This window comes from Tachypleus tridentatus, chromosome 12 (genome assembly GCF_004210375.1).
Source record: "Tachypleus tridentatus isolate NWPU-2018 chromosome 12, ASM421037v1, whole genome shotgun sequence".
Classification (NCBI taxonomy): Eukaryota; Metazoa; Arthropoda; class Merostomata; order Xiphosura; family Limulidae; genus Tachypleus; species Tachypleus tridentatus.
Window position 1 is genome coordinate 14,372,636 of NC_134836.1, and position 117,852 is coordinate 14,490,487.

Here is a 117,852-nt window from a genome sequence, read left to right on the forward strand (position 1 = left end):
CTCTCTTCTTCAAGCAAACATGGTACTCAAAACGAAAACTTTTGAAAAAAAAAAAGACCATCAAAGTTTCTCATCTTTCAGTCAAAGGATATTTCAAAATTGTTAGTTTTAATGCATCGCCAACATATTAAAAAAAAACAAAAACTCCGACTAGAAAACAACCGTAAACAAACGTAACCAATCCATCCAGTAAAACAATATAATATTTTAAGAATAAACTTTAAACGACGATAATTACAAATTTTTAGTAATGGCAGAGACGTATGAAGTGTCTTCTCCCTCCACTTTTTTAATATATACCAGTCAAAATCGGGAATATATTTTCAGGAAAAGCGGAACAAAATTCATTCCAGAACTCAAGAGCTCCCAGGGCTCTAAAACGATTTGTGTCTATGGCACAGAAGCTCCTGCTTCGCTCCGTCAAATAAACTTTGGACCCCTCTCAATCTAATTTGCCTCTTATGGCTCAGAAGTATGGTCACTTTGAGATTGATTCAGCTCTTTTCATTCTCTACTTTATGTTGTAGAACTAAAAGATCGGCTTTGACATGACCTCCCTCGGGGTGGGGGCTGAAATTTTATATCTGTACTGTTTACACAGAGTTAAGTGACAATTCCGTGACAAGAAAACAAACTGTAATTAATTAATTTAAAAAAATACTCTGGCAGTATACATGAAATTTTATAATTATTTAAAAAATAAACTGTGTTGTGATTGCACTGATTATTACAAGTTCGAATACGTACAAGAACAATTAGTGAGTATTTCTGAAGCATTTTAGACAACATTTATTGTTATTACATAAAGGTTGACTCATGTCCATCGGTGGGACGGAAGTAACCTTACGAACCTACAACGCTAATATCCAGGCTTCTATTACCCGTGAAGAATATAGCGGATGAGGCCAATGTAACTTTGTTTTAAAACGAAGACTCAGTCAAACAGGTCAAGTCACGTACCGAGAAAACAATATGAAGAAGGAATTTATTTAATTGTTCTGTAATAAAAACTACTAGCAAATATTTGCTCGATATTTTTTCCACACAGCTTCATCAGGAGCTTATCTTTACATATAATGAAACACAAGAAAGATTCGTTACGATTTAACAGAAAATACTTGTTGACAGTAGCATGAAATTCTGTTCATTATACATTTTATAGTAATTAACACTGCATTATTATTATTATAGTGAGTAAAGCACTGTAAAATTTAGATGATAATAATATTAATAAACAGCATTAAACATAAAATCAATAAATTCAATGTATTACAAACTGTAAATAATTAACTAAAAATACTCTGGCAGTATACATGAAAACTTATAATTATTTAACAAATAAACGGTGTTGTGATTACACCGATTATTACATATTCGAATACCTACAAGAACAAATAATTATGCATTTCTGAAGCATTTTGGACAGCATTTACTGTTATTACACAAAGGTTGATTCATGTCCATAAATTATAATACGTAATATAATAAATTAAAAATTTGTTTTCGAGATCTGAATAAAAGACAAAATTCGTTCGAAATTAAAATAAAATTTTAATTCAATTTATATTTATTCAGTGCCAATAAGATTTCATGTCTGATTATCAAGGTTTTCTTGCATAACCCTCTCTCGAACAACTAGAAAAATAGAATAAAAGTGAATTGCTTAAAATTTGGTGTTAAAAAATCAATGAGAGAAAAATGATCTAAAAATCGAATTGTTGAAATATTAGGTGATGATGATTTGTTGCCTGAGGAAGTATCAGAGAAACACTCTGGTGTCTCTATTAGCCAGTTAGAGTTGAGTGGTAGAGGGTGGGTAGAAATCCATTTAAAACTCAAACAAAGCGAACTTGAACTATCCCACGTCGAAGCAGAAAGAGAAAGTAAACATAACGAGACCTCACAAGCCCCGATTCAAGTCAATGAAGAAATTAGGGTTAAGAAAATGGAAATTATACTCAAGTTCAATGGACCAAGGCAAAATGGCAACTTTGAACTCAGTAGACATATTAAGGTACCATCATTTAATGAAAATGAAGTTGATAAATATTTCCAACATGTTGAGAAAGTTGCCCAAACAATAAAGTATTACAATAAATGTAAATACTAATTGCTATTAGATGAATAGTTTTGTGACATTTGTCAACTGTAACTAATTATTTTGTATAACACTAATCACAATTTTGATTACATAAAGAGCTGAAATAATAAAAAACATACACTTATTTTTATTTGATGATTATTTATGAGGCATTAATTTATTCGATCACAATATTGATTACTGGACAGTCAGTATAATAAAAACTGTAACAATCAGAAAAAAATTATAGTTCAATAATTTTGTGACATTAAACACTTTGTTATTTGTATTAACTGAGTTAATTGCTCAACTCTGCAAGTTACATATTTTTTAATAATACACATACTTTTGTATATAATATTTTCTGGCATTTAAGTGTCATCTGGAAGCTTAAAATCTATAAAAGAAGTAGAGTTATAACTTCCACTAAAATAAAAATAATGAATAAAAAATTGTTCATTTAATGCAAAATGCTTATTTTTGCTTAAGAACATTTGTTATTGCATGTAGAAATCATTCACAATAAACCTTTAGGTATACTCTAGTGACAGGAATAAAACCAGTAACCATTTCCTCTGATGAGCAATTTATTGAATATAAACTTTATTAAATGCACTTGTAAAAGGAGTTATGTATGTAAGAAAGGAACAGAACTTTTTCATATATATTTAAATGCTTTAAAAAAGTAAAATTTCTATACTTGATTTTGATTTATTAATACTTTACTGCTAAAATATAATTCAGGATGGCAACACTAACCTTCATTTTACAAAAAATGAACAGCTGATTTCTTGATATTAATATCAGGTATTAATGGGCAGAACATAAGTATTAATTTGTTTCACAACACAGGTTGGTTAGTGTTCTCACAAACTTCACCTTATTAACACTTACAATTCTCAAAAACAGACAAATGAAATAATTTGGTACATTTCTAGGTAAGAAAAGACCATGAATCTAAAGTAATGACATTGCTCTCTTCATTCTATTATTTATGAGACACATGTAAAACAACTTATTAAACTGGCCAATATTACACATTCTAAGTTATCAAAGTAATGACTTTAACATATTATTTAGTAAAATAAACTCTTAAATGAGAAATCAATAATATTACCATAAACACTATTGAACGTTTGTAAACAGTTCACAAAATATTCAACATTTCTATAAAGCACATATTTTAAGAACTAAATTACAACCCACATTTAACATTTAATTTTTGAATGAAATATGGAAGTTCAGTTTGTAATGCTGTATGCATATTTTGACAATTTCATTACCAGCTAGATTTTTAAATTCAATCAGAATGAAATTAGAACTACCTCTTCAAAGTAGTACTAATTCTCAGTATACCATTTAATGATTAAACTTACTATTACATCATAACTGAAATTTCAAAGTAAATTACTTAGAGCCTAATATTTGGTTCAATTCAAATGGACCTATTCAAGAATTTTACCTGCTAACTGATTATAATATCAGTTAACATATTAAATTATGAGTAAAAATATATATGTATATATAACTTAAATTAGGTGTGCCAACATTTATTTTTAAAGGATTTGGAGTTTAACATAAAGTGTAAAGTGGCACACGAAGAATTCAATACTATATATGTATGTGTGTGTCATATTAGCATCAAGGTACTTCCTAAATAATAATGATTTTTAATGGCAAGATACATTAATTAATTTTATGCAGAATGTTCAGTTAAACTTTAGCATCAGATTTTGGGATTATACATTAAAGTTTTGCATAATGATTTTTATGTATTTAAAATATAAATTTATAAATATCCATGAAACACTATTGACAATGTTGTACAAAAGATGCATGTAAACAATGTTGTAATTCAGTTTAAACTCAACCTTATACACTTTCAAATAATAAAAAAGTTCAAAAAATAAAAATTACTAAATTTGAATGAATATATTTAAACTAATTTGAAGTTTCTTACAGTGCTACTTCAACTTCAAGATCTCATCTTAAAAGGAGTACAATGTTTAGTGAATTGTAAGATTCTTAAATGTTAAGTTCTCACACAGATTGCACAATATACAGATCTGTGCATAAAGCTATTTTATATTTAAATTCATATACACAGGTTATAATGACATTAACTAATAAATTCAGCATTAACCAAATATTGTATTGGACCCTTACTCATACCCATAAGATATTTAAATTTTTACATTTATATATTATAAAAAAATTAAATCATTCCTACAATTTTCACCATTCATAGCTATATTTGTGCTTAATGACATATAAAGACACTTGCCTATCTTAGATAATTGTGTATACATATTATAATAATAGTAAATTTATGTTGTTATGTAAAAAAACTACTATTTTACTTCTAATTTCATATTTCCCAATAAAATCAAACAAATCCTTTTATACACTGATAGATATTTGATAAAGGATTATAGAATTCATGCATTAAAGACAGATGATTTATTTTCAAATGATACGTTGAAACTGTCAGAAAGACAAAAAGTGTCACTTTTGTTACATCACTGAATATATTTTATTCATCTGGATTTGTATCTTGTTCAGATATGTATTTCAGGTATATGATGAAAGACATTTTTTTAAAAAGTCCATATCATTACATCAATAATTACATTAAATTTAATATATACAACCTTACACTTCTCAGGAGATAAATGTATGTTGGTTAATTTTCACTAATAATAATATCACATATGAAGATAATGACTACACATTTTATGTACCATAATAATTTACAAACAGTTTCTTGCTATTTTAAGAGTTGTTTTGAAACTCCTAAGTTATTTGGAAAACTTGAAAATGTATAAATATACACTGCTTTTAAACTACATATAATTTTACAATTTCAAAAAAAAATATTTTTTTCTTAGTTAGAAACTATAGTGTTTAAAATACTGCATGCAAAACACATTACATACTTTATCCTATACATTATTCTAAGATTTCTAAAAAAGTATACTTCTATGCACTGAACAGTTTTACAAAATTAAATCAAACTTTCATTCTCCCTAAAAAAAATGCCTTCAGATATTCAATTATTTCTTGCCTACTAACCTCCATTATTTTTAGATTTTAAAAGTAATGTTGTGAGAAGTATAGTGAGAAATAACATACATATTTCTATCTATGTGGATAGAGGAACCCAAATAGTCCATTGAACTTAAAAAAAAAAACAGCATGATACACTTTAAAAAAATCTCATTATTTACATGAAAAACTAATCTGTTCAGAGTTGGTCACAATTAAAGCACTGATATTACAAAAAAACAAAACTATACCATAACCAAAACATCTATAGCTTATAAGAAAATTTTTTTTAGAAATCTCTTACAAAATAAACCCTGTACCCAACTATCATTCATACAAATGTACATCTAAAAATAGATAAGACAAAAGTATGTTATAATTTCATTAATTTAGGTATTCAGTTGATTAGTTTACTGCTGCACTTTTACCAACAGAGAATATCATCAATAAAATGTTACTCAATAGTTAATATCTGACCATAAAAAAGGATGTGCTGTTCTTAAGTCTTTTAAGTGAGAAAGGCACAAGAGCATTACTTAATTTCTACTGAGATAAGCTATTCAGAGGATACTACCTCATATTTTCCTTCATTAGATTTAGCTCTTCAGGGAGAATTATAAATTGAGCCCAGAAATGTATTTTCTTGCACTCTGTCAAAATTCCATACAGATAGATGAAGAGTATGCTTTTTTACAACATTCAGGGAAAGGCCACAAACAAGCATTTCCATAAATGTTTGGTGTGTGCTCTTAAACACAACTTTTGTTTCCTTTTTGTTAGTTTATATGGATCAGGAATCAAGTATGGTTTTACATAGGAATCAAGAACACTGTATTTAGAAGACCTGAGGTTTTTGGCATGCATCACCATCATAAGAAGATAATTGTTATTTTATGTAATGGAAAGCTTCACCTCACTTTTTATTCTAACAAACGACTTTTGTTCTTGAGTCAGTACATTTGTACCTCTTGGTATAACATTTCTGAGTCATGCTTTCTTGATCCTTTAGGAGAGGATGAAAAAAGTATAAATGAACGAGCAGTGTGCTATTTCTTCAGCCATTTTCAGGGGTTGTTTCAAAAAACATTCAATTTCAACTCTTCTTTGTTTGGCAACCTCTTGTATGTTGGACCAACCAACAACAGATCCTCATGATAAAGGATGCATAGCTCCTGATGAAATTCTGAATAAGTACAATACACATTCAGTGACTGATTGACATTTTTGCTAGTAACTCTGAGTTCATAAACATAGTACTTCTTTGGATCATATCGTTTCTGGCAAGCTATCATCTCAACAGATTTAATATACCCATCAGTATGTTTAGTAAAAGTCTTAGCACTGAAAGACAACAATGGCTGTGAATCGTCACTGTGCTAAACTGTGAATAAAAGAATTAAACTGAATAAATCTGGATTTCAAGTGCTCTTCAATCATCCATGTGAAATGTTCAGTAGCATGAGCTTCAGTAAACTGGGTTAGAAGTTTATTTCCTACGTAGTAAATAACATTCTCTGTAACTCCAGGGATATCAGATGAGTAAATAACATTCTCTGTAACTCCAGGGATATCAGATGAGTAAATAACATTCTCTGTAACTCCAGGGATATCAGATGAGTAAATAACATTCTCTGTAACTCCAGGGATATCAGATGAGTAAATAGCATTCTCTGTAACTCCAGGGATATCAGATGAGTAAATAGCATTCTCTGTAACTCCAGGGATATCAGATGAGTAAATAACATTCTCTGTAACTCCAGGGATATCAGATGAGTAAATAGCATTCTCTGTAACTCCAGGGATATCAGATGAGTAAATAACATTCTCTGTAACTCCAGGGATATCAGATGAGTAAATAACATTCTCTGTCAGGGATATCAGATGAGTAAATAGCATTCTCTGTAACTCCAGGGATATCAGATGAGTAAATAACATTCTCTGTAACTCCAGGGATATCAGATGAAGCCAATCTGATATTCAGTAAAGTATTTCTTTGTTTATGGATGATATTAAAAGCTTGACAACAAATATCTACAAAATTTTGAAACTTTTCTGATGGTTTGTCACATAAGCCATGTCTGAGGTTAAGATAAAGTGTGTATGATCTCTTTTTATGTTTCCAAATGTTTGTGCATCACCTAGGAACTTTCTAAAATCAATGTGAAATACATGTCATGATGTCTTTAACATTATATTATCATTGTGTCTATCACATATTCCAAGAATGTATGTAGCAACACAATATCCAGCACGAGAAAGTGTGAAGCTTTCAACTGCATGCTGATATTCAAGTTCACAAGTGCTATGCTTTTAAAGCCATTCTGCTGTAGAACAATCTCTGAATAAGCCTGTCAAGTCACGTTCAGTTTGAATTTTTCTTAATGTTTCAGATTCTGTTACTATTTCTACAATGCCTCTTCTTACTGCTTTAGATATGCATGTAAAAGTGATAATCTTTAAGTCTAGTTCTTCCTTCAGCCATATTTTGCCCATAATTCTTATCACTTGAATAGTCAGCATGTCTTAATGCAGGTCGTCCCTAGCCTTGTATATAGCTTCCACTGATTTTGCCACCTTATCTGGACTTCTGAAAACAAGCTTTAGTGGAAGTGTGTCAGAGGTGAAGTAGCTACAGCACTGTACATCTAATCCACAAACATCAAGACTGGGACTCAGTGGGTTCATCTACAAAGGCTTGTTCCCAAATCACAGGTAAATGAGATGGGTCCAACATACAATTCAGAGTATATTTCTAATTTTATATTGTATGAAGAGTTGTACTTTTTCTCTAAAAGTGCACTAATAACTAGCCCTTCATTTGTGTTATGATCATTATATATGAATTTTGATGATAACTGTTTCACTTCAGCACAAGAAATTATTAGTTCAGTACTAAATATGTTATCTTGTTTCAATATTCAAATATTTTCTCTACTACTGATTTCTTATAGATTTTTCAAATTGGAATTTTCACATAAATTATTACTGGAGCCTGTTTTTTCTGTGTGCTAAAAGAAGACTTGAGCTTTTCTTCAATTTCTGAATTTTCACTATCACTAGAAGAAGAAAAATCTGCAAGATTCTTGTCATTATAACCTTTGTTATGCATTTGCTCACGTGTCCATAGAAATATGCAAAAATTGTTTAGAAATAAACTCTAAATTATTGGCTTTTTCTGTATATTTACTTTCAACTTCAATAACTCTTTCAAATAACTCAAGAATGTCATCTTCCATTATTAAGCGAACTTTAGAAATCAAAGAGGTTTCAGAGTTGACATCACACAAGTATATTAAATCACTGTTTCTTTCTTTTTTTCCATGCAATTCATTTTACTGGTTTGTTCTGAAAAACTTCAATTAGAACATAACCTTTTGAGGACAAATATCACTGGCATATGTGGATTTAGAACCATCTTCAGGACTTATCCAAGAATGGGTCAGGTCTGGAGTAAAATTATTGTGTTTCATACTATATGAACAATTACTGGAAGAAGTAAACTTGCATGTACCTGCATGAAAGGGACACTGAGAGATTTGTGGCAAATGCTGTGCTCTCAAAGGTAGAACTCTGGGTCTTTGAGGACAATATGATGGCAACTGTGCCCAAGTATACTGAAGATTGTCATGAACTGTGGGAACTAAATTTGTACAGTAAACTTTTGCAACAGGTGGCATATGTGAATGACTGAATAAAAATTGTATAGGCAGGTTTTGATTAGATTTGTATCTTAAAAATACTTCAAAATCTAAACCATTGTGGTTGTCTTTAAATGATGAATCAGAAAAAGAAATTAAGTCTTCCATGGGTAACAAATACTGAAACAGTACTGCAGTAGGGAGAAATAACTTTAGCTCTTCAAAATCCAGGGGCATTTCTGAGCATTATTTATGAGCAAATCATCAAGAATGAAGAGGTAGTGGTGATGTGTTTGTGAGCAGAGAAGAAAAAAAAAAGATAAATAAATAACTTAAATGTTAAAACTTAAATCAATATTCTTAATACTTTCAGCACTATTATATCTTGACTTTCACATAGCTGTGTTCTATTAACTCTCACTGTTAGACTAAAATGCTAAAAATAATCAAGGATTACTAACAACTTCCAGTTCAAAATAATACTTAAAAGACCAACAACTATTTATATTTTGAATTCAAACCTCTTATTGTACTTTGATTGAATGTCTTAGTGAAGGTTTTTAGTCAGGAGTGAACACATTTATTAAATATCTGGATATGGAGTTGCATCATGTGTTGTACTGTATTGGTAATATTAACAAACATTTTAGCTTATTAACAACTAAGAAGTATATTAACACTTCCTGAAATTTTAGAACACGATGTACTGAATAAACATAATAAGTAAAATATTGGAAACGCTATACAGTTTAAGATTTCATTGTGAAAAGTCTGGCAGTAAGAGTGTAACAAAATGTTAAATTCTGATACAACAGCCAAGATTCTGAAAAGAGAAAAACGTCATAACATTGAGCAGGCCATAGAAACTGTCATAAACAAATGAGCTGAGCAATTAGGAATCTCTGCTAGTTTATTGATCAATTATTGCATTGTTTCTCCAATCTTGGTATGTACAAGACTTAAATCTTAATCAGAATCCCCCAACTCTTCTTTTTTCTTTTCAAGAGAAAACAACTTGATGCAAGGGACTTAAGTAAATTTTCTGAATTAGAAACATCTCAAAGTCAATAATTAATATATACAAAGCACAAAAAGGTGAACTTTGAATCATGTCTCTACATTTATTAAAAAAAGAAGTTACAACAATTCTAGTGGTTGAATGAATTATGTGTTGCATAACTCATGTTAAATAAATGACCAGTGAAACTGAAAGAGTACTTAAGAGAGTAAACAATTTTCCCCATATCTTTCATTTTCATTACGCAAACCGAAAAATGAACCTTGAAATAGTAGCTTTTATAATATGTAAGTTGTACTTTTTTATTTTTAAACATCTTGATGCTATGGCAGCACTCCCAGCCGTGGGGGCGTATAATGTTACGGTCAATCCCACTATTCGTTGGTAAAAGAGTAGCCCAAGAGTTGGCGGTGGGTGGTGATGACTAGCTGCCTTCCCTCTCGTCTTACACTGCTAAATTAGGGACGGCTAGCACAGATAGCTCTCGAGTAGCTTTGTGCAAAATTCCAAAAAACAAACAAACAAACAAGCTATGGCAGCTGCCATGTTGTTCTCTTACACTCAGAAATGACACAAATATATAATTGTACTTAGCTCTTTACAGCAGTCTTGTTGTTATCTGAAATATGATATGCACAAAGATTACAGATTGGTTCTCAATGAATTATATCATATGACCTCATACAATAACATAAAGCTATTTTATCACAACCTGAAACTCAACAAACTATATATTTGGGTAAATAACACTTAAACTTACACCAGACATATCTGATTTTGTGAACAATATTTTACTCATTAATATAAATAACTACATGTAGTTCCATGAATGGAAAAGTTTGAGTAGTGTAAAATAAATTTAAAATTGAACTATCTCAAAGCCTGTATTTTATATGTTGTGAATGGTCACAATATGTTGAAACAGGAAACATGATGAACTGATCACATACCCCTGACATTGTGTTAAAATTATTAATGCTTTAGATACATCTCTTAAACAAAAAGGTGCAATTTAGATATTCAATATCATTAAAAACTATGGATGGTGTGTTTAAGATTTAAGTAGTGAAATAAAAATATTAGAAATACAAAATTAAATGTTGGAAGTAAAGTTTAAACTTTGGAAAAGAAGTCATTATTAGTGCATTCTTCAGAAAAATTATTTTTCATTTATCTATAACCATGTGGAATGGTTTGTCTAATGTTTAAGTTTGTGAGTTATTGCAGATACAGAATGACTTTACTGACAGTGGGCAAAATGGCCTTTTGTCTTGCTCTTTCTTGTTTGAAATTATGAGAACAAAAGTTGCTTTCAAATCAAATAATCATAATTTATAATAGATTGCACTTTGCATTGTATAATCTGTTCTTCAAATTGCATTACAACCTTTAATCTCAAAAAACATATGCTGCATTAAACTGTACAAATTACTACAATATACACCCTTGTGCAAATTAATTGAAACAAGACGGAAAATTACGATTTTTTTCAATTTTTTGCGTTTTATTTCTGATAATCCAAAAATTACTCATAAATTAATACATGATATGACCGCCTTCATTTTTCAGAAGATCATTAATCTGCTTTTGCATCGAGTCTACGAGTTGACTGCAATCCTTACTAATTTTTTGGATCGCGGTACCACACCTCAATTATGGCATCAATTAGCTTATCTTTCGTAGAACAGTCTTTTCCCCGAAGTCTTTCTTTACAAATCGCCCAAAGATTTTCAATAGGATTTAAGTCCAGAGAGTTTTCAGGCCAGTTCAGCACCTTTATTCGCGTTGCAGTCATAATATTCTTCACAAGTTTCAATGTGTGACACGGAGCCAGATCTTGCTGAAAAATGTCAGATCCATCTGGAAATCTATTTTCGATGTACTGTGGCCCTCGCATCATACCTTCTACGATATGTAAGCCTTCGACTAGCTGAAAAAGCCCCAAAACATCTTCTTCAAGGGATGTTTTACGAACTGATTGATGTGAGATTCTCGAAGTTTCTTACTTGGAGATCTGCGAACATGCAGACTTCTTTGACCCTGTACGAAGAAATTAGTCTCATCACTGAATAACACCTTCCTTCATTGTTCTTGCGTCCAGTCCTTGTATTTCAGACCCAATTGATACCGTTTTTACTTCATTGAGTTGGTAAGAATTTGTTTTTTGACTGGTCTCCTTGCTCTTCTAACGCAATTTTGAATGACGTAATATTTCTCAAACTTTCGTCATATATCCCAAAAATAGATCGAACGTACTGCAAAACACAGCTAATGACGCCGTCTGTGTGAAAAAATGACTATTAAAGGAAATCAGCGGGTCCAGCGAGCCTACACCGGCCACCGTGCTGAAAATATTGTAAAATGACCATTTGTTTCAATTAATTTGCATAAGGGTGTAGTACATTGGAGTAATTGAAATTAGAAGGTCCCAGAGGAATATAATTCCTAACTAGGGAAGTATGTGAGTACAAAATCACAACTGAGAATATATATAAATCTCATAAACAAAATACTAATAAATGTACACCAAAAAACAAATGGAAAACATTACAGTATGAATACATGCTGAATTTACATGATTTAATTCAAGGCAACAATACTCCCACTAGTTGTAATTCCACTTTAAAAACATTGCAATTACATACCATAACTGTCATTTGACAGTGAACGAATGTTTAAGCAAAGGTGTCCATTCAAACTGGCTGGACCAATAAGGATCAGTGACATATCATCAACAGTTCTTTTCACACAAACAAAACTTTGTTTGCTTGTTTTTGAATTTCACGGAAAGCTAAATCAGGGCTACATGTCCTAAATTCTTTAGAAACAAAACCATACAACAAAGTTCGTGATCTGGATTACATAATGTACAGACTGATACACAAATATATTTGCCAAAGTCAAACTGACAGTATGTCTACAAACAATGAATGGGAAATGTAAACAGAATACACAATGGCTTGGTAACAAGCTGCTTTACATCATATCACTGGGTGTAAAGATACAATTTGTTATTCTGACAACAGTTTACAATACATCACATTCTTGAGGTCAGACATCCAGGAACTTTGTCTTCCTACAATGCAATGTCTGCATAACAACCGAGATGATGTGGCAAACAAATAGCAAGACTAAGGGGAAATTCAGCTCAATCTGTACACTTACCCACTGTCTGGGCTCATATTTGTAGTGGCTATTTGCATCTGTGACAAACTTTTGTTGTTCAACACCTGAAAATATGGTGAACAGTTGTTGCACATTCAGTTTCACCAATCACAGCTTGAAAATACCTGAACTTTTCATTTATTTGTTATCTAGTTCTCCAGCTCACCTTAATAGTAAACATAAAGCAATCATTTGTAGGAATCTATTCCTAGACTAGAATAGTCTTAAGACAAATTATCAATAATTGCTTTAAAAACTAGTTGTACTTGGTAGTTTACTTTCAGAAAATGTTCTCCCATAAAAAACAAGAGAGATGTGTTGTGGCTGAAAACTATCAACTGTGGAGCACCGAAATCAACAGAAAAGCTGTGGGAATCAGTCTGACTATATGTGTTCAGTTCATTTTATAACTGTACATGTTTGAGTACTGAACAGTGAGCTATTCTGTTGGGTCATTGATCCATGAGTCAAATGGTGAAATGGTCAAAAATAAAGCCCAATTAATTGTAACTTTACTGGTTATCTCACTATTGCCTCAATTGACAATTTCTCCACATATTGGAAACAAGTTGCAATTGATAATTTCACTATCAAACAATAATATATGAACTATAATTAAAGAGTTTGCACAGGAGTAACATGTGTATTCAGTAGACCTATATAAATTGCACACCAGCAGCTGTACTCCATATTATCTGCTCCTTTGTCAAAATGGTGATCAAATTACTAGGCAAAATCATATGACTGTAATGACAGACTAACATCAAGAATTGTTGGGTGCAACTCATGTAGACGAAAGTGTTCTACAATAGTTTAAGAAAAACACAACACTAGATATATTAGTGATACAATCAAGGCAAACTTTCACTTGACACAATTACACTCATATCATGGCATGACACAGAATGGGTAGAGGTTACTAGTGATTTGAATGTCAATCACAGTATTTCAAATTTACAATCAGTGTGATTACAAAATCTCTTGTATACTTTGGCTGGTACAAAGATAAGCTCATACTTTATTATTAATATTGATTATTGATAATTTTCATTTCATTTATTCACATAATATAAATCCATGTGTGAGTTTGAAATTAATGGTTTTTATCGGAACAATATTTTATCTTGCCTTGAAACAGATAACAAATACCGTTAGCTAACCAAAGTAAAGCAATAATTTTGATATCAATCACAGTCACTAATATTCATTATTTAAATATCATAAAAAAAAAACCCTGACAAGTTATACATTATTTACTATTTCATGCGCTACAGTTAGTAATAATATATTACTATTCGTTGGTAAAAGAGTAGCTCAAGAGTTGGCGGTGGGTGGTGATGACTAGCTGCCTTCCCTCTAGTCTTACACTGCTAAATTAGGGATGGCTAGCGCAGATAGCCCTCGTGAAGCTTTGCACAAAATTAAAAAAAAAACAAACAAGCAAACATGAACTTTCGCATTTATTCAGAGCGACTAGCGTAACCCATTTCATTAGTAATTCTCATTGTAATATATGTAGAGCTGTAACATCTATTGAGTCTAGGTACCACCTAAATGAAGGCCATTACTACTGACGACCTTACACAACGTGCGTTAGTTCATCAGTATCAACCCAGGACAAAACAGGTATTATTTACTTGAAAACAAAGGAATAAAGGCAACTGGTACGAATTTAGCTCAACGGTTTTCTAGATCATTGTTATGTGAAACATATACAAATAAAAAATAGATTCAAAATAAATATTACAATGTTACACAAAGATAGAAATACATGGTATATTCCTAAACCACACAGGGACGTACAACACATAATATGCTGGTGAATAAAATCATTAAGTTACTGTTGCTCTAGTTACCTGTTGTTCTGGATCATTCTCTTAGAATAATACATGTTACCTTTATTGTGGTAATGATAGCTACAAAGCCACCTGCAGCACGTGAAGTTAGGCAGTTTTCTTTTCCATTGGCAGTTCGGGTGATCTCTTGAGATAATGACCTCTCTTATCCTTCATTGATAACGAGCAATAGTGAAGTCTTTATTGTTAAAGGAAAGCAAGCACAGTAATTGCTCGATACTACGTATGTTTCTTGTATCAGTATGGTGGTACTTTATAACCCAAATGGCTATCTTGTCTGATGAATACGTTGCCACACTGATTCATCAATAAACTGAGATCCTAACTTTTGTTGAGTCCAAATTGTTTGTAAAATACATAAATAGCAATCTTAGATTGCTATTTATGTATTTTCTTTTGGATGCATTGATACCAAACCAGTCTAATATATAGATAATTCTTGTTATTTCTACTTCTTTTAGTTTGTCAGTGACCATTTCAGCAGGAAGCAGAATAGCAGAATCCATACTTACAGGTCAGATCAGAAAAAATGGAAGTAACTTTACCTAGTAATTAATGCTTTAGAATGATATTAAAAAGCTTTTGTGTTTGATGTTTATGCATGCCATTTTGATGTCCTTGGGCACAGCAGTTTGCCTCAATTGTTTTAATCTACCAGTATTATAAAGGGTACCAGTAGGTAGTTGTGAATTTACTTTTAATGCACTTGCTTCCCATCCAAGAAAAATATATCATCATTCTTGTTTATCTTTGTTTGCCATAGGAAATAAAAGTTAAGTTCGAAATATCAAAAGGATTAATATACTTATTTGCCAGGATAATAGCAGTAGAAAAAATAAAATTTTGGTAAGTGCAGCATGGTTTCTGGACAGAGAATAATGTGTTTCATGCATTTACTTTATCCCAGTAGCAGGCAATAATAATGTACTAGAAGATGTTCACAATATACCACAAGACATCACATGTACATTTAGAAACACTGTCTTCCTCCCAAACAGATACTCAAGCATTTCATTGTTTCAAGCTCAGTCAAATTCATTTCCAATAGGACTACAGTTAAGCTGTTGCACAAGCAAAATTTAATGTGTTTCTGAATCTCTGAGCTAACAGTGACTAAATTAAAACTTTTGTACAAACGAAGAAATCAAAACGAAGTTGGAGATATGCTTATTCAATTATATCTAACTCATAATTGTAAGACAAAATAAAATGTGTAGAAAATGACCAAAATTATAGCTTAATTTAAGTACCCAGTAAACTTTAAAGTTGGAAAGATTATGATAAATCTATATAGATAAGGAACGCAAATTAGCTTCTGTGCACCTTACTGAGATTTACAAAACTCCATCTAGCCATATGCAATGGGACTAAACACAAAACCTTTGGATCATCTGTCGGCCCAATGGATGAGAGCTGTTGTAGTCATAGATTGAATAAATCCCTTCTACATAAATTTTGAAGTTCAAGGAACTAATGATTATGCCTAACTGGCCTGTGAAAAACATTCCGGCAATTTTGTTTAAAATGGCCTACCTGTTTACAAAATTGTAATAATAAGCATCTCATTACTTTTGTCCAAAGCGTCATTTGAGTGATAGACCACCTATTAAAGTTGTGGCACAACCTTTTCGGAAATATCAAACCCAACAACTTAATATATGTTTCTTTATTTTCATGGTGTTACAAAACCGACTCACAATTTCTGCTGTTGATCATTCACTTAGCTACCAGAACCTGAACTAAAACTAACCACTACTTATACCTATTTCATACGTGTTGGAATTTAAGTTCAAGGATAGAACCGGATCAACAGTTTGGTTGATCAGGCTGCTGCAGTTTTCCCCTACGAACTCCTTGTTAAATTGAGATTATGAACTTTCATGTCTGGATGAATGACAAAAGACCTAAATCCAGCAATGTCTTATCCAAGACAATACTACATTTTTAGATTATGATCTATCTTTAGTTGCTAACTCTTTCTTGCATCCATAAGTTCTTCGACTGAAGAACGCATTTCCAAACATTATCAAAGTTCAAGCTTAATATTCTCGAGAGTATAAAGGAATACAAAAACCACACATGCCAAAAGTAGAGAAAACCCGACAAATACAAATCCTTTGGTTAAAGTACCAAAATTTCAACCTTATGATGCTACACCGAGACATCCTCAAGCTCGTTGATTTCTAACAAGTAAAAATGTTTGGGTTATGCCAAAACTTTTATTGCAGTGTTATACTTAATTCTCGTTTGACTGATCTGAAAAAAAAAAAGAGATAGGAGATTGTTACGTATTGCAATTTACTTCGGATTTATCATGTCACGTATGTTATGTATTACGATTTCAAACAGCCGGAAATTTTAATTTTAATTTAGAAGTTAATTGATGAATTTCAATATGTATTAAATTTATGATATTTTCCACATAATTTTCTTTCTTCACACAAATATATCTGAATATTAAAAAAAACAATACAACTTATAGTTACGGTTATTCAAATAGTTTTTACAAATAATTATTTATATACAAAAATTTTACAAACCTATAAACAATATTCAGTTTTTCATCGGGTGTAGAACTGAATATTTTGTCAACGATGCGCAGATTACTTTTATGTTGATACACAGGTACACTTCACTTTACAGGAATGCTAACTACCTCTCTTCTTCACGTGTAAATTCTTTCTGCTAAAGTTATGCGATGGCTTCGTAGAAATACTAACGTCAGAAGTTAATTCTCTGAAGTTGAACGGTTCGTAATGTTCGAAATTTATAAATGTTCCTGGTCAGATATGTGAAGTTTTCCGATTAATAAGAGTTAATCACAATTATAGCTTCCGAAGATTATAGTTTACTGACTGTACCTGACCAACAATGTACTGTTACTGTTTCTAGGCGTCTTCCGATGGCTAGCTATTATATACTTATTAAGCGAGAATCTCGAAAGCTCAACAATATTCGAAGATACGACAGTGTTTTCGAAAAATGTATATATTGTTGATTCTTACTCTCTTGAATCTTCTACAAAGTTAGAAAACAGGCTAGACTTGCGCAATACACATCCAACAATATACGTCACATGTGTCAAACTGAGACAGACACGGATATTAAAATATATGTATAACAGTAAATCCATGACAATTCCCTCGTAAAAAAAATTTAAATTGTCTAACCCCAATTTTTAACTAAGATATTTTGTATGTAACTATATGTATATATATATTAGTTTGTTATAACTTAAAACAAGTCAAAATAATAATAAATTAAACAAAGAACGCTGAACTAATTGAAAAGATCCCAGGGTACAAGCTATAATATGGGATTATAAAATGTACCCTAGGTTTTTGAAGGTGACTCAAGATGTAGGGCATACATTGCGGGGGGAATACACCATCTATCAATCTTAACCTCCATTCGCCAGTCTCACTTAAGAAATAAAAGAGTAGTAATAGATATAGAACTAGAAGTTAGAAGAGCGAGAAGAGGATGCTCAAGTCCACAATGTCCAACATCTATACCATCCTTCACTGCCTGCAGACTGTTATGAAAAGGTGACTGCTCTCCCAAGTAAATAAAAAAATAATTGAAATAAAAATTAGAAAAAGAAAACAATGAAATAAGATAGTACCAATTGGTAGCTGGGATAGGTTTCAAAGAAGTAACGGGAATTTTCTGGTTAGGCTTTTCAACCAGTTGACGGGTTTAACAAGTTCTACAAAACTGAAAAGCATCTTGTTCAATTTTGGTCAAAAGAAATGTCTCAAATTCTGTTAGATGTCTTTTTGACACCTAAATGACCTTCCATGGGATGTTCGTAGATAAGTTTCAATATTTAAGAACAATATGCTTTTGGAACAGCAATTTGATAAACTACATCCCAGTCCTCTGAAGCTGGTACGCTTGATGGTCTCCATTTTCGTATGAGCACACCATTTTTTAAAAAGTAACCATATGGAACTTTCTCCAGTTCATCTTTTCGTAGTGCATAATTAAATTGTGAAGAGGTCTGTGGATACTTTCCTTGCTCAGTGATCAGTTTACTTTTTGCAAATGGAGCTTCACAAGGTGAGCTAGATCCCTCACAATCATCATTTTCACTCACTAATGAATTTTCAGTAGGAGGATTATTCACAAGATCCCTGTCGAATCCAAAAATGTCTGAGACAGATATATAATATCGTTCTCTGTACAAGCGTCAATCATTTAGTTTTGGCTTAGTTTCTTCACTTAAGTTAGAGTCATAGCAAACGACGGAACCATGTCTGAATTATCCTCAACAATAACATCTTCCTTAGACAAAACATTGATTAGCTCGCTAAACATCGTGGGATCAGCAACAGCTTTTCCCGAGCCAAATCGTTTCCTAACAGCTAAGAATAATGATAAAACCTTAATTGACAGAGTAGGTCTTACTCCAATCGTAACTGATTCTGCAACCAGGTCTGATGCTAAATAAATGTTATGAAAAGGGACATTAACAAAGCCACCCTCAATACCCTAAACAATAATAGATTCACCAGTGGCAGACTCGAATATAAAGCAATATACTTTCTAACAATAATGACTGAGTCACCCCGGTATCACATAAAATACGTGTGGGTATGGGATTAGGAGTCATTTGTGAAAGATATAAAACCAACAAACACAAAAAGTCTAAATTCGTCCCTAACTACATCAGAATTTTATCAGTGGCCAAATCAAAACATCGGATGATCTGGTGAAAATATGCCGATGTGTATATAAAAATTCCAACAATCATACATTGCATGACCAGGTTTGTTTTCGTTTTTTACATAAATGACAGACAATCCTTGATGATTTTGAATGACGTTTTATCCTGACTGTCTAAAAGTTTCGAATAGAGGAGCTGAGATGGTGGGAATTTCTTTCTATGAAAAATGGTTTTATGAGTTAAAATATAATCATTGGAAAGAACAGATGCTCACTGTAGAGTTTTAACTTTCTTTTCGTGCAAGTAAGTTATGAGGTCGTCAATTGTACGGCGTTTATTTCCTCAATTAAACATAATTGTCTTAGCTTGTTGAAACAGTTGCCAATATGTCTAGAATTACACCATTGATCAAAATAAGCTTCTTTTTTCATGAACAAATTTTATATAAGTATGACTATCTTGCTTGAGACAACCTCGATATTTTTGGCGATAAGCCTCCAGTGCAAATTCATGTGCTTAGAGAATAGCTGCTTTAACCTTATCTCTACAGTCTTCTAAAGATAGCGTGATATAAGCTTCTTGTGCTTTTTGCTGTTAAAGTACGCTGTAATAATAATGACCATTTTTCTGGTGGCCCATCCCATGGTTTGGACAACTTCCTCAAAATGTTTGAAATATTTATCAACTTCATTTTCATTAAATGATGGTACCTTAATATACCGATTGAGTTCAAAGTTGTCATTTTGCCTTGGTCAATCGTAGTTGAGTCTAATTTCCATTTTTTTCTGGTTAATTCATTTCTCTGCTTCGATACGGGATGATTCTTTCTCTGCTTCGTTGCAGTCTTATTGAAGCTCGATTTCTTTGTATTTTAATTATATTTCCAACTTATCTTTATTACTCAACTCCGATTGGCTAGTGGAAACACTAGAGTATTCTTGTGTTGCTCTCTAAGACTAACAAATCATCATTGACTAATATTTTCAACAATACGTTTTTTAATTTGTTTTTCCTCATTGATTTCTTCTAATTCTAAAAATTTTACCAGTTTCAAGAAATTAAGTTTTTTTTTTTTTTTTCCAGTTGTTAGGGGGAGGGTAGTTTAAGAAAATCTTGATAATCAGACATGATCAAATATTGTTGGCACTGATAAATATAAATCGAATTATAATTAGACTTTCAATTGAGAATGAATTTTGCCTCTGACTGAGATCTTGGACATGAACCTCCAATTTATTATGTTACGTATTATAATTTATCTCGGAAGAGTCTCCAATTTATTATTTTATGTACGTTACGTATTACGATTTCAAATGACCGGGTATTTTAATTTTAATTTAGAAATTAATGAAATTTCGATTTGTATCAAATTTATGATATTTGCAAACAAGATTGATGCACACAATTTTCTTTCTTCATATAAATATATTTTAATATATATATAAAAAATGCAATTTATAATTACGGTTATTCAAATATTTTTTATAAATAATTAATTATATGCAAAATTTTACCAACTCACAAACAATACTTAATCTTTTATCGGGTCTGGAACTGAATATTTTATCAACGGTTTAGGTTCACGAGGCGCAAATTACTTTTTTTTTTGTTGATACACAGGTACACTTCACTTGACAGGAATGCTAGCTTGCTGTGTTCTTTACATGCGAGTTATTTCTGCTGAAGTTATGCGATAGCTTTGTAGAAATACTAATGTCTGAAAGTGAACGGTTCGTAACGTTCGAAATCTGTAAACGTTCCTGATCAAATATGTGTTTTTTTTCGATTAATAACAGTTAAACACAATTATAGCCTCCGAACTGACCAACAATATTCTTTTACTGTTTCTCGGCGTTTTTCGATGGTTAGCTTTTACATACTCATTAGGCGAGATTCTCGAAAGTTCAATGTTACTCGAAGATACACTTGTGTTTTCGTAAAACATATATTTTTGGTCCTTACTCTTTAGAATTTTCTTTACATTTAGAGAACAAGCGAGAATCGCACAAACTAAAACAAACACAAGTATTAAAATAAATGTATAACAGTAAATGCGTTACAGAGAGTGAACTAAACCACTTGTATTTTTTTCCTTCTAAAACACTTAGAAAACCTACTATAGGCAGTGGCAGATTTAAGGTCATGTGATTCAAGGGGCTAATAATTCCTGTGGGCTCTACATTACATGTAATTTTACATAAAATTATCAATTATTTCCTATTAAGACCATAGGCTCTGAAGCTAAGTTCCCTTAATTCCTGCCTAAATACGCCACTGACTACAGATAAGTATCAAGTTCCATAAATATGGGAGGATCTAGAGGTGTGAAGTGAAGCTTAATAGACAACAATTTGAAAGAAATGATTTGGAACAACACAATATGTAAGACAAATATAAAAATAGTTTTCGTAATATCCATGGCGTTAGGTTTGTTTGTTTGTTTGTTTTTAGAATTTCGCACAAAGCTACTCGAGGGCTATCTGTGCTAGCCGTCCCTAATTTAGCAGTGTAAGACTAGAGGGAAGGCAGCTAGTCATCACCATCCACCTCCAACTCTTGGGCTACTCTTTTACCAACGAATAGTGGGATTGACCGTCACATTATACGCCCCCACGGCTGGGAGGGCGAGCATGTTTAGCGCGACGCGGGCGCGAACCCGCGACTCTCGGATTACGAGTCGCACGCCTTACGCGCTTGGCCATGCCAGGCCCCCATGGCGTTAAGAGCTGTGTATTCTTAACAACTTTGCAGCATTAGTTTCATGGCTTCTGAACACTTCTATCATAAGTTGTGGTTACAATAAGTTATCAAATATTCAAGAAAATACTTAGCCTACCAATAGAGAAGATCATTGTTTACTTTTAAAAAGAAGTATTTCGAATGAGTAGGCACACTGATAGCATTGATGAATAGCCCCAAACAATAGGTAGCTTCTCATAACTAAAACGTCTGTAAAGACGAAAGCCACCAGAAATTAGCATATGTGTGCGTGTGTGTGTAAATTGTCAAATTTTAACTTCCAGGTGCAACTATTGTTAATCAAAATGAATCTAATGAGAGGGAAGGGAACTTACTATAAAGTACATAGGACAAGTTGTTAGTGCAGAAGTACGAAAATAATGAGTTCAATATCATGTCATCTACATTTCATTGTTTTATTTCTTGCAAGATTTCCAAAACATACAATTCTTTTTACCAATTTCAAATGACCAAAGGGCACACAGTAGGAAATAGCTTTGACCCTGGAGCACCTCCCAAAACATTAATATTAATTATCATATTGAATAATGCAGTCGCTGTTGCATCGAAATATGGCATTCTTCGGTTTCATTTGAAACTTACACATGTATACTTTTCTGCTTTAACCGTATTGAAAAGTATTGCTACAATATGTTACATATTAAATTAAGAATCATTTAGTTGCATACAATAACAAAGTAGAATTGATAATATTAACACACTCCAACACCAGCTGTATATTTGTGTTTCTGTAGCAAAACTACATAGAGCCATCTGCTGTGTTTACCGAGAAGAATTTAACCCTGACTTTAGCGTTGTAAATCCGTAGACTTACCACTGTCCCTCCGAAAACAACACCAGCTGCAAGATATTTATGATGTTCTGGTCTGGACTGTAGAGGACAACATCTTTAAAGAAGCCAATGGAACAAAGCCACATTCCGAAGAGAAAACGTTCGCTGCCAAAAAGCTATGTTTCAAATTCATGGCAACTTCGTAGTGGGACACTATTTCCTGTATGAAATCAAACTATCCAGCAAACAGCTTCAAGAAAGAATGTTTTTGACACAGTCTGAGCTGTTGCACAAACATTTTTTAAAACTTCCTAGATACACCTATATAAAATATGTTGAATTTCTGAGTTATAAAAGAATAAAAACTAATAGTTTTTAATAAACCTGACAATTCATGTATGTATATTCAATGTTATATGCTTTGACTCCTTGATTCATACTTATATGTCTTACATATGTCAATTGCATTTATGACTAGAGCAACAAACTATGCTGAAAATGTTTTACTATAGGCTCAGGGCCGGATTAAGTGAAACTGATGCCCTAAGCACAGCCCAACAATGGTGCCCTTCTCGGCCCCTCCACTGCTTAACTGACAACACATTAAGACTCAATAAGTGCTGAAAGTGAAATAAAAGTTTGAAAATTTATAACCCTTCTTCAGTTTTCTTTCAGGACAGGCCCCACAACTGTATTAAATAAAAACTTTATTTATTTAACAGATCAGACATTGATCAAAATCAAGCAATGTCTTAGGTCTTTTATTTATAAATGATGAAGAAATCACTTCCTTGATTAATAATTAGAATGAATTATTTTTACTGTACATTTGTTTTCACTCTGAGTTAGCAATTCTCACTTTGATAACAACAAAAATGAAAAATTTACCCAAAACCCTTTTATTCAAAAATTCTCACTTTGATTCAATAATTTCTCACTTTGAACTTATAAGCTTGTAAACAAATTACTTACTTATACCTTAACATTTATTTAAATTTTAAACAGTTTTATTCCAGATTTTTAATTGCAAAGTCTTTGATCAAGTCCTCAACACTAATCTGGCGTAACAAATCTGCTTCTATACTCAGCAGAGACAAGGCATCCAGCCCGTCTTGTCGCATAGTTGTTCTGTTGGGATTTTCAATATACTTGAGTTGAGAAAATGAACGCTCAGCTGTACAATTTATCACCATTAATGTTAAAAATGTACGCAATGCAATATATATATACGTTTGGAAACGCACACCCAATGTTGTCTTCTGACATGATTTTATAAAATTCAGCATAACTGAATCTGGTTTTACAGTTTTTGTTGTACTGAACTTATGGCGCATATATGAGTGAAACTAATGAGCACGGCAAGAAGATTAGTGTCCAAGTCCTTTGGGTAAGCATCAATCAGCTTTTGGGAACACTAAAAGTACCTTTCAGTTTCAGCAGATGAAGTGACATCATTTGACACATCACTTAAGAACGAAAATCTGTTGATATTTCTTTGTACACTTCTCTTCTTCTCATTTGGGTTTCTAGTTTGTCAACAATTGTGTAGAAAGTAGTGACACGAAATTTATCTCTGGCATTCAGATCTATTTCTTGTACATCTCCGTCATTGAGAACCTTCTTTCTCACACATTTGCGAGTTTAAGCTGCATTGTTATCAACATATGGTAATATTTCCTTTGCAACTGCTTCAAATCTTTCAAAGTCATCCCTTAAAATGTGTAGTTAGTCAGCTTGACCCGTACAGATCTGCACGCGTTTTTAAGTTCACATCCTCATTTTGCAGAACTTGACTTGCTTTATGAAACTTTTTCAAAATCTCATCCCACATGATCAACATAAAAACAAATTCTAGCTTTGCATCTTATTTGTAATATTGTCTGCTACTCTTCTAGTGCATCCCTTTTGTGGCTGGTCTTCAACTAGCCATTCTAAAGCTTCCAAAATCTTAAAGAAAGACTTCAAAATTGCTGTTGTTGCCATAGCATGTGCCTCCCATCTGTTATTAGAGAGGGATTTTAACATACTTTCATTTTGTGACTGGTCTTCAATTGGACATTCTAAAGCTTCCAAAATGTTAAAGAAAGACTTTAGAATTGCTGTTGTTGCCATAACATGTGCCTCCCATCTGTTATTAGAGAGGGATTTTAACATACTTTCATTTCCACGATAAGCTTTAAGAATTTTCCACCAGGTGGTTCAAGCTGATAAAATGTATAGAGCAAATGCATTGTAAAGAAAAAATTAACTGCCACTTGACAGCACTAAACAGCACTTCGGCCTACCAGATTTAGTGAACGGGCTGCACAGGACACATATATGACAAATTTATTTTCTAAAATCTTTTACTGCATCCCCTTATAATGTCCTTTATAATTGAAAAATTAAGTTTGCAAACTTCACGTAAGTACTGCAATACTTGGTTTGTCATTTCATTACCGGTATAGCTTCCAGAAATGTTAAAAAGCGTTCAATAAACTGCCCATCTTTTAAGTGTCGAAGTACAACACTTAACTTATCTATATGTGATAGTTTGTTTGTTTGAATTTCGCACAAAGCTACTCGAGGGCTATCTGTGCTAGCCGTTCCTAATTTAGCAGTGTAAGACTAGAGGATAAGTAGCTAGTCATCACCACCCACCGCCAACTCTTGGATTACTTTTTTACCAACGAATAGTGGGATTGACCATAAATTATAACGCCCCACGGCTGAAAGAGCGAACATGTTTGGTGCGACCGGGATTCAAACCCGTGACCTAGCGTTGAGTCAACTGACAAGCTAAAATAACCAGAAGAATTTACTTCATCAATGATGAATGCATGGATCTTCTGAGCCATTGATTCAATGAGTTCTTCACAGGTGGTTTTAGACAAATAAGAAGGATTACCTTTTCCAGAATTTCCATATTTCGAAATGTACCATGCTAAAAGTGGTTCAAACTGGCTTATGAGCTCAAGCATCTCTAAAAAATTCTCATTCTGCAGTGAACCAAATTTTTCATATGTTCCTCGAAAAGCCAGGCCACGTTCAGCTAAGGTACGAATAACAGCTATTACACGATCCAAGACACGTTCTTAGTAATTGCACTCTTCTTTAATTTGTTTTTCCAACTCTTGTCGCAAGCGAGTTGAGTATGTTAGCATGTAATTCAAAATAGTTGAATTACACCTAAAAGTTTGTCGTTGTTGTCTCAGTGATTCTGTCTCGGATTATTTCTTCGTCTCATAAAAATATCACCAGAGGGCCGGGCCGAGTCGAAGCATTATAACATCAGGATAGGATCAAGGAAGAAGTAAGGAGAATATAATTGTGATCTCAATTTTTGGATCTAAAACTGGCACATTTGACAAAATTTTGTTGGCTGTTTATCCCCTAAGTAAATCTGAGCTTCAGGTCTGTTTATATTATTACATAATCACAACGGAATACATACGAGGGCTGTTCAAAAAATACGCGAACTGTTTAAATTGCGCGGCTCCAGTTGGTTCCACGGGAATCCGCTTGGTGTCGCTAGGTTTGCACAGATCAGCTGATTACGACGCCATTTCCCGATTGCAGATATCTTCATTTGTGTATTAGCTACGCGGTTTTAAGTGAAGTGCGATTTTTTCGTTTGGCGGATTTCAGAATGAATGACCTGAAGGAGCAACAACTCACTGTGAAATTTTGTGTTAAACTTGGAAACTCTGCGACTGAAACTTTTGCTATGCTTAACACGGCTTACGGTGATGTTGCTATGAAGCGTACGGCATGTTTCAAGTGGCATGAACGTTTTAAGGATGGTCGACAGTCCATTGAAGATGATGAGCGTCCTGGACGTCCTTCCACGTCAACTGACGACCCACACGTCGACAAAATCAACACCCTGGTGCGGGCAAATTGACGTCTGACTGTCAGGGAGCTTGCTGAAGAGTGTGGGATATCAGTTGGATCTTGTTACGAGATTTTGACCGAAAAATTGAAGATGCACCGCGTTGCTGCGAAATTTGTGCCTCAGAACTCGTGAGTTTTTGACCAAACACTCGATCACTGTTCTTCCCCACCCCATACTCACCTGACCTTGCTCCTTGAGATATTTTCTTGTTCCCAAAACTCAAAAGACCCTTGAAAGGAAGAAGATTTGAAACGATTCCCGAGATTAAGGCAAATGCGACGAAGGAGCTGGAGGACATTACAAAAGAAGCGTACCAGGACTGTTTCAACAAGTGGAAACACCGTTGGGATAAGTGTGTGCGTTGGGGAGGAGAGTACTTTGAAGGGGTCCCAGACCTGTAACTTCTAAATAAAGTACATTTTGTTTTATGATGTCAGTCCGCGTATTTTTTGAACAGCCCTCTTACATGCCCAAATACTCTTATAGATTACATAAAATCTATGAACGGTGGCATTGCTACATTGACATTCCTTTCTAAATGTCTTCTTGGTATGATAAATTTCAAAACAGACACTCACACACAAAGGAAGCTTTTTTTACAGCGAGTTCTTTGAAGCCAAAAAAAAATTACGGTTCAGAAAAGCTTCAGTGAGAAACACACTTATTTAAAATATTACAAAACACACATGAATAACGCAATACTAACGCAAATAAAACTAAAACAAACGAGACAATAACCCAAATATAACGTACAAAAATAGAAGCCGAAAAACATAAACTAGCCATGTCTCTGCATACATCTGTCACCATTTCGTTTGACTTATATTTCTGTGGTATTATACTCTTATTTTTCTGTAGGTTTGACTGAATAGAGTATTAAAAGGTAAAACAAAACAGTTCCACTATTTATAATTTCTTATAAATAGCCACAACAGAAGGAATGATTGAGAAAAATATTTCATTTTCAAGGCCAAACATCATAACATACGATTACCTTTTACCTGAACTTTTATCAACATTTTGTACTGCTCTTTACAGTAATATTTCGCAAACCAATGACTTCTTACTTCAGATATATAGTTGAGTAGTTTCTCGAAACTTTAGTCACTCACCAAGTCAAACAAAACGTTTTTTTTAACAATGCGGAGTAAAGTCGAACACGGCAGTTAAGGTTGTTGTTGTTGTTGTTAATTAAGCACCAAGCTACACAATGAGCTATCTGTGCTCTGCCTACCACGGGTATCGAAACCCGGTTTTTAGCGTTGTAAGTCCGCAGACATACCACTGAGCCATTGGGGGTCTCGGCAGTTAAGGACAATTACAAAAGAATCGACTAAAGTTGACTGTAACAGTGAAAGAACTAAGGGCATGATAGCTAGGGAAAAAACTCTGTGGTTCCCCCCTTCCCTTAGTGCCCAAAGCATGTGCTTATTTTGCTTAATGGTTAATCCAGGGCTGTATAGGCTACATATGTACGATATAACGTAAATATGCCTTGGTCAATTTTAAAATAAATTCTTCAGAATTTTTTTATTTTATTAGACATATTAATATTAAAATAACAAAATGTATTTAGTATATTGAATAAACTTACACATTAAATTTTACCAGCAGATGAATACATATTTAGATAATAAATTTGAATTTGAAGAAATACAGTTTTCTGTGCGTAGAAGAAGCATGTGTTTACTATGGTGAATAGAACGTGGTGTAAGTGACGTGTAAGTAAGAGTATCGTTAACATAGGTTGAGATTTATGTAAGATTTTGGTATCAGGGCCTATATTTACATAACACACAAGTTGTGTGTTATGTTAGTGGTATGTAGAGTTTATTCAGTAATAACTTATCCTTTTTAAGGATAATGTGCCACCACTGTAAATGTTATATAAGAAATTAATAAATAATGCAGTTAATACAGCCACATATCCTGTCACCTTTTGTCTGAGTGTTCTGAAATAATGTATTCAAACTACTCATGCTTGGCATTCAGTAATGTTAACCATCCATGTGAAAAAAGGATGTTATTGAAATTTTAATTTTAAAATGAGCAATTATCACAGCATTAAATCATAGAGTAAATTTTATTGAAGTATTTCTTTGTAGACGCATTTATCAATGAAAGTGCCTTTTCTGTTGCAACACTTGAGAGATTTTCTCTAAAGAAAAACAATGTTTTTAATTTTATTTTTATTGTTTTATATTCGAAACTTTTTTTGTAATTTTTATTGATTAAAACTGAAAATCACTCCGTTTTGCTTCGTTTTATTGATTAAGTCTGAAACATCACTTTTTGAAATTCCAGTTGTTTTATGTATTAGCAATAAAAATGTTGTCTAGTTATGATTGGTAATGAACAATGTGATAGTTTCTGAGATTTGAGTTTTGGACTTTTACATTGCAAAGTCCATTATAACAGGATAGCTTATTCAAAAGGTTTAGATTTATATTTTATTAACTTAAGTAGTTTGTTGAATACTGAAACTATTACAGATTAGCCTTACATTAAGTAAGCACACTTACATAATTTGAAAACAATTACTGAGCCACAATTCAAAACTAATGGTAACAGTAATATGCAAACTAAAGTGTGGGCAAAATGTCTAGGCATTCCCTATCAAATATAGATAGTGGACATGAAATAAACTTTATTACATATTTACATATGTAGTATTGATGCAGGCTAACAAAAAGTTTGAGTAATAATCCAAAAATCATTGAAAATGTGTGTTGGCTTTCATTTTCATGACATAGGATGAAACATCTCCACATGTGATGTGACATCCTCATTAGCATAATGGGGGTGACCTCAACAAAACTTAATGTTTTGTTCATATCATTCCTTTTCACAATCTGTTTGATAAAGCCCACAGTGAATTACCATATAAGCTTTAGATAAAGGAGATTCCTTGAATTTTTACTACCCTGTATGTCTTCCTTTTTATGAGTAAACTTAAAGTTTATAATGTAAGTGTTATTGGAGTAGGAATTTTAAAGTTAGAATAGAATACTTACAGGTTGTATTTTATACTTCATGTTGAATATACATAAAAATTTTAATAAAAAGTTTATGTTTATATTTATTTTGGTGAAAATGATAAAAGTCCCAAAAAATTGGTATATAATTCTATTAGATTTAATATTTTTGTAGTATAAGGTGAACTGTACAATTCAAGTGTATTTGTGTTTCAGGACAATAGTAGTTGTTAATTTGAAGGGATATGAATGTATATGTTTGCAAATTGTGCTTTGAAACTCGCTATAAAAATATGGTTGAATTAATAATTATTGCTGAGAAATGGATGTAATTAAAGAAGTAATGAATCATTACAAGGCAGTGTTATCCTTGCGGAAGTTGGCTGCCTGGCTATATACTTGCTATAAAAAAGTTCATATGTTGATTCAAATGCAAATTTCATTGAAACATATGACTGTTACAAGAAATTGCCATACAAGGTACAAATCATTCCAGAGGTTTTGTATTGTTATATGTAGGTTGAAAGCATGGTACCATTGAAATTGAAACTTTGTAAAAAATTAGTAACACTTTATTTGTCTGAAGAAAGTTTTTTCTTTATAATTTTTCACACATAAAAAAATGTACTTTATTACTTAAAACTTTGTGCATCCATTTTATCACAGATCTTTAGCATTCACATTTATGTTGCCATTTACATGACTTCCCTCTAACAATTTGACACAAAAAATTCCTTTAACTTATTCTACATGCTACAGTTTTGGACTTTTAGACTATTTGGGTTAATACTTGACTGATATCTTTTAAAGTTAATACAAAATAAGTTATTTGTCACAACACTGATCATGCTTATATCTTTGATGTGAAAGAAAGATTTGGGCAGAGATGTTTTGAAATTGTAAACCTTCTGGAAAGTGATTTTTCCTTATTCTTTTCAATTAATTCATGGTTATTCACTTTGAACATGCACACATAAAGATGGAAATTGCTAAAAAAAACAAAAAACAATTTGAATATTTCAGTGGCATTCATCTGTGAATAATTTTTTATGGTGAAAGTTCCAAAATTATAATGAGTCTATACTTGATTGACAATCAAGGTTATTTCGTCTCACTATTGTAATAGCTTGGCTGACATGGTTCATTTGTATAGCTTAGAAAAATTGGTTGATATTTGTGATCAATTTTCTGTGTTATTTTTTTTTGGACTGAAGTGAACTATTCATGTCTTTTGTCATTCTCGTGATAATTTCATTTCTTTTCCTTTTTGTGTTATATTTTCTTATGAAGTATTTTTAGTGGAGCAGAAGCTTTTAGTTTGCTTGCTCTCATAGTTAACAAATATTTTTTTCTAGGAATAGTATGCTTTGCACATTTTTAGAATTTTAGCTGTTTCATATCTGTCTCCTGGTTAATTTGAGTACTATGCATACAGCCATTTATCCTTGGTATCTTAACGTTTTTTGTATTAAAATGGATTTCAAATAAGTATCTGCATCTGTAAATTCTTACTTCTCTTTTATATTTTCTTTTTGGTTTGTAGATGAAATTTGTTCTTGATCATATATTTAAAAATGGCTGGTATGGGTTGGGAAAGCACTAATAGAGGAGCGAACAATGTTTCAACCTTCTTCAGTCATCATGAACCTGATGATGACCGAAGAAAGTCGAGACATTGTGTGCTCCTCTACTAGTGCTTTCTTTACCCATACCAGCCATTTTTAAATACATAATTTTCTCTACAAGTGGGTTTTCTCATCATCACAGATTTTTCTGGGTCATAGTTGAATGCTTCTTCAGATTTAAGTATTTCTAAATACATGCCACAGAACAACTGCCCCAAAAGCTGATATTGTTTAAAGAAGTTAGTCTTATAATTGAGGTATTGATATTCAAAAAAATAACAGCTAAATTAGAGGACAGCATTGAAATGTTGTTTTTAAGAACAAATATATATTTTAAATTCATATCATTAATAAGAATGTTTAGCATTATATATTTTTCTGAATATATTGCAAATTCATGGGTTAAAATCATGATTTTATACTTATAACCCTCAGTCATTATACTACATAACAGTTTCCCAGTGGCACAACAGAGTGTCTGTGGGCTTGTACCACAAGAAACCATATTTAGATACTTGTGGTGGATATAACACTTATAGCTCATTGTGTAGCTTTGTGCTTAACTACAACCAACTAAATAACAGTAAAGACAATTATTGACAATTTTTATGTGATTATAAGATATGTTTACATTGCTTGGTAATTGTAATTTAAGTATAAAATATTTAAATTATTTTTAAAACAACAAATTGCCTGAACTATTTTCTGTTTTATTGATTGTGCATTTAAAATGTTTTGTTTTTTTCTCCTGTAGTTTGAAATGAAGCTATTTGTGATTTTGATTTCCTTGTACTTGCTTGAAGTATTTGCTGCCCCTCGTCCAGTGGATAAAAACAAAGGAACTGAAAAAAATAAGAACGATAATAAGGAATATGATGCAGACATTGATGATTTTGTAAGATTTATTGCCTACTTTTTAAATAACTGTACTTAGAGTTCTGAAAATACTGGTCTGCAACTTGCCATTCAACAAATTTAATTCTGCCTCAAAGAATTTGAAGTGCTTTAGAAATTGAGAATTCTCTCACTGTTTTTAGAAAGTGAAAGGAAATGGGATATGTCAATAATTTTGCTCAATATATTTTATGTAGAAACACACCAAAGGCTTAGGCTTACTACATTTAGCTAGTTAAGGTTAGTGCTATTAAATTACAAGTAATGAGTTGTCTAATGCATTGTGTGATAAAGTATAGTTCTTAGATCAAAGCTCATTTGGGGTCAGGAAGAGACAAAAGCTAGAAATTTGATAAAGTACTTGTTCTCTTTATGTATTAGTTTAATATTCGTCAAAGTTTGATAAATTAATAAGTGGCTAGAGATGCCTGAAATTTGATTTCTAAGGTCATAGGACAGAGGTCAAATCCTGAAAACATTCAAAATGCTTCTGCCCCTAGGTATTTTGTTTTAATTTTCTCAAAGTTAAACAAATTAACAAGTGGAGAGAGAGAGGTGATTGAAAACTGTGAGCAATTTGGGGTCAGGAGGGTGCAAAAACCAGGAATCATATTAAGGTTACAGGGCATTTTACATTAGTATGTTACTTCATTTTTTTTTAATTTTAAAGCTGATGTACTGTTACTATGCAAGTCTCATTAGTTTAAAGTTAATACTTACCTACCTGGTAAATATAATCTGGAAAGATAGATTAACTTCCCAACCCCCGTATTTTCTACACTAATTAAGTAAGTCATTTCTGTTCAATCAACATTTATTTGTATTGAGGCCTTAGTGCCCTCTAGTGAATTTTGGTTTGATCGTGGTTCCCTTTAAAATAAGAGAAAATCCAAGGCCAAATGTCTTTGTCCTAAAAATGAATAATTTCCTGGCCTGTCTTTATATATTTATTTCTTTATCTCAAGTGAAGAATGTTAAACATGCATATCATATAGTTATGATATTGTTTCTTAACAATAGTATGTATAACAACATTTGATAATACATGTAAATCACCACATGGATACATAAAGATGTTGGATGTATTGTTATAAACTTTCTAAAACATTTATGTATTTCAAGCATTAATATTTATGTTACATCTGATGTTTGGCTAAAGCTGAAATGTTTTGTATCAAAACTAATTCTTATTAATTTTTATGAAAATAGTTTTATGTGTTTACACTTTTATGGATTGAATTACCATTGAATACTAAATTTATATTTTGTGGCTAAGTTTTATTAATTTTAAATTTCATCTTTATTTTTTATTTCAGTTCAACTTAAATGGAGTAAGTTTATAAAATATGTTCAAGTTCAGTTTGATATTTCAGTTGTAATAATAATTAACAGCTAAATTTTATTCTTTGTTCTTCCCATAAAATTTGCAAAATAATTTCTTGAGGAGGTATTGTTTTTTCATTTGGTTAAAATTATGTAATTGCTAGTGATGGGAGGTTAACTTGTTTTAATCAACAAAATCAATTACCTGTGAGCATCAGTCAAATGAATTACTGTTAAGTAAAATAATCAGTTGATCAAAATAATAATTAAATTGGTTAATGCCATGAAAATAATTAAATAATTGAAATTAGTGTTTTTGATTATTCAGATTATCAAAGTAATCAAAATTAGATTTTAATGGCAAAATATATACTTTATTGTTGCTTTAAAATCAGTTTGATAAATTTTTGAGGGATACTTTTGAATGGTGTAGAATTTGATAATTTATATGTATTATTAACCATAGAAAGTATAAAAATGTTTGTAAAATATCTCATAGCTAAAAATACAACTTAGGTAATTTGAAGAAAGTGAAACCTTTTTCTTCATTTACTCTTTATTCAAGTATTGTAAAAATTTGATTGAATTTTAGAAATCATAGCAGAATTATAGTTTTAAAAAATTACTTAACTTTTTAATTACTTTTTATCTTTAACAGGGTCTTGAGTATGGAAGATACCTAAAACAAGTCATTCAGGCTTTAGAAGAAGACAAGGAATTTGCCAAAAAATTGGAAAATTTTTCTGCTGAAGATATACAGGTACTTTGAGGTATTTGGCTAAAGTATTGACTGTGATATGTGTACAAGTGCATGAGGTACTTTGGAATGTTACTGTGAAGTATTTGTTTACAGTATTGATTGTGATTAGTACATAAGGTACTTTGAAGTATTAATGTGAGATACTTTAATGTGACTGTGATGTGTTTTTATGAACCTCTAAACTTTTTTTCTGCTATTATAACACAAACCTTTTTTTTTTCTAGATACTTATACACGCTCAATATTGGGCAGGCTTTTAGGCACATATTGTCAATAAATGTGTATAATACAAATCCTAGTTAGAAATGCAGTTAAAAACACATCTCAGTGCTACTATTAATAAGAGAGAGTACCATAGTGGGATAGTAGTAAGTCTTCAGATTTACAATACTCAAATCAATGATTTGATTTTACTCGATGGACACAGCAGACAGCCCAATGTGTCTTTGCTATAAGAAAACATATACACTAAGAGAGACAGTGCCTAACACACTTCATTATGCCATATGTTTATCTGGCTTTTCTCTAAAACTTTCAAGTATGTTTGTTTTAGAGCAAAGCTAGTGTCCACTACATGGAATCAAATACTGGATTTTAACATTGTAAGTGCATAAGCTTACTGTTGTCCCACGAGGGATCTAAGACTTTCAAATTAAACACATCTAAGGTCTCAACTCTCTGTGTATGAGTTTGATCATTCTGATTGTCTTTGTGACCACTATGCAAACATGAAACTATGCATACTATTATTCTGAAAGTACTAAGTATATCTTATCAAAACCTGACAAGTTTGTAGTAAATAATTCCAGTCTGTTCCACAAAGAAAAATATTTTTATTAAAGTTTCTTTGCTAAAAATATATCTGAAAATGTATGAATATTTATTGAGTCAACCTGAATGAAAGGTAATTTTCATGCTCAGAGTAAAATACGTCTTTTCACCTTAAAGTTTTTATATTTCATATGCACAAGCTCTAGCACCTTTTAAATGACTTTCAAAAGTTTTTTATTAAATGCTAACTCTGCTAATTTATAATTATTGAAAGTTAAAAGTATGAAATTAAATTAAAAATACTTTTTAGTTTGTTTTATTGCTTACTAAAATGTGACTAACTGTGGTGGCAAGCGATCAATCACTCAGCATGAGTGCAGAGAGTGAGGTTAAACAAAGTTTCAGGTTTCAACACATAATGTCTAAACTAGGTATGCTCCTCAAATGTGATCATGAAAACATTTTCAGTTAAATGTCCATGTATAACAAAATGAAGTTTTTAATTTTTACTTTTTTGGTACATTTGTAAGAAAAAAAATTATGTGAATAAAAATATCCATTAAAAAAATAAGAAATTAAGCGGTTCACCTTAAACCAAGGCAGTATAATAAGATGTTCCAAAACTGCAAAAATTTATCTGGTTTTATAACTATGTTGTAAACAGGTTACAAAATTCACTCTTTAGAGTTTGGACTTATGTCTATAAAGATCTACTTACAAAATAGCAGCTTTCACAAAACACTAAAGTGTCAATCTTCAGAATTATATAGTTCAAGAATGGTCTTTGTATGAGTTATAGATGTGCCATTGACAAATAGAAGTGAGCAGATAAGTGATTTGAAAAGCTTGTAAAGTTGGAAAGAGTTTTTGTAGTGAATGTGGTAAATTTATTGATATTTCAGAAAGTGAAAAAGGGTAGACAATTCTTACTTTATATTGTATGTGTAAATATCTGTAGTTTTTGTATATGATTGAGGGACATCAAAACTTGGAATGGAAGAAAGAAAATCTCAAAAATACATTTCAAACATTTGTTTTCACTAAGACTTTATATTTTGTTATTTTCTATACCCTAACTATGTGAGGTATATCACTTTACCATCCTTGTAACCATCATAAAAAAAATTAGGAAATAAGTACAAATTGTTTTTTTTTTTATGTGCGAGAGTGACTACATAACATGAAAATACAAATGTTCAGTCTGAGTAGCTTAAGTCTCATAATGCTATATATATTTATATATTATTCGTTATTTTTTATTGTATGGGCCTTCCAATCATGCCAAGTTAACATTACATAACTTGTATTGACATGGTGCACATGCATTCATGTTACATATCCTATAATATAAAAATGACATTAGTCTTCACTGTCTTGGCTGGTTTTAATGGACTAGTATTTTGTAATATGCAGTCACAATTAAATTATTATAAATTATATATTTATATAGCTTATTATTGTTTAGAAATAAATGATTAAACTTATTTTTCTTAAAATATGGAATAATAAATAAAGAAGTAAAGCAAACAATTATCTCTTCTAGCCACAACCTTTGAACCTGGTTGCTGCTAGATGGTGGTTGCTATGCCTTTTAAAATTGTATACATGGAGGATATCAAACAAAGTTTTATTTTAGGTTTTATGTATATACAGTTGAATAACCAAAAAACTCATAAATAACTACATTGTTACCATAGAATTTCACTATAATTTATTAAGCTTAGTAACTAAGATGTATTTATGTTTAAAAAAATATGAAACTTGGAGCTGACTAAAGATATAACCTACCTCTTTGAAAATTTGATTCAAAAGAATGTGATAGCCTTTTCACAGATACAAATGGCTGAGAAAACCACTCTGGGGACATTCTAAACTGTTGATTGGTATTCACATGTCATATATTGAAGTAAGTGTATATAAGGGATCATTTCCAAAAATTGAAAGAGGTAAATAGTGCCAGTGTTTGATTCAGTACATAAGCCATATCTCAGCAAAATGAAAAAGATGTGAGGATCTTATTTTATATACTATTTTGTTAATAAATATTGGTAATTTGAATTTCTAGTTTGTACGAAACTATATACTTAGTATTTTGACATCACAAACATTAATTTTAATCAGTGCTGCATTCAACATAACATGTGGCTCACTAAAATTGAGATGTTCTTTTAATGTTCATTTTTAAATTAAGAAATTAACTCATATATAATGTTAAAGCGTGAATTATAATCTACAATTTTATTCCAAACTCATTGATATAAATTCATAAAATAGTAATTCAGTAAAATTTTGAATTCAACGAACATGATGGCATGGCCTTTGACCAGTGAACTGTTGTGAAAGGGTTATATTATTAGGCAATTAACTATAGTAATCTTGCCAGCAAAACCTTTGGAGTTTAATATACAAGTTAAGAAGGTAAAGTTTTGTTACATATATTTAGTTGTTAATCTGTCTTTTTTTTTTATTGTAATCTTAAAGATAAAATAAATGTCACTTAAGATACCATATGTTTTTTTCAAATCTGCTTTTTTTACTTTAAAACTTTGGAATTCTAATTTTGTCTTTTTCTCAGTTTGCTCAGTACCATTGAGTGAAATAAGGATATGATTAATTTATCCTGTAGGCAAACATTACACTAAAAGTTGCATGTTAAGTTATATGGCAAGTAGCTTAGTTTATATGTGTAAAAGCTTATCATTTGGGTGTGGTACATTTTTACAAAATTGTTTAAACATTTTATTGGCTTGTTGAGTGTGTTATTAGTGATTATGCAGTTCATCACTATCATTATGGTTAATAAAAGTGATTCAATGTCTTCAAACAGCTGTTTCAATCAAAACATGAAACATCAGATTTAATGCACAGAAGTGAGATTAGTTATATTAATTCACCTTTCTTCATAATATTCATAATACATTATAAAGATTAAAGTAATCTAAAAGTAATTAGGAAGCATGCAGTTAGTTGTTCTGGAAATTAAAATATATCAAAATTGAACATTAGAAATAAAGAAAAATTGTGGATTATTCTGTATTTTAAAGTTGATTTTAATTTGACGATTTTATTCTACCTTTGTACTTCATTAGAAGGGTGACATTGCGAAGGAACTGGAATTTGTAAAACACAGTATAAGAAGCAAGTTGGATGAGTTAAAACGAATGGAAGTGGAAAGACTGAGAAGACTGACCTTGCAGGAAGTTGAGCAGAATGAATTAGGTCTGTACAGAGATGAAGATGGCCACTTACTTCCTGCACCTCCAGAAGGTCGAAAGTGGCGTACAATACCCCGTCCTCATGGGGGAAAAGGTGATGGTGGTGATGATATTTGCATGAATCTGTATTTGTATTTTCTTCTTTACACAAAAAAGCTTATCATATTTTTATATTTGTTTTGACTTTTTTTGTTATTATTATTCAGAAGCTTAATCTTTGTTTGTTATAAAAGTTTTATCTTTAATATTAGCTTAATTTGAGTTTACATGGCAGTAAGGCTACTCTATTTTTGCAGCAGTTTTTTTTCATCAGTGAAAGCATACATCACAAAACAGCTGACTGCCTTTTTTATAAAAAATGTCATCAGTGGAAGACATTATTGACACAAAAAATGATGCACTGTCAGCTGTTATCAGTCTTATTATGATGCAATATCCACCCAAATTACTACTAAATGTATATTACAACAGCTAAAGAGTTCCATCTTGTAGTTTTAAGCAATATTTCACCTATTTTTTGGTTATTGAACCCATTCCAGTAGAAAACTACAATTTTTTTGAGAAACAGTCCTAGTTTGAGAATGATATGAACTGCAAGTTTTCAATTTACTTGAACGTGTTATTGTTTGGGTAAATAAGATATAAGAATATTTGATACTTCTGACAATTTTACTTAAGTTGCATTTTCTTCATAAATAACTTTTTTAATACTTCAAATTATGTTAATAAAAATATTTTTAATTTTGAAAAATACATTGTTTTCAGTGTAATCTGAAATTTAATTTGTATTGATGTTGACTCCCGTGTGATTACATACAAGTGTCGTAATTTGGTCTACTTAATGAATTTTTATGTAGATTGAGTGATGTGGCAGTTTCATTAGTAGTTTTTGACAGTACATTCCAAAATAGACAAGGGAAAAAATTTATGTCCCACCTTTACAAAAATGTAAAATATTTAACTAATATGTTTGCACAAAATGAATGTACTCTTGCCTTTTTGCTAAGGGTAATGCTTTTCAACAAGTAAATATGACTGTACATAACTTTATGGCCTTTTGGCTTGAATTTGATTACTGTGAAAGTGAGGGTATCTTGAATCATATATCAGTCAGGATTTATGTTTTATCATGTGCCCTGTCCTCCGCTAGTACAGCGGTAAGTCTACGGATATACAACGCTAAAATCAGGGGTTCCATTCCCCTCGGTGGGCTCAGCATATAGCCTGATGTGGCTTTCCAAAAAAAATCATGTGCCCTACAATAAATGACATCAGTGATTCATTTATTTTCAAGTTTAAGATAATAATAGGTCTACACATATATGTCAGTTGTATTATCTTAATTGCATTTCAAGGCCTTGCATGGCCAGGTGGGTTAAGGCATTCGACTCGTAATCTGAGGGTCGTGGGTTCAAATCCAGGTCGCACTAAACATGCTCACCCTTTTAGTCATGGGGGGGCATTATAATGTGACGGTCAATCCCATTATTCGTTGGTAAAAGAGTAGCCCAAGAGTTAGTGGTGGGTGGTGATAACTAGCTGCCTTCCCTCTAGTCTTACACTGCTAAATTAGGGACGGCTAGTGCAGATAGCCCTCGTGTAGCTTTGCATGAAATTCTAAAACAAACAAACTGCATTTGAACCCAAAAAGTATTGAATATATTGTTCATTGATTTTTAAAAATGAAAAACTCACCTTCTAAAGTGTTTACTCACACATGCATGAAGCACATTAATCATGAATATTTAGCAATGCTATAAATATAGGTTTAGACAAGGTCTTATTAAAAGCTGATAATAACTTGTATAGCTTGCTAGAAAAATGAAAAATGCCTTTTTAAATTTGTCTTCTATTCAGTTAGGTTTGTAAAAACTAGAAACTTTATTTTCATAAAACTAAGATGACCAGTTTTTTAAACTGATTTTGAAAAATATTACTCAAGTTAATAATATAAAATAAAATTGCATCAAGTCTTAAGTCATATAAGATGTAGAACTTGTTTTTATAAAAGTAGTTTTAATTTCTTAAGAATTAAATTTACTTTTTAATTTGAATTCAGATTTTGACTAAAAAGTAAATACTAAATGGCAAGGTTTGGATTTTATGAATTGTGGAGTTTGTTTCTCGATCAACGTAAAACAAAATTATTGGTACAAAATTACAAAATAAGCACTATTTTATCATTTTGATTTCTCTACTTTCAGTCATTTTTTCTGTGAGAATGAAAAAAAAAAAAAGAGGAATATCAGTGACACCCTTCTGGTCTAGAAAGGGTGAAGATACTTTATTATTGCATCTATATCCAATTTTTGTGCATCCAGTGAATATTTGATATACCCGATGTCCAGAATTAAAATTTTTATGTTAACATGACCATCCATGATGGTAATCTGTCTTACAGTAAATATAGAAACTTCAGCACATAAATTGCCAAACTTTTGGTTTAACGACCTCATTTCAAGATACTTAGAGGAAATTCTGATGTTCTATAAAATTGTATTTTGAGTTGTTTTTTTTGTTATAAAAATGAAGTTAAACATCAGCCATAATTTTATTGGTCTTCCACACACATATCTTAACTCCCATTAAGACATAAATAAGTGTATGTGTAACATTAAAAGATGTTAAGGGAAATCATTAAACATATTATAATACTTTTAAACATATTATAATACTTTAAAGTTATTTAGTGATCAGAGCATTATCTTAATTATTCTTTTTTATGTTATTAGATGATTTAATTACTATCCATACATGTTGAACATTGTTGAATTTTGTAGCTCATATAAAATAAAAAATTGATATATACTGCAAAGGAAAACTTTAAAAAATGAACATACAGCCATAGTTTGATAGTCGTAATTGCAGATCAATAATTCATTTAGCATGTAATTATACCTTGGGATATCAAGGTCACTTTAGTTATTTTGCATATATGTTGTTATTACATACTTTGTGGGTGAGGTAAATGTACATGATTTGTCCATTTGATATTCATAAGTACTTTATTAACTAGTTATGTTTAGATAGTTTGTACGTTATGTATCATAACTAGTAATATCATTCATTGTTCTTTTTGAATAATTTTTGTTATTCATTATTACCTTGAATTTTTTCAGTGTAGAGCTTAGACTTTTTTCTTTGATTCCGTGCTGACATGTTTGTTACTTTCTCATTCATAGGGCTGAGCTTTGCTTTAGCTCTTTTTTCCTATGTACTCTAAGATGAATGTTCTGGTCGAGGACCTTAAAGTTAGGACCAACCTTGGCTCTAGGTGTTTTGTTGAAGAGTACAAACTCTTACCCAAAATCTTCATTCTCAGAGTCTGTGCACTTTTCTTTCTTTGGACGAATGGCTCCTGTTTGCTTCTACCCATTCCCAGTCCAGAGAGCACACTTATCTGCTCTTAGAAAGAGCAGCATTGGTAGGATTCCTTATAACAGTTGAGAAGTCCATTCTTCACATTTCTTACATTTCAAGATGTTTTATCTCTTTGAGGATATGGGCTCCCTTCAAAGCACTCATTCCAATGAGTCTGGTTAATGTGCATTCTCTTCAGTGGGCACTCCTTGTTCATTGAAACTTTTCAGATTCTTTGGTCCATCAGTCAGAGCCAACTTGGCTTGGTGGTCAGACAGAGATTGGCCATGATAGGGGTGCTGCTTACCACACCTCATTCAGATTTAGATCTGTTCATGAACTCATCTTTAGAGGGTTAGGGTTCTTACTTTGACTACTGGAAGATTTTACTCTTTGATCGATCAAAGAGTCCTCTCTCTATATTGCCATTCTTGACTTTTTGGTGGTTTGTTGAGCATTGTCCCACTTTTGTCCTCTTCTGACATCTTCACAGAAGCCACTTGTATCACAATTACAGATCTGTACTTTCATATCTTGTTTTTTGTTGTTTTTTTCTGGACACACAGTAACCACTTTGTGGTCTTAGTTTGCTATTTTTCTGGCTTCCTAAATGTGATTATAGATTGATTATCTCATTTCAACAAGATTTTCCTCACAGAATGGTCCCTTGATTCACAGGTGTTTAGTTGGGTGTGTTCTCAGCTGGGAACACCTCATATATGCCTTCACCCACTGGAAGACCAAACATTTTTTGGTCACACTTTCCACACACACAGTAACTTTAGGATGCATTATGTCAAAATTGGAGGGGTCTTCACAGCAATGCTTACTCTCATATTCATCTCATCTTCAGAGATCTATCCTCATTCTAAACCTCTCCATTCCTCTGCCCACTAAATCATGTAACCAATTCCCACTACTCTGATCTTTACTGATACAACCTCTACTACCATTACTTCTTTCTTGGTCTTTATTCTGTCAAACTTGGTAGATATTGTTCATATACAGTCGTGTGAAAAAATTAGGGTACCCAATGAAAGTCTGTGTATTTTTGTAACAATTTTGGATAAATGGATATTTAATCTCAATTGTAACAACACTGAGAGATTAAAGTAATATAACTAAACAATTAAAACTGAAGAAAAGACTTTCCAAGATCTTTTGTGAAATGTATTTCTACAAAAATGCATATTCTAATTGAGGAAAAAGTTAGGACACCCCCACATTTATATCCACTTAAAATGGCTCAACTCGCATACAGGTGTATCACACCACGTGCCCGTGATTAGAAGATCGTTACTCAGCATTGTGAATGAGGCTTGCCCTATTTAAACCTCAGACATTTAGTTTGGTGTGCTCCTGACTGTTGAAGTGAGAGTGAGCACCATGGTGAGAGCAAAAGAGCTGTTTGAGGCCTTCAGAATGAAAAATGTAGCAGCTTATGAGTCTGGTAAGGGATTTAAAAAGACACCAAAAGATTTTGAAATCAGCCATCACACTGTCCGGAAAATAGTCAACAAGTGGAGAGCTTTCAAAACAACTGCCAACATGCCCAGGTCTGGTCGTTCAAGCAAGTTCACCCCGAGAGCAGACCGCAAGATGTTAAAAGAGGTCTCCAAACACCCTAACATGTCATCACGGGACCTACAGCAGGCTCTGGCTTCTGTTAATGTGAAAGTGCATGCCTCTACAATCAGAAAGAGACTGCACAAGTTTAACTTGCATGGGAGGTATGCAAGGAGGAAACCTTTGCTCTCTAAGAGAAACATCAAGGCCAGATTGAAGTTTGCCAGAGAGAATGTAGACAAAGACCAGGACTTCTGGAATAATGTTTTTTGGACAGATGAGTCCAAAATTGAATTATTTGGACACCAGAACAAAGGACAAGTTTGGTGTAAACCAAATACAGCATTCCAGGAAAAGAACCTCATACCAACTGTGAAGCATGGAGGTGTGAGTGTCATAGTTTGGGGCTGCTTTGATGCAGCAGGACCTGGACAGCTCACAATTATAGAATCCACCATGAATTCTACAGTGTATCAGAGGGTGCTTGAGGATCATGTGAGACCATCTGTAAGAAAAGTAAAGCTGAAGCGGAACTGGAACTTGAACACCACAATGACTCAAAACATACCAGTAAATCCACCAAGGACTGGCTGAAAACTAAGAAATCTCAATTATTTAATCCCATTGAGATGCTGTGGGGTGACTTGAAACAGGCTGTACATGCAAGAAACCCCTCAAACATCTCACAGGTGACAGAATTCTGCATTGAGGAGTGGGGCAAACTTTCTTCAGACTGATGTCAGAGACTGGTAGATGGCTACAAGAAGCATCTCACTGCAGTTATTTCAGCCAAAGAGGGTAACACTAGCTATTAAGGGGTAGGGTGTCCTAACTTTTTCCTCAGTTTGAATATGCATTTTTGTAGCATTACATTTACAGAATATGTTGAAAAGTTTTTTCTTCAGTTTTAATTGTTTAGTTATATTCCTATAATCTCTCAGTGTTGTTAAAATTGAGATTAAATATCTATATATCCAAAAATGTTACAAAAATACACAGGCTTTCTTAGGGTGTCCTAATTTTCTCACATGACTGTAGATGTCATCACACACTGTCTTCTCGCATGGCTTTTGTCAGACCCATTGTCTCATCCCAGGAACTGTCTCCACATATTGCATCTTTCTTTTACTGATCCATTAGACCTTCTTCCATGTCCGTTTACTGCATGCAGTAGTATACTTTCTCCTTTTAGCCTTTTTGAAATGATTTATATCCTTCCCACCCTTCCTTTCTCATTTTTCACCTGGTTGTTGGACAAGGATTTGTCCACTTCAACTGTGCCTAACTATTGGGTGGCCTTATTGAATGCCTTCTGTTCCTCCAGGTTTCACCTGGTTTTGTTTTCCCATGTCATTTCCCTCCTTTTCCACTCCCCCTCGGTGTGGATTCCTGTACGTGGTGAGGGGATCTCCCAGGGAAGGTTCTGTTCTTTCAGTTTACCTCCTCTGGGATCTAAAATTCTACCTATGTGTTTGCCATGCGTGGCGGCCCGTGAAGGGGAGGAGATGATCCTGGTGGTTGAGGGGTCCAACCCTAACACACTACTTTGGCCTTGAATTCCTGTAGACGGGAAGCCTTTAGGTGGCCCTCCTTGGGTCAGTCGGCTGGTCCACTTGGGCTAGAGTCTACCAAGTACCAGTGTTGGAAGTTCTCAACAGGTGTTGTGGACATTGTGTCTGATGCTGGTCTTTGAGTATAGTGCTCACGAAACCCTGGCGTTGCTGCAGTGTCCTTGTATGACATTGTAGTGCGTCCCCTCATAGGGCTCCATGGTGGGTGGGGTCAGTGGGTACCAAAATTTTCCTTTTTCCTATGGATCCTCCTACAAAAAATTTAAATAAAATAGTGAAAAACAGACAATAGGTAAACGACCATGCCTTCAAGACTCTGAACAGCAATCTTCAACATCTGTAACACACGTATTTCATTTTCTTATATTACATTCTCTTTCAGAAAAACCTTTAAGGTAAATGTCCCCCTTATTCATTCAGAAGGGACTAGAGGGTCTTGCTGGCTCTCCAAAGTCAGTAAAGAAGCTTCAATCTGGTGACATATTGGTTGAAACATCCACATCCCAACACAGTGAACTCCTCTTGAATTCAAAGGCAATTGGGAATGTACCTATTGAGGTGACCCCTCATGCTACCTTGAATTCATTACAAGGAGTTATTGTTGAGAGGGATTTGAAGAACGTTCCTTAGTCAAGAGATTCTTTCTAGTCTCTCCACTCAAGGAGTTTCTGCAGTGAGGTGCATCTCCACTCGCAAAGATGGAGTTACACTGCCAACAAATACCCTCATTTTAACATTTACTTCACCACGTGCACCTGCCACTATCAAGGCAGGTTATCTAAATTGCAAGGTACGGCCATTGGTCCCAAACCCTCTACGATGTTTCCAATGTCAAAGGTTCGGCCACTCAAAGACGTCGTGTCGTGGTTCCCTGACATGTGCTCATTGTGGTGACAAGGACCACGATGCCTGTGAGTGTGACACGGGCCTACATTGTGTCAACTGCAATGGTTCTCACCCTTCCTACTTTCGTTCTTTCCCAAAATGGTTGTAGGAAAAATAGGTGCAGCATTTGAAAACGACTCATAACATTAGTTATCCTGAGGCTCGGAAATTGCTGTTCACCACTCCATCTTGGACATATGCTGCTGCACTTCGTTCCACAACTACAGTGGGAGTGCAGACAGATCTCTCTGTGCCTCCAAGAGAATCGTTTTCAAAAAATGAAAAGCCTTTTGACCTCCATGGTTAAAAAGGTTGATGAATCGACTTCTACACCCATCTCTGTTCCTCCCATACATTTCAAAAAACCTCAAGATCCACATCCTTTGGTTTCAAATACAGGCATTTCTTCTGATACGTTTTTTTTTCCCACATCAAGATGCAAAACAATCATTCATTCACGTCCTCAGTCACTGGAATCCCTTTCCAACAACAAAGACCTGCCCAATCATCCCAGAACAGGATTCGTGGAGGTAAATAGACCTCCTCCAAATAAGGATGGTAAGGAAAAATGATGTGGTCGTAAACAGAAGGGTTCTCCAGCCACTTTGCCTTCCCGTCATTAAAAATGGCCACCTTGATACAATGGAACTGTCGAAGTTTACGTTCTAATCTGGATGATATCAAAACACTGATTGCTTCCTACCATCCTGTATGTCTTTTCTTACAAGAAACATTTCTAAAACCTGCTGATACAGTCACCATTCAGCAGTTTTCTCTGTACAGAAATGATAAGCTGTGTGATGGATGAGTACATGGAGGGGTGGCACTATTGTTCGATCAGTATGTGCCCACCCTGTCTTTGTCACTCAACACACCCTTCAAGGCTGTAGTCATCAGTGTTTCCTTGGGTCATACCATCACTGTTTGTTCTCTCTACCTGTGCCCTGAAGAGACATATGATCAATCAGACCGTGATGCTCTCGTTGAACAGTTGCCGTCTCCATTTTTAATCCTGGGGGGCTTTAATGGACATCATCCCCTTTGGGGAAGTGCTGTTTTTGATAGGAGAGGGTCCCTCTGTAGAGCGTATGCTCTCTGACCACAGTCTTTCTCTTTTTAATACTGGTTCTTCCACTTATTTTCACACACCTAGTCAGTCCTTTTCTGCTGTTGATCTCTCGGTTTGCTCCCCTTCATTATTCACCCATTTTTCATGGAGGGTTTTCAATAATCCACTAGGCAGTGATCATTTTCCTACGCTTTTGAGAGAGACTGGCCGTGGTCGATGCCATCCTACCCGCATGCTCCGGTGGAAGCTGGATCAGGCAGACTGGTCCACTTTCATTGCTCTCACAGAACTTGATCCTGCCATCAATAGACGACTGTGTGGCAGCAGTAACTGATTGTATTATACAAGCAGCTGCTCAGTGTATTCCTAAAACCTCAACATGTTTTCCACGATATCCTCATTTGTGGTGTAAACCTGCTTGTCACTTGGCATGGAAGGCTCAAAAATGGGCCTGGAATCCTTTCCGTAGATATCCCACACTTTCGAACCACATCGCTTTCCAATGGGCCCATGCACATGCCAGCTGGGTAAGACATCAAAGCTAGAAGGAATCTTGGGTTAAGTTCACAACTATCATATCTTCTACTGCCAGTTCTAAGGTCATATGGGACAGGATTCGAAAAGTCAGTGGAAACTACAATTCTGTCCCCCCTCTCGATCTTACTCTGTGATGGCCAAGAGGTAGCTGATGTCCAGAGCATCTCTGATACTCTAAATGAAAGCTTTTGCTGGGTATCTAGCACTTCTGCTTGTTCCTCCACCTTCTTGGCCATCAAGACTCAGGCAGAGCGTTCAACTCTTTCCTTTCGAACTGACTGTCTCTTTGACTATAATTGTCCCTTTACACTGGTGGAACTGAAAATGGCCCTTCATCGGTCTGGCAGTACATCTGTTGGACCTGATGATCTACACTATGACATGCTGCGCTATCTCTCTCCTGCTACTCTTGATATTCTTCTAATTGTCTTTAACTGGATCTGGCAGGAGAATGTTTTTCCTAATGCTGGCACCAGGCTATTATCTTACCTTTCTTTAAGCCTGGGAAAGATCCCAAGATTCCTTCAAACTACCATCCAATTGCTTTGACGTGCTGTCTCTGTAAGACCTTAGAGAGGATGGTTAATGCTTGTCTTGTTTGGTTCCTCGAATCAAACAACCTCCTCTCGCTCACTCAGTGTGGGTTCCAACGACAGCACTCCACCACAGACAACCTAATTCGACTTGAAACATCAATCAGAGAAGCCTTTCTCAAAAGCCAACATCTTGTGTCAATATTCTTTGACATTGAGAAGGCTTATGACACGACATGGAGGTATGGCTTTTTTCAAGACCTCCATGTATGGGTTATATGGCTATTTACCCATGTTTATTGAAAATTTTAATGGACAGAAGATTCCAAGTTCGTGTGGGTTCGACACTTTCCCGTTCTTTTGTACAGGAACTTGGGGTCCCTCAGGGCTGGTGTTTTGAGTGTCACACTTTACAGTATGAAGACAAATGCCATCACTGAACAACTCCCTCTCACTGTTGCGAATGGGCTGTATGTCGATGACTTTCACATCTCATGTCAGTCGTCAAACATGAGATATATTGAGCGGCAGCGACAAACTGCCCTCAATCATGTACTGAAGTGGACTACGGTGAATGGTTTTAATTTTTCTCTCTCTAAAACCGTTTGTATGCACTTTTGCCACCAACGGGGTATTTACCCTGATCCTGAACTTTGTATCAGTGAAGTTTCGCTGCCAGTGGTCCCTGAGACCAAGTTCTTGGGGCTTATCTTTGACTGTAAGCTGACCTTTTGTAACACTTAAAGCAGCTACAGGACAAATGCACAAGAGCACTGAACATCCTCTGTGTCTTCTCTACCGCCAGTTTGGGAGCAGATCGATGTTCTATGTTAAAGATATATCGTGTTCTTATTCGATCAAAACTCGACCATGGATCAATGGTCTATGGTTCTGCCAGACCCTCAGCCTTAAAGATGCTGGACCCCATTCATCATTAAGGTCTTCTACTCTGCACTGGTTACTTTCTGCACCTCCCCAGTTCAAAGCTTATATGTAGAATCTCAAGAACCTTTTCTGGACCTTCACCGTTTGCAATTGTCTTTACTATATTCTTCGAAACTTCATTCCTTACTAAAGCATCCCACCTGGGGATGTGTTTTCCTTCCTCAGTGGCCATACGTTTTCAGAACAGATGATCTGCCATTGCTCCTTTTGGCCTTCACATCCAGGCGCAATTGGATGAATTGGGTCTGTCCTTGGATAACATTGCAGAATTCACTGGTCAGCCCATCCCACCATGGCTTATTACAGCCCCCAAATGTGACCTTTCTTTAAGTCATCTGAAAAAGGCGGATACTCCTAATTGGAAGTACTGTCTTTTATTTACTGAACATCTTTCGAACAGTCATTCCATTCCAATTTATATGGATGGTTCCAATTCAGGTAATTCTGTGGGCTCTGCCATGGTTTGTTGTGATTTGGTGGTTGCGTGCAGAATCCCCTCTACAGCTTTTGTGTTCACTGCTGAACTGTATGCCATATCTCTTGCCCTGGATCATATTGAAGCTGAAGAGTACTCAAACTGCACTATTTATACTGACTTGCTTAGTTCTGGCCCTGGAATCGCTTCACGTTGGCTCACACCCTGTTCTTGCTGATATTCAAAACTGACTGGCCCATTTCTCATTAACATCTACTTCTATTTAGTTTTTCTGGATACCAGGCCATGTTGGTATTCGCGGGAACGAGCTTGTAGACACGGCAGCTAAATCTATCTGCTCTGGCACTATCACCACTCTGCCTATTCCATACATGGACTATGGTCCTGTATTCAAGGCTCAGCTCTGTGCCAGCTGGCAGTCCACTTGGAGCGAGCAACATGACAACAAGCTTTTTCAAATAAAACCCTATATTGGGCTTTGGCCGTCTAACTTCCGTAAGGTTCGGAAGGAGGAAGTTGTTCTGACTAGACTATGCATTGGTTACAATTTTTCAACTCATTGTTTTCTTTTATCTGGAACTGTTGCACCAGTGTGTAGTTTGTGTAACACTCAAATCACTGTAAGCCACATTTTACTTTCTTGCCATTGTTACGTCTCTTAACGATGGCACTATTTTAAACATGTTCTGTCCCAGGGTTTGCCTGTAGCATTGGACAGTGTTATTGGTAATGGTGACACTGTCCACCTTGATAAAGTTTTCAGTTATTGAATGGCCATTAATCTTTTTAGTCTCATTTAAGTGTTGGATATTTATTCATTACACCTTTTTAATTGTGGTTCCCTTTTCAGAGTCTCAATCTCTCTAGTTCAATTTGAAATTGGAAAATGTCCAGAACATTAAATAACTCGACACCAGGACTGGAGAGGCCAACTTCAGGTGACTAATGCTGCTGTTTGAACTATCCATTAGTCGTCCTGGCGAGTTGTTATTACAATTTTGCTGCACGTCTTTTAACACTTTTATTACATTACCTTTTAGTACTGGCCATAATGACACATAACCTGGAACAGGACTGGAAAGACCAACTTCAGGTGACTGACGGTGGTTCTTGTACTTACCTGTTAGTCTTCCTGGCAGGTTATGATCATTACCATTCTGCTACAGGAAGTCCTTTACAACTTTGTAGACTGGATGTCAACATTGGTTTTATGCCATTTTCTGTTTTTAATTGCTGTTTTGTTTTTACCTTCATTTCCTTTTATGAATTTTACTACATTCACTTTACTTTTACCTTTTTTCTGGGCATTTGGGGAATTATTATTACAATTTTGCTACATGTCTTTTAAAACTTTTATTATTTTACCTTTTGGTAATGGCTGTTATGACACATAACCCGGAACCAGGACTGGAAAGACCAACTTCAGGTGACTGACGTTGGTTCTTGTACTTACCTGTTAGTCTTCCTGGCGGGTTATGTTCATTACCATTTTCTAGAGAAAGTTCTTTACAACTTCTCTTGCTCTGCTTTCTCTCTTAACATTGTGGACTAGATGTCAACATTGGTGTTATGCTTTTTCTGTTTTTCAATGATGTTTTGTGTTACCTTCATTTCCTTTTGTGTATTTTACTACATTTAATTTATTTTTACCTTTTTAACGGACGTTTGGCACAGATAGTCTAGCTGCTTTGTGCCATAAAACATTAATCAATCAATCAACCTTTTCCATTCCTTTCAAATCATGTGTTCTCCTTTGAGTTTCCTTATTGGAATCTAGTTTGTTCCTTCCTTCATACCTTTCTCATCTTCCCATTAGATATTTGTCTTTGTGATACATCAGTCATTTCTCCTTCAAGACCTGTTTCTTTCTCCTCCTTACTTATGAATGTTGTAGATCAGATATTTACACCTTTAATGTCACCTACTTCATCTGCTATTCCTCTTGTGTCATTTTACATCCCAAACAATTTTTCCTCCCTCAGATCTATGCTGCATATGAAGGATGTTGAGCTTTCACCTCCACTTCCTTACCTTCCTTCTCCCACTGATACTCCCATTATTACCTTCATTGTCTAGTTTATTCCTTAGGGTGTTATATAAAGTGTCCTGTCTGCTTTTGGGCATCATTTTCCCAGTTTTTATTCCCAGAAGCCATTCCATTTCTTGTGGACTGTCTTCTGTTATGCTAATCATTTGGGTTTGAAAATTCATTAGGTGGGTGCTTTCAGACTTATCCACATAAAATCATTTTCTTCACAATATTTCTTCTTTTCAAATTCATCATATCCTTGGTTGCTTACCTTCCCTGACCTTTTAAGAAAAGCATTCAGGCTACCTATTCCAGAAATAGTGCAGTTCCCCATAAGTGCACTTTGTTTTCCTCTTAGAGCATACTGGGTGGTTACTTTCAATTTGGTTTCAATTTTGTGTGTCTGTACCAGCTCCTTTATCTTTATGTGGCATTCTATCTTTGTGTGAGAAGAGGTGAGACCGTATCATAAGTAAACACTTTTCTTACTTTGAAAATGTATTACTGATTCTTTTCTCTGCTCACACACTACTTACCCTTCTTTCCCACTGCTAGTGTTCTTCTTTTGGAGCCTGCCAATTCTGGAAAGAAAAGATTGAGTGGGAATGGCATGGACATTTAGTTACTCCAATACAGATGGCACAATACTGCTGTTAGAAAATAGTCACATTGTATGTGCATGTTCAGAAATGGTGTGAAATTGAGATGTATAAAGTGGTGCACTGATTGTGAACATTTTTAGCAATGCTTAGAGGGCAGAAGAAAAGACAGGCATCAGAAATACATTTTCAGTGTAAGAAAAATGTAGACTTTTATTATCATTTTTAATAGAAGGCTATAGTTAGGAAAACTAGTTATACTTAATTTATTTTTGTAATTGTGTCCTGAATTTACTTCAAAAGTTGTTAATGCTATTTGTTTTTTGTTTTTTTTTGTAAATTTTAATTACACAGTATTTATATTTGTTGCATTTACTACAGGTTTTAAGAGAAAAAATATTAAGGTTCCTGTTCATATTGATCCATCAAATGCACATACATTTGAAGAAGAGGACTTGAAGAGGTTGATTCAGACAGTAAGTAGGATTTAATTTTTACACGAAGTGTAACCCGTAATCAGGTATGTGTAAAATTACACACACATAATTGAGAGAGCACACATACAAAACTCTACATAAGTATTACTTGTACTTATCCATATGGATCAGGATTAGAGCATATGTCATAATTTTTTGTTCTTATATTCATAATTTTATTAAACCACTGTTTTATGGATGTACAGGGCTTTTGTAAATACTTGAACTTTTCATGATTTTAATTATATATTCTAATAAAATGTGTTGTACACCTGTTGTAATTTTTTTAGATCTTCTTAAACCAATTAACCTACAAAATAGTTTTTAGTAATATAACCCCCTCCCCCCAGTGGTTTTGGTACCTGCAGTGGGCAGTGTACAGGTAGCTTGTTGTGTAGCTTTGTGCTTAATTACAAACAAACAAGTATTATATATTGTTTAATTTCTTAGTTTTAAAAAATTAACCCTTCAAATGCAGGCAGATGAAATTACCATCTCGTTGACTAGGGAATGACATTTATACAACAAAAATACAGGAACTGTGTGCATTTCTCACAAATCCTCATAAGATATTGTGAAAACTTGTAAGTACTTTGTAAACAAAGAATGTCATTATTCTAATAATGTTTTTCTAATGAAAATGTTCTTTATCTGTAGTAGTTATTTGCACTCAGGCTGTTAAAACAGTTCAACGAGTGCAAGGTGATTTTCATTTTTAAGTATATAAATACTTGTCTTCAACTTACAGTTTCCATATTTTATTTGCTTAACTTCTGAACCTTCTAGATAAATATTAAAAGGTTTTTAAGGTAAATGTTTGTATTTTATTTTTCATTTTCTTTATCATATCACTAACTCTAACTGCTATAATCAATATACAATACAATGAAATGATTAAAATTACACAATAAAAAGCATGCATAGCTTTTGGTTTTTTGAAGAATATCTTTAAAGGTTTTTATCTTGTTTATATTTTATTATTTCAAGTCTTTTCTGTAGTTAATTTTTAATGTTATATTTTCATTTCTTGTCCTTTGCTATTTACTAATTTTCATTTTAACACAAGTCGATGGTGCCTTCAAGACATGTTAGTTTCTTTTGAAGACATGCTCAAACCTCTAGCAAAATTTTCATTCATTACATAGTGTTCTAAGGCTTGAGAACAGATGCAAAGTATAATGTATATTTTAAAAAAATCTAAACCTTGTAAAACATAACTAATACATTATTAATTAATTAAGATCTAAATACAATTTAAACTGTATTTTTAACTATAACATATTTAGATAAGAAACAGTTAGGTTTTATAGTTAATCAGTAATACTACATTCAGTTAGATGTACTCTGTCATGATGACTTGATGGTAATTTCAAAATAACCATTGTTAGATTACATTGTAGAATGAACTCTTTCTAATGATTATATATGTGTGTATGTAATGTAATTAACCATTTATTTAGGGTTATGTAAAGTTCTTGAGTGAGTGTTGTTTTACAAGATACAAGAATAAAAACTTTAATGAAAGATAATAAAGAATAAACTGACATCTATAAATTAACATTTTTTCTAGTTTTATTTATGTTATGTTTTGGGCAGAAACTCAATAAAGTCTGTGTTACAATAAAATTAAACTCAGAAAAAACTGACAACTATGATAACAAATAAGTAATACCATATTGAATGGCCCTCTGTAAAAGGTCATGGTGTGTGCACTTTGAGCCCAATCTGTGCATATAGAGTTAATGGCTTTCATTAATTATTAGAGAGAGTAGCTAGGTGATAGTACATAAAGCAGTTTTTGAAGAAGTTATTCTGCTCTATCTTTAATGTTATCTTCATTAATGATATTAGTTAAAATGTTCAATATATGTATACTTTTTATTATTATGAAGATTTTTTTTGTACTGCTAATAGCAAAGGTACACAGATAATGAAACAATGCACTCTAATCATTATAAATAATAATAGTGTCTTATTTAGCTACATTCATTACTGGGTGAATTGTTATTTCTGTGTCAGAAATTAATTGTAATTAACAGAAATGTAGAATGTTTTGCTTGTTAAATTTGGTTATGGTTAATTTACTAATAAATCATCTTTAGTGGTTTGACATTCCAAACCATTAATAAATTTGCCACTAAACAATTTTTAACTAGGCTACGAAAGACTTAGAAGAACTGGATCGTAAGAGACGTGAAGAATTTAAGCGTTATGAAATGGAAAAGGAATACCAGTACAGGGAATCACTGAAAAATTTAACAGAATCTGAAAAAAAAGAAGCTGAAAGTAAACATGAAGAGAAGAAAAATAAACATAAAGAACATCCAAGAGTCAATCACCCTGTAAGTCGACTATTATTATATGTAAAACAGCTTTTTCTTGATTTTTGATATCTTATTGGAGAAAAAATTATTCATTTAATTGTTTCCTGCCTTGCATAATGAGTATACATGCAGTATTAAATTTTCACATTTACCTTTCAGTAATTTAAGCTGTCATAGTAATTGTACTAAAACTTCTCCTTGGCATTGGCATGTGGTCCTGTCAGATATGGTTTGATTAACTAGAGATGATTCAAGATGTATCAAAAAACTTATTTTTAATTTAAAATGCTTAAATTTTGTAGTTTCAATGATGGTTAAATATAGATCAATTAGCAAGAGTGGCCACTAGAGGTACTAATGGGAATTATCCAGTTTGATGTTTCATTACTTGAGGTACACATACAGATTATGTACTTTCAATCATTACTGGCATACTTAGAACAAAAACAGAAGGACAGACTTTCAGGATACACACTTCTATTAAGTGAGATGTTTTACTTCACATTTTACTTATTGCTTTTTGATTAACAGAAAAAAGTCAAATGGAAAATGAAATGTTATCTGAATAATCAAGTCCAGTAAACATGAATAATTTTATTTTTATGTATTTCCATCTTTATATTGCCACTGGCATATTTCAGGAAAAACACTTTCATAAACCACTTGCCATGCATTGCATAGGAACATCTGCTAGTATTATTAATTGATGGGTATTAGATTCAAGTGAAAGATATGATTGTTTCTGTAAACTTAAAAAATGCTGCCCCATGGACCCAAGACAGAGGATGTGACCCAACAAAGTGGTTGCTCATTAAGTATACAATCCTTTAAGGCATTTAAACCATTGGAAAATAAAATAAAAGTCTTAAACTTTATGTATTTGAAATATTTCATCAAATTACAGAACTATAAAATTCTGGTGAGAGCTAGAAGTAAACAATTGGATAAACTTAATGTGTTGATTGATACTTGAAACTTAAAAAATTGAGGAAAAACAAGACAACTGTACATTTCACAAATAGCTTTATTTATAACCCTGGTTTTCCCTGTAAAAGCATCATGAAGTTTTTTGTTTTTGTTAACATCTCGAGATGACAGTTAGGTAAAAATTCTTATAGGAAATCCTGATAAAATGATATTCAAATTGTGTAAAATGATGTGATAAAAATTTTTTGGTTTATAGTTTAAAATTTGATATTCCTAATAGGCTTAAGTTTTACTTATTTTGTACAATTTGGAAACTTTTTGCAGATACTGTTATGTCATCTGATATGGAACAGTTTAGGATAATCCTTCAGTAACATTAAAATTCACATCAGAGGCATAACTCTGATTGCTTTTAATAATTACTATAGTAATTATAAACATTTCTTAAATTTAAGTTCAAAAGAATTTGAAGCTTTAAAGAATATTGGCAAAAAGTTATAGTATTGTCAATCCAAGTCGGACAAATAGAATTGTATTGTAATTTTAGATAAAAGTGATTATTTACATAAAGCAGAAAAAAATTGTGGTTCTACTAATATTGTAAAGTTGCATCATGATCCTACTGATAAAATGGAAGCAAAATTTCAATGATATGTATAGAAACTGAAGAAAAACAACATTCTTAATGAAAAACAGTGTTTGAATGTTAGTTCATTTGGAAATCATCCTGGAATTTTTTTTAAGAATTACCAAAAATTCACAAAGAAGAATGTTTTCTCATGAAATACAACAGTTGAAATAATGTAGAATATATTAGTTGTGAATATATTTATTGTATACAAATATACCAGTAGAAGAAACCATACAGTTGAGTGCTGATTTGATGTACAATGACAATTCCAGTGCAGTGAATATTCCAAAATATGACCTTTTAGTGGCAAAGTCACTAGAAAATTTTGTGATCTCCATCTCTTGTCAGTCTATTTTAAGTTTTCATTAAAATAGTGGTTGGAAAACTACCCACAACAGTATAAACTACTGTATTATCACAAGTATTTTGATGATACTTTTACCATTTTCAAGAATTTCAAATTTTGCCCAATAGGTTTGGGCATGACTATTAAGATAAACTAATTTCATCATAAAGCAAGTATTAATTATAAAACTGTATCATTTAGCATGTGGGATTCTTTGGCTAACTTGGCATTTTTAAACAAAAGGTTAAGATTTAAAAGGTAGCTCATGAAAATTGAAAAATAAAAAGTATTGAGGGAACATCATAATAAACCACATAAAACTAGTTTTACGAAACTTCACCTTTCAGAAATCCTGACAGATGTATATAGTGGTGTATATGAGGTTTTGTGATGTAATATAATAATTTTAATACTAATTAAATGTTTAAAGCATTCAAATTATTTTCTAGGGCAGTAAACCTCAACTGGAACAAGTGTGGGAAGAAAAAGATCACATGCCCAGAGAGGAGTTTGACCCCAAAGTGTTTTTTTCTATGCATGGTAAGTAATAACAAAAACTCTCCTCTCCCACCCTTCAAAAAATAATACAGTTCTCTTTTAAAACTACGGAAAACATGCAATCTTTCAGCAACTTAATATTTAAAACATCACTTTAAAACATAAAAAAAATCATTTTGGAATAAAATACACAAGATTTTGTAGATATAAAATTACTTAAATATGGCACATTTTTGGCATGTTATTAAACATTAAATCATAAATAACTAAAAGTTAAATAAAAATTCTGGTAATGTGAGAGGCCTGTTAAGACATAAGAAAAACAGTGGCCTGAATTTTCCATGTTATAAGTTTTTTCTGTTAATTTGACCTTCCACACTGTTCATAATCTTGTTAACTCTACTGATGCAGGCTTGGACTTTTTAACTGACATTGCAACCACCAGGTACCCATGAAAGCATTCATGGGTTAACTTATTGTAGTAAGTGTATCTTCACAAAATATGGCAAGACTGACTATTCTGAGTGCATATGATTTTCTTGTCAAAATCAAAAATACTTTTTCATATTAAAGTTTCAGATTTTATTTCCATAAAATAAAACCTCTTAAATTAATATAAAAAGTTGTTTTTCAGTAAACTTCTGTTTTATTTACAAGAAAATGTACCTATCTCCATTGATGGAAAAAATGAAGGTTAATCGATCAATATAGATTATTTTGTGGCCTTTAAAAGAGTTAATTGTGTTGCATTCTTATTGTTGAAATTTATCACCATCAATTTATCAGACACCTGCAGTAAAGAATTTGCCCCACAAAACTTGACAGTAGCAACAAGTCTTTGGGCTTCTTATAACAAGGCATAAACAGAAGCCATTTAATATGACTGTTTCAAGCTATAAAACGCTAATACTTTATCAGGAGAATGTATGCTGGATAGAAAACATTAAATACCTTAAGCAGTTGTGCTATAACTATACAAGCTTAATTTTTTTTTAAATCACAAAAATAAGGGGTTTAACCAAACCTCCTTGCATATATGCATGACATCAGAAAGAATTATTGAAACATTTGTGAAGTAAAGGATGTAATACAGGGTGTGGCAAGTCTCACTTTCAGATTTATATCTGTCAAAAAAGAAGATTGAAGGGTTTGAAAATTAGATTATGCCCAGAGTAAGACACCATAGAGGGGTAATGAAAAATTAGAAAATGGACAAGTTGAAGCAAACAAATGTGTCATAACAGAGAAGGGGTAATTGAAAATTTATTTAGATAGGTCATTTTGAAATTAAGAAAATAAAATTTAAATAACGTTAAAAGTTGATTAATTAACTACATTTTAATGCCAAGTTTATTTATATAGATTTATTATAAAATAATTCAAAATTAAATTTTGGATATAATTCTATAAAACATCCTGACATGCCCTTTGGCCTACATGAAAGGTTGTATTACACATGATGTGGACCTTTTCCTGCATCCCAGTATAACTATTTGAAAGGTCTAATTGCATGTAATGTACATTTTGTTATACCACCAAAAATAACTTTGTGAAAGGTGCTATTACACATGGTGTAAACGTATTTTTGTACTGCCCAATATAAATTTGTGAAAGGGGCTCTTACAATGTTTAGTCTTCCTTACTGTATTCTACAAACAATTATGTTCAGTTGTACTTACACTTTCTCAAACTTTTTTTTTATGTTTAACTTCAGTTTTTAGTATTTTATTTCATGAGAATTATTTTCCTTTGTAGACATTAATGGAGATGGTTATTTGGATGAAGATGAAGTGGAAGCCATTTTAAATTTAGAAGTAAGTAATTTTGATAGTTTGCAGGATATTTGTGGTGATATGACAACTATGTTTTCAACTGAGTAGGTTAACCAGTTTTTCTCAGAATCATTCTAATTAAGGCCTTGTGAATGAATGAACTGTTCCTCATGTTTTATTTTTAGTGTGATTTCAAGCTATTTATTTTAAGAGCGTATGTAATTACTTTCTAGTTGCATTTTATTATTTTATGTAAGAAATGTAATTTACATCCTGAAAGACTTTATAATTCCTAAGATTTTATCACTTAATTACTGCATAGTGTTAATATAATCCATGTTTTTGGAAAAATAATGACAGTTGATGTATGGTATTTTTGCAAAATATTTTAAGTCAGTACTGAGCATAAAACTTTTCAGGATGTAAATCAGTGCTAAATACACCATGAGAGAACTCTGATTAAGTGTTATCACTACTTATAGCTTGCCTTGTATACATTATGATTTTGAGTGTTTGATGTGTTTCATTTATTATGAAAAGTAATAAAATAATTTATTGAAATTTGAAATTACTACTATACTCTAGAAATAAACGAATGGAATAATAATTGGAAGACAAATAAGCTTTAGAACATGGAAATTACTACTATACTCTAGAAATAAACAAATGGAATAATAATTGGAAGACAAATAACCTTTAGAACATGGAAATTACAACTATACTCTAGAAATAAAAGAATGGAATAGTAATTGGAAGACAAATAACCTTTAGAACATGGAAATTGAATGATGATTTATTTTAGATAATGGCCTATTGTCATGAAAAATACTTTCAAATGAGATAAAAATCATGTACAAGTTAAATGTATAGTTTTTTCTGCTTGTATTTCATTTGTTCCTGTACTAAAGGCAATGCATTGGTCTTTATAAAATGATATGAGTAGCTTTGGTGCATTGACAGAAACTTAAGCAAACTTCATAAAAGAGTTAAGGAAATATTTTCTCACACTCAGAAGAGAAATTTTTATATTTATTATTTTTACTTCATTCAAGATACAACTCACAGTGTTTTCATTTTTAATTATATTTATCAGTATGGAAGAATATGTGATTCATGTATTATCTAAAGTAAAATTGTTATTGAACTAAGAAGGTATTATTGTCCTGATAAATGATATGTTTGTTATTCAAGGTTAAAAAAATGTATGACCCAAATAATCCAGAGGATGATGCAGTTGAGATGATGGAAGAATACAATAGAATGAGGGAACATGTTTACAGTGAGGTACTAGCAATGTATTTTAATCATTGTGTTGTACACAGGATTAATATTCTTAAAAACGATTTGGAGGTAGTTAATTAATGATTTATACCATCATGTGGAAATAGTGCATTGCCATGACTTTCAGCACTTTCTCTTAAAGGAATTGAATTGTGTCTTTTTGCTGTTAAGCAACAAAAAATGTGTAGTGCAAAAAAAAAAAAAAGTGTCCAGCTTCACACTACAGTTACCAGTTCTCCAGCTAGAGAACATATTCAGCTTTAATAATGTACCTAACAAAAGAAAAACATTAAGTAACTGTTGTAATGTTACTTGAAAATGAAATTGATTGATTATATCTAGTGAGAAGAGGTCTTTACTCATTACCAAATTCATTGCTATTAGTTTAGGTAGTATTCTTTTAGGCTGTTATATGTGAATAACTCATCTTACAAAACAAGTTACCAATACCAGGATGATATATTTTATTTTATATGTCAAATTTTAGAACCACACCTGGCTGCAGTAATACTAATTTTGTGATTTTTAAACACACTTATATGAAAAAATAAAACTATATTAGCTACATCAACTCCAAAAAAAATTAACTATTAGAGCAAGTTGATTTCTTGTGAACATATTTAGTTTCCAAATTCATAACCTATTTAAAAATTTCAGTCATATTATTTCATATTTATCGCATTTTGCTAACAAACTTTTATTAACGTGAACAAATTATATGTAAATTATAATCATCAGAGGTTACACAAAATTGTCTGTGATTGGAGGACATAAAATTCGTTGATTTGTCTTTAACATAAAATCACCTTTGACTAGATAAAATCAGTTTGTTTGGTGTGTTTTGACTGGATGACATCAAAGGTTTTGGTTTTTCATCAATCTACAAACTGGCTAGAGTATATCAAACTGTTTAGTATATTTTGGAGGACAGGAAGACATCAGATTGCTTGGTTTTCTATCAACCTACAGTCTTTCTGACTGTTTGTTGTATTTTATAATGCTGTTACTTTTCTCAAAAGTGAAAAGGCTCAACCTTTCATAGTAAAAACCTGCTTAGAATATAAGTACAATACCAGAAATACTATCTTCAGAACTTATCTAATAACTAAGAATGTGGAGTAGCTGGCATTAAGTAACTGTTGTAATGTTACTTCAAAATATACATATAGCTTAAATGAACACCACATGTGTTTTTGTCTATGTGATGATTAGAATGGTTGTCTTCAAGGTATGATCCTCCAATTTTTTCTAATAATGGCACAAAGTAAGGAGCAACTGGTCAGTTTTTCTTCAATAAACTCTAATGAGTCTACATATGATTGAACACTTAGTGAGTCATATTGTACAGGATTTAACACTTAGTGAGCCATACAACTAAAGGTTCAATAATAAACTTGAGTTACTTGTGGAAAAGTAAAGAATAATTTGTAATTGCAAAACATATTACTAAACATCCTGGATTTTTCAAAAATGTAGCATGTGCAATTCTTGATTTTACTAATAAATTTCAGTTTTTTGCTAGTAGAACAGAAGTATTTTAATTTCCTAAACGTCTGCCTGATAATAATAAGGACAGATGTTTGCTAATGAACCTATTTTTACTGCACCTATTTTATTAAAATAGTCATTTGCAGTTCAGAGAATCTGCTATCATCAGGTACAAATATTATACTGGTGTAACAGTTATCTATATAAAGTTGATTCTCATGCTAGAGAAAAAGTTAATAAAAAGTAAAACATAGCCAGATATATGTTAAGTCTCTTATTCATAATGTAAACTTCCAGTGGCACAGCAGTATGTTTACAGACTTGCAATGCTAGAATCTGGGTTGCAATACCTGTGGTGGGCAGAGCACAAATATCCCACTGTGTAGCTTTCTGTTTAATCATAAACAACATCATGCATGATGTAAACGTTTGAACAACAGTAAATAACAAGATCATAGGATAAAAAAATTACTCCATTTACATTTATTCAACAGTTCTCTTCTTTCATGATCATGAACTCTGAGAACAAGGTCTTGAGCTGAATATTATCATATTAACCAGCAAGCAATTTCTGCTCAAAGTAATATATACAGTGAAATTTTCTGCAGTGAAATAAAATTTATTTGTATATACAGTATATATATACATGTGGATTTTTCATATACAATTGTATAAACAGTAATTTTATAGGGTTCAGTTTTCAATTCAAGAAAAGTATGCTCATGTAATTTGTAGACCATTTTATCATTATTTTAAAAAAAAAAGTTATTTTTTTGTTATCATACGTGTTTGTTGTATTTTCCCACACACAACATCTAAAGTTATTATTGCTTTTGTATAACATATAAATGTTTTAGAAGAAATGCATTGCATTATATTTGGTGACAAGTTTGTATTTGAATTAAAATTACTGGAATTCAGGAATCTGGTAATATAATATTTACCCATCTGATTATTGACTGATAAATATATTTATTGGATATTGTAATATTAAATACATAATCAGCAGCACATAAACAAATTCCCATATCGACATTTAGAGGTGTTAATAATTTATACAGATAATCTGAAAGTAAACATAAAAAAATCCCATATGCTATATTTGCTTGTATGTGTATTTGTTGTTTTTACAGACAGATTTGAAACTCAAAGTTTTTGCACAGTTCCTTATCTTAGAAACGTTTTTCTTACATGACTTCTATTTATTGAGTTTAAATTTAGTCTTTTCTAGAGTATTTAACTTCTAATACACTAATTTTTCATGATTTTATTTTATTGTAGATTAAGTGTATTGGTTATATTTGCACATACACCAAACAAGTTGTAAACTAATTTCTTCATTCATTTGACTAATGAACTAATTGTACATGAATCTTAGATCCTTATTAGATAGTTATGTTATTTTGTTTCTTGAATATGGTTGTTATACTTTCTCAGTTGTTTCTGCCTGTTGAAAAATTTAACTTGTTTACTAAGATTTTGGAAAACATTTGTCAAGTGGAAAGTTGTAAATGATAAAATTATTGGTTTGGATTGGGATATTTTGTTATGAATGATTTTCTTGAACTTCATACTGAATATTACCCTTGTGAACCTGTCCATTGATGTCTAGCACCTTATATACTGAGACAGGAAATTTAATATTATTCATTTCATAAAAAAACAAACTGAATACTATTTGTAAAAGTGAGTGAAATTAATTATAAACCTTTAGATTATGTATAAAGTTTCAATGGAATTGTGTGCATAAGAGTACTATGTTAAAAAATGCTTTTGGAGATATATATCACTTTCTCTTTTCTTAGGCTGATAAAGATAAAGACAAACGTATAAGCCAGAAAGAGTTTTTAGACTTGACCCAACAACAAGACTTTGAAGAAAATGAAGGATGGAAGGTGAAAATAACTAAAGTTACTACTCCATAAAGATACTTAAGCAGTGTAACAAGTCATAATTAACTTTGTAAACACAATAATACAGTTTTAATTATGTTGAAAGTGATAATAACTTTGTTAAAAAAATAAACTTTCTAATGTTATCTCATCAGATGTGTTTAATTAAGAAAACCTCAAATGTTTATAAAGTATATTGAATTTCATGCTTAACTGTAGACATGTATGAGACTGTCCATACTTTTGTTTCTAAATATTTATATTATGAACAGAGTAAACATTGTGTGGTTAGGTTACCAGGGTATGATGGAGTTTGAACTGTGAAAATAATTCACTTAAAAAAAATTTTGACTTAAGTTGACTGTTACATTTGCAGTATCTCTCACTAGGAATTTCTCCATCTTTGAACCCATGCCATTGTCGCTTCACATTTTTCACGACAGTTATGATGTTTAACATATTATAATTTGCATGAAGTCCTAAACAGATAATTTTGTTAATGATTAAAGAAAATGATTTTTAATTACTTAACACACATTTTTTTGTTCATAGTTACTAATATTTTCCAACCATACACCTTGCATTTGGGCAAGAACTGCTGAGATTATTAATTATAATTGGTTAACATGTGTTCAAGCAACTTTTGTCTGTTTTCAGTTTTGTTAGATTTACTTTGTGGGAATTAGTGAAAACTAATCACAAATGCTATATTTTGTTCAATCATGTTAACTGTTGAACTTCATTGTGTGGTTTTTAATACAGTTTCTGATATCCATTTTTTTAGGGATTAGATGAACAAACTTCATTTTCAGAAGAGGAACTGAAAGAATATGAAAGAGAAAGACAAGCACAGATGCAAGCTCAGAGACAAGGAGCGATGGTAAGTGATTACCTTGAATAAAAGTATTTTAAACACAATAATGGGCTGAGCACGGCAAAGGGGTTAGCTGCTGGAATATGTAGCTGATATACTGTAGTTTACATGCTATTGCTGCAAATGAAATATTGCACTTTGCTTTTTGGAACTCTTGAGTGCAATATAAGAGTGACAGTCAAATCCTACTATCCAGTCTGTCAAAAATAGGCAAGAGTAAGTGTGTGTGTATGTGGGGGAAGATTGACTACCTCCTTTCCCTTGAATTTTTCATTTTAAAATTATGGATGGTTAGCACAGGTAGCTCTCACATAGCTTTACTTGATTCAATGAAACAAAGAGGCACACAAAATATATGTTACAAGTGATCCCTTTTACTTTATTGTGTTGCAGCTATTTATTGGACTGTTAAATGTGTCGGATGGATTGAGAAATATGAATTTCATTGTTAGCAAAAGGTAATCAGAATTGCTTGAGTCCACTTGCTCACTTTTATGATATGAAGTAAGCTTGAGAGAACATTGTTAACAATGTTATCCAGTTTTTATATATTATACTCTTGCTGAAGTAATGAAATACTAATGATAATGGTGATAATTGGGTACATTTTTAGATTTTTATGTAAATACAAAAGGAACTAGTTGTTTTATATCTAAAGTAACATATCAGCATTAATAAATGGTTTGTATGTGGATCTGCTCTTTGCAGTATATAAGGTAAAAACAAAGATACACATAATATTTACAAGATTTGAAATCTGGGCATGTGAGATTTCACCCCACTTCTGGCAAAGAACTTAGATGAGAATGTCTCTAGAAATTGATTGAGACTCTTTAATAGGAAATAACACACAATATGAAACACATGCTTGAATAATATTTGTATCGAATGAGTGGTATTAACACTAGAGAATGATAAAACCCTGACCTTGCATGAAAATACTGTCTTGTTATATATGCTGGTAAATGATGTAAACATAGAGAAGTCCTTGCTTAACTTTTTTGTGGCAGTACTTTTCTATATCACCAGCTGGTTATTGTCTAACTGACACCCCTCTCATTATAGCATAACTACTATAGTATTTTGTAGATGGTTCAATAAAAATAAGTGGAATATTAGTTGCCAAACACAGATGTGTCTACTTTGAAAATTGTGCAAATCTGGACTCGCTGAAAAAAAATATTTACATCCTAAAAGCCAGGAGGGTGTGATGATATCTGTGGTGGCTATTGTTTTCACTGTACCTGTAATATAGGCTATGTATATTATGCTCACCTTATCCCATAAATATGAAACAGAACATCACTTCTAATCATGTTCATGGCAATCCAGTTGTATACCATTATACACCAAGCATTTGCATTCATTATTTGTAATAACTAAATTCTATCAGATATGAAAGCCGTGCTTGTGACCTGTATCCCATGTGCTGTGAGTCCCAGAAACTATATTATTAATGCAACTGTTTGATGAAAGTGTATTGTTATCATTAAAAGCTTAATTTTGTATTGATTTCTGCTTCATTTACCTTGTTATTTTATAAATTTAAGTTCAGAATTTTGAAATACCTAATTTAAAAAACTGTAAAAATGAACATATTTCAATCATTTCAGAAGTGAATGGTTATTTAAGACAAAATGGTAGATTCAGAAATATCTTTGCTCTAATATCATGAACTTTTTACCTTCCATAGCTTGTTCATTTAATTTTAACACAGTTGTTAAGATTAGAAATTTTGGAAAAGTAACTCAAACGTTTAAAAAAGTTTTGTGAATAAAACAGATTTTCTAATGGTCAGGGAGGCCTGGCATGGCCGAGCGCGTAAGGCGTGCAACTCGTAATCCAAGGGTCGCGGGTTCGCGCCTGCGTCCCGCTAAACATGCTCGCCCTCCCAGCCGTGGGGGTGTATAATGTGACGGTCAATCCCACTATTCGTTGATAAAAGAGTAGCCCAAGAGTTGGCAGTGGGTGGTGATGACTAGCTGCCTTCCTTCTAGTCTTACACTGCTAAATTAGGGACGGCTAGCACAGATAGCCCTTGAGTAGCTTTGTGCGAAATTCCAAAAAACAAACAAACTAATGGTCAGGGTGCTTATTTTTTGTTCATGAAAAATACATCACCAAATTCAGTTTGATAAAATTTTGATTTTAGTTACAACTTGGAACAATTTGAATGTATTATATTATTTATGATAAATGCCATGATAAAAAAAAAACAGTCAGTGACATTCCTTTGACAGGCAGGACAACAACAAAATGTACCTCCACAGCAACAAAATCAGCAGTTCCAAGAAGCATCACAAGAGCAGCAAATTCAAGAAGTACCACAACAACAAGAATCATCACAAGATCATCAAAGTACACTACCAAAACAAGGAGTACCACAACAACTATTGTCTGAGAGGATATCCCAAGGTAGTGATGTTTTTTCACAACAAAAGGTATTGCAATAGCAAACACGCTTTATGATGAAGATGAATAATATAATTTTAACTGCTTCAAAGAAAGATAAGTGTATGTTGTTAGTCATTTGGCCTTTACAGCTTTTTAATCTTTTTATACAAGTTTTTGATATGTATTATACATTTTAACAATTGTTGGATATTTTAATATTTTTTCTCCTTTCTTTCCCTACCATGACCTAAATTTCAAAGTGAGAATTTTGATTAATTAAATTAATTAAAACATACTTATTACACATTCTGAAGTTAAAAACACCTTTAGAACATGTCATTTATGTCAACTGTAATTTCTAATTTTACTTCTGAATATCCTTTAGGATGCAAAAAACAAATTTCCATATAATTACATACTATAGAAGTTAAGTACATTATATTAAAATAATTTTAGAGCCATATCTGGTCATACTCTCTCTAGCAACAATGAATCTTTACAATATCCCTGCAACAATTTCCATTGTAAAATGCTCAGTCATAAGGCTGTGCACACACATAAGGCACACCACTTCTCCCTTTAGACATTCCTTATATCTATGTAGGATATAAAGATAATAATTTCCTAACAACAGTTTCATTAAATGGATCTTACTGAAATACATAGGCACTGTATCAGGTGACTTGAACAGTATGTCTTTTTAGAGAATAGTTATGAATACCTGTTTCGTTCTTCAGCTGTTCAGAGCTTGTGACAGTTGGATAGATATGTCATGCCAACAACTGTTACCGACTTTTGTGTTCACGGATTCTCTTACAAGATTTTGCACTGAGCTTACCACAGCTGTATGACTTATAGCAAGTTGATAAATATTCCTTTGTTTTCCAATGCTATTAAATACAACTGATATCTCTGTGTTGCAAAATGTAAATCTCTAATCTGAACACATCTTTATTATCTGAATGTATGAATATCTTGTGTTAGAAATGGCTGTTATACTCTTTCCAAACGTGATCAATTTTTGGTATCATCTTACTACTTATAGATCATCAAAGAATTTAAAAATGTAGTTCTGATATATTCTGTTCCACTGCAACTCTACATTGGCAGTGTTGTCACATGGCTTTCTGATTTGTTTATTCAAAGTTCTTGTAATATAACAAGCTGAAATTTCTGTTTACATAATAGGGAAAAAAAAAAGGCAATGGAACTTTAACTAAGAAGAAATGTTCCACCATGTTATACACAGTGTCTATCCACTATTAACTTGTATTAATTTTAGCTTAACTGGAAAATCATATAATGCTAAAATCTACATCCCTTGCGTAGATTTTCTTGGAATTTAGCTAGTCATCAGACAATTGGTAATTGCTTTTATGTCTATGACTGTTTGAATTTTTAAGATTTTAGAAAATTATTGTAATCTACCTTTACATGTCATGGCATAACCCAAATTACTTTAAGAGATGTCCATATGAGTAAAGTATTCTCATTTATCGCTTTATTATATAGAAAACTGAAAGTCACCTCTAGCCATTACTTTATTGATATTTATTTTTAAATTGCACTTTTACTGAAAGGTTTTAACACTCGAGGTTAACGTAATCATGACAAATGGAGAGGAAACCAAAGCTATGTAACTAATTTTTTTGTATGTATCTTTATACTTTTATCAATAGTTTATTTTCTATTACATATATTGTCCTTATTTTATGGGATTATGTTTTTTTCAATTAAATATTGAAAAAGAAATTATCTTTAACTTGATATAAATTAATAAAATTTATTTGGAATCTAGCCAGAAGATCTAGTGACGAAGCTCCAAGTGCCCCAGCAACATAATTAAATAAAATACAGGTGTGAGGTAATGATACTTTGCATTACAAGTTTAGGTAAACAATAAGCTAAATCTTATAATGTTCACACAAAATTAAGTTTTCTTATAAGTTGTGATCCCAGTTTACTTTGATAGTTCATACTCAATCAAAACATTAGCCAATGAAGATGTATGTATGTCATTTTGGTTGTACAAACTTTTTGTTTATGATTATTGTTATGTTATTGAATAAAACAAGTTTTCTGCATAACTGCTAAATAAAGATGGAAATAGAAAATAAAGTATGTATCCAAAGAGTGAAGAATACAAGTATTATAATTTTATAACGTGTTTATTATGCATAGAATTTTATTCAGTGTTGTACAAATTAACAAAAGCCAAACAATATATAATTCACAATATAAAGATATCTCTTACATGATTTTAGTTAAGTATTCTTACTGGGACTGTTGATATTTATTTTGTATTTTCTTCTGTTGTAAATTATATTTTTTGAGTTTAAGTGCAGGATAATTTATTTTAGATTGTTTTGGAACTAGTCTCAAAACTTTATTGTGCTAATACTTTTAGTGATACAAAGTTAAATAAATTCCTTATTTCCAAAATGTAAGGGATAACACTACTGAAATTAAAATGACTGACATTATACTTGTAAAATTTATTTCTTAGTCTCTTCTATCTTTTGCATCAGTATGTACCAATAATGGGATCCACATGTCCACTTGTTTTCCTTTTTTATGTTATAATGGAGAATGTACCTTTTTCACTTTTGATCACTTAAAAGAGGAAAGTTTTTGTTCAGACACACAAGCTGTTTTAGTTTGCTAGTATAATGAATATATTGTAATTTACCACTAATATTATACAAGTCAGTGCAACATTTAAATTTACTTGTATTTCTGTGAATACTCATGCAAGAAACAACTTTTTCAAGTATTAAATGTCATTTTTATGTATGTCATTCGATAAGAATTGCATCCTTAAAATGTGTATATTTTACACAATATGTACGTATGAACAAGTCATCACGTTCACTTCTTTGAAAAGATGTACATATGTAACATACATAATCAGTATTGAAGTGAGTGGACCATAAAAGTAGTTTGTTGGATTAAAATAATAATAAAAAGGACAGATTTTAAATCTTTACTTTTATTTTTCAAGATATAAACAGTATTAACTCCAAAATTGTCTTCTAGTGGGTCTACAGGTGTTAAAATCTGAAGTTCATATTACTGTGATGGACAGTGTACAAATAACTAACAGTTATGCTTTGTGCTAAAGTGCTTTCTGCAATACATAAATATAGAGAAAAATACTAAATATCTAAATAAAATGATTTGTAGCAGCAATGCAGGCAAATCCACCCACACCAAACTTTCAGTTGAATGGAATTACTCAAACTTATATTCACTGTGCAGCCTGTTGTAAAAGTATGTATTACCCTACCTGGTTCTGAAATTTTTGTTAAATATCTGGTATGGAAATCCATATCTTTTTATTTTTAATCTGCTTCTACAGTTTTTATAGTCATATTCAAGATTTAATTGAACCACTTTATTATCAGTGTATTTCAAAAGACATCAAAATTGTAACAGTCTGCATTTTAAATTCAGTTGTAGTAGTAGCCAATTTAGAAAATAATCTTTACTATAAACAAGGGAATATTAAAAGGGTTATCTTTGAAGTAAACTACATAAGCAGGATTTGCCGTGTGATTTGTAATGGAATTCCACCCTTATGAGAATTTTGTCAATTTGGTCTGATCTTATAAAATTAGTGAAAAAGAATCTGAAATCATTGCTACATAATTGTATATCATCTCTATTTACTACTAACACTTTTGTTTCAGAGAAAAAACATTTCCAAAATAGCCCTACTTTTCAGTAATATTCTTAATTCATTTTTAAGCCAACAAACTACCAAATACAAGAATTTGTTTTGAAGGGTGAGTTACATTTGACTTTCACAAATAAATTTTTAATTAATTTGCATGTGTTGCATGAACGCTATATCATCTTATTTACATTATTACTACCATCCACTTCTATAAGATAAAAATGTAGCTTCATAATGATGTGACGTACAACAGCATATGTCTTTCACTACCTCTACAGAAATACCTAAATTATAATTCCTCCAATGGAAATCAAATTAATAAATCACTGGTAATGTTGTGGCATCTGCATATCACATATGGTTGTAGTGTTTTTACTGTATAAACAAGAGCCTTCCAATTAATTACAATGTAGAAATAACATTACACAGTGTTATCCACATAAAGTGAGGAGTTGATTTATATATTTATCACTCTTTAATGTCCTGTAGTATACATTGCTTGATTGCTTTCCATTTCACTGTAATATATGGGACAATAAAAAAAACACTATATACATGTCAAAATAGGTGAAAACAATCAAAATAACAGTTCTATCATGTCTGTATCAAATGTTACTATTTTATCACTAAATGTCACAATATTTTCCATGTAGTATCAATAAAAGATGAATTAGTTTTTTTGGGACAACACTAACATATTAACAACACAAGTTACTTCCTTTATTTACATTCACAGTAGTTATATAAAACAATGAATTAAAAGCAATAATTAATAACAATATAATGACTGTCAAAATAGCCAAAACATGTACAAACAAAATTACAGAATTTATTTTTTACACAGAAATAGTTGTGTATTAAATATAATGTTAAGAATATTAGATATTTTTAAACAAATTTATATATCTCAGCTTACTAAGCATTTTAAAACTCCACAACACATACACTGAATGTTTGGATCTCCATCCCTTAAACTAAAATATTAAAATTTCCTTCATATTCTTTTTATGGATAATATAGGAAAGTTAATAGTGATGAACAAAATATAGAAAACTCAATTATATTTTGCTAATTTATGTCCACAAAACTCAAATTGTGGTTTTACTGTGGCAGTAAAGTACATAAAGATTTGTAATATTTATAAGAAAGAATTTTGATTTTTGTTTCTTTAAAAAAATCTTTAATCTTCTGTATAACAATGTACTTTTCCATGCATTTGAAGTAAAAATACCTTTCAAGTAGTTACGGAAAAATTTAACAAACATAATATATAATTACTAAGATTTTGAGAAAATCACGGGAACAGTGCTAAGAAATTATATTGGTTATAATAAGAACTGAAATGAAACACAGCTTGCAAATAAAATACTGAGAAGCTAATGAATTATACTCGTCATACAATACCAAATGTACCACATTTGCACTTAATAGGTCTAAATAAATTTCTAGTTACAGTAAGAAATCAGCTAAAGCACTGACCCACTAAATATTGACAATCAGTTATCTGAAGGACCACTATAATTTTTACCTGATCATCATGAGGTAACATTACTTGTACTCTGAGAAGCAATCAATTTATTAATTTATAAACAAAAATTCTCCACTCTCTGAAATTAGGACCAAATATATAATTGATAATAATCACTTAAGTCAGTCAGTCATAGTACAAATAAAATTAAGATAAATATTGAGATGCTAAAATTTGTCTTTGCGGCCTTGTTTTTGGTTGCACAGAAGAATTAAGTTCTGAACAGCTGTGAGAGTAGATTGTTCATTTTGGCCAGTGATCAAGTGTCGATCAACAACCACATGAACTTCATCTGGTTCACTTGCTGCAATCAAGTGGAATAGAAAAAGGCAAATTACATTATGTTGCTTTAATTAGTAAATATCACATAGCTCACTCATATTCTAAGCTTATATGTAATATAATTATAAAGTATTTAAAATATAAGAGAAAGATCCAACTTATATAAAGGGAATACATACTTTGTTGCTCCAAATGCTCATAGTTTTTTGCCTACAAGCATTAAATTGATAATGCACGTATTTACTTTACTTAAAAATATTAAAAGCTGAAGTTTGCATACAAAGAGTTTAATGCCTACCTCCAAAGTCAATTAAGTAAAGCCACTGTTATCCTCACAGTACCATATATTCAGTCTGACACTACAGTAAACAGTCAATATGTGGAACTTCTACCAGCAGTAAACTACTTACCATTACAATAACATTCACTCTTTCAAATCTTATTCTCAACCTGAGGATTAACTAAAAAGGTTGAAATGGTATTTGGGTTTTACTTTTCTAATAAAAGTTTTTCACACATTCTACTGAATGTGTGTGTCTATATGTATATAGATTGTTATAAACAAAAACAAGCCGAAACAAGAAAAGACAAATGCTGCACCAATTGAAAAAATCCCAAGGGTGGGATATAAAGTGTACCCTAGGTTTTGGAGGTGACTGAAGATATAGGACTAACACTGTGGTGGAGATACACTGTTTCTCAGTCTGAACTTCTCTTTGCCAGTCTCACATAAAGGAATAATAATAGAAACAGAAATTAGGAGAGCAATATTTGGGTGCTCAAGCCCTCAATGTCCAACATTTACATCACCCTTCACTGTCTACAGACAGTTGTGGGAAGGTGACTGCTCTCTAAAGTAAAGAAGAAAAACAAAATTTAAATGAAAAATACATATACATTTATTTCAAGTGTTTCTTGTCACCATGAACTGTGTGTGATTAGTCAGTATAAGTATTTCTGATGAAATGTTCAGCATAACTTGACCCTTCTGGAATCAACATAACCCTTTTATAAATCTCGGATATTTTTAGATAGAGCCTCCTTTTCTCTTGTTTGTGATATTTGATGGTCTCCATTCAGACATGCATGTATACTGGTAAAACAAAATACAATATGTAAGGTGAAGAAACAACCACAATCTCTAAAACAGGGGTTATCAGAATCAACCTTCTTACACCTTACTTACTCACAAGCAATGTAAACATCAAAACGCTGATAGAAATAACATAACCTTGTTCTGATATTTAGTCATTTCTTCATCAAACAAAATATCTAAATTACTCCAATCAGCACTTTGTAATATGAATATGCACTATGGCACAATCACTAATTATTAAAAATTGTTCATGTGTTTATAACAGACATGCAAATATACAGTAATACAAGTTTTACATGAGGTACTACTTACCTATTAATTAATTTTTATTAACCATTTTTATGGGGAGGTGGGGTGATCTTCAGTTTGAGAATCACTGCTCTACACCATTAATTTAAATGTATTTGTTGCAATTATTCACTTATTTTATCTGTAAGCCTAAATATAAAGAAATCACACTTTTTAAGAACCAAAAGTTTAAGCACTTCTGATAAAAAATAACCCTCAGATTAATTATGATACAAATATTTTCATAAATTACTTTTGACTGTCATTAATTTTTAGATTATTAATACAGGAGTGAAGAAAATTTTAAAAAACCTCCTTCAGCCTAACTCTTTACCTCAGTGACTCACCTTACTTCCAGTAATTCTTATTTTGGTGGGTGTGCATCTAACAGTGTGTGTTAAGTTCTTTATTCTTAAAACTCAATAGAACAAAAGAAACATGTAGGACAGCATGCAAGTAGGTGCCAAAGTACCTAACAGTTCAAACAGAATCTGAACATTCCTTTTTAAATTAAGTCCATACCTATGATTTTGTTGTAACACTTTTTTACTACTAATATTTAAACAAATACCAGACAATTTCTGTTTATTATAAAAAAAATGTCCAGTTGTTTTTTGTTTACAAATTCATTCAGCTAAGTAATATATACATACTGAACTCACAGATGTACATTCAGTCAAACATATTAGATACAATGTACTAGCAGCTGTACACTTAACTAAGCACATTTCAACACAATGTACTCAGACATACAATCAACCAAGCAGATTAAACACAATGTACTCACAGCTGTACAATGCTCCTCTGTCTTTGATTATATCCTCTGGAATTACAGGTAAAGAAGCAAAATCTGGATCTCTTGCCAGCTCAAACACTGAGACCTGAAAAATTGATGTACAATTTTGAAAAGATATACAAAAAACCTAAAATTAAAAGTTATAACCAAATGTCATATTCAAAACTAGACACAAAAACAGAACCAACACACATGAAATTATTCAAGAGGTCAAATACTGCCTAAAAGTTTCTTTAAAAGATAACATTTATAACCTATAACAAAAGGTAAATCTTTGCCAATAATTTGTGCCTTTAAAAATGTAAAAACATTTTCAACCTGCAAAGACAGTATGCTTTTCATTACAAGCACATTTCAATATCTAAGTTTTCCTTTTTGTAGCCAAGAGGTTATAGCTTTACCCCCATAATTAAATCATTTGAAATATCCATATGCAAATACCATATCTAGAGGGATTGTCCACTTGATGAGGGACTCTCCAAGTCAATCACCCAAGTGGAAAGTGTCTCCTGTGTTCCACTTGATTACTGGAGGGGGTATTTGTATTGAAGAGACATTAGAAAACTGCTGGACCAAACAATCACAAAGGTCTTTTACTGAAGAAGGTGCAATAGGTTACCACAAAACCTAATTTGAAAAGTCAGCATGTGTGAACCAGAGAATTGGACAGACATGACCCTGATGCTGGCTTTTTCCATGATAGCCTATGGAAAGTATGGTACAATGCACAAATAGGTTTAATGCTTTCCATTAGTCCTGATTCAGTGTGGTTAAGGAAACCATCTATACTCTGTGAAGTAACACAGGCTGGTGGGTGTGTTCCAAAATATGAATGGGAGTAGATTATAAACAGGTAATAAAATAAAAAAAAACCACAACCCTTGGATTATGAGTTGAGCGTCTAATCCACCTGGCCATGCCAGATCAAAAGTATTAGTATCATGGTGTACATGGCTTTAGATAAGAGGTGAAGAGAGGATAGGACATGGGTAACAAAAAATAAGGACAAAAAATTGAGCATAAGACAGGAAAGAATTGACTCCAGGGATTGGAATTCTAAAAACAGAAAAGAGGAACAGCCATAGAAAAGAAATCCTGGAGTTAAAGAGGATTAAGAATTTAAAAGTGGGAACAAAGATGATCCATAAACATGTCAACATGGAATCATATACATGGAGGAAAAAAAAATCGTGTAATGAATGGAAAGAATCAAAAGACATAAAAGGAAGGGAAAGTAAAGAATAAACCTGAATAATTAATTCTATATAGAGATTTGGAAAAGGAACAAAGTTCTTAACAAATAAAGAGGCAAAGAAAACATGGAAACCCACAAACAATAAACTATGATAGTAACATCTATACTGCATATGAAGGATGTATCACCTTATCTGTAGAGGGCTACTGTCACATGATAACTTCATATAATAGAACAGTTCATATTATAATATATGTTACTGGGAGACAATTCAAGGCTAGTAGTACCCTCAAAATTTCAAAGGCAGACATGCAAGGAATAGTTACTGTGCACAGAGAAATAAGCCTATTATTTCAGAAAAAAAGAATTTCTTACATTAAATTATGTATGTACTGAAACATTTCACATGTACAAAATTTAGTTTTCTATTTTAGATTATGCATGTCAAAATGTTTTATAAGTACAAAATCCAGTGTAATAGATTACATATGCTGAAAATTTTCATATAAATACACAGTTCAGTATGTTGCAAAGAGCTGACTTTTTTAATTTACAGTAGTTATGTATATAATTTAAATATTTAAGTGTGCCAAAATAAATTATTCATACTGATAGGTTATTTCAAGTATTTCTTCTTAAATTTGTTCCTATCCTTCTGCAAGAATTTTAAGCTGAAATTTATGTTTTAACCTTTGACAGGAGCTAGTAAAGCTCAGTATATCAATAGGTGTATTGACTAAAACCCTCTCAAGTATTGAGAAGACAAATTAACTAACTATTATTTTAAAGTATGAAAAAACAAAGTTTACTCTGCCTGTAAACTTAAGATACAATAAAATAAAAAAATGTATACATCTTAAATTAACTAAATTTCATAAGTTCATTTTTTATTGAGTTCATGTTGTTAAAGGTGTTTTCAACAATAAAGTGACACAAACTTATAATAAAAACAGAACAACTGGCTGCAATCTTCACAGTAAACAAAGTAAGCTACAAGAAAGGTTAGTCATTATATTATAATTTATAGTTTAAGATTAACAACCATTAACTCTTTATTTAATTACTACAAGGTTGTAGTAATATACTAACATTTACTGATAAACAGTAAAACCTGTCTAAGCTGGAAATATCAAAATTTTGCAGCATTATCTTAAGATTTCTCTTATAAAAGGCCCTCAATATGGTAGAACCTGCATATCATGGACGGAAAACTATCTTTCACCTACCTCATCTATCAACAAGTAGGATTAGAACCTGAATAAGGTAGAAAAAGTGTTTTGATTAAATATTAATTTCTTATTTGATTAATAATTTCTTTAAAGATAAATAAATTCTTGTTTATTAATAATTTGTTTAAATATTAATAAATTCTTGGACATTTTGTTACAGTAAGTATAAGTTAAATATATTCTGTTCTTTTTTCTGCCATCTTTATTTTTGCAGTTAAATTATATTCATGATTTATAGAAATATATTTGTCTTAAGAGCAAAATTCTACTCTTTAAACAACTCTCATGAAAAAAATTCCTATCTTCCCTAATTTTAAAATTTATGGAAAATTTACCATGGGTAATATGTAAAAGTGAAAATCCACACTGTTTCAAAAATTTAGGGAAGAATCAACTGCCAGTGGAATGGAAAGCGAACAATAAAGCGTGGATGACAAGTGCTATACTCAACGAAATTTTGAACAAATTAAACAAAAGAATGGAATAAAAAATAGGAATATCCTACTTTTCCTATATAATGAAACTTGCCACCCAAAAGTTCAACTTTCAAATGTTTGTTTAGTCTTTCTACCTCCATGTACAACATCAGTTCTACAGCCACTAGATACTGGAATTATACAGTGAATTATAAAATTGAAATACAGAAAATTGACGCTTCAGCATATTACTGCAAACATTGATGACTGTAAGAAAACATCTGAAATAAACATCTGAAATTACCATGAAAATTGCCATGTTAGATGCAATTTCATTTTTAACTCATTCAATCAAATGCATGATAGTGCTTTTGAAACTGTGGATTTGTTCTTGATAATGGCAGAAATTGTGGAAAAGTTGTTTGTTATGACAATTCTAGTGAAATCCAAACTCTGATTGAGAAAATTGATGCAGATCATTCTGTGAACGCAGAAAGTTTTGAACGTTGACAAGAATATTTTAACAGAAACTGATGAAATTGATTTAAAATCTACAATAGAATTGCAAGATGGTAACAGTGAGAGATTCAGAAGATGAACAAAATGGAAAAGCTAGTGAGGAAACAGAAATTCCTACTTCATTGCAAGTGTTAAGTTATATTAAGGCTATTAAATTGTACACAAAAATGAAGTGTGAAAATGAACTTCATGAAAAGACTGTAGAATTGGCATTCTCTTTTAACTGCACAAGAAAGCCCATTAAAAAACTGAAACAGTTGAAATTGTACACTTTCTTCAAATAAACTTAAGATTTTGTGTACTTATGCATATTTTGAATGACTATTTTTGTTCTTATTCTAATAAATGTAGCATAAACAGAATAATAACTTTATTCACAAACGTCTTACTTCCCTTGAGTCAAGCAAGTATAACGTTCCACTCAAAAATTATATACAATTAAGGAAATGCATATTCACTATGTCTATGCCGGAAAACCTACTTAAGCCAGAAATTTCACTCGGTTCTGAGCAATTCCGCCTTAGACAGGTTTTACTGCATTTAAAAAGAAGAGAGTATGTAATAATGCGATAAACTGCTTACTGAAGTAAGAGTATATCTTCTGAAACTCCATGAACTGCTATCTTCCATGGCAGGGAAAAGACCAACTACACCCATTGCTATTGCACATATTGGTTCTAGCAAAACAAGTAAATCCAAATAAAAAACATACCAACAAAAAGATATTACATACTTTTTGTAGGATAACAAAATTGTTGTGTTTGCCAAATCTCTGAAATACAATCTAATATCACAAATTCATCAAGAGTTACATATGTTGCTCCCCTTAATAAAATGTCTCAAAAGAGAAGTCCCATAAACAATTTTTTTTGAATGAATATTTCCCTTTGCACTGCATCATGAAGTAATTAAAAGTTTATTAACTTGTTAAATGTTACTGTATTATTATTAACTAACTGAAAGTTGCTACATTATTAGTAGTAAATAGCTTAGAATATGAAATCACATGAATAGTTTTATGCACACATGTACACTGAATAGTAATTCATTAAATTAGCTGCACTCCTAACTTGATAACAAACAATTTTATAACTGAACAAATAAATATTACTTTGCTGTAAGATACAGGTCTGGTCTGAACAGTAGTTTCAGTGGACAATTTATACAAATTGTATAACAATATAATGAAATGACCATTTTGTAACTAGGAATTACAGGTATATTGTTTAAAATAAAAATTTCCTTACATGCTACTTACTGAAGCAAAAGAGATTACCAATTTATTATTTATAAACTTATCAAACATAAGGAGGGTTTATAAACTATGTGATTTCAGATAGAAAAATTTCTAGAAGTTAAATGTTTTAAACATGAGTCAAAAGTTACTATTTTCCTATACTGAAAATATATTTCCAAGAGGTATCTTCTCTTACATGTATAACTGTTTTCTCCTTTGGTGCTGTCTTCTATATGTAAAATTTTCTTTTCATGCCACAAGACTTAAATTCCCACAAGCAACATAGTTTAATTGTCTCAAATGTAGATCATAATGAACAAACCTCCATTAACAGAAGTGTAATACACCTTCCTGATTCCTCTGACTCCCTCTATATGATCTACTGAGCTACTACTTCAAGATTAAGCAGAATAGAAAAATACTAGTGATCCAAAGTTGAGTGTGGCTAGAGCATGAGAGACAGTGCACACCCAGTTAAGTTCAATCCAAAACCAGGCACCATCGAGATCACTACTTCTGAGCTGTGGTAGAAGAAGGGTCCACACCGTCTTTACCTCAAATTGAGTAGAATGGAAATATGTATGTATCAAACCAATCTACTAAATGGGAAGCATATATGCAAATCCACCATCACCAATACATCTGGGAACCTCACACACAAATTTTTGATAGAAAGATGTGCCAGTGTGGGAGTTCACATCAAACCAATTTCAATCCAAAAAGAACTTTTGGGTCCCACCACATGGAAGTGGATCCCTTATAAAAAATATATGTAATCACACCCTCCAGATTAAACCATACAGAATCTAAACACAACATCAATCACTGCAACTCATCATATGGAGGTGTAGATAGCATACCATCTATACCAGCAGAGGTCCACCACCCTATTTTCTACTGAATGAAAGTGATCATATCCACTGAAAAGTTGCAAGCTACAAGAAGAACAGTGGGGGTTTAAATGTGGTAATCTGGAAGAATAGCCAACACCAGAGACAGTGCAACAGGTGACCACAAAAACCTTATACTGAAAGCAGACCACTCCTGATTTATTCTCCTTCTGCTTTACCTATGTAAGTCTGTGGCTTGGTTGGTTGATATTTATTTATGCAAATCAACTACACTGTATGTGCCAAATAACCAGTAAAAAAAACGTTTAAATTATAAAATGTAAAAATAAATCAAGTTAAAATGAAACAATATCCAAAATTCACATAAAAAAAACAGTCCTTTAAATTTAAAAATCCCAATGGTTCATAAAAAGTTAAAAATACAAGCAAGTTGGATAGTAACACCGTCCAACATCAGGGGTAAACCCATAGAAAAATCATTCTAAAACAGTGTTGTCACTCATGATCATAACAACAGCATGATAGTAAAATATGGGCTACTGTGACACAAGTGTAAAAAGAACTGCAGATAAAACACAAATAAAAGAAAACAATGAGTTAAAAACTTTGATCAATAAGTAGCCTAGTTATGACAAGTTCCTCCTTCAATCCTTATGGAAACAAGACAGCCAAAGAATAACAGGTTTGATCTGAAAAGGCTTGTTAACTTGTTGCTTACTCCAAGTCAACTGCTAACAACTGTGAAGCCAAGTCTTCAGTGCAAAACCATAGTCCATGTATGGAATAGGCACATCTGTGATGACACCAGCACAGACAGATGACTTAACCTCAGTATCAGTGAGCATATTCCAGCAGATACTGATATGGCCAGGTATCCAGAAAAACCAGATAAAAAAAGAAGGTAAAGAAAAATGGGCCAGTTATTTTAGAATATCGACAACAACGGGGAGATATAATGTGATTCCAAGGCCAGTAAAGAGCTAAGACAGTCGGTGTAAATAGTATAATTGGTGTACTGCATAGCTTCTACATGATCCAGGGCAAGAAAAATGGCATACAATTCAGCAGTGAATACAGAAACTGTAAAAGGGATTCTGTAAGCAACCACAAAGTCACAAAAACCATGGCAGATCTCACAGTCACCCGAGTTCAAACTATCTGTATAAATGGGAAAGGAAGAATGGTTTGAAAGTTGTTCAGCATAACGAAGAGATACTTCCAATCAGGAGTATCCACCTTCCTCAGATGACTCGAAGAATGGTCACAAGTGAGGATGGTAATAAGTCATGATGGGATGGGCTGATTAGCAGAAACAATGCCATCCACTGACACACCTAACTCAGCCAGCTGCACCTGGATACAAAGGAAAAGACAACAGACCATCTATTCCAAAAGAACAAAGCCCATTGAGGAAGGAAGACACAACTCCAAATGGGATACTGTGGTAAGGATAGAAGTTGAAGTTTATTGGCATACTGCAAAGAAAGTTACAACAGGTGTAGGTGAAGAGGAGGTTCATGAGACTCAATGTACAAATTCTGGACTGGAGAAGTGCAAAAAACCCCTATGCACAGTCAAAGTCCAAGATGGTGAATGTGGTCCAGCATTCTCAGAGCTGAAGTCCTGGCAGAACCATAGAGCAGAGACCCATAGTCCAGTTTGGACAACTGAGGGCAAGATAATTTATGAGCAGGGAATGTCAATCCACTCCCCAAAAGGTGGAAGGGAGGATACAGAGGATGTTCAGTGCCCTTGTGCACTTTACACAGCTGCTTTATATGAAGAATGAAAGTTAGCTTAAAGAGGTTAATGAGACTCTCTATATAAGCTCTGGACTTGGAAAGTGCAGAAAGCCCCAGTGCAAAGCTGAAGTCCCTGATGATGAATGGGGTCCAGCATCTTCAAGGCCAAGGTCCTAGCAGAGCCATAGACTAGTTGTGATCGAATAAGAGCACAATATATCTATAGCACAGAACATCGATCTGCTCCCCAAGTGGTGAAAGAGAGGACACAGGGAATGTTCGGTGCTCTTGTACATTTGACTCCTAGCTGCTTGATGTGTGGTATAAAGGTCAGCTTACAGTCAAAGATAAGTCCCAAGAACTTTATCCCAGGAACCACAAGTAGCACAACTGCACTGATTTGGAGTTCAGGATCAGGATGAATACCACATTGGCAGCAAAAGTGCATGCAAATGGTTTTAGAGAGAGAGAAGTAGTTTAAACCATTTGTTGTAGTCCACTTCAGTAAACAACTGAGAGCAGACTGAAGCTCCCACTCAGTATATCTCATGTTCAACAATTGACGTGAGATGTGAAAGTTGTCAACATAGAGCCTGTTTGCAACAGTAAGAGGGAGTTGTTCAGTGATGGCATTAATCTTTACATTGAAAAGAAGTGTGACGCTCAAAACACAGCCCTGAGGGACTCCAAGTTCCTGTAGAAAAGAACAAAAAAGTATCAAACCCACACGAACTTGGAATCTCCTATCCATTAAAACATTTTTAATTAAAATGGGCAAATAACCACATAACCTATATAAATGGTGGACTTGCAAAATGCCATACCTCCATGTAGTATCATAAGCTTTCTCAAGGTCAAAGAATATTGATACAAGACATTGTCTTTTGAGAAAGGCTTCTCTGATTGACATTTCAAGTCGAATCAGGTGGCCCATGGGTGAGCAAGAGGAGGTTGATTCTAGGAACCAAACCAGATGAGCATTAACTATCCTCTCTAAGGTCTTATACAAACAGCTTGTCAAAGCAATTGGATAGTAGTTTGAAGGAATCTTGGGATCCCTCCCAGACTTAGAGAAAAGTAAAACAATAGCCTGGTGCCAGGCATCAGGAAAAACATTCTCCTGCCAGATCCAGTTAAAAACAATCAGAATAGCAAGAGAAGCAGGAGATAAATGGTGCAATATCTCAGTGTACATCATTAGGTCCAACAGATGTACTGCCAGACCAATAAAGGACCAGTCTGAGTTCCACCAGTGTAAAGGGGCAATTATACTCATAGAGACAATTGGCTCGAAAGGAAAGAGGTGATCACTCTGCCTCAGCCTTGATGGCTAAGAAGGTAAAGGATAAAGCAGAGGTGCTAGATACCTGGCAAAAGATTTCACCTAGAGTATCGGCAATGCTCCGGGTATCAGCTACTTCCTGGCCATCAGAGAGTAAGGTCAAGAGGGAAACAGAATTATATTGCCCACTGACCTATCGAATCTTGTTCCATACGACTTTAGAATTGGTGATAGAAGATATGCTGGTCGTGAACATAATCCAAGATTCCTTCTGGCTTTGATGTCTTACCCACAGAGCATGTGCACAGGCTTGCTGGAAAGCGATGCAGTTCGAGAGTGTGGGATACCTACAAAAGGTATCCTACGACCGTTTTTGACCCTTCAGTGTCATGTGGCAGGCAGAATTCCACCACGGATAAATATATTGTAGAAAAACGTGTCGAGGTTTTAGAAATACATTGAGCAGCTGCTTGTATAATACAGTCAGTTACTGCTGCCAAACAGTTGTCTTTTAATGGCCTACAGATGATGGCAGGATCAAATTCTGTGAGAGCAGTGAAAGAGGGCCAGTTTGCTTGATCCAGCTTCCATGGGGGCACTCGGGTTGGGCGGGATTGACCACAGCCAGTCTCTCACAAAATCACAGGAAAATGATCATTGCCTTGTTGATTATTGTCAACCCTCCAAGAAAAATGGGTGAATAGTGAAGGGAAGCAAACTGAGAGATCAACAGCAGTAAAAAACTGAATAGGTGCATGAAAAGAAGTAGAAGAACCAGTATTGAAAAGAGAAAGGTTGTGATCAGAGAGCATATGCTCTACAGAACGACCCCTCCTATCAATATCAGCACTTCCCCATAGGGGATGATGTTCATTAAAGTTCCCCAGGATTAAAAAGTGATGGCAACTGTTCAATGAGAGCACTAAGGTCTGATTGATCATAGGTCTCTCCATATGGCAGGTAGAGAGAACAAACAGTGATGGTATGACCAAAGGAAACATGGATGGCTACAGACTCTAAGGGTGTGACGAGTAGCAAAGACAGGGTGGGCATATGCTGATCAACCAACAGTGCCACCCCTCCATCACACAGTCTATCATTTCTGTACAAAGAAAACTGCTGAAAGGTGACTGTATCAGCAGGTTTCAGAAATGTTTCCTGTAAGAAAAGACATACAGAATGGTAGAAAGCAATCAGTGCTTTGATGTCATCCAGATTAAAACGTAAATCTCGACAGTTCCACTGTATCAAAGTGGCCATTTTTATTTATGTGTTGATGAATTGGGTGGAGAGCCCTTTTGTTTTTGACCATGTCTTTTTTCTTTATTTACTTTATTTGAGGGAGGTTTGTCAACTTCCATGGATCCTGCCCTGGGTAAAGTGGTAAGGTATTTGTCATTGGAAGAGGATTCCAGCAACTGAGGACGTGAACGAATGATAGTTTTGCACTTTTGGACAGGAGATGTTCCCGAGGAAATGCTCATACTTGGAGCCAAAGGAAGTGGCTCTTGGGGTTTGCAGGAATGAATGTTAGGGACAGAGATGGGTGTTGATGTTGATTCATCAACTTTTTTAACAATAAAGGTAAAAAGACTTTTCATATGACTTGAAAATGATTCTTTTGGAGGCAGTGAGACCTATCTGCACTCCCACTGCAGCATATCTCCGAAATGAAGTGGTGGACAGTAACTTTTGAGTCTCAGGGTAATTAATGTTTTGAAGCGTCTTCAAACGCTGCACCTCTTTTTCTTCCAACGACTTAGGGCAAGAACGAATATAGGATAGGTGACAGCTATTGCAGTTAATGTAATGAGAGTCTATTTCACACTCGTAAGCATTGTGGTCCTTGCAACCACAACTAGCACACATCAAGGAACCACGACAAGACGTCTTCGAGTGACTGAACTGCTTACACTGGAAACATCCGAGAGGGTTTGGAATGTATGGCCATAACTTGCAATTAAGATAACCTGCTTTGATGGTGGCAGATGGACATGGTGATGTAAATGTTAAAATGAGAACACTGGTTGGCATCATAATTCCATCTCTGCAAGTGGAGATATGTCTTACTGCAGAAATTCTTTGGGTGGAGAAACCAGTGAGAATCTCCAACTCAGGGATGATCTTCAATTCCCTCAACAATAACTCCTCATGATGAAATCAAAGTAACGTGGGGCATAACCTCAATGGGTACATCCCTAATCACCTTTGAATGTAGTAAGAGGAGTTCACTGTGTTTAGATGTAGATGTTTCCACTAATATGTCACCAGAGCAAAGCTTTTTGACTGACTCTAGTCTCTTCTGAATAAAAAAAAAGAGAAAAATGTGCCCTAAAGGTTTGTCTGAAAGAGAATGTAATATAAGAAAATGAGGTATAGGTGTTGCAGATGAAGAATGCTGCTCAGAATCTTCAAAGCATGATCATTTACCTATGGACTGTTTTTTCACTATTTTATTTAAGTTTTTATTTGGGGAGATCTATAATAAAAAAGAATGTTTCAGCACCCACTGACCCTACCCACCATGAAGCCCTATGGGGGGACACACTACAATGCCAAACAAGGACACTGAAAGCAATGCCAGGGTTTCGTGAGCAATATACCAAAACAAGAGAATCAGATGCAATGTACACAACACCTGTTGAAAACATCCAACACTAGTACTTGGTTGACCCTAGCCCAAGTTTACCAACCAACTGACCCTAGGTGTCCACCCCAAGGCAGCCCATCTATAGGAATTCAAAGCCAAAGAGGTGTGATAGGGTTAAATCCCTCAACCACCAGGATCTTCTCCTCCCCTTTATGGGTTACCACTTTTAAATGTTTAGATCCCAGAGGAGGTAAACTGAAAGAACAGAATGTACAGGTACAGGAATTCACACTGAAGGGCACTCAACTCTGAACGGGATCTGAATTCTATATGGGAAATGCCTATGGAGGGGAAAATATACAGGATGTCTGAAAATGAATACACCAAAATTAAAGTTAAATAACTTTGTTTTTGTTTAATATAACAACAAAAATTGAATATAAAGACAAGTAATAAACTTCTAAGTTTTAGTTTGAATAATTAATGGACTTCTAAGTCTTCCATCATTTGCTATAATTAAACTAATTCTGCATTCAAATTATGAGAAAACATTTTGCAACACAGCAGTAGGGACAGATAAGATAGCATCACAAATCCATTGTTTTCAAAAGGCCTCAGAGGTTAAATTGGGTGAACTAGTGAACCATTTTATAGGTTCTCCCCTACCAGTCAAACAAAGCAGAGCAGTGTTTCATCCTGTTGGAAAATAGCTCTTTGTAATACACCAGGAGTATCTTGGAGTTATGGAATCAAGAACTCTTGTAGTAAGTGTAAATACAAATTTCCAGTAACAGTTCATTTGTCAAAGAAACAAGGACAAAATGAAAACTAATACAACAAAACAAAAATTACAAATCAACCACTTGTATTTATATTAAATTTTTTGTTGTTATCTCAAATACCAATAAAGTTATTCAACTTTAATTTTGGTATAATCATTTTTGGGATTTACATGTGAGATGCCCCAGGGAAAGGGAACAGCATTAGATAGTAATAAGAAGACTACAAACAGAAAAGGGGAAATTCCAAAAGACAAAAAAAATGAAGAACCTGGTGGAATACTTCATGCAAAAGAGAAATCTAAGTGAACAGAAATCACTACTAAGAAGCTGAATGAACCCAAAATTACAAATTATAAGAAACCCCCAAAATAATCTCATCACAAATAAAGAGTGCAACACAGATATCCCTAAGAGACAAATAAGGAACAAAAGTTAAAAAGTAAAGCAACAGAATTAAATAGGACATGACAGAATAACATTGAGAACAAGGTGGAAAACAGGTAAGTGCAAATTGCACTGATACAACTGAAAAAGTTATCATAAGAAGCCCTTAAGAGAAGTAGAATTTTGGACAGATAAAACATTGAGTAAGTTAGATGAATATGAGTAGATGGAGCAAGAGAAAAATAAAAACAAAGAAAAAGAGGATATCTAAGAGTAGAAGGGACATACTCAAGTAATGGAGGTTCATATAACAAGGTAGCCCATGATTCAACAAAAGACAACTGGAGAAAGTAAAAACAAAAAGCATAAACCCACATAATCCAAGCTATGAAGGATGAAGGTGGGACTACCATGCAAAAGTGGACATAGAAACAAAATTTGACCTAATAATGACACTAAAGAGTATTATGTCTATAAGCTGGTTTTAAACAACAGGAAGTAATACTTTAAAAAGAAGTTTTATCACAGAAAATACAGTATGTATAGAGAAATCACAAATTTTATCAAAACAAAAAGTCAATCTAAAAATCATTTAAATCAAAGTTCTCATTCGTATATTTAATATTTGGTATCTTTCTTCCTCTTCGTTTCTTGATTATGAAAAAGATACCAAATTTTAAATATACAAGTGTGAACTTGATTTAAATGATTTTCAGATTGACTTTTTGTTCTGATAAAATTTGTGATTTCTATATAAGTGTAATAAGGCCATTATATTCTTAAGATAAATTATGACTGATCAAAGCATGGCTAAGGAAAGAATAAGCCTTTATTCCAATGCTAATGCTCATGGGGCTTAATGTGACTTGAAAATATGTCACCATCTTATAATTACATCACTTCTGATGCTCTACATGTTAATATGTGTAATGTTAATTCAAAGTTTGTGCAAAGGTCTTCATAGCAATGGTGCCACGTAAAAGAACTTTGTTATTCAGAGAGATGAATATATGTTTCTGAAAACCTTAATGCAAGTTTTGTTTACAAGCAAACTTTTGTTCTTGAATATTAAATGGGTGTTTGAGATGTAGCTTTCTTTTAGCATGACCTATCACTTAGATATGATTCACCTTGCAGTACTATAAATTCTTCAAAACAATATATCCTCTCATATTGAAAACAGATCCCACGTGATTATAAAACGGAAAGGTCTGTATATCAATTCTACATCAACAATTCACGAGTTATTTCTACAAACTAGATGCAGTAGTCCAGGATATCTACACAAGATACTGAAAACTATAAATAGACTACTAATACAGCTAACTCAGTTTTTTACCCTTTTGCAACAGTCACATGTCAAATGCCATGTCATTGCATTTCTTGACAAAAATTTTATTGAACTAGTATTATTTGAATTTTATTAATACTAATTTACATCAATGTTTGGAATCAAATTGTAAATTATAATTCAAACTTGAATATTATACATTAATTAATTTCTTAATTTAAAGTAAATATTAAAATAATCCACCAAAATATAGATTTTAGTGAGTCACATGGTATGTTGAATACAGCACTGGTTGAAATCAGTTGTCTATTACGTCAAAATAGTAAATCTATAACTTCATAGAAATTAGGAACTCAAATTACCAATATTAACAAGCTAGAATATAAAATAAGAACCTCATATCTTTTTATTTTGCTAAGATATAGATTGTGTAATGAAACAAACATTGTGGCCCTATTCACTTCTTTCCATTTTTAGAAACAGTCCCTTATGTACTCCAACTACAATGTATGACACATGAATAACTAATCAGCAGCTCAAAATGTCCTCCTATTGGTTTTCCCACCATTTTAATCTGTGAAAAGGCTATCATGTTCTTTCAACCCAAGATTTCAAAGGGGAAGGTTATTTCTTTAGTCTCCTCAAAGTTTCATATTTTGTTTAGTTACTAAGCAAAATAAATTGAAGGGAATTCCATGGTTATTCAACTGCATATATAAAACATAAAAATACTGTTTGATATCTTCCATGTAGAAAATTTTAAAAGGCTTAGTAGCCTATGTCTAGAGGCAACTGAGTTTGAAGGTCTTAACTAGAAGAAATAATTGTTTGCTTTACTTCTTGATGTAGTGTTCTATATTTTAAGAAAAATAGGTTTCATAGCTTATTTATAAATAGTAATAATCTATATAGACTATAATGTAAAATAATTTAAATGCTACTGTATAAATACAAAATAGTAGTCCACTGAAACACAGTCAAGACCAGGTCAGTTTTATTATTGGATACAGTGACATAAGTGCAAGTTATGTAATGTTAGCCGAGAGTGACTAGAAGGTCAATATAATAAAAGCTAATAAACATGTATAAATGTATATCATTATGAGACTTAAGCTACTTAGACTAAGCATTTGTATCTTTGTGTTCTAATATGTTGTTATTCTAGCATGAAGAAAACAAATTATATTTATTTCCTTTTTATGACAGTTATGAGGTTGTTTAGTTGACAGACCCCACCATATAGCATACAGAAAATAGCAAAATATAAACTCTTACTGAAAATCAACATTTGAAATGTATTTAGGAGTTTAAGAGATTACACAAATAATATTTGTTATTTTTGGGAAAAATAATAGTTTTTTAATCATAACATGAAATCACTTTGCCCTTGTACTAGCAACTAAAACAGGCTTGAAATTCAACACAAACAAATCTTTAGTAAAAATATTTAATTGAAAAATCTGACATTTTTTGTGCACAAAAACTTGTAATATTTACTAAATGTCTGCCAAATTTTGTGAAAGTACACATACTGTATCAAAGCTAATAGGGTAAGTACTAAACATGTTTAAATGTTTATATGAACTCGTATATTATAAAGATACATTTATGAAAATCAGAAATATCTATAGTACTCTGTAAAATACAATAAAACTAAAACTACATATCAAGTTAGACTAATACAACATAATATACAATAATAATGTTTCTTTAAAACCCAAAGATCTTACTTGGGAAAATCAGTGTCATCTTTTAATTTTTTAAATTAAAATTGTTCTGGAGCAACCAACTGCAGCACCATAAAAAAACTAGAACTCTTCCAGAAGTAGTCAATACTTACTCTTCTCCTTGACAAAATGTTTCAGTATTAAAGCTAAATCTTTGTCGTGAACAAGGTCTGTGGCAGCACCAGGAGAATGGGGTAGAATAAGACACATGTATCTGTCAGCTATACACAAAACACATTTTTTTTTACATATCAACTGTGCTAGTAATAATTTTTTTTCTCAATACTCTCATACAAGTTATTTTGGTTAAATCAAATCATAGAAATTTATAATGTTTTACCTTGCAACAAATCACAATTTGTTACATTAACATTTTGTTCAATAAATAATGAAAATAATACATATTCTGAAATGTAACTATTAATAAGCTAACAAGAAGCTTGACTCTAATAAGTAATAAATGTTATTAAAAACCTGTTTAAAATAAATTTTGAAATTATTGTACTTCTGAATGTTTCTATATAATTATCTTAATATAAAACAGATTTATAATAAAAGACCTGAATAATATTACATGTGTTAATTTCAATTAATCATAAGTTGTATTGAATAACTACAATGGCTTACATGTAGTTGAGTGGCCCACTCTGATCTATCTGAGTCACAAGATAAAAAACATGGGGCATATATACACAATTGACGAAATCTAATGTTCTGATAATAAGTATATATCCTATAATAGGATGATTTAGCAAATACAATAAAGATCTGGTTACAATGTTGTCTGCTAACAGAAGAGAATATGGTCAAAACTAATTTCCAGGAGTGATATGATTTTTACTAATGACAAACGTTTATATTGTAAGAACTTTTCACTGTTTCAGTTGCAAAGGCATTTTTTACATATATATCATGGAAGGTCAATGACAATGGCATACACAACTCCAATTGGTTTAAAAGAAGCTAAACAAAGAAAAACAAAAAATACCTGTAACATTTTCCTAAGACAACAACATTTTATTAGTTTGGAAATCAAAAAGAGACTGCTTTACAGATTTCAAATCTAAAGAGAAAGTAACAGTGTGTATACTTACGATCTACTGCATGTAAACTAATAGGAACAGCAAATGTTTTCATTCTAAAATCATTTAACCATCTTCTACTTTGTTCATCTTGATTAACAAACTCTAAAGATTTACCCTAAAAGCAAATATATGTACATATATATACACATTTATTAACAAATTAAGGTAAAATATATGTTTTAACTCCACAAAACATTTTACTGATTGCAATAGAACATTTATTAAATGAAAGTTTCATTACTTGCAAATGAACAAAGAAAAACTTTAATATAAAACTTGAATATTGGTTTACCTTTCAGACAAAGATAAAAATGTCTATCCTAATCACAGTTTACAGTAATCAAAAACTATCAAAAACAATACAGAACAGATTTTCAGGTTTATACAAAATAAAAAATATATAAAATTTTATTTCACAGTATTGATTTTCTTGAACAAACTGTAAGAACAAGAAAATATGTAACTGAATTTTAATACTTCTTATTGCAAATCATGTTACTTTCCCATAAAATATGATATTAATCTTTTAATGTACTAAATATTAGTGAAGATTCATAAGAGTAGAAAGCAATGTCTATTCATAAAGACAAAAGTGGTAGTTAGGATGAAAACATTTATTAAGTCAGGCATGTCAGAATTCACTTATTCCATCAACAGTGATATTCAAAAACAATATGTGTAAAGATAGTCCAACCTCAGTAAAATTCAAAAAGTCTATGAGATCAAGAAGCTCAGAAGATATTGAAAAGAATAAACAGTAGAATAAGCACATTCATATAAACCATTAAGTGATAAGTTGTTAGATATACAAGACTGTTTACTATAAGCATTATTATTTAGTTTACTTTGTGACTTAATATCTAATGAATGTTTAATTTTCATGGCAGAAGTGTTGAAAGCTGATTGTTCTAAAGGCATTAGTTGTGATAAATTTCATTGCATAACTCTGTAAAGTCATACATTGCATATGCAGTTAGGTTGTGGTAATAGGCTTTAGTAATATTGTTGACATCATGTTACTCACATTTTTTTATTATTTCTCACAACATGAACATTGTTAAACCATTAAATTTCATAGTTTGTCATAAATATCATGCCTCAGTGAACAAGGTATATATATATATAGGCAACCAAGTGACCACATGTCAAGTAAAGATTAAAAATTGAAGTAAAGATCAATCAGAAGAGAGAAGAAAAAATTAGAAAATATGAAGTTAGCCAGTATGTGAGTAATTATCTTTAACAAGTGATACTTTAAAGCAAGTTTCATAGTTTAACAGAGATAAGGGGAATAATATGTCTTGTGTAAGGGTGTTCTGAAGTAATTGAACCCATCTGTGTGGAATTTGAGGAAAATGAGACAATTACTTAAGAGTTCAAGATACAACTGTGGTAGCCCATGAAGTAATGTAAGTGAATGTATCACAGGCTGTACAATAAGAAACAGGGTAGTGAAAAATAATTCATCTTGTTAACTGTATTCTGAAATAATTGACAAGAAAATAGAATTACTTAGAGTTTTGGATAAAACTGTAAATTCATATAGCATAAAGAATGTATGTACATATTTTTGACTTGTTTTGAATAGACATTATTTTAAAAGAAGTGGATTGTGTGCTGTCCATTGATTGTTCAAATTTATTAGAAACAAGCTTAAGACACCTACTGTAGAAGAATCCCATCCCACTTATTTGCAAAAATGTGGAACAAGTGAATTAGAATACATATTAAAACACTGCATAAACTAGATATAAGATATTAAACAACAGTTCCAAACAGCAGAAACACTGCCCTATGGGTTGATGTTTGTGCTAGTATTCACTAATAATAATACTTAAACCTACTTTTAAAAAAACTGAAAGTGGGCATTTACTAAAAATGTTTTTTCTTGGAAGTACTTCACAGACAAAATGTTCAAACTGTGATATTTTGTCACACTCAAATTACTGCATTAAAATGATTCAATATACAGAGTTAAAAATATTCATAAACTATACTGATATGAACTATAATACTGTTACACATTAAAAGTGTTACCATTTATTGATAAGTTTAAGAACTCTAGTTTATTACTATTACATTTAAAAATTACAGCAGTAAAGACATGATAAAACCCTCATGTAAAGTTATAATGAAAGTTGTGTTCTTGTGTGGGAAGTACTTTTATTTAAAGGAGATAAGCCAGTTAAGACATTTTTGGACATAGTGAAACAAATCAGATTAGTTAGACAACAACACACAGTAAACAATGATAAACAATGCTCAGCGTGGTTTTACAAAGGAGTTTTTTACTTAACCAAAATGGGAAAAAGTATTGAACCAGAGGTTTACCAACATCTGTTAGATGCTTCTTTGAATTTATAACACTGATAAAAGCTAACATCTTCCTACACTGAAAAGGTATTTCCAGTAGATTCTTACCTCCATTCACACAACAGCTTTTGACTTTTACTGCACTCTATAAGTACAAACTTTCATTTGTCACTAGCCTTGGTACTCCTACCTACCCTCATGTTTTCACGAGGCAGCTGCACGATAACATGGAACAGTCCTTCACCAACAGGAGGGTAATACAACTCCTACCACAGCTGACTCCCTATATGCAGCTTAACTCAAATTCACGTTGAGACTGAAGACCAAAAAGGAAACCAGGAGGAGGAAAAAAGATTGAAAATGTGTAAACAGATGTAAGAATCTATAAGAACTATTAGATTGTCCAGAAGTAAATGTCATTTTTGAACTGCAAAGTTTGGAAAAGTATAAACCAGAATTGTAAAACATGCTTTAATCAAAGTAAGCACCATTTGCTTCAAAACACTTTTGTCAAAGTGTAACAAAGCTGTTTATGCTCCTGCTGTAGAAATCAGAGTTTCTACAGTCAATGAGCTTCTTGAAAGTTTCTTCTGTAGCTGCCTGATTTTGAAAGCATTTATTCTTCCAAAAGTTGTCAATGCTTGAAAAAAGGAAAATCTGTAGTTGAAAGGCCTGGGGAATAAGGTGGACAAAGCACAACCTTGATTACCAATTCTTCGTTCAATTTCTTTAGTGTCGTCCTTGACACATGGGGATGAGCACTGTCATGAAGAATAGGGCTCCTTTGATTAACCAGAGCTGGTTGTTTTTCAATCAATTATTGATGCATTTTGGCCAATCTTGACAGTGTTTGTCCATTGTGATTGTTTCCCCAGGATTCAAAAAGTTGTAGAGAATGATGCCAGCTGCAGTCCACCATAAAGTCACCATGACCTTTCATTAGTGAAACTTGGACTTTGGGGTTGTTTTGCAATCAAGCCATTGTGCTGATTATTTCTGATTGTCATACAGAATCCTCTTTTCATTGCATGTCACTATCTGTTCAAGAAATGGATCATTACGGTTTTGCAATAGCAGTGTGGGGCAGGTCTCATAACACCAATTTTGTTGATCTTCAGTCAGCTTATGTGGAACTCACTTATCAAACTTTTTCGTTTTTCCAATCACATTCAGGTGGTTGGCAATGCTCGATTTGCTTGTGTCTAGCTTTTCTGCAAGCTCATGTACTGTTGTGTGAGGGTCTGTCTCAACTGCTTCCCTTAATGTGTTTTCATCTAAAGATGGCTTCCTTCCACAACCTTCATGGTCTTCAAGACTTTCATCCCCATGTCAAATTCAATGCTGAACTGTATGTTCAGTTACAGATCCATGGCTGAATGCCTGGTTGATGTTCCATGAAGTTTTGGTAACATTTCTTCTAAGTTTGAAGTCATAGAGGAAAGTTAGATGAAAGTTCTTCTTGTCCATACTGCCTTGGGGGTTGCAAAACTTATTCCAAATAGAGTTGAAAAAGCAAACAATTAAGACACCTTGTAAACAACAAACATTGGATTAAACCAACCAACCAATAATAAGATTCTCAATATTCAGCTTCTAAATGTCATCATAAGAATTCCAACATTTATTTCTGGATCACCTAATACATTTTCAGTGTATAAAAATTTTAACTTCCAACATAATATCTTGCCTAGATAAGACCCCTTCAGAAAGTGCCTGAAAAAACCCCATGGGGTATGTAAATAAAGAGTACATAAAACACACCCATGAGAGACTGCACCACTCCTGAGTCAAGTAAACACTTTGTTCAAGAAACTGATACATCACAATAAGGGCAGATGAAATGAAGAACTCCATAAATTAAATGAAGGGATCCCTGATTTAGAGTGACTAGGTTGCAGTGGACCATAATGGGGAGCTTTATTTCAAAAAACACCAAGTGTACCATGACATGAATACATAGTAGGAAGAGGATCCTCCAACATTCACCTTGAATATGGAAGCTTAAAGGGAAGATCTTCCATTCCAGGGACTCACATCATCATGTGCACAATATAATACAATACAACCAATACCAGTACCCCTAGAAACCAATATCAGGATGATGACAGGAAAGCAGAAGACAGCAATGTGACAGTTCAACTCCAGTCTACAACTGGGTAACAATGGAAATGAATTGTCCATTCCACAGTAAAAGAAAGGTATCTAAGCAACTCACACGACAAAACTTGTGTGGCTAGTCCAGCTTGAACCACACCAAGACCCCCAGGGAACCAACATTCAGGTAACTGTAGGAAGTTGTGATGATGATAAACCCACTTGAAGTAAAAATGTATCTCAAGTCTGCTGGTATGGGTATTAACACTTTTACCAAAATAAAGCAGAGAACAATGTTTTGACCTTCTTAGATCATTTTCAGGTTAACAAAGAGTATGCAACTTACCAGCCATCCCTGGATATATTTTTACAATGATAGAAAGGAGGGTGCCTAGCCAGAGAGATGAACTGTATTGTGGCAGGAGTCATGCAGTCCATAACCAAGTGACATCTAGTTCATGGTAGGAGGAATATTCTTACATCATCACATCAGTAAAACATTACTGGCCTACTCCCCATGGTCCACTATCCCAGTAACTATAAGCTGATAAGTAACAAGGACTCCCATAATCCACTGGAAGAATAGAGAAAGAAACACTTATTAAGTCCAAAGAAATACACCACCACAGACAGTGCATCAAGTGAACATGAAACCTTTTATCATTCCTGATAAAATAAAACCAAGAAACAGTGGAGATGTGCAGTAATCCCATTCTGTTTTACTGATCTTAGTCTGGGGCAAACATATGTATGATGCAAAATGCTGTGAGGAGAACCTACAAGTGGTCTTGAAGAACACCCTAACTCAATGGGCAGTATTAGTGACCTGAATGACCATACAGTATGGAGTTAAGAATAAGTATATATGGTCAAGTAACACATGCTGCTAAAAAAGTTTGTACATGTGAGAAAGGTCCCTGTAAAAAAAAAATACTATAAGAACACCTATCTACTCATACGGAAACTGTGGATAAACAAATGGGAACAGAAATTTAGCTGAGAAGGATACACCTGCTTCACAGCACTCTTGTGAAGAAAGCTGAGAACCTATTTGGGCAGCTGTTAACTGGAAATGGGATGAGGGGACAGGAGGAGATGAGAATTAAAACAAACAATACAGCCTTAAGACAGAACCCAAGAATTTGTGATGAACGACCATCACAATTTGACAAAATGCAAAAGCCTGATCCTTGCAAGACCTCTCTTCACTTCAAAGTGACCAGTATTGCCAAGAGGTAATGAATTAATTAAAGAAAAAAACAATGTATATGTAAAAATGGCTGGTATGAGTAGAGAAAGCACTATATTGAGAAACAAACATTTTGACCTTCTTTGATCATTGTCAGATTCACAAAGAAAAAGGTAATTGACAAATAAATGACCACATATTTGATGGCAGTTGTGTAAATGAGTGTAGGAATGTAGAGGATGTGTTTAAATGTTGGATTATATTTATTAATATAGGTATAATAGTGTTCCTTTATTGGTTTATTTTGGGCTTGAGTTGTTGTATAAGTAAGACTTCTTTAATTTTACATCTGTTTATGCTTGTTTCTTTATTTAGAATTTGGGTGTTTTCCATGGTTATGATTAAACCTTTAATTTTACATCCATTTATGTTTCTTTCTTTATTTAGAATTTGAGTGTTTTCTATGGTTATGTTGTGTTTGCAGTGTTCAAAAACGTGTGAAGGTGACTTTTTATGTTCTTTGAATCTGGTTTCCATTTTTCTACTTGTTTTTCCAATATAGAAGTCATGGCAGTTATCACATTGTATTTTAAAAATAATATTGGTGTTGTGTTTGTCAGTGTAGTTTTTACATAATATAGACCTTAGTTTTGTACCTGGTTTTTAAGTAAATTTGGTATCAACTGGAATGTCATATTTTGTTACTAGTTTTTGCCAAATGTTGGTTATTTTTCTGCTGATGTCGGGAATATATGGAATGCAGCAGTATATGGTTTCATGACTTTTTAAATCGTGAAGTATATTTACGTTTGTTAGTTGATTTTGCTTTTTGTCTATGTGTGTGCATATAATGTTTTCTACAGTTTGTGGAGGAAACTTATTGATGTTGATGAAGTATTGTTTTATTTTGTCTAATTCATCATTAATTTTATCTGGTGAGCATAGTTTTATGATTGTGTTTATTTGGTTTCTTAGTATGTTGAGTTTTTGTTTTTGTTTCATGTGCTGAGTCCCAAGGAATGTATAGTCCAGTGTGGGTGATTTTTTGGTGGATTTCTGTTTTAAATTGTATATTAGCTCTTGTAATTTTGAGGTTAAAAATCCACAAAGAAAGCTCAAAAAAGTATTAAAGATGTAATATTAATGTGTGCAAATGAAAAGTTAAAGAACTGGAGAGTAACAAACTAAAAAAAAGAACTAAATTCTATAAAAGACATGTAACTGATCAAAATTTTACAAGTAAAACTCAAATAAAAGTGCCAACTGAGAAAATAAATCGAGTTAAACTACACAAAGGGAGTTAGCTATGATAGGAGATGTGTTGAACTCCTACTGATAGAAATTAAATAGTAATTAAATAGAAATTACTGATAGTAAATATACAGGAAGTATAAGTTGAGAAAAGCTGTTATGTGAAAAGAGATAAGATACTGCACTAGAAATCAGACATTAGATGAACTGAAGTATCAATAACTTTTGAACATAAGCCAAATTATGTGCAAGACAAAATGCAACACTACATTAATAGCTTAAGATAAGCACCCTAAGCCCATACTACTTTAACTTTACAATGTAACTTTACTGTGTAACTGTTTCTGTAGCTCCATTATGCAAGGTTTCTTATAAAAATATAGCAAATGAAGAACCTTGTGTAATATTATTACCAAAGATCCAAACCTAATAACTTATAAACTATCATTTTACAACCACCAACACAAAAAGAATGAAATTTATTAAACTGAAGACTTGAGAGGTTTCATTCAGAAAAACAAGCTATAAAAAAAACTTAAAGATCCAATAAACTTTACATGATTTGGAACATTAAAACCATTACAATAAAATTAGAAAACATAAAACACTGATAATTTAGCTAACAAAATATTATGTGCTTTCACATTTCTTTATACTTACTCCTGGAGTGGCAATCTGAACAGTAAAAGCTGTGTGAAGTAAGGTAAAAGACTGTATAAAAGACTGCACTGAATTTCCTGAAGAAAAAAATTATATTTACTTAAAGAACTGGTTATTTCATTTAATGTGTCTGAAATATTATGATATTGTAAAATACACAATAAAACTTTACATCTTTGCTCTATTCTTTTAAGTAAATTACACAACCATTTTTTAAAATGTCCTTTTTTATCTTAAAAATTAACCAAGCTATTTAAATTTTGTGTTTACATTCATCTTGTCAGTACTTTTACAGATTTTATCATTTTTTATAAAAGTTTATCTTCAAGATAACAATAAGTAACCTAATTTCTTTCCTAATTTTTCCAAGATTTGTTGAGAACAGTTTTCAAGACTTTTTATACTACTCATACACAACTATTAGGAACGATATTGACAATACTACTACTACTTTGTATTAATATATTAGTCTAAATACTAAACTTCCAAGCAGAAGTTCAATACTTTTCCGGGTAAAGAAAGTTTGTTGCTTTGCCATTTACATTCATTAAATAATAAAAAATGATTGTGGTGTAGGCCTCAACTGTCTATGTTAATTTTAGACTTGTAATATATCATATGAATAAAGAGTAGATAACTTAATAAGAAATGTAGAATATGTTCGAAACTAAGTATTAAATAAGTTATTCATACTAGTACAGATTATACACGATACTAAGAGAATAATATATATGTAATATATATTTCGGGTTCACCTGACGATGACCGAAAAAAGTCGAAACATTGTTCACTCCTCTAGGTAAAGAATTTTCTCAGCCCAAATGAACCATTTTTACATATATATTTTTCTCTACAAGTGGGTTTTCTCGACATCACTGACAAAGGGAATAAATTTTGTTATGTGGTGAGTGCACTTCCTCTACCATTTACTATTTGAATTCTGCCTTTATAAATTGAAAAAATAAAATATAATATCCGTTATAAAACTTCAATTTTAAATACAGTTTTAATCCTATATTTCATATTGCCTACCTAAGCTACATATATATATATATGCAAGTTGCAAGTAAAACACTAATAATAACACAGATGGAGAGTTGGGGCCTTCTTTACCACAACCACAAAGAGAAATATACCTAACAGTTACTACTAAAATATTATTAATTACAACTTTCTAAGTAAATCATACTTAAGTAATTGTGCAACTTGAGTAAAGACTACTAGTACTACTGTGCCTCAACTCATAAGTAGGCGGTAAAAAACTTAAACGTACCTTCCTTTGCACCACTGAGCACAATTAAGCAATTCTGTCTCATTGATGACATCCTTCTGATATTCACTAGGTTTAAACAAAAGAAGCTCGGCGAACATAAATATTACTATTACACCCTTATTTCTCAAATAAAATTATAACACGGCATTAATCTTAACATATAACTCAGTTGAAACTAAAAATTGTCATGATAACCGACTTCAAACCCTCTCGGTCATTCCCCTATGAGAAGCGACCTCTCTTTTCGTTTCTTGTTGAGTTCAATGTCCGAATTGTATTTTAAAATTATGATTTTTGTAAGATGTATGTACCACTGAAAAAATTACTTTTCTCAATCTCATAAAAGTAACTAACAATCTATATAATACTTATAAATTCAAGAATAAAATGATTAAAATTATCCTGGAAGAGCAATTTGTAGGATAATTCACAAAATTCTTTTTACAATTTTATTTGTTTGATGTATCAGGTCATCCCTTTGACCTGTTAATTTGGAGTTATGTCCGATTTTAGGTTCACACACACACACACAAAAGAGAAAGGGTTTCAAACGCTTTTAATGTTATTTAATCAATAATGTATGCTCCATTATTATTAATTACTTCCTGCAAACGATTCACAAGCTTCTGAATGCCACTTCTATAACAATCTTGGGGTTTGAAGGAAAAGAATGTAGAGAGAGTAATTTTGACATCTTCATGTGTTACAAGCTCTTTTCCTTCACGATAGTTCTGCAAATTTCGGAATAGATGATAATCAGATAGGGCAAGGTCTGGAGAATAAGGAGGATGTGGAAGTTTTTCCCAATCTAGCTCTTCAACCTTTTCAGATGTGATCCTTGCTATATGGGGCCGTGTATTATCCTATTGTAACACAACATCTTTACGATTGATCAAAGCAGGCCTCTTTTCTTTCAGTGCAACATTCAAGCGCTCTAAAAGTCTGATGTAATCGTCACATTGAATGGCAGCATCTCAAAATGGACCTCCATACCAGGAAAGTCTTGTTAAGCATTTGGTGGGATAATGTCGGTGTGCTTTAGCCAGTGTACCTGCACTGAGCCATTGTCTGCGGTGCTTAGCATTCTTATAAAATATGCATTTTTCATCTCCAGTCACTAATCTGTCCACAAAAGGTGAGTTATGTTCACGAGAATGCAGAGAAGTACATATGTCCACTCTTGCTCTAAGGTTGGCTTCTGTCAAATGATGAAAGACCCATTTTCCAAGTTTTAACACCTTACCAAGTTGTTGCAGATGATGGTGAACTGTTGAATGGGTTGAATCAAACTTCTGTGCTAGTTCTTCAACTGTTACAGCACAATTCTCATCAAGTGCAGCCAGCAGCAAGACATCAACAAACTAAACAAGACAACCTGAATGAGGCACATCAATTAAGCTGTCATTACCTGATCTGAACTTCTGAAACCGCCTTCGTGTAGTTTCTGCTGCACTATTGCTTTTTTTAAACTCATAAAGCATTATATGCCTAATGTGCTCCTCAGACACATCCATCTTCATGAGGGTTTATTTTATTAATGATCTGAAAAAGTAAAGTTGTGTTAGTTTCTTTTATTTGTCTGAAGATTTTTATACACGTCCTACTACATATTTTAGTCATTAAAGCCTTCTACAAAGACACATATAATGATGGACTTTCTGTATTACATTTTCGGACATTACTTGTGGGATGACCAGATGTATTATTATTATTATATCCTGATATACTGAATTATTAGGTTGTCCAGAAATAAATGTCGGAATTCACATTATGACATTTAAAAACAGAATATTGAGTAACTTATCGTTGGTTTAATCTAACGTTTGTTGTTAACAAGGTGTCTTAATTATCTGCTGTTTCAACTCTACTCAGAGTAAGTTTCGCAGCCCCTAAGAAGGTCTTTCGTCTGATTTTCCTCTACGACTTCAAACTTGGACGAAAAGCTACCGAAACTACATGGAACATCAACCAAATATGCTCGACCTTTCAGCCGTGTGGGTGTTATAATATAACGGTCAATCCTACCATTCGTTGGTAAAAGAGTAGCCCAAGAGCTGGCGGTGAGTAATTATGACTAGCTGCCTTTCCTCTAGTCTTACACTGTACACTACTAAATTAGGGACGGCTAGCGCAGATAGCCCTCGTGTAGACTTAAAGAGACTTTGTTTCTTATTACTATGTTAATTTGTTTTCCAGAAGCCATGTAAATTTTGGCTGCTATATTCTCTTTGTTTAAAGTGATAAAATTTTATTCTTTCATTTTGTTCAAGAAAAACTCCTACAAATCTCATGCTGAGTTAAATATTCTCATTCTGTAAATGAAGTTTAACATCATTTTTTTACTTTCACTTTTTCTCAAGACTCTAGAGTTTTAAAGTTTCTCTCCTTAAGGAGCACAATTAGTGGAGTGTTAGCTTTCCAGTTGTTAGAGTAGTTAAGGTGGCGTTATTTTATTAGAGAAAGCACGATTTTACTGTATTTACATAAATCAAAGTGAAAGTATGTTACTTTTGGTTTGTTTCACTACATTTATCATGCATGATCCAACAGTAGTGTTTTTCAATTAAATTATTCAATAGCTCTTTCTGATCATATACTTTTTTATTTAAATCACACGTGATCACCTTTTTCGTTGTATTGTGAAGTATTCTTACGTGAATTTTGATTTGAGAATCATTAATTACACTATGTAACAATTTTTTTTCTTTTTCTTGTTCCTGGGCAGAAAGTGTTATTTCTCAATTGCTTATGCCTAAAGTAAATGGAAAAGAACTATTTTACTATTCAAACCTTGCTTTTGTGACCTGGGTAACGACATTTTCAAATGTACCTATTTTCCAAAACATTCCAGGTAGATTCTGTGCTGAATAGCTGATAGATAATTTTCTCGAACTTACAATACTTTTCAAGAACTTTCTAGAATTAGTGATGTAGAGAAAACCCACTTTTAGAGAAAAATATATATGCAAAAACGGCTCGTTTGGGTTGAGAGATTTTTTTACGTGGAGGAGCGAACAACGTTTCGACCATCTTCGGTCATCGTCAGGTTCATAAAGAAAGAAAGAGGTAACTAAGCACGACCTCTACATTCTGACACTCAGTTACACAACCCCTTTCAAACATGTGATCAGCTTCCGGTCAGTTACCTCTTTCTTTGTGAACAACATAAGCAATTAAAAAATAACACATACTATCCAGGAACAAAATTTGTGTTACATAGTGTTATTTGTTCTTTGTAAATATATGTTTTCTTTCTTTGTAACAGGTGAATTGGGAAATATGCACCTTAGCCCAGATGTGAGAGCCAACAGTTATACTCTGGCCTAGCTTTTCAGAGTTGCTGGTCATCTTCGAAATATCACCATATACATGGTAGCTACAGCATAAATATCAATTCTGGGAATACTCGTAAAAAATTTAGCTAAAAATTCTAAACTTCACTAAATTCTCCTAGTGATTGTTCGTTTATTGATGTTTATATAGAGACTGTTGAGTTTCACCATTTACAGAGGCTGGATAGTTACGGAACCAAAACCACCAAAATAAAGTTTATGAAAGTAGCCCAATTTGGTTATGATGCCAATGGGCAGTTTATCAAAGGTTACTAATATATGTGACGAATATATGAAACTATACGTTTATATACGTCAGTGAAAGGTAATACACACAAATATGAAGCCTCAACATCCAGCATACCTGCAGTCCAGCTGGTACATCCAATTTCAAATCCAGTGTTTCCGCATGTAAAAGAGAGAGTCAAATGAAGCTCCAAACACCAGGAAAACATATTTTAGTGCTCTGTTGATGGGGGTTTAGTGAAAACGAATAAGCATCATACTATTGTGTTCATTTGTTGTAAAATTTTTACATCGCCTTACCTGGTAAAATCTTCTCAAAACCACGTTCACTTATGAAATGCACAAAGCAGGAACGTCTATTGATTGCTTCCAAGACCACTTGAGAGGCAATCTCCTATTGTGGATTAAACACTTGTATCGTATCAATAACTATTATGCGTACTGTTGTTACCTATGCCATTTTCATTGTTTATGTTTGACTCGCTAACTGTATTGTACAGTTGTTTTGTTGTGTATACTTGGCTATATAATTGGGAAAATAAGTTAACTGGTACAAGGATGAATTATTTTGATTTCTTGATTGATACATAAATAAAATTTGATTTTTTTGTTGGTTTGAAATTAGGGATGACTTATTTGTTTTTTTAATTTCACGCAAAGCTACATGAAAGCTATCTGCGCTAGCCGTCCCTAATTTAGCATTGTAAGATTACCACCCACTGCCAACTTTTTGGCTACTCTTTTACCAACGAATAGTGGTATTGACCATAACATAATAACGCCTCCACGGCTGAAAGGGCGGGCATGTTTGGCGCGACAGGGATTCGAACCTGCGACCCTCAGATTGAGAGTCGAGCACCCTAGCCCCTGGCCATGCCGGGCCCTCACTAATTGATAATTAAACATTTGATTGCAAGAAGAGTACTTCTGGCTTCATTCACGACTAGAATGAATGGAACTCGTCAGCAACACCCATTCCAACTTTTCTCTCTTTTTTCTTTACGTACCATAGTTTAAGGAACATTATTCTAATTAATGAATGGATCTAGTGATTAATTGGATAAAAATACTATCAATTACCCTGATTCACTCTCAACAACCCTAAATGTTAGAAATTGTCTTTTACTCTCAGTCACAACAAAACGGAGAAACAGCATTACCATTGTGATTGTTTCCACACCTCCTCAGGTAGGATTAGACTTGCTGATCTCTCCTTTTCTCATCAGATAAAAGTAGTACTCATTTGTGCATTATTATTGTCCAAAAAGGGAGTGTGACGTTATAATTGTGACTATGTATCCCTATTGGTTATTTGACCAGACAGTATCTCTTTGGCTCTACAAATAGTCAGGGAAGGTTGAACTTGCTTTCCTTTTTCTTACATTAGAGCATTACTCAGGTGGTGGCCTGATGAAAATGAAGTACAGAACAACGTTTCAACTTTCTTCGGTCATCTTTAGGTTAACAAAGAGAGTTTGCAACTGACCGTTGCTAAGCGCACGTCTTAGGGACGAGAATGTGAGAGTGTACGAGACTGTAGAGGGCATTGTAGTTAGATTCTTAATTAATGTAGGTATAAAGGATTTTTTTATTGTTCAATTTTGTTTTGAATTCTTGTATAAGCAGGGCTTTTTGATTTTGTGGTTGTTTGTATTTGTTTTCTTAGTTAGTATGTTGACGTCTTCTATAGTTATGTTGTGCTTAGTTGATTCGCAGTGTTCAAAAAGGTGCGAAGGTGTTTCGTTGTTGCTCGAAGAAATAATAAACTATATAACCTTACACTGTTGCATACCATATATTCCCAATATTAGCGAAGACTAACCAACATTTGAAAAAAAAACAAAAAAACTTATAACAAAATATAGCATTTCATTAAACAATAAATTCATTCAAAAACCAGGTGCAAAACTAAAATCCATACTATGTAAAAACTACACTGACAAACACAACATCAACATTATTTATAAATATAATGTAGCAATTGCCACGATTTCTATGTGGGAGAAACAAGCAGAAAAATAGAAACCAGATCCAAAGAACAAAACAACAACAACAAAAAACATCTTCGCAAGTTTTTGAACACAGCAAATAAAAAAAAGCACAACATAATCATACAAAACACCAACATACTAACTAAGGAAACACAAATTCAAAGAAGCCATACTTATACAAGAACTCAAACCAAAAATTGACTGATATAAAGGAACACCTTTATCCCTAAATTAATAAATAATCTAACTACAACGTCCTACATAATCTTGTACACGTTCACACTCTCGCCACTAAGACATGCACACAGCAATGATCAGTTGCAAAGTCTCTTTGTTAACTTGAAGATAACCTGAAAAGTTCGAAACGGTATTCTGTATTATATTTTAATTAAAGTTTTAATACTCATACCATTGTCTTCACAATATATTTTTACTTCAAGTGCGTTTCTCGTCATCATTAATTACCTCACAACTTCAATGACCTTGCTTTATTCACTCTCTATCACCTGCTCAAGCCAAGGCTGTTGTTGGTAATATACAACTTTAGCTTATTAATGTGTTTAGCGTACGGGAGTATGCTAAGTGAACACAATCTCATAGTTGTATAAATTAAGTCGCTATAAAGCAAGATGACTGTTCCAGCTGAATCTGAAGGATTTATGCACTGCTGAAGTATACCAAAGCTACACTCATTGTTTGTCGTTATTTCACTATTTTATTTTCTCTTCTGCTTTTTTCATTTTTTAACAAGCGAATTTGGTGACATTGATTAACAATGGCAAATGTAAGGTTGTATGGACCCAGGGGGCAAATAATATTTGTGGGCTCTACATCCCATGTAATTTTACATGGAATAACATTATCAATGGACACCCATTAAAACCATGAGTCCTGGGGCTGAGCCTCTTCTAGCTTTTACCCAAATACGCCACTATTGATTAACATGGGTTACAACCATTCCACAGATTGTGGGGAACACAAATGAGATGTAGTGGGGTGTAACTTCAAGCTACAACATTAACACGTTCAGAGAACAGACAGTAGACTATGTGTCTGTGTGATCACAAAAACCTGTGGCTCTGTTGCACAGTAAACCATCATTATATATAGCACTTAATCATTCCAGTCAGTTCAATCCAGGTTCACAAACTAACAAAGCATACACTTTACACTTTTGAAAAGCTGCTCAATGAAACCACTGCACCGAAGAAGAAAAGATGAAGTACAGTTATTTCTCAGAACCACAATATATTTATATCAATTCTCTTGTGGTGGGCTACCAATTAAATTGCCTCAGCAGGTTAGCTATAGTGTGAAATTATCTGGTTTCCCCTGATATGTGTATTGTGTAACATTTTACAAACTTTATCTCTAAATGTTAATCATAGTGTGAGCGTGACCCAGGATTTGGAATATTTTCTTTTGTTGATATTTCATAGTGTGAGCTAATTTGAATTTAAGTTTCTGTTTGACACTTCTAAAACAGAACTTCCTAAAGTTTTTGAAGAACTTGATAGTTTCATTGCTTGTATACATCACCACAAAAATATAAAGCTACACTGAAAAAACTCAATAAAAGTAATGTTTTTCAATCAGAAAATTGAAAATAGTGTTGATGTGTTTATTCATTGAGTACACATGTCAGCCGGCATGACCAAGCGCGTAAGGCGTGCGACTCGTAATCCGAGGGTCGCGGGTTCGCGCCCGCGTCGCGCTAAACATGCTCGCCCTCCCAGCCGTGGGGGCGTATAATGTGACGGTCAATCCCACTTTTCGTTGGTAAAAGAGTAGCCCAAGAGTTGGCGGTGGGTGGTGATGACTAGCTGCCTTCCCTATAGTCTTACACTGCTAAATTAGGGACGGCTAGCACAGATAGCCCTCGACTAGCTTTGTGCGAAATTCCAAAACAAACAAACAAACAGTACACATGTACAAAAAAAAGTGTGACATCACAATACTTCCTGTTCCTGTCATGAATAATGTTCTCCTTGAGTTTTTCCTAACTACAGATAGCAGCACTTATCTTAATATTCTTAACATAGAGAACTTTTAAGAAAAGCTTCATACAAAAGAAAAAGCTTTATTATTATGAAAAATAACACATAAATATATAAAATTCAAATCAAACTATTCTAAGTGACTCCAACACATACTTCTCACAGTAAGTCCAATTTTTGACTGAAAACTAAACCTTTGTTTAAGGAACTAGAATATAACAGCAATGTGCCGAAGAAGATACTGGAAACTCCACCACAGCAGTGTGTCATACTTCTGATAAATACATTGGGGAAATACATCAGCAACCTTCCAAGCTTTGTTTTTGATCCAAACTTAGACTGTCTGCATAATTTTGAATTGGTGGTCTCAGGTGTACTGGCAAACATGTATTTGCTGACATCTTTCCAGTAACTCTTCAGTACATCACTGGTTGCAGGTTACTTCAGTCACCAGGCCTACTTTTATTCCAGCCAATATATGTTTTTTGTTTTTTTTTTACATTAATAGCTTGTTGGCAAAAATAGAATCATTTGACCTGATGCGACTTGCTTTTGAGTAAGAAGATGTGTTTCATGCATTGCTTTAACCACAGAGTTATCTAGTAATGTTATCATTTGAAATTGTGTTTGTAGTTTAAAAATAAATACTATTTGCATAGTAGATGAAGTAGAAATGGCATTCTCTACAAACACTTATGCAGTCAACAGTTCTTATACATATTTTGGTTTCACCTAAGAGAAGCAGTTCATCTGGTACCATTTATTTGCTTTCTGTATAAGGCTACACAATGGGTTATCTGTTCTCACTGTGGGTAATGAAACCTAATTTATAGCATTGTAAGTTCCAAGACTTTCATTTATCTACTGAGAGGGAAAACATCTTGTAAAGAGGCTATACCAACAAATAGTCGTTATGAATTCTAAACCTAAACTGTCAAAGTATGAATCCAGATCTGCAATTACAACTTTCGCATATTTAGTGGTGGTATGAACCAGTGACTAAAGATATCTAATGCCATCTCTACTTTTCACTGCTGACAAAAGATCAGGGAAAAAGTCAGCATAATCCTACCACTTACTTTATAATGCACCCATATTTAAAGCTTTTGGGAATATTTTGTTGAATTGCATGAATTCAAACACAACTCACTAGTTCTACACTTCAGAGCACTACCACAGAGTCAACCCATTCTTATGCAATGTAGAATTGAGCTTCATGCAAAATATCTAGTTATCTGCTTGGACACTTAAGCTACTTTATAGTAATTGATGCTCCATGAAATCAAATAAGTTTTAGCAGAATTCACATAAGTTATAAAAACATGTATATGTGGTCTTACTAACATACAGCCATACTCATCCAGGTAGATGCCCTATTAACCAAAATATCTGAAAAAAAAAAGTTTTTCTCCCAGATCTATTCTAGGGCTTCTTGGTTTAAATTAGTGGACCAAAAGGTGCTTGCAGCCTGTCTTCTTCCTTGTGTCTATTATGAAGAAATCAAGTTTGTTTTTTTCGTTTTGCAGACAAAAAGAAAAGAGAAATATGCCAAAATTACCAAACATTATCCAAAGCTGTAATAAATATTTTTTATGCCATTTACTAAATTAAGATATCATCTGTATTATTGGCACAGTCGGTTCATGATACCTTTACCATTCAGGTGGTAGCCTCTCAAGCTGAATCAAATTATTTTATAGTGTCTGCACATATGGCACTCTCTTGCAACTTCACATAACATGAGGTCAGCACACTCAAGTACTGTGTTTCTGAAAAAGTTACTGCAGCCATTGCTTCAGACTATTTTTAGCACTGGTAACTTGGTCAGAATAATATTCTTCAATTAGAGACATTTCTCTCATACCCAATTGGTGTTGCAAAACTATCAAGTATGATAACTTTTTGCTCTGCTTTCTCTATGCTGGAGTGCACTTTACAGTGTAAGTACCACTGACCATCAGTGTGCACAACTATGTTTTCATCAGCATTTTGTTGGAAGTCTTCAGTTTCACCCAATGTATATATACATGGCTTGCATTCCAAATGAATCAAATCAGCAATGTAACTGCAAAAGTGGCTTCTACCTGGTGAGTTAATCAAACTCCAGATGTATTTCATGACATTTAGAGCCAGACCATACAAATATTAAACGATCTGGTAGTAAAACTGTTCAAAGAAGACATCTTCTTCCATGGTACCATAGAAAGGTGGAAACATAACAATTTTATCTCACTGCTTTCTGTCACTTGTAGTAAAAGTTGTGATTTTCTTAGATCAAAAATGTACTTCCAAGAATACTTGCCTTCTCTCACACTTATAGCTATTACTCAACTGCCAGGGTTTCTTACTTTGCCTATCTAAGCATTGGTTTGATTTTTACCTGCCTGCTGCAGTCTTTTATACCCCACTTAATTGCCCTTGGTGATATATGTCTCATGACATGCTTTACCTATATAATTGCATCATTTATATTGGTACTGTATATAAGCATTTCATTCTATTAATACCATTTTTTCAAGAATATATCTCAATCCAAGTCTCTAATACCTGTTCTTAGTAGAAAAGATGGGTGGGAGAATGTAATAGGAGGTGAGAGTTATTGGAAGTACATTTTTAACTTAAGAAAATGATAACTTCCAAACATTACTCTCTCCCTCACTTACAGCTAGAATCCCACATTGATAAGTTGAAGGAGCCTGTGAAGGCAGTATCCATACAGAAAGTATTTGCATAGATCATGGGTGTGTCAATAGATTTGTATCCTAATGTGGTCACTGCACTACATCCAGAATATGTATGCTCTTTATTCTGAATGTAATTCCTGTATTGTGATTGGAATTTTACTTGAATTATCAGCATTATAGGTCAAGCGTCAACCAACCAGAGAGCCAAGATTCCATTTCTCAGGGTTGGAAGTATAGAACCATGGTCCCTATATTCCTCATTGGTGATTGGGGTAATTGGACCACAATGTATATATACATAAGAGTGGATCCCAATTTATGTCACAGAGTGATGCATCTAAGCTATTGGAACAATGATGAGAAAATAAGCAATGCCAAAGTGGGCAGACCTTCTTCTGCACCTGAGGAAGTCCAAAAGGCAACAACACATGCTTGGAATGACAGGATCTTGTATGCAACACTCAGTCTGAGGAAACAGAATGCATCCAATCTGGAATTATGAATACTCATTCTCCTCATAATTCTGAGGGCAAGTAGAATAAATTATGCTCAACCAAGGACCCAGAATGGGACCACTCTGCATACAAAATTACAAGGATACAATGTACTGAACCAATACTGATCAAAAAGAAGGGCCACATCAGAGAGATGAGCATCAAGTCTGAACAAGTATAATGAGTAGGCTCTGCATAGACTGATACTTCTTGTACCATTTTCTGGAAAAAGAAAATCCAGAAACCCAGATATGATGGCCTTCACTTTCACCCTCTTAATCAAGAATGAAGAAATTTTGCTCTAACACTCTGGAAGAAAAGCCTCTATCTGGCACCTCAGTGGTTGGAAACCAGGTGCAGTAAGGGCTCCCTAGCTCCACTAGTAGAATCTGGGGGGTAATGTGCACTAGGGAGTTTTGAGGAATAGTACTTTGAAAACAGTACAATAGGTGAACCAGGTTTCCTAAATTTTTAAAAGCAAACCAACCATAATTTATTCAATCCAAAGATCAGCAGGAACAGGCAGGATCCCTTTATGTTTCACTCATGATGGTTCAATATAGTGCAGTAATACCACCAGGCCAGCTTCAAAGAAGTCTTATATAACACCAGATTTTTACAGAGCCTGTTGCAACCTAGAGAAGGTATATTGAATTAGTTGTTGATGGTGCAGAATTAGTTTGATAAAAGCACACCTATCTTGGTAACACTTGCCACACAACAGAGTGGGATTCTGTGAAAACAAGGTAAGGGACCCTGAAAGGTAATGATGAAAATATTCACCCTCTCTATAATCTAGCTGAAGTACTGATAGTTAAGATAGCAACATGGGTAGGTGAAAACCCTCGAATGAAGATACTGCCAGATCATGCAAATAATGTGATATAAAAGAATTGAGGGAGATCCACATAACAATTTACACAATGACCTTCTGTTTGCAATTAAACCGAGCCACTACAGACACAAAAATATGACAGATCTGATTAGATATAACTCATAGAAGATTTTTCACCTTCAAAGAGAGCCCAGAATAAAAGGTCATTATCTAATATCTCAAAAGGCATAAGTGCAGGCAACAAAATATTTAAGACCATCAATTAATATGACAACAATCAAAATCTTATTCTTAATCAAAAGCAATTATTTTGTTGGGATAATTTGTTTTTGTTGAGATAATTAATCTGCTACTGCAGTCATCACCCGTGGAAGATGGCAAGTTAGTAGGGAGATATAATAGAAATGGCCCTAAGAAAGGAGGTTTAGGATTCAAAATCAAAGGGTCTTGGACCAAATGCCTCCTTGATGAGAAACACAAGACACAATCACAGAATTGTCAGAGTAAAGCCTAATGATTTTCACCATAATAAGCTCAGACCATAAGGCATTTGCTTTGAAGTGCAAGAGGAACTATCCATGCATTTACCCTGAAATTCCTGACTGTTGGTACAAGCACTCCATCCCTGAAGTGAGACATTCATGAAGAGATGGAACTCTGGAGTAGGGGCAGTATAGAAATCCATATCTTAGCAGCATCCTGACTAAACAACTCAAAACAGAATAATAATCCTTACTAAGGACACTAGGGAATCCAGTAAATTGATATTTACTGGCTCTGAGAATAAAGCCTGCCTTGATGGTTTCTAAAAGTAGAATCCAGGTGTACTATTTTGACAGTTGACAAGATGGCACCAACAGTAACCAATCATCTATGGAATGGTACATGCAAAGAGCTGTGATATGGGGGTGAAAAAAAAAGCTCCTTATGGTTCAGCAGAATCCATGTGAAACCTATGCTAGTCTGAAGGTAAAAAAAAAAATCGGCCTGGCATGGCCAGGTGTATTAAGGCGTTCAACTCGTAATTCCATCCCTGTCACATCAAACATGCTTGCCCTTTCAGCAACTTCAGAGAGATGGCAACTGTTCAATGAGAGCATTACGGTCTGATTGATCGTAGGTCTCTCCAGGCAGCAGGTAGAGAGAACAGTGATGGTACGATCCAAGGAAACATGAATGGCTATGGCCTTCAAAGGTGTGTTGAGTGGAAAAAAATGGTGAGCACATGCTGACCAACTAACAGTGCCATCCCTCCATACATTCGTCCATCACACAGCCTTTCATTTCTGTACAAAGAAAACTGCCAAAAGGTGACTGCATCAGCAGGTTTCAGAAATGTTTCCTGTAAGGAGAGACATACAGGATGGTAGGAAGCAATCAGTATTTTGATGTCAATCAGATTAGAATGTAAACCTCAACACTTCCATTGTATAAAGGTGGCCATTTTTATTTATATGTAGGTGAATTGGGTGGAGAACCCTTCTGTTTATGATCACATCTTTTTTTCTCCACTGTCTTTATTCGAGGAAGGTATATCGACCTTCATGGATCCTCCCCTGGGTTGAATGGACAGGTCTTTGCTGTTGGAAGAGGATTCCAGCAACTGAGGATATGAACAAAGGATTGTTTTGCAACTTGGGGTGGGAGAAGAAGACATATCCAAGGAAATGCCTGTACCAAGAACCAAAGGAAGTGGATCTTGGGATTTGCTGGAATGTATTAAGGGACAGAGATGGGTGTTGAAGTTGATTCATCGACTTTTTTAACCATGGAGGTCAAAAACTTTTCAATTGGTTTGATTCTTTTGAAGGCACAGAAAGATTCGTCTGCACTCTCACTGTAGTAGTGGAATGAAGTGCAGCAGCATACATTCGAGATGAAGTGGTGGACAGCAATTTTCGAGTCTCAGGAAACATAATGTTATGAATCATTTTCAAATGCTGCAACTCTTTTTTCTTCCAACCATTTAGAGCAAGAATGAAAGTAGGATGAGTGAGAGCCATTGTAATTGATGCAAAGAAGGTCCATTTCACACTCATAGGCATCATGGTCATTGCCACCTCAACGAGTACACGTCAAGGAACCACGACATGATGTCTTGGAGTGACCAAACTGTTGACACTGGAAACATCTGAGGGGGTTTGAAATGTATAGCTGTACCCTGCAATTGAGGTAACCTAACTTTATGGTGGCAGGTGGACGTGGTGATGTACATGTCAGAATGAGGACACTGGTCAGCATCATAATTCCATCTTTGTGAGTGGAGATACACCTCAATGCAGAAACTCCTTGGGTGGAGAAACCAGTGAGAATTTCTGACTCAAGGATGTTCTTGAAATCCCTCTCAACAATAACTCCTCATGATGAATTCAAAATAACATGAGATGAAACCTCAATAGGTTATTTCCCCAATTGCCTTTGAATGTAAGATGAGTTCACTGTGTTGAGATGTGGATGTTTTCACCAATATGTCACCAGATGGAAGCTTCTTCACCGACTTTGGAGAGCCAGCAAGTCCCTCTAGTCCCTTCAGAATGAAAAAGGGTGACTGATTGATTGACTGATTTAGTTTTATGGCACAAAGCAGCTAGGATATCTGTGCCAAACATCCAGTAAATAGGTAAAAATAAATTAAATGTAGTAAAATACATAAAAGGAAATGAAAGGTAAAACAAAACATCATTGAAAAACAGAAAAAGCATAAAACCAATGTTGACACCTAGTCAACAATGTTAAGAGAGAAAGCAGAGTAAGAGAAGTTGTAAAGAACTTTCTCTAGCAAAATGGTAATGATCATAACCCACCAGGAAGACTAACAGGTAAGTACAAGAACCACCATCAGTCACCTGAAGTTGGCCTTTCCAGTCCTGGTTGCAAGTTATGTTGTCACAACAGCCATTATCAAAAGGTAAAAAAAAGTGTTAAAAGACATATAGCAAAATCGTAATAAAAATTAGCCAAATGTCCTGTAAAAAGGTAAAAGTAAAGTGAATGTAGTAAAATTCATAAAAGGAAATGAAGGTAAAAACAAAACAGCAATTAAAAACAGAAAATGGCATAAAACCAATGTTGACATCCAGTCTACAAAGTTGTAAAGGACTTCCTGTAGCAGAATGGTAATGATCATAACCTGCCAGGAAGACTAACAGGTAAGTACAAGAACCACCGTCAGTCACCTGAAGTTGGTCTTTCCAGTCCTGTTCCAGGTTATATGTCATTATGGCCAGTACTAAAAAGGTAATGTAATAAAAGTGTTAAAAGACGTGCAGCAAAATTGTAATAACAACTCGCCAGGACGACTAATGGATAGTTCAAACAGCAGCATTAGTCACCTGAAGTTGGCCTCTCCAGTCCTGGTGTCGAGTTATTTAATGTTCTGGACATTTTCCAATTTCAAATTGAACTAGAGAGATTGAGACTCTGAAAAGGGAACCACAATTAAAAAGGTGTAATGAATAAATATCCAACACTTAAATGAGACTAAAAAGATTAATGGCCATTCAATAACTGAAAACTTTATCAAGGTGGACAGTGTCACCATTACCAATAACACTGTCCTATGCTACGGGCAAACCCTGGGACAGAACATGTTTAAAATAGTGCCATCGTTAAGAGACGTAACAATGGCAAGAAAGTAAAATGTGGCTTACAGTGATTTGAGTGTTACACAAACTACACACTGGTGCATCAGTTCCAGATAAAAGAAAACGATGAGTTAAAAAGCTGTGACCAATGTGTAGTCCAACTTCCTCCTTCCGAACCTTATGGAAGCTAGACGGCCAAAGCCCAATATAGGGTTTTATTTGAAAAAGCTTGTTGTCATGTTGCTCGCTCCAAGTGGACTGCCAGCTGGCACAGAGCTGAGCCTTGAATACAGGAACATAGTCCATGTACGGAATAGGCAGAGTGGTGATAGTACCAGAGCAGATAGATTTAGCTGCCATGTCTGCAAGCTCGTTCCCGCAAATACCAACATGGCCTGGTATCCAGAAAAACTCGATAGAAGTAGATGTTTATGAAAAATGGGCCAGTCAGTTTTGAATATCAGTGAGAACATGGTGTGAGCCAACGTGAAGTGATTCCAAGGCCAGCAGAAAACTAAGGGAGACAGTATAAATAGTGCAGTCAGAGTACTGCTCAGCTTCAATATGATCCAGGGCATGAGATATGGCATACAGTTCAGCAGTGAACACAAAAGCTGTAGTGGGGATTCTGCACGCAACCACCAAATCACAACAAACCATGGCACAGCCCACAGAATTACCTGATTTGGAACCATCCGTATAAATTGGAATGAAATGATTGTTTGAAAGAGGTTCAGTAAATAAAAGACGGTATTTCCAAACTGGAGTATCTGCCTTTTTCAGATGACTGAAAGAAAGGTCACATTTGGTGGCTGTAATAAGGTATGGTGGGATGGGCTGACCTGTGGATTCTGCAATGTTATCCAAGGACAGGCCCAATTCATCCAATTGTGCCTTGATGCGAAGGCCAAAAGGAGCAATGGCAGATTGTCTGTTTTGAAAAAGTAAGGCCTACTGAGGAAGGAAAACACATCCCCAAGTGAGATGCTTTGGTAAGGAGCGAAGTTTCAAAGAATACAGTAAAGACAATTGCAAACAGCAAAGGTGCAGAGAATGTTTGTGAGTTTCCACATATAACCTCTGAACTGGGGAGGTGCAGAAAGCCCCAGTGCAAAGTCGAAGTCCTTGATGATGAATGGGGTCCAGCATCTTTAAGGCCGAGGGTCTAGCAGAGCCACAGACCATTGATCCATAGTTGAGTTTTGAATGAATAAGAGCATGATAAATCTTTAACATAGAACATCGATCTGCTCCCCAACTGGTGGTAGAGAGGACACGGAGGATGTTCAGTGCTTTTGTGCATTTGACCCGTAGCTGCTTTAAGTGTGGTATAAAGGTCAGCTTACGGTCAAAGATAAGCCCCGAGAACTTGGTCTCTAGGACCACTGGCAGCGAAACTTCACCAATACGAAGTTCAGGATCAAAGTGGATACCCTGTTGGTGGCAAAAGTGCATGCAAATGGTTTTACAGAGAGAAAAATTAAGTCTGTTTGCTGTAGTCCACTTCAGTAAACGATTGAGGGCAGTTTGTAGTTGCCGCTCAATATATCTCGTGTTCGATGACTGACACAAAGTGTGAAAGTCGTCGACATAGAGCCCGTTTGCAACAGTGAGAGGGAGTTGTTCAGTGATGGCATTTATTTGTGACACTCAAAACACAGCCCTGAGGGACCCCAAGTTCCTGTACAAAAGAACAGGAAAGTGTCGAACCCACACGAACTTGGAATCTCCTGTCCATTAAAAAATTTTAATAAACATGGGTAAATGGCCACGTAACCTATATATGGAGGTCTCACAAAATGCCATACCTCCGTGTTGTGTCATAAGCCTTCTCAATGTCAAAGAATATTGAAACAAGATGTTGGCATTTGAGAAAGGCTTCTCTGATTGATGTTTCATGTCGAATTAGGTGGTCCGTGTTGGAATGCTGTCATCGGAATCCACACTGAATGGGCAAGAGGAGGTTGTTTGAACCGAGAAACCAAACAAGACGAGCATTAACCATCCTCTCTAAGGTCTTACAGAGACAGCTCGTCAAAGCAATTGGATGGTAGTTTGAAGGAATCTTGGGATCTTTCCCAGGCTTAGAGAAAGGTAAGATAATAGCCTGGCACCAGGCATTATGAAAAACATTCTTCTGCCAGATCTGGTTAAAAACAATTAGAAGAATATCAAGAGAAGCAGGAGAGAGATAGCGCAGCACGTCATAATTTACATCATCAGGTCCAACAGATGTACTGCCAGACCAATGAAGGGCCATTTTCAGTTCAACCAGTGTAAAGGGACGATTATAGTCAAAGAGACCATCAGTTTGAAAGGAAAGAGGTGAACGCTCTGCCTGAGTCCTGATGGCCAAGAAGGTGGAGGAACAAGCAGAAGGGCTAGATACCTGGCAAAAGCTTTCATCTAGAGTATTAGTGATGCTCTGTACATCAGCTACCTCTTGGCCATCAAAGAGTAAGATGGAGAGGGGGACAGAATTGTAGTGCCCACTGACCTTTCAAATCCTGTCCCATATGACCTTGGAACTGGTTAAAAACAATTAGAAGAATATCAAGAGAAGCAGGAGAGAGATAGCGCAGCACGTCATAATTTACATCATCAGGTCCAACAGATGTACTGCCAGACCAATGAAGGGCCATTTTCAGTTCAACCAGTGTAAAGGGACGATTATAGTCAAAGAGACCGTCAGTTTGAAAGGAAAGAGGTGAACGCTCTGCCTGAGTCCTGATGGCCAAGAAGGTGGAGGAACAAGCAGAAGGGCTAGATACCTGGCAAAAGCTTTCATCTAGAGTATTAGTGATGCTCTGTACATCAGCTACCTCTTGGCCATCAAAGAGTAAGATGGAGAGGGGGACAGAATTGTAGTGCCCACTGACCTTTCAAATCCTGTCCCATATGACCTTGGAACTGGTGGTAGAAGATATGCTAGTTGTGAACTTAATGCAAGATTCCTTCTGGCTTTGACGTCTTACCCACCTAGCATGTGCACGGGCCCGTTGTAAAGCAATGAGGTTTAAAAGTGTGGGATATCTATGGA

At 33.3% G+C, this 117,852-nt stretch overlaps 2 protein-coding genes across 7 annotated transcripts; one reads left to right on the forward strand and one right to left on the reverse strand.

Moving 5' to 3' along the window:
* The first annotated feature begins 28,328 nt into the window (after positions 1-28,328).
* Positions 28,329-69,367, forward strand: LOC143234901 (nucleobindin-2-like). 4 transcript variants are annotated; one of them, XM_076472594.1, is made up of 13 exons: positions 28,329-28,598; positions 32,232-32,372; positions 34,353-34,454; positions 38,315-38,534; positions 52,352-52,446; positions 54,603-54,788; positions 57,124-57,214; positions 58,928-58,986; positions 60,136-60,228; positions 63,519-63,608; positions 64,390-64,485; positions 66,720-66,920; positions 68,672-69,367. In XM_076472594.1, the coding sequence occupies exons 2-13, from the start codon at positions 32,238-32,240 to the stop codon at positions 68,717-68,719; spliced, it is 1,416 nt and encodes a 471-aa protein (XP_076328709.1). In that variant the 5' UTR covers positions 28,329-28,598; positions 32,232-32,237; the 3' UTR covers positions 68,720-69,367. The 4 variants fall into 4 exon arrangements, with proteins under 4 accessions (XP_076328709.1, XP_076328711.1, XP_076328708.1 ...); XM_076472596.1 differs by having other exon boundaries at positions 28,462-28,598; positions 66,720-66,894; XM_076472593.1 differs by having other exon boundaries at positions 28,575-28,696.
* A 1,627-nt stretch (positions 69,368-70,994) lies between these two features.
* Positions 70,995-99,894, reverse strand: LOC143234903 (glutamine amidotransferase-like class 1 domain-containing protein 1). 3 transcript variants are annotated; one of them, XM_076472597.1, is made up of 7 exons: positions 99,650-99,890; positions 98,377-98,453; positions 90,879-90,984; positions 89,898-90,005; positions 78,481-78,575; positions 74,531-74,624; positions 70,995-72,381 (listed from the first exon to the last, which is right to left on the reverse strand). In XM_076472597.1, the coding sequence occupies exons 1-7, from the start codon at positions 99,699-99,701 to the stop codon at positions 72,245-72,247; spliced, it is 669 nt and encodes a 222-aa protein (XP_076328712.1). In that variant the 5' UTR covers positions 99,702-99,890; the 3' UTR covers positions 70,995-72,244. The 3 variants fall into 3 exon arrangements, with proteins under 3 accessions (XP_076328712.1, XP_076328714.1, XP_076328713.1); XM_076472599.1 differs by having other exon boundaries at positions 70,995-73,452; XM_076472598.1 differs by lacking the exon at positions 90,879-90,984 and having other exon boundaries at positions 99,650-99,894.
* Between the last annotated feature and the right edge of the window lie 17,958 nt (positions 99,895-117,852).

Bases quoted from the DNA above. Each gene is read 5' to 3' on its own strand.
- LOC143234901 (XM_076472593.1), top strand. The intron at 60,229-63,518 runs GTACTAGCAATG...CTCTTTTCTTAG, and splicing joins GGGAACATGTTTACAGTGAG to GCTGATAAAGATAAAGACAA. The intron at 66,921-68,671 runs GTATTGCAATAG...TTTGGAATCTAG, and splicing joins ATGTTTTTTCACAACAAAAG to CCAGAAGATCTAGTGACGAA.
- LOC143234903 (XM_076472597.1), bottom strand. From the start codon at position 99,701: ATGTCATCAATGAGACAGAATTGCTTAATTGTGCTCAGTGGTGCAAAG. The intron at 90,006-90,878 runs GTAAGTATACAC...TTTTGTGTATAG, and splicing joins TAGTTTACATGCAGTAGATC to CTGACAGATACATGTGTCTT. The intron at 78,576-89,897 runs GTAAGTATTGAC...TTGTTTTGCTAG, and splicing joins ACATTTTGTCAAGGAGAAGA to AACCAATATGTGCAATAGCA.